Source organism: Megascapheus bottae, chromosome 4 (assembly GCF_031878675.1).
Source record: "Megascapheus bottae isolate mThoBot1 chromosome 4, mThoBot2.hap1, whole genome shotgun sequence".
In the NCBI taxonomy this organism is placed as follows: Eukaryota; Metazoa; Chordata; class Mammalia; order Rodentia; family Geomyidae; genus Megascapheus; species Megascapheus bottae.
In genome coordinates this window covers 70,611,683-70,755,861 of record NC_143512.1, presented here as the reverse complement: position 1 = coordinate 70,755,861, position 144,179 = coordinate 70,611,683, and the positions used below count along the sequence as shown (strand labels likewise).

Below are 144,179 nucleotides of genomic sequence, written 5' to 3'. Positions count from 1 at the left end.
CCTAAGTTCCATTTTTGGCATTTAAAAGAAACAAAACAACAAGGAAATTTTATGAATCAAAGCTTATGTGATAGTCACATATTTTACATAAAGAATAGAATTAACAATACTGATGTCTCCCAATTTATAATTTACATACAACATTATACAAATGATGAGTGTTCTCATTAAAATGCTCATTCTCACCAGATTTTTTTCTGTTATACCTGAGAAATAGTCATTCAACATATGTTAAAAAAGTCCAAAAACTAAGCAGTAAAAAGAGAATAAAGTTCATTACTTTCATAAATTACATCAGAAAAGTCAAACCGGTGTGGTAGCCTGTATACATTAGGCAAGGAGACATATATGGAACGATTTTGTGCTAAATTCCAAATATTCCAGAAATTTGAAAACAAATTTTAAAAAGTCAAAACATTTATAGAAAGAATCCATTCTCTAGCCAATAACTAATTAAGGTCTTTATTATTTTTCTTATGTAAATATCCATGATTAACCAGACAACAATGCCAAAAAATCTTATTCACTAATACATGCTCCAGGATGTGACTTGCATGGTCTTTATATTTAGTTACATATGTCCAGAAATGTAAATGCATGCATATATATGTATACATATATATACATATATATGTTTACTTTTATCTGACTGTGTGGAAAGGCTTATTTTCAGAGAATCATACAGAGAAAAATCTGTTTGTTCTCAATTAGAAAAATATTGATTTTGATTGTCTTTCTCTTCTCTGCAGAGGACATTTTAATGGTCTCTAAGCAAAAATAATGATGTAGAAACCCTGAGTTACTATTGAACATTGAAGGAGCACAGGATTATAATTTCTAAATGAAAACAATTTAGGATTATATTTGAGCACAGGTATGAATTTACACATTTCAGGATTAGTCCTGTTTTCAATCCTTATTTTGACAAGGATTGAACAGCAGATATTGTCTAAGCAAATAATGATAATGCAGACATTTTTTTTTCTGGAAGAATTTGACAGAATAAGTACCATGGAAACAATCTCTCAGCAACACAATCATCCAAATTGGGAAATAATCTGTAGGTCTAGTTATCCTTTTTATTACATTTTTGTAATTTTTCTGAATGCTAGCTTAGATTTTCCACTAGGAAGTGGGGAAAAAGATACAGGGGGGAGGGAAATGGGGACAAAACATGAGAAGGGTTATCAATGTGTGAAAAATAATGCATCTTCTATGTGGCAAATATAACTATAACTCCTCTATACATTAAAATTTAAAAAAAAGAAAATACAAAGATAAAATTAAAGGCACAATACCACTGAATTTTGTCGGAACAAAAATGTCATAGCACAAAATAATGGCTTTGAATGTTTCCTTAGAAATCAACAGAGGGAGTATGTTAATTTTAGGAGGAAAGTAAAATCTAGGTGCTAATGTGCACTACCCAGGATGGGAGCAAGCAGAGCCTCCAGGGAAATAATCTTCTCCTTTATTGTGAGGAGCTATGTCACTTCATATACAGCAAAACACTATACTGAGTATAAACTGAAGAAACTTTCTGCACTTTTAAAATTTGCAGCAATCATTTATTTTTAGCACTTTATTCTAGCAAGTCTGTTATCTTATGATTATACATTGTTAGATATCCAGAATTTAATTTGAAGTCAATAATTTAAAATTTCTCCTGAGCAAATATGACCATCATTAAATGTGGTTCAAGGATTATTAATATATTTTATGTTTCCTTTTCAGTAACAATAATTATATGAAACCTTTTATTCTAATTTTTAAAACTATTAGCTTCAAATAAGTTAATAAGCAAAATGATAAAAGGTTTTTATGTGAGTGTATTCATTTTAATATAATTTTAATTTGCATTGATGTATTATCTTACATAACATGTATTTTATATGAGCAGTTACCATATATTCCAATAAAATTTACGAGACTCTTTCAGCAAATGAAGTTCTGATCCATTAGTTCTAGTTCAAGAACAAAAAGGAAAATTTGCAAGTTAATGGGGAATTATTTTATCAGTTTAAAAGCATTACAAGAATGATATGATACTGATCAAGACTAAGATGTCTTGTACTCACTCACTGACAGGTTGCATTGAAACATCTTGACCAATTAGTAATCATAGACTATGATTCTATCTTTGGGAAAATATAGTATATCCATTCTGTGGAGAAATATTGCAGTAAATATTATTGGTCATTCTTTCAGTAAGTATTAAGTAAAAATATACGTACTAAGTATGAATGGATGATGCCAAAAATTTTTAATGAGAAAAGAAAAAGAAAATATATGACATGCTTAATGAATCCACTTGGTGCTTCAATATAATGAAAAGAACAAGAACCAAATGATTCCCAAAATAAGTTAACATACAAATTTTATCATAACTTTGTTAAAACAATTTGTTCTGACATCCTCAGAATTTACAGAAGTGTTCCATTGAAATATCAGACAAATCTTCCATAAGCATGTGACGTTTACTGTGAAAATAGGAGAAAAGATATGTTTTAACAAATGGAAGATTCAAAGTAAGCAAAGTGCCCTGCATTCCAACAATAAAAAAATACAAAGACTAAACATATTTTAATAGAATAAAGTCACATTGCAGAAAATAGATCGAATATCAATTTTTCTAAAGCAAAATTGCAAAACTACATAGAATCAGAGCTTGTGATAATGTGAAAAAAAATGTGTTTTCTTATCTTTTATTTAGTTACCTTTTGTGCAGGACCTGAGTCTTGAACACATGGCATGGGTAATGTTCCTGAATCATCCACTCCCGGACAAGGATAGCAGTATACAACTTGAGCCACAACACAATCCCAATTCCACCTTCTTGGTAGTCACTTAGAGTTGAGAGACTTTGGAATTTATTGGTTGGCTGGCTTCATGAACTGCAATTGTCAGATCTCATCTTTCTGGTTTACTAAGATTGCAGGACTGAGCCATCTGCACTTAGTGCTAAAGCAGCGGCAATCCATAGATTTTCTTGATTGCTATTCCATTTCAAGAAGAAGCATAAATACAATTTTAATTTCTATGCCACTTTTCTGAAATTGATGCAAATAAAATTGTTTAAAAAAAAGCCAAAATATGTTGGGACTTATTAAAGGCTTACTAATGGATTCTATGTCAGTAATAGAGTGGGTGAATCTTGAAGAAGATAGTTTTGCATGCAAAAAGAAGAAAACTTAAAAATTATTTTTTGCCAGTCCTGGGGCTTAAACTCACGGCCTGAGCACTGTCTTTGTGCTTTCTCAAGACTACAGCTCTACTGCTTGAGCCACAGCACCACTTCCAGCTTTTTCTCCAAAGAATTGAGACCTGGGCTTTGTGCATGCTATGTTAATACTCTACCACTAGGCCACACTCTTGGCCTGCATTTAATTTTTGACTCAACCAATGAATAATTCAAAGTGAATTAAGCAGCTAAAGAACATTTATTTTAGCAGTTCATGAGAAATGTGAAGAAAATATAAATCACTCCACTGACGATGTGGAACTGTAATCAAATGTATGTTCATTAAAAGCAAAGCCAACTTGTGGTAAGCAATTCCTAAAATTCACTCTTAATATTCACTTTCAATGAGTGGTATATTTATTATTCTGAAATTAGTGTTGGTTTTCAAATACTCTATAGACATAGTTTTATTACATAGATTAATATGTATAACATACAAACCCTCAGCTTAATTTTAATTATGTTCTAAAATCTAAGTGCTAGGGATGATATATAGAGAATCTCTTTTTGAATACTTTTTTGTTAAACATGACAGTTGAAATTTGTTATAAAAATCAATGTTCATAAATTCTTTTTTATACAGAAACAAAAGGTTTTCCTTAGCTCATTTTTTTATTTTTTTCATATATTTTTATTGTAATTAATAGAAGGGTTACATGATATTTGCCAGATAGATGGTGCATTCATTCCCATACATTGACACCCTTTCACATGTCTTGGTCCCCCACCCCGACCCCTCATCTTGTTTTCCCCCCTTCCCTAACCAATTTCAAATAAACAAATACAAATATATCTGATATATCAGGTAACAAAGTGAGATACTGTAATAATATGAGATAACCAAGGGACAGCAAAAAAGATGAGAGATAACATAGTACCTTAAGAACAACAATCATTCATTATATGGCTTATGTTTCTATATCCTAGAAATCCTTTCACTTAGCCTCATACTATATGGCCTTTTGTATCAAGGTTCTGCTCTATTGCAAATCTCTGCTAGGAGAGGCCAAGGTTTCTACTGATTATGACAAATGAGGGAAACCACTACTGAGCCTAAGTTCCTTTGAGTCTGGCTTACTTCACTTAATATGATCTTTTCTAAGTCTTTCCATTTCCTAACAAATGGGGCCATGTTGTTCTTTCTGATAGCAGCATAGAATTCCATTGTGTACAAATACCACATCTTGTTGATCCACTCATCAACTGAGGGACATCTAGGTTGGTTCCATATCTTTGCTATGGTAAATAGTGCTTCAATGAACATTGTTGTGCTAGTGGATTTAGTATGTCCTTGTTTCTGGATGGTTGGGTAAATGCCAAGTAGTGGAATTGCTGAGTCATAGGGGAGCTCTATGTTTAGCCTTTTGAGGAACTACCATACTGCTTTCCATAGTGGTTGAACGAGTTTGCACTCCCACCAACAGTGTAGTAGTGATCCCTCCTGGCCACATCCATGTTTTTTTTTTTTTTTTTAATAATTTATTAAATTAATTCTTTCCTAAAAACAATTGACTAAAAAGTTTAATCCAACTGAAACCAAACACTGGTATTGAAAATAATTTCTACTGAATTACAGAGTCAAATATGGAAAAATATTATTTATTACTCAAGACAAACAAATTTTAATGATTTTCTCAATTTGTGAAGAGTCATACTTAGATGCACTCTAAGACATTCTAACTGTTGAATTTTTGTTGACAATGAATGATTTCTAGGCTCATGACATAAATTCATCTGGAATGGTTTTTAATCATTCTACTATGGGAGTTAGCTCTTATTTGAATTTAATGACATAAACAAGAAATACTGTTTGTAAGTAAGATAGTATCATTGTGTAAATTATCATTTGATCCTTTAGTGAAATACGTAGAAACTGAATCTCATGAGATAAGCACAAAACATTCCACAAATTTACAACACATGTTTGAAATTTGAGATATCTCTGCTTCATTATAGTCAAACACCTATACATTTAAAATGCCCAAGAATAGTGGAAAATGAGTACAAGATTCAGACTCAAAGAGTAGTTAAAAATGTATCATCAATTCTTCTTAGATGTATAGGTTAGAAGATTAAAAGGGTTAAAAAAAAGTGAATAAGAATTAATCTTAAATACAGTTGGCAGAAGAGATACAGTCTCTTAGAGACTTATTTTATCATTTTTCCCACTAAATAATTTAAAACTGCTTTTACCTCATTGTTCAAAAGAAACTTTAGCACTTTTTCACTATGAAAATAGAAGGATTGAAAAGAACATTGCCACAGGCATTTGCAAAAAAAAAAAATAAACAAACAAAAAAAAAAACTTGTCAAATCTTTCTGAACCTTCTCCTTTACCTTCCTATCAAAATGAATTTGTTGCTTTCTTTTCTAAGGTAAAAATAACGTGATTTTGATCACTTTTCTTCCTGCACATCACAAAGTATCCCCACTTCCTTTGCCCCTTAAACAAATGTCTTTTCTATTATATTATTTTCATAAACATTGATAAAATCATCATTTATGTCACTCATCACCAGCACTTGAAAAAACTGATGGTTATCTGGCAAAATCTGATGCAATAACCTACCTATTGATGTAGGAGAAAATTTATATCACCTCCACTGAATTTTGTTCCTTAATTACAGTAAAATATCTTCAATTATTCATATATATATCAAGAAAATATGTCTTTTGAAGGCACACAAATCACTCTGAAAGAGCACATTTCTTCTACATACTCTGAAATAATCTGTGAAATATTATTTTGTATTCTCTCATCATATCTGCTATTCAAACATCAACAATATCATTACTTGTTCTCTCTTCTGACATTTGTTTCTGCCATTGCACTCCAATCATCCCTCCAGTCACCACACAGTAAGTGTTTGAAGAACACATCATATTATCATCCAAGAATTCTTAGAAAAATGCAATTGAAAATCAAGATTTCTGATTTTATTTCTAATGTGCATCTAAATTATTCAGGATGCTGTAGCCAAATGTTACAGACAAAGCCATTCAAGCAAAATATTTTTTACAGTGCTAGATGTTGAAGAGTCTAAAATCAGGGCATCTGGAGACACCACTCATCTCAATTACTTGTAGTCACTGCTTGCTGCAGCCACATAAGACCTGGATACAGATAGAGTATGTAAAGAAGAGTGTAAAGAAGAAAGGTCCCACCTCCAAATTCCACCACACAGGACATAAAGTTCAATACATAAAAATATGCAGAATAAAATATTTTATTTTCATAATTTGTATAGGAAAATGTGACAAGATAATTATTACTTCCTCATTGTAAATAATTATTATTCCAACATAGTTTTTAACTTTTTTTCTTGTCTTATTTTCTTGGAGTGGGGGTACAGGGAATTGAACCCAGGACATTGCACTTGCTAGGCAAGCACTTTGCACTGAGCTACATCCCAGCCCTTATTCCAACATATTTTTGAAAACCTGGGCATTTAATTCTATTCAGGTGTAACTAGAGTAACTTTAAGTGATATTAGTTTGCTTAGCATCACTTAAACATCTATGAAAAGTCAATGAGGATCGTACGTTATGTTACACCAAATAGAGCTTCATGCTATGAATGCTAAATTGATCCTGCAGTGTAAACCATTAGCTAATACAAATACTTGTTTAAAGTACCAGCAAGGAAATGGCATCTTCTAAAAAAAAAATAAACAGTCCATTAATACCTTTGTTTCTGGGTGGACCTCCAAGAAGCATTCAACAGGCCTCCATTGCTTCACTTCTCATGTGGTACACATTACAAAAAGTTTTTAACATGTCTCTAAAGTCTGCATCATTTCTCCATCACTGTTCATGCAGTATTACAGCCTTTTGTTTAATACTTATGAGTACACTGGCCTAAAAACTGAGGAGAATATTATTGAAGACAATGAGAACTGTCTGCCAATACAGAGCTGCAATGAACATGTGCCATTTAAATCTATATACGGGAGGTGATAAAAAGTTAAAAGCAGAACTGTTCTCATTCCAGTTTGTACTTACCTCTACCCTAATGGCCTCTTTGATCCTTCCCAGCAGCTATAATTGAGACTTTGGAGTGAGATTAGTGGGGGGTTCATAGATAGGAGAGTGTTTTGGTTTCCTGCGTGTGTGATCATCCTTTTGGTATTTTGTCAAATAACCTTTTTTTAAAGCTTGAATATGGATTTCTGGATATATAGATATATATAGATATATTGCTCCTACTGTGCAAAAAAAAAGGAGCAAAGTAAGAATGCCCTAAAAGTAAAGTTAGAAAGCAATCATACTCTATAATGGAGTGTCTATTTTGCATTGATGTTAGTATTACAAGAAGTGAGGTAGAAGTAGGAGAAGAAAGGAAAGTCAGAAGTGGCAGAAATAGAATCTTCAAAGAGGTAAATGAAAGAATTGAGAGAAAAAACAGCAAAGGATAGGAAGCGCACAGATTGTTTCACGGAGTTCATCAAAGCTTTAATGGCATTAACCATTTCTCATACATTCCATGATTCAGAGAGCGGTTTTGAGGATGGGGGTCTTTCAAAGCACAAAGTAAGTGCCAGAAGTCAATAAAGGAACAGGAGAATAATTTGAATGATGATGGATCAGAAAGAAGAAAGAGATCTCTAAAAGCCACCGCTACAATAGTTTCATAAGCTCTTCTAGTGAATTTCTTGAAACAGAATTGAAGGAATATTTTTAGTATTCTATGATTATGGATTAAAATATGTATTGTAAGTTACAATTATAATAACTTAGTGAATGTAAATATAAGTGCAATCACATTAAGTTTTTTGCAAACACATTCTCTATTGGGGATGAGTCATTGCTTTAAAATGAGGCATAGGTCAGTGGAATACAGACAAACTGGGCAGATTACCTTCACTGTTTTTATTGTCTGGATGCAGAGTTATCATGGGTAAACTCTGAAAAAATCACAATTTTTTTCTGGATTTGCAACTTTTAGCTCTGGTATTGCTGATTGGCTAGACAGTTGGATATTTTTCAAATTGTTTCCTAAAAACACACATATTATTGCATGGCTTATTTAAGATGTAGATACTATAAGAACTATGTAAACTTGATGCACATGTTGGGAATCCAATATATTTTTTCCAAATATGTATTCTAATAATTCAGAAAAATAAAAGAAATTTTAGATTATAATGTCAAGAAAAATGTTAGGTACTCCTACAATCAACTACCTTTTAAATGAATTTCTTAAATATGGTCTGACCAATATTAGTTTGCACCCACCAACACATACATCTAGTCATACAAGCACACATATGCACACACAGGACTGAATTTCAATTAGATTAGAAATGAGGAGCTAGGATGAATGTAGAATTGAATAAAAAGCCATGAAATTCGATACATCTCCAGGGCTCCTACCTTTGGTCCCATTATCTTTTATTCTGAAATGTAATGAGCCAACCATTTCTCCATAAGCTCCAATAAACATATCACATGGGAAAAGAGCCATTTCATTCCAGTCAAACAGAGAAAACAATATTACTCTAGTTTTCAATGATCACAACTAACAATCCTTATCTCCTAAATAAGCCTGTGGCTGCCACCCAGTTATTTTCCCTTTCTTTCAGCATGATAACATGGCTGAACTGAAAATGAGGCAGACCAACATAAGAATTCTTAATTTTGCTCCATGGCCATATATACACAGAAAAAAAATCTAGAACTTGGGAAATGTGTTATCAGAGCTTACTTATCAATATAAATTAACCAAAATATTAACGGAGTTGTGTTGAAAAGAAAATTTCAAAACTTGTGCAGCATAGATTATTTGCTGTAAAAATCTGGGACACTCAAAAATCTCATTAAGGATCCATCTAAGAAAGAAATAAAAACATTGCTATGAAAAGTGAAAGACTTTAGTCTGATCAGAAGAGGAACCAATGAAATGGTCTAAGCCATATCACCAACATATATGAGACAGAAGTCTGTGTTTATTGATTTCATTGAAGAATAGCTATTATTCCAGCTATTAATTTATTTAAATACTTTTTTAATCTTGATGGAACTTTATCCAAATTATAATTCTAGGCTATCTTCATAAATGATTTTCATTTTCATTTTGGCTACTTCAATGCTGAAGAAAATGAATTGCAATATGTCTAAGCCTGTTCTCAAAAGGCATGCACTTTCTAGACTGCCAGAGATTTATACCTACTCTGTACTCCTAGAATTTCAGAAATCTGAGATTTGAGGATCATGGTTCCACACCAGCCCAAGCAGAGACATCTGTAAGAAATTTATCACCTTGGAATAATTATTTGCCAAAACATACCTGAAATGGATCTGTGGCTCAAATGCTACAGAACCAGCTTTGAGTGCAAAAGCCTGAATTCAAGCTGCAGTATTGGTATTCACACAAAAAAGCACATAATTTTATCTTCTGACACACTCTCTCTCTCTCCCTGTCTTCCTCTCTCTTCCCCCCCCCCTCTCCTCATAGCCAGATACAAAGGATGATGTGAATGCATGACAGAAGGGGGTCCGTTGGATTTATCTGAGTTCCTGAACTTCAGGTATGACTACTTTCAATTGTTCAATGGACACAAAATAAATTTAAGTTACACAGAATCACACCACTGAAACCTGAAGGTTGATGTCTTACATATTAACATAGGCTAATTTCCACTGAGGATAGTTGGAGGACAAACAGTCATATAGATGAAATCATTTAAAGATACATGTTGGAAGATCCTGCTTTATCTTGAAAGTACATCCTTAGCCAACAAAGTTCTATCTACATGGGTGTATTTGTCTGAATGTGTCTAATGTGAAGCCAACAAAAGAATGAGCTGAGCTGTTTTGTAGCAATATCAATCTGGTAATAACACTCTTACGGTAACGTTTAGTTAGGATTGTCAGCTTAACTTGATTAAAGCCACCTAGGAAATCATCTAAATACATCTTCTTTGGATGTGTCAGTGTTTCTGTGTTCCAGAAATACCAGATCATGAGGGCTATGTGCAAATGACAGGTCCAACTCAAAAATGGATTTCAAATTAGAAGGTACTACAGGAATAATGGAATTAATTATGGAGTTATGCAAAGCGGTATCTAGTTGGAGAAAGAGTGTCACTGAGGCCTTTCTGTGAAGGGTATCTCTGGATCCAGGAAAGTTCTTTACTACCTGGTGAGTTGGGATCCTTGCCCATGGGCTTATTCCTTGATGTTCTGCCTCAATACAACCTAGGAGAAAAAAAAGTGGAATCAAATAACTGGAATTAATTTTTCCTACTTAAACTGTTTCCCTCAGGTGTTTTTCAGAAAGACAGGGATGACTAACATATCTTTCTTTATGACCCAAATTTGAGTCACAAAGTGAGAAATAACAACTACCAGGTGAAGAAGGACATGATTTTAAAAACATGACAGACTAAAATCCTCAGCACATCAATAATGCACACAAGATTGGCTTGTGTGGCTGGGTAAACTTGACATTAAGTTATACTCAGAATTATATAGCAATGGTAAAGACATGAATGCCCCCCTAAAATATGCATTTGAATAGACATTCTGCTTTTAGTGATAGATAAATTTAGACATTTTTAGTAATTATGAACCTATTATGTATGAGATAGTTACTTAAGTATGGGAAAGACTGAGCTAAAATGAGGATGAGTTTAGTACTTCCTCCATTTACTTTGATACGTATATTTTCTCCATGTCAGCAATAAAGACCTTGACAGGAGAAAGTTCATTTTCAGAGGCTGAACTCTTGATATGCCCTATTAACAGCTGATGTAAAAAATGTGGCCAAACCATTTTTGCTCCTATTTAAATATTTGACCTAAAACTAAGAAAACAAATGCTTCTTAATAATTTCATGGAAACATGATAATATCAGTTACAACAAAAATCTCCTGCAACTATCTAGTTACTTGCAAAAGATAGACACTTATTTCTCTCTTGTGTACTAATTCAGGGTCCATATAATTGGCTATCAGATGTTCTCTGTAGAGACATGGCTATATTCTGAATGACTTCTAGATTTACAATTCAGGTTAGTATTTGTGGTAATTTATCTTTAGAAAATGTGCTATAACCTATCACTGATTAAGCTATTATTTCTGTCCTTAACATTTTTATAATTTAAAGTATTCTTAAGGAAGCAGGAATTGCAGGGGAATTATAAAACAAGCTATTTATTTATTTTATTTTTTCATATATTTTTATTGTAATTAATAGAAGGGTTACATGGTATTTGCCAGATAGATGGTGCATTAATTCCCATACATTGATACCCTTTCACATGTCTTGGTCCCCATTTCCCTCCCCCCTACCCCTACCCCTCAACTTGTTTTCCCCGGTTCCCTATCCAAGTTCAAATAACCAAATACAAATATATCCGATATATCAGGTAACAAAGTGAGATACTGTAACAATATGAGATAACCAAGGGACAGCAAAAGAGATGAGAGATAACATAGTACCTTAAGAACAACAATCATTCATTATATGGCTTATGTTTCTATATCCTAGAGATCCTTTCATTTAGTGTCCTACTATATGGCCTTTTGTATCAAGGTTCTGCTCTATTGCAAATCTCTGCTAGGAGAGGCCAAGGTTTCTACTGATTATGACAAATGAGGGAAACCACTGAGCCTAAGTTCCTTTGAGTCTGGCTTACTTCACTTAATATGATCTTTTCTAAGTCTTTCCATTTCCTAACAAATGGGGAGATGTCATTCTTTCTGACAGCAGTATAGAATTCCATTGTGTACAAATACCACATCTTGTTGATCCACTCATCAACTGAGGGACATCTAGGTTGGTTCCATATCTTTGCTATGGTAAATAGTGCTTCAATGAACATTGTTGTGCTGGTGGATTTAGTATGTCTTTGTTTCTGGATAATTGGGTAAATGCCAAATAGTGGAATTGCTGGGTTCTAGGGGAGCTCTATATTTAGTCTTTTGAGGAACTGCCATACTGCTTTCCACAGTGGTTGAACGAGTGCCATACTGCTTTCCACAGTGGTTGAACGAGTTTGTGCTCCCACCAACAGTGTAGCAGTGATCCTTCCTGGCCACATCCCCTCCAGCATAATGACAATCTTGCCAAGGGCTATCTAAAAATTCAATGCAATACCCATCAATATCCCAATGTCATTCTTTAAAGAAATAGAAGAGGCAATCCAAAATTTCATATGGAATAATAAAAGACCCCGTATAGCAAAAACACTTCTTAGCAGCAAGAACAGCGCTGGAGGAATTTCAATTCCAAACTTTAGACTCTATTACAGAGCTATAATTATCAAAACAGCTTGGTACAGGCACAAGAACAGGCCTGAAGACCAATGGAATAGAACTGAAGACTCAGATATTAAACCACAGACCTATGGCCACCTAATCTTTGACAAGGAAGCCAAAAAAACAGAATGGAAAAAAGATAGCCTCTTCAACAAGTGGTACTGGCAGAACTGGTTAAGCACCTGCAGAAAACTAAAGGTCTTCCCATTTATTAAGCATTGAAACATTTTACTTGGTATTGTTTAACTTTCCATTACTTTAATTATTTGTTATTATAAAGAAACTACCACTTAAAATATAGTTCAATAAAATCGATATAGAAGAATGCTAATGACAACATAGCTGACAATATTAAAACACTAAATACATACTTCCTAAAGGTTTATTTAACCCTTTGACCAAAATAATAGATGGATAAAAGTAACAACTTCAAATGTCATCTATACTATCAAGTAAGACAATATTGCCTAGCATAATGACTAAAATTGAATTCATCTTATAGCTACTATTATTTCCATTTCCATTGCTATTATTATTTTTTTCCATTTGAATTATAACTGAAAATGTAGGTATATTCTACTTTGTAATTACTTGAACAGGCCTATTTTATTCCCTTGTTGTTTTATCTTTTATTAGCTTTTAAAACACTTGTTTCCTTGGGAGATATGTTTCATACCATTTTGATTTGCATCTGTTCTCTCTAGTACATGTATGAAGTGAATACCAAATGTTGATTCATCCTGAAGCTTTAGAGAAATAGTTTTCTTTAGATACAAAAATGAAGGGAAGAGCTTTCTCTGTGATCATTTCTCAGGTCTTCCTTTCATAGCGTGGATATTATAGAATACCATTCAGTAACATCCCAAAGGCATCAGCTCTTTCAGATATCTTTCTCATTTAAATGACATTGTTTTTCATTGAATCTCAGAATAGTACTACTTCTCTTTGGAACTGATCCATTGATCCTATAAACATACTTTCTAGAAACGTGTTCACAGATTCCTTACACTTACTGCCCTTTTGTTAATTCTCAGCCAACAAAGGACAAATATACCATCTTTAACATTAATATAATTTTGCAATAATAGCTTTTTGTGTTGAAAATCAATTTTTACAAAAATTACATCTAATTTTATTTTATTATTTTTTGGACTTTTATAAAATATTTAGCACTCTTTCCAAATAAGGAATATTCATCCCAAGTACCTATCATTCAGAAGGTTGTTAATGGACTGTAGCATAGAGATATGAGATATGAGATAAGGATAAGTGAAGAGCAGAATATTTGTGCCTATTCTCCTGGAGCAAAAATAGTGGAAAAAGAAGCTGAATCAGATTAAGAAAGACATAAGTAAGTAGTATCACATTAGAGAGTTCTAATGCATTCCAATTTGGAAAATGAGGGGGGTGATGCCTGTACCTCACCAATGGTACCAATAGGTCCAGTTTTTGTAAGACAGCTATGCTCACCAGAATACCACCAACGCCCCCAGTAGGGCCAGTTTTTGTAAGGCAGCTAGGTTCACCACAATACCATCAAAGCCCCCAATAGGTCCAGTTTTTGAATGGGTGAATTTCACTTCTTTGTCATTCACTGTATTCAGACAGAAACAATTGTGGTAATAAACAGAAATGGAAAATGTGTATTTGACACCAAGTACTCTTACTTGCACATATTTGCTACTAAAACAAAGCAAGGGTTAATCAAATATTAAACCTCAGTAACTTATCAAAAGATCACAGTTCATGAGAATTTAGTGTAAAAATCCAATAATGTTTATAGATATGCAGTTTAGGAGGCTTTGTCATATACACATATGCATATGTCTATGTATGTGTGTATATATGCATACATACATATGCATATGTATGTGTATTTATATCTTTGTATACACACATATATGTGCATGTTTATATATAAGCTAAAACCAAAGATATACCAAATGATTATTATACTTATTCTTGAATTATTTGATTATGGAATAATTTCATAATCATAGTCTGACATTGATGCTATAAGACATATTTACAGTAGACTTTCAAACACTTTCTCTTCTTGTTTAAAATCTCTTTGGGAGACTAAGTTAAATAATCTTTAAAATAACTAAATAATTTACTATTGAATAGGTACAAGTCATATAACTAAACAGTTTTAGTACAAAACATTAGGTTATAGCTTGTCTCTAGATTTTGTGGACTTTTTTTGCCAAAAGACAAGAGAAATATGAAGCTTGGTCTGTATCGTATGAGCATGTGTTGAAAATGTCTCATGGCTAAATTTTCTCAATTTTAATGGGAAGTGATAGGAAGGTAGGTAGTTCATGTTTCTTCTGGTTCCATTTTAAAATATTTTATCATATATATTTGTGAATTGCCCTATGGATATGTTTATATTTCTGAGTTGTTTAATCAGTAATGATTCTACATTCAAGAAATCAATACACAAGTTTTTTAAGTCACATTCTGAAAGAAAGGTATATTCAATTAATTCCCAGTCTTTTTATTTTTAGCTATATGGGGAAATACTTTAAATCTCAGCTCCTCTTGTTTTTCGTTTTGTCTTGTTTTAGTTTGGTTTTTGGTTTTCTTTTTCCCCAAATTTGGAATAAGGACAATTGAAATCAACTTCAGAGTGTTTGGAAAAGGAATAAAAATTATTAGATAGATTAGAAAAAATACTAAGCGTGATGCGTGATAATACTTAACATGGTACCTGACATGGAAGATCAATCAAAAACAATAAATTTTGAGGATTAGGACAGAACTTTTGCCATGACCTCTTAAAAGACAACTTATCTGTTTTGTTTTGTTTTCTCTCATTCTAATGTGACTCCATTTCATGAATTTCTCTGATCAGCATGATATTATAGGACTCTAAACCTTGTAATCTACATCACTACAATTCCTTACCCCTTAGCTTCTCATGAGATAGCCAGTAGAGGACAAAAAGATAATGAATCAGGCAAATGTTTCTCTTTTCCATATATGAATAATGCCCCGTGCTTCTCTCTACTCTTACTCTCTGTGTCTTTATAGATAGTGAATAGAAAATATTACTGCCTTGAGTGAGCTTTGTGGTTTATGAGTAGAAATTCTTCTCACTGTAATTGCTACTGTTCCTTGTTGATTCTCTTCTATGCATCCATTTTTTTTGTATAAAATCCCCTATTTCAGCTAAACCTACTAAGCATGACATCTTTCTTTTTGATTAATTAAATTAAATACAAGGAAAGACAAAATAAAATAAATTATTATATTAGTATGTAGTGTCATTCAAAAGTCTGTTTTGGGGGCCAGGAGTTTGGCCTAGCAATAGAGTGCTTGCCTAGCATGCATGAAGATTCAGGTTTAATTCCTTGATACCACATACATAGAAAAAAGCCAGAAATGGTGCTGAGGCCCCAGCTCTAGCCTTGATAAAGTCCAAGGACATTGCTCATGCCCTGAGCCCAAGCCAAGTACTGGCAAAAAAAAAAAGTCTGCTTTGTGCAACCATGAAATTCCTACCCTTTACTTAATTTTATATGGTCAAAATTATATAATTTTAGCCTTCCCTGTCTCCTGCCTGAAATTTTAGCTACTCAGCCAGTGGAGACACAAGAATCATGGTTCTGAACAAATCTAGGCAGCCAAATCTTAGAAGCATTTATCTCTAATTAACTAAAACATACAAATATAATAGAGCTAGACATAGATAGGATAGCACCAGCTTCCAGCCTTAAGCAGAAAAAAAAATTGAAACAGAAAGCCCTGGGTTTAATCCTCAGTACTGGCAAACTCATGCCTGCAGCCCCCTGCCCACCCTTCCCTCCAGAGACAACCTTCTACACAAGAGTCTTGAAGTGTACGTGATTTAAACAATCTCTTCCCCCTCCCTGGAAAGTGGAATTAAAATGTAACTCTCTATGTGGAATAGGAGAAATGGTATTTTTATAACCTGTCACTATATTTTTTTAAAAAGCCACCTTAATAGTTAGTGATAGAAAACCAAGCCATTTCATTTGGATCACCATTGCAATGAATGGTAATTGGACTTATTTCCTGGCAATAAACTTTTCTGTTCCCTGTCTTTATCATCAGTGTAAATGGCTCACATCCTCTGTTCAATTGAGTAGGAGTTGTCACTCTGCAGGCTGTTCATGTGATAGAAGGGGCATTTTTAAGGTAATGGGCAAACAGAGGAAGACCTCATGAGATACAGATTTCAAATTTGAACAAGTTACTTCCTCCATATTAAACTAGATTCATACAAGTCAGACTAGATATAAGGCATGGGTGAAAAAAATTTCATTCTTGATAGGACTGATCGCAGGAAATCATTGCCTTCTTGTTGTTTCAATCTACCAAATTCTAATTCCCATGTGCGGAAAAGCATTAATCCCAAACTATGAACTATTACTCTAAAAAATACGAACAAAATGCAATCCACTTTTATTTTTAATTCTATCAGGAGATGTTGAAAGCAACAAAATATGTGCTAGTTTGTTTGCTGTCATCAGAAAGCAGAGAAAAGTACAATGGAATTCCCTTTGGAGGAGCTAAATAGTATGTCTGTTTGGAGTATAATGACAGCAGCTGTTTCAAGTACTTCTGTTCAGTACTTCAATACTTTGAAATAGCCAGCAACACTGTCTCAAGACTAATATAGGGAACAGCTGTGTACCTGGAAAATGCAGGGCATTTTATACTCCATGTCAGGTAAGAAGTGTATCGGATATCTTCTGCTGCTTTCTGTAGTTCCATGAGGAATATTGGTGCAGTGCACTTCAATTTCCCTGAAATATGATTAGTGTTCTAACATAGAATTGTATAAAGATGGTAGTTGAATAATTGGTACCACACAAAGAGTGATGCAGTTCCTTATGAATGATATGTCATCAACATTCATAGAATTTATAAGATTTAATTAAACATGGTCTTTGTACCTTCATCTTGAGCCTTTCACATCCTTCAGAAATCCTGATAATAGGTAAGAGCTAGCTGGGTGCAATGTGGATATGCAAAGGAATCCTAAAATGTAATATTCTTGAAGCCTGTTAGATGTCCAAGTGTAGTGGCAGTGGACATGAGGCCAAAGGATCACAATACTTCTGGGAGCAAACACTGTACTGTAATCCAAAGTTCTAACTCCCGGGGAACCCACCTTTGTAGACTGGACATAGGGGAGAAATTTCTCACAGACTCCAACTCTAGTGGTTTATGCTGTTGTTCTCACATCACAAGCAACCTTTGTTCAGTCTATTGAATATGTATTCATAATGAGTTCTTAGATTTCTATTGCCATTAGTGAACTAAATTTATGTATGGGGGAGTTGTCTTTGCCCGTGTTTTGTATATTTCTTTGCTCTAAGCATCACTTTTTGGTCACGTTGCAATCACCTTGGGTTTTCTTAAAGAACTGATAAATAATCTTTATTGCAAGGAACTATAATTACTCTTGGAAACAGTAGAGCCCTGGCAGGATGTATCACCCCCAAATAAAGACAACTGTCTTTAATGATGAGGCTGCAATCTGGAGAGATAATCTCATGGAAATCAGATTTTCTTCCCTGAAGTGATGACAGTTTTCTACAAACAAAGAGAATCAGAACTGAGATAATTATCAACGAGGCTACACCAGTAACCGGGGCATTCTGTACATATGTTTATCTTCTCTACCTAATTCTTTTGCTTAAAGTTGACACTCAAATCTTCATGTCAAATATGGCTGAAATAAATTGAAGCACCATCATCCTTGACATCACAGTAATTAAGAATTATATCAAGCAAAGTAAGCCAAGCCCAAAGAAACACATTTATAATAATTAGAATATGCTTATAAATGTACAAGTAAAGCCAATGGATAGTAAAAGAAAGTAAATACGTATGGACATGATTAATTAAACGGCAATCTAAAATTTCACACAGTGAGAAAGACAGAGGATAGTTTTGGGGGAGGATAGCAAGGGCTCAATAGCTATGTGCATATGGTCCTATACAATGATGAACTCAAAGAAATGCAAATAAGAGGGTTGCTTTTTTAATGTTTTAAAAAACTGTCACTTTTTTACTTGTTTGTGGTCCTTATTTATTTCTTGTTTTTTTTTCCTCTGATTTATCTCTTTTGTCTTTTTTTTTAAATTTTCTATACTTTTTGACTTGCATGTAATTTTATCTGATTTGGGGAAGGTAGAGGGGAAGTACAGAAAATGTGGAACAAAACATGAACTACTTCATCAATGATACTCACTAGACACTATGCTAAAAATTATTATTTAACTTGGGAGGAGGGTCATCTGGAGAGGAAAAACTGGGAGAAAATAAAGGAGGGGTGTCATACTGTTCCAAAAGAAATATCTGTACAAGACCTTTCAATAATTTTAAAGGAATTTCCTTTCTCTGCTCTATATAACAGTTCTTATTTGGCATATTTGAATGTATGACTCCAAAAGTCATCTTCAAGTTAATATGATATACTTGAAATATATTCTTTTCATTTTACATAACATATATATATATATATGGGATGGAGGATGATACTTTGCTATGTACACAAGCTAAAAATGATTCAGTAAATAACTTTTCTAATTTCCTTTCTGTATTTTTATAATTTGGTTTTAATTATAGAGATAAGATTATTTATTTGTACAAAATACATATTCATGGATATACATACAACTCATTTTCCTTTGGAAATAATAGACCAACTAGATGAGACTATCTGGCAATGTTACTTACAGTTTTTGATACAGGAATTATTTTTTGTCCCATGGAGCACACAGAGTTCAAGGATGTGTATATATTTGTGCCTACTATGATAAGCAGCTTTGAGATCAGATTTTGTTTTTGCTTTTTTGTTGGCCATAGGTCTTGAACTCAGAGCTTACACATTATCCCTGAGCTGTTCTGAGCCTGCCTAACAGTATACTGCTTAGAGCAACCGTTCCACTTCTGGTGTTTTGAGTGGTTAATGGGAGATCAGTCTCACAGGGACTTTTCTACCCAGGCTGATTTAGGACTGTGATCCTCAGAACTCAAGTAGCTAAGATTACAGGCATGAATCATTGAAATGCAATTGAGACTTATTTTAGCTATGATTACTTTTCAGAAAATTAGAGAATATATACCTTAGTCATTTCCATTATAAAAATATTAAAAATATAATTTAAATAAAATGGAGAATATAAACTAGGGAAATATAGCAATTCTTTATTGTCTACTGTTTGATATTTCACTTATTTTCTCAGTGCATATTTAGGATCTGGTTCCCAAAGTGAATTTGTCAGAAGAAAGTAAATGTCAAAAACACACATGAAAACATTCCTATGAGAATATGTGTCTTAAATCATTGACTTCTTTGTTCTTAGAAAATTAGAACTTTTCTCATTTCTATGCTTGATTTCCTTTTCTATTTGGAATTAAATTTTAATGAATGAAAATCAACAAGAACATGATATTGACAGGGAGATTGAACCTAAACAGAATACCAGCAAGAACTAAAAAGACAGTCCCTAGCAGAATAGACAAAATGGCAAGAACCAACAAACACTTTCCAATCCTAACATTCAATATCAATGGAATTAACTTTCCAATTAAATGACTAGTTGGATCAAAAAGCAAGATCCATCTTCATGCTGACTTGCCCTCCAAAACAAACATATTCTGGGAGTGAGAGACTGGAATATAATCGGTCAAGCAAACACCATCCTCCAAAAAACAGGCTTGGGTTGGTATCCATATATCAGATAAAATAGACTTCAAATTAAAATTTATGAGAAAAGACAAGATTATTACATACTGATAAACAAGTATCTTTTTCAAGAGGTTATAAACATTCTAAATATCTATACACCAAATGCTGACATACCCAACTTTATCAAACAACATTATTTACTTGAAAAACACACATAGATCCAAACACAGTGATTCTTGGTGACATTAAATCACCACTGTCACTTCTGGATCGATCAACAAAGCAAAAACTCAACAGAGAAACTTTAGAACTGAATAGACCAACTAGACTTAACAAACATCTACAGATTATTCCACCCAGCAACACCAGAGTGTACATTCTATTCAGCAACACATGAAACATTTTCTAAAATAGATCACATTTTAAAGCACAAAGCATATCTCTGCAAAGTCAGAAACACTGAAATTATCCCCTGCATTGCCTCAGACAACAACAGTACAATTGGAACTCAACACCAAACGCTACCATAGAAAATCCAGTAACTCAAGGAGATTGAACAACTATCACCAGTATATAGTAACTATATTTATAGAGAGAGAAACAAAATTGAATATATTAACAAAATTGACAGAACCTTAGCAAACTTTACCAAAAAAAGCACACTCAAATGAACAAAATTGGGAATAAGAATGGAAATATCATGACAGAAACTACTAAGATCCAGATCATAAGGGAATACTTTTCAAACTTTTATGCTAACAAATTTGAGAATCTGGAAGGATGGATGAATTTCTAGCAAATACTGATATAGCCAAACTAAAACAACAAGATCTAAAGCAAATAAACAGATTCATTTCAAGTAATTAAAAAGAAATGACAGTAAGTGACCTCCCATCCAAGAGATGTATTCACAGGTAAATTCTTTAAGACTTTCAAGGCAGAATTCACACCAATATGCCTCAAACTCCTCAGTGAAATTGAAAGTGAAAATTGTGTACCAGACTCATTGTATGAAGCCAGCACAACCCTCAACCCAAACCCAGACAGGAACTCCTCCAAGAAAGAGAATTATAAACTCATTTCTTTGATGAAGATTGATGCAAAACTTCTCAAAAAAGTATTGGCCAATCTAATTCAACAACTCCTCAAAAAAATTATACACTATGATCAAACAAGTTTCATCAGAAGGATACAAAGCTGGTTTGATACACGCAAGTCAATTAATAATTCGAGCAAGGACAAGAACTACCTGATCTTTTCAGTAACTGTAGAAAAAGGATATCCACTCTCACCCATCCTCTTCATTATAGTATTAGAATTCCTAGCCAGTGGAAGAAGGCAAGAAGCAAACCTAAAAGGGATCCAAACAGGGAAAGATGAAGTGAAACTTTCCCTCTTTGCAGATGAATAATTCTGTATTTAAAGAACTCTGTAGACTCCATTCCCAAGTTACTCTAGCTGTTTTGAAACTTTGGCAAAGTAAGAAGGTATAAAATTAAATTTCAGAAATCAATGGCTTTCCTCTATGCCAACAATGAGAAAAGCAAGGCGGAAATCAGAAAAGCAACCTCTTTGGCAATAGTCTCAAAAAATACTTAGGAATTAACTAAGGAAATAAGGGATCTACGTGATGAAAACTTCAAAAACCTGAAAAGGAAAATTAAAGCAGAACTAAGGAAGTGGAAAAACCTCCCATGCTCCTGGATTGGAAGGATTAACATTGTGAAAACATCAATAATGCCAAAGACTAAAAATTCATTGCAATAGCCATCAATATCCTAATGTCATTCTTTAATGAAATAGAGGAGGCAATTCAAAAATTTCTATGGAATAATAAAGAGCCCATAAAACAAAAATCACCCTTAGCAGAAAGAACAGTGCATAGAAGAATATCATTAGAAAATTACAAGTCTCTATTACAGAGTTATAGTAATAAAAACAGCATGGTACTGACAGAACAAAGCCTGAAAACCCAGAAATTAACCTGCAGGCCTAACCAACTAATCTCTGAAAAGAGAGCAAAAAAAATTAGGATAGAATATAAACAGTTTTCAACAAATGGTGTCAGCAGAATTAATTGGGCATGTGTAGAAAATGAAAATTGGAACCTTATATATTACCCTGCACCAGAATTAATTCCAAACAGATCAAAGATTACTTGAGGTAAAAGCTGATACCCTGAAAACTTTATAGGAAGGAATAGAATCTACAATAGTGCTTCTCCACACAGGTCTAAACTTTCTTAAGAAAGGCTCAGAAACCCAACAAATTTAAGAAAGTTTGGACAAATGGGACTGCATTAAACTGCATAGCTTCTGTATGGTAAAGGACATAGCTAGCAAGTTAAATAGAAATGCTACAGAGTGGGAGATCTTGACTAGACATACAACAGACAAGGGCCTCATATCTAAAATATACTTACAGCTAAAAAAAAAATTGAATCTCCCTGAAACCAATCAAGAAATCTAATAACATCAGATGCTGGAGGGGTTGTGGCCAGAAGGTATCACTACTACGCTGTTGGTGGGAGTGAAAACTAGTTCACCAAGTCTGGAAAGCAGTATGGACATTTCTCAAAGGACTAAACACGGAGCTTCCATATGACCCAGCAATTCAACTCCTGGGCATTTAACCAATCATCCAGAAACCAGGCCATAGGAAACCTAGCAGCACAAGGATTTTCATTGCAAAATGATTCATCATAGCTAAGATAAGGAACCAACCCAGATGCCCCTCAGTATATGAATGGGTCAAGAAGCTGTGGTATTTAGGCATCTTAGAATTCTATGCTGCCTTCAGAAAAAATGACATCACACCATTTGTAAGGAAATGGAAAGACTTAGAAAACTCATATTAAGTATGGCAGAACAAAAGAAATATAGGCTCTATGGTTTCCCTCATTTGTAATAATTCATACACATCTAGGATTCTCCTAGCAGAGGATCACAATAGCTAAAAAGCAATGTACATGTGACCATATAGGATGAGGCTAAGTGAAGTGAACCGCGGGATATGCAATCAAGAGGTTTATCCCTGATTGTTGTTCTTAATAAACTATATGAAGTTATTTCTTTTCTCCTTTTTCCCCTTACACTTTATTTCAGGTTGTTACTATATCTGGCTTTGGTACCTGGTATATTGTATATATGTTTGTTGATTTCAAATATGGAAGGAAAGGGGAAAAACAAGATAGGAGGGGGTAGGGGGAGAGAAAGTGGGAGAAAAATTTGGGAAGGAGTATCACTGTTGAAGAAGTAATGTACCCACTACCAGATAAATGTAACTGTAAACCCTCTATATAACCCTGACAATAGAATATAATTTAAAATAAAAAAATACATAAAATGTTATTGGATGAGAAAAATTAATGGACCATTTTTTTTCTACATCAATAGGAGAGGGATAAAGCTGAACTTTCTTTTTCTTCGGAACAGATTTCTGCTTTTATGTGAAGTGGTTTTCCTATGACATTAGAAACGTTTTTATTTTTATTTCTATTTTTTAATTTGGAACTTTTCTTTAGTATCCCTTATTATTAGTACTTTTATTTTCCTTATTATTAGTATTTTACTGTTCCTCTGGGACATGTATCCTACAAAGATTTTTTTTTATAAAGAGTTTATCTCATATATGAGCAAAGATTTCATGGTATCAGAATCTCACAACATTGCTTCAAATTCATAAATATATTTTTATATAGCTGCTGAAAATGAGGAACACATTTATTTTGCTTATGAGATAGTATCTTATTTGGGGGCTTCTATTTCTGCCAGATGATATGCATATGTATTCTTAACAGAAGATGACTATAATATCTGGAGAAGAAATAGAACATATTACAAGATATTGGGTGCAGAAACAAATCATACTAATTAATTAATTTGCCTCATGTAAACTAACAGCAAGCAGATTAGTTCTATTACTCTCAACTGAATTATCACCAAATTTTTTAAATAATAATCTTAGAAATTGAGATGGTTCTTTCATTTAACCTAGATTTGCATTTAAGTACCTTTTAAAATTGTTTCTAAATTATTTGTACTTGGTGAACAAAACTAATGGATATTACATTGATTTTTTAATGAATAAAGGTTGAGAATATTTCATATAACCCCATGGTAATAAGTATGAAAGTAGATTAATAATGGAAAAAATGCAGAATGTGATCTTCCATTACAGCAGGAAGGTTAAGGAATTAATTTTACAGACCATGAAATGGAAATGACTTTCCCACTATTCTTTTCACCAATACTGAGAGCAGAATAATCAACTTTCCTATTCAGAGCATGTCTGTTATTGAGTGGCACTAGATCAGCATTTGCATCAGTTCATTAGGTTAATATAATTCAATAAATAGCATCCAACTAAAAACTGGGTCATATTATGTGATTATTCTCAATAAGATGCCTTATTTCATTAAACAAAAAACATCAACACTTCTGGAACTAAAACAAGTGTGTGAGTTTGTTAAATAAAATTGTTTCAAGTGAGGCCATTATTAAAGAGATGATAAAGACCGGGAAAGGTGAATATTTAAAACATAGTAATCTACCCAAATATATCTTTTCCACTGAATGAAGGATGAGACTAAAAATGTGATTCTTTTTCTATTAAAATGAAATTGTGGATCCCAAATACACTCATAATGAATAAATGCAATTATATGCTTTTGAAATTCATCTTTTTTATACTACATGTATAAACAGTGGCCAAGAAAGAGTAATGAAATTTTGTTCAGGACAAAAGTATTCTTGTTTTAGCTTTAGCCACGTGCATACCTTCTAGGCACAGAAAATTATTCCATCACTCCAAAACATATTTGCATTTTCATAAATTTTAACCAAAATTCTGAGGAAATCAATGGGTCTTTGGAACAGGAGAGTTTTTTGTTAGGTGCTAACTAAATGTATATCTTGGGCTCACCTTTGTTCTACATTAATTAAATATGATTTGCAAAAACTGAAAATAAACCTGAAATGAAACAAAAAGGTATACTGTTTTACAAAGTCTTCAGAGAAAAATAAAAGCAATAAGGGTTGTGTCACTACTACCCAAATCTCTATTCTATTTTCACATACAAAAACAAAGGCACCTAATTCTGGGATGTTATTTTGTGATAAACATAGTTATAGACATGTCTGATGTTCAATTTTATCTCTCAGGTTTATTATTGTTCATAAGCATCTTACTTTCCTTGGTCCAAAGATTAAATCAAAACCAGTGCTTCAACACTTTAAAGTATCGTATAAAATGGCAGATATGCAAGCTTTGTTGGTACCCCAAATCTGTTCCTTTTGTAATTTGTTTACTGTTATTAGTGCCTTATCTTCCCTCGTCATGAAAGGGATTCGGATCATCTTACATCCTCCTGGTGTGAGTACAAACTAACTGAATCCTCAATTAAATTACATCTTTTGACATATCAACACATGTACAATTTTTGGCAAATCCTGGAGCTTGAGCTCAAGACCTTGGACTTTCTCAAGGCTAAATCTCTGCCACTTGAACCACAGCACCATTTATAGCTTCTTCTATGTATGTGGTACTGAGGAATCGAACCCTGGTCTTCACACAAGCTAGATAAGCACTGTACCACTAGGCCAAACTCTTGGCCCCCACATGTACAATATTATATGACTTACTTTTGTCCTCACAATGATAACTGACAAAATTCTGGAGGAATTTCCATATCACCGATTGATTCCTGCATCACAAAAATGAGAGATATCTTCCATTGTAGCTCATTTCACTCTTCAAATTTGCGACATTATTACCAAAACTTTTCAGGGTTTTTTTTTAAATAAATAATACATTTGTTTGCTAAGGTATGATGCTTTCCATAAAGTAGAGGTATGTTTAGGCCATTTTGTGTTGCTATAGGAAAATGCTTAAATGTTACTATAAAGAAAACACTTTATAAAAATGTGTCATTGGCCTGGCATGGAGGCTCACATCTGTAATCCTAGCTACTCAGGAGGCTAAGATCTGAGGATCAAGTTTCAAAATCAGCTAGGGCACAAAAGAACCAGAGACTCTTATCTCCAATTAACCTCTAGAAAAAGGGAAGTGGGGCTATGGCTCAAGGGGTAGAATGGTAGCTTTGAGCTGAAGAGCTCAGGGACAGCATCCAGGCCAAGTTCAAGCCCCATAACCCACACACAAAAAAATGTGTTATTGTTAAATCTTGAAGTTTTTTAGCCTTTAAAGTCCAAGATTTGGTTGGGTTCTTAATTTCAGGCTTTTATGAGGATAAAGCTGAATAACCACACAATGCCAGAAGCAAATGCAAGAGGCAGAGATCATAAAGCAAGCAAGAAAGCAGAAGATGAGGATTATTTTGCTCTTTCATATGCATCCTTTCACCATACCTAAGCTGAGTCATAGGAGGAAGACTTCTTTTTTTTTTCCTACCAACATGCCTTCATCAATCAGCTCCCACTAAGCCCAAGCTCTTCAAGTTTCCACCATGTCTTGTCATTGCCACATTTGATACTAGCTTCCCACACATGAACTGGGAGGGAGGGGCAACTATATTGTAAGGGCCTTTCAGTTAATAAGTCTTTAATAAGAATTAAGAAGTGAATAATTCCTATGTGATCATTAGAAAAATGTCTATAAGTGTCTATGTTATTGTAGCCTAACTTGGCTTTGCATATGTCCGAAGGTGTTGAAATCATTCTCCTCTTACAAAGTAGGATTTTCATTAACAAACGTACATCACTCTGGAATTAAACTTACAGGCTGAGATATAGCTCAAAGATGAAGCTGTTGTCTAGAATGTAAGAGGGTATAGGATGAATTCTTAGTATGAACAACAAAATATAGAAAAGAGTATCATAAACATCTTCTCTAATAAGAATGTATGGTATTTAAAGATATGTAAAATTAAATTTTGGGCAACTTCAGGAAAAAAAAGTAGAGGATAGTAACTCTAGTATGAATACAAAGGAAGAAAATTGTTTATAGAATAACATAAATTTAAGTCATATCACATTGTTGTTATTGTGAAGTATTCAAACTTGTGTGTAAGACATATTGCTCAGTAGTGTAGCACTTGCCAAGTGTTTACATATGCAAGGACCTGGCCTTGATCTAAACACTACTACATAAATAAATAAATGCATAAATAAATGAATACACTTAAACAAAATGCTTAGCTATAATTTGAATATCCCAGTTACTTGCAGAGGCAGATTTTCACCTCCCTTAAATATGATTTAAATAACCATCGTGAGGATAGTGCAAAAACTATTAGAAATTATACAATTGTTTTATTATTCAACATAAATGATATTTCTGGAAATGACATGTGGCTTGAAGTGATAAAGAGCTAGCCTTGAGCTGAAGAGCTCAGGGACAGGGCCCAGGCCCAGAGTAAAAGCACCATGGAAAACAAAACAAAATAAAAAGCAAACAAATAAAACTATATCTCTGGAATCAGTACAGGCCTCTCAAATGGGCCCAAGATGTGTTGAGAAAACAAAGGAAAGAGTCCTACCTGTTTTTTGTGTTTTATGTTTTGTTTTGTTTGTTGTTGTAGTTGTTCTTTTGGCTTTTTGGTGGTTGGGCTCACTGGGTTTGGGCACTTTCCCTGAGCTCTTTAGCTCAAGGTTGGCGCTCTATCACTTGAGCCACAGCACCACTTCCGGTTTTCTGATGGTTAATTGGAGACAAAACTCTTGTGGACTTTCATGTAAAAGCTCCGGCTGGCTTTGAACCATGATCCTCATATCTCATCCCTCATCCTCCTGAGAGCTAGGATTACAGACATAAGCCACCGGTGCGTGGCTCTAACCTGGATTTTACCTGCCTTTTTTTTGTTTTTTTCTTTTCTTTTCTATATGGTTGAATATATGCTCACTGAGAACACACTGCTTTGGTTAGGACTTGTGTGGTTTGAATTTTTATGTCTTCCAAAGAAGTGGATATCCAGGTTATCTTTTCGGTATGCCCAGAAGTAGAGTTCCAAGTGTCTGGTGTGGCTTAATACTATTAATTATGTATAAAAATATGTTCAGCCATGTATGTAGAGACACTCATGTACAATTATTGTTACTCAGAAGACAGAGACAGGAGGATCAAGAGTGTGAAGTTAATACAAGAACAGATCAAAAAAAAAAATCCACAAAATAATACACAAACCAAAGGGGTAAGCTTGTGAATTGAGTAATAAATCATTACACTTGAAAAGGCCTGAGATTTACCTTCCAGAACAACAGCAAGAACAAAAAAAGAAAGATTGAAGATTCTTGCTACACCTTGCCATTCTATTTTAGTAGTAGAGACATTAACCAGGCCCTGATGTCTGCGCCCATAGTTGTAGATAGTTAGGAGGCTGAGGTCAGAAGACCCTGGTTCAAAGACAGCCAATGAAATAAAGGCAAGGAGACATTTATCTCAAATTAACCATGTAAACAGTGCAAGTGAACCTGTGACCTTGAATGGAAGAGCCTTGAGCAAAAATGCTTAGGGACAACACCCAGGCCCTGAGTTGAAGCTTCAGAAATTCAATTGCTTTGTCCTATATATTTTTCAAACATACCTTTTGGACTTTCTTTAAAACTATTATTTCCTGATCACAATTTTTTTCAATGTTTTAACACAATTGTGAAACATATGGGAAACTGAAATCTTCACCAGTTTTTAATCATTTAATCTTTTCTAAGCCTGACTCACTTCTATTTATAGAAAACATTCATAGACACATATTTTACTTGCCTCTCTTAGTTCTTATCTATTGAAAGGAATTAAACAGCTTTAAAATAGCAATTGATTGTGCATTTTTGAACTTTTTCTCAGCTAACTGCACAAGTCTAATCCTTAATAGATTGCTAAATAATGAATACATTAATTCATTATATATGACTCTATCCATGGATTATCTACCTTATTCGGTTGTTATCTGTGATACTAAAAATTGAAAATTAGCATTATGTGAATAAAGACAAAGGAAAAGAAACTATATTCAGCTCAAGCTATAATTGCTTGAAGTAGGTTAACAGTTTTCATGCCTGTAATTCTAAGAGCTTAAAAGCTTGAGTTCTGGAGGTTTGTCATTCAAAAACAGCCTTGGCAGAAAAGTCTGAAAGACTCTACCTTCAAAATAACCAGCAGAAAGTTGTGCTAGAAATGTACCTTAGAGATAAATGAGCAACCAAGTAAGCTCAAGGCCCAATGCATGAAAGAATATAATTTCTTAAAATGTATTCTTTTAGTTTTATACACATGTGATTATTATTTAGTGGTATGAATAATAACATTGATTTATAATAAAAATAGAGTAAAATGTTTTTGTTAATGACATTCATAGCAGTTAATATAATCTGGTTAATATTATATAAGAGGACTTAGTAACTCAAAAAATGATCAAGAGTTAGAAGGTAATATAAACTAATGAAGTAGTAATATAGTTATTAAATAGTTAAGGAATTCAAACATACATGTAGAAAATCAGAATATTCAGTAGAGTCAGAGAGAAAAGATCAGTTGATTGACAGCAATTATTTTAATATAAAATATATAAAGTATATGATATATATCATATATATATGCACAAACATATACATATTTTGAGCCCCAGACTAGAACTCAGATCTGAACCACACATCCATTCCTTGAAGTTACAATATTACATTTAACCTTGCTGTGTTATTTGTTTGGGGGGGGGTGTATGAGTATGTGTGCATGTGTGCTAGTAAAGAATAATGGGGTCTTGAACTCAGGGCTTTGGTAGTGTCTGAGTTGATTGTTCAAGACTGGCTCTCTACCTCTTGAGCCACAGCTCCACTTGTGTCTTTTCAGTAGTTAATCGAAGAAGAATCTGTCTTTTCCCTCCTTGGGTGGATTAAAATTTCAGTCTTCAAATCTCCATCTCTGGAATAGTTCTGATTCAAGCTTACATTTTGCAGGTGTCTTGTTCTGATCATCAAATCATCATCAGTCTTACTAGATGCATTACTTATTGTTCTGATTCCTCAGACTTACCTACATGCTCCTCCAGGATGTGAGTGTGAGATCTATGGTGAAGTCCAATATTAGAGACCCAGTATTTTCTAAACTAAAAGAGGAAGTTTCTAAAAATAACATTAAACCAAATTTCATATCTATGTATCTCCAATTGTAGAAACTTTCAAATACGGCTTGTGTATCCAGAATGATTTCTAGTCCACATTAGTTTAAATATTTTGTTAACTACTGTAACTAAGTTTTAATTATTATAACACATGAATTCCTATTTACAGTATTGGATTTTTTTTACTGCATAGAAAGCCTTAATAGAAAAATAATAAATAAGTTCTTCCCAAATAAATTTTACTATGTCCATATTTGCTCCATAAAAGATGAATAATAGAAGATGAATAATTATTGGCACAAAGTATGCAAAACATGAAAATTGTCCAAGAAATGTCTGCCTTTTCAGTTTAGGGTAATAAAGGCTTGTAGAGTGAATGTTTCAAAGATTTGTAAATGATCATTGTAGAGAATTCTTCATCATTTTCAGTTCCTATACCGTCAGGGTGACTGTGTAATTCTGCTCTCTAGGAATCTTTAGGAACCTTCTGTTCTTTTAGACATGATTTTCTTAAAAACAACATCATTAAACACAAATGTCCTATTCATCATTAAAAATATGCTATACAGAGTAAAGTATATACCGCATGAATTATAAATTTTCACTTTGAAAGCCATATTGTATAGTTTTTTTTTTTTTTCGTGGGACTTGAACTCTGGGCCTGGGCTAGAGACCTGAGCTCTTCAGCTCAAGGCTACTGCCCTGCCTACCTCTTGATCCACAGGGCGGCTTCTGGTTTTCTCTTGGTTAATTGGAGATAAGAGTCTAATGTACTGTTATTTCTCTTCTCTTTTGTTGCCCTTTGTTTAATCTCATATTGTTACTGTATCTGACTTTGTTACCTGGTATATTGTATATACGGTTTATCTGATTAATTGAAATAGGAAAGGGAAAGAGGGAAAATAAGATGACTGAGAGGAGGTAGGGGAGGGAAGTGAGGACAAAAACATGAGAATGGGTATCAATGTGTGAGAAGTAATGTACGTATTATCTGGTGAATGCAACTGTGACCCCTCTGTACATTACAATAAAAAAACAAAGAAAGTCTCACGTTCTTCCATGCTCCGGCTGGCTTTGAACCTGGATTCTCAAATCTCAGCCTCCTGAGTAGCTTGGATTACAGGCGTGAGCTACCACTCCCGGTGAAAACCATATTCATAATGAAAGAAAAGTGATTTAGATTGTTTTACTTCGTGGCGCCATTGCCACTCTGCATCTCCCCTCCCAAACAATCCATTCACTGATTAAAACTTGCTCTTATACACTATCTATCTATCTATCTATATATATTGCTTTATGTACCAAATATATCTTACGTTCTACGGACAAACAGACATCAGTGTTTTCATAGAAATGTGTCCATATTTAATTAAGTGGAAATAAAAACAGCAGTGTGTCTCAAAGCTCTTTTACTGTTCCATCTCTGTGAAATTTCTTCCCATTCTCTGACTGCTGAGTTGTTTTCCCTGAGTGATTTCCCCGCTTCACACTTAGAAACTTGTAAAACATTTCCACTGCTCGACAGAACTGACTCTCAGAATTCAGTAAAATGACATTTATTTTTTAATAAATATTCGTTTATTTCATAAAAATACAAAAATATAAATATACACTTATAAAAATATGAGCGAATCAACACAAAGACATTCTTCAACTAAATAAATATGGCAGTAGGAGTCATTCTCGTTTCATTAAGATATATCTTCTCCATATTAATTTACAAAGCCGTCGCACAACGTTCAGTTTAATAGTAAAGGTGACTGAAAGTCAGTTAAGAAAACATTTATAAAGGTCTTATACCTAAGGGAAAGGCACCCAAAGCCTTTTCTAAGTACCTTTTTTGTTTTAAAATTGATTATTGGTATGAAAGAACATCCTTCCAAGAGGCTGGGCGAAGAGGGCGAAGTGGTTATTAATTATTACCGCTTAATCTAGGTCATTCCTATTCATTCACAGAAACGGACTGAGGAGGCAGAGCCTTCCTACGACAGCAGCTCCGTCTGTGCGGAGTTCTCCAGGCGGGGCGCAGGCTTGGCGCTCCAGCGGGCCCGGAGGCTGACTGCCTGTCCGGGGACGCGGCCCAGGCCTCCTCCGCTCAGTCTCTGTCACTGTCCTCCCCTCCATACATGTCGGCCAGCTTCTGAAACCGAGGCCCCCAGTCACTCAGGTAGTCGTAGTCCTGGTTGACGTCGGCGGCGGCCAGGGACTCGAGCGAGCTGAGCGACTCGGCCAGGGACGCATCGCCCTCGTAGGCGTAGGTGGCCAGCGAGTCGTAGGGCGGCGCGCTGGGGTCCGCGTCGTTCTCTCGGAGTCTGCGGTGGAGAAACTCCTGCACGTCCAGGTTTTCCCACAAGGGCACAGTCCTCCGGATCTGGAAAATGGTCTCCGGCAGCACATCGCGGCGCGGTTTGCTGTCCTCCCGGGCCTCGGGGTTGCGCAGGGCGCCAATGTCGAAGGCCTGCGTGTCCTCCTCCCCGCCGCCCTCGTCGTTGTAGCTCACCACGTTGTCCCGGACGTCGTCCTTGGAGAGGATGAGCGGCTCCTTCTTCCGCTGCCTCCTCAGCGCCGTGAACAGCACCACCAGAACTAGGACGCAAGAGAAGTGGGTGAGCTCCCGGGACCTACAAGGAGACAGCCTGGCGTGGGCGCGCCCAGGAAGCCTCTGGGGTGCGTGGCACACCAAACGCTGCCCTGCCCGTCCACGGCTGGCCCAGGAAAGAATAAGTAGACAGGACCCTGCTCCAACTGCAGGTGACATGGGTGGGATGAGAGTCAGGCCCATTGACTGCTCTCAAATGCAATTCCCCCCAAAATAAATTAAAATAAAAATACAGATCTCTAAAGGAATCACCTCAAGGAAATGGGATAGCCTTTCACTTTTCTCATAATTAAATGGACAAAAGGCAGATCATTACTCATCTAGGATATATCGGGATAATGTGTATGCACGTATATACTTGTATGTTTGTGCACAGGAATGAAGATGGATGAACTATCTCTTTTCCCATACATCTTAACTATATGTACCTCAATTATGTCATTGGATTATTATTACTACTGTCAATATTATTAATTAACAGTATCAGATTTTGAATCCTGAGCCTTCTGCCCACTTCGATTGCTTGTGGGGCTGGTGCCCTACAATTTGAGCTTTGGCTGTAGTCCTGCTGTTTGCAGGTCCTTTGCAGAGATGAAGTCTGCCCACTTTCCTGTATGAGATGGCTTTGGGCACTGACTAACAAGATCTCAGCTTCTTACATGAAGCTTATAGGCATGAGCCGACAGCAATAGCCATCAGTTAGTCTGATTTTGAAAGCCCGCCTGAAAATTTTAGCTACAATTATACGAGCTAGGATACAATGCTCAAACTTAAAGTCATAGCTACCTTGTTCTCATCTTCTAAAATTGTTCAGGTATTATCTTTTTAATGGAAACTTCCTTGATTCACAAGACTGCATTCTAAGTTAGGGGTTGCTACTTTAATTTTATTCTGTTTTCTGTTTGGAAAACCTTTGCTGTAATGGTAGCAAATATTTCATGTTAAATTTATATAGTTGTTGCAAATACATTTCAAATATTCTATTATTTCTAACTTCAGGCCTGAATTTTAAATTATAATCATTTTACAATGATACTTTTGGGGGAAAATACATGCTGAATTCATAAAATGCGGTTTGAAGGACAAAAACATCCATGGCTTCTAAATATAAACATTCTATTTCACCAGAATGCTTTTTTCTTTCTTTCTTTTTTTTTTTTACCAGAACATCACATAAATTTTTTTCAGATGTAGCAGCAATATCAAAATTGACAAGTTTATCTTAACTGCACCAATTAAACTTAGCCATTTAAGTATTTTTAAAGTTATTCCCTCCAAAAACTGAGGGAGCTTTTCTTTTCCACCACCACACCCCATAGTTTCCCAATAGTTTTATTTGGAGGACTTTCAATTGATGAGTAAAAACTGCTTTAGAGATACTTCAGAACTCCTTTCTCCAAATGAAAACAAATCTGGACAAATTATATGTTGCATAAACTTCAGAATGCTTTTCTCTAAAAAATTTTTTTATGTAAGAAAAATATTATGTCTGGAATTTAGACTAGTGGCAGAGTGCTTGCCTAGCATGCATGAAGCCCTGCGTTCAATTCCTGGGTACTACATACATAGGACAAAGACAGAAATGATGCTGTGACTCAAGTGGCAGAGCTCTAACCTTGAGGGGAAAAAAAGTGACAAGGACAGTGCCTGGGAAAAAAAGAAAAATATTAGTTAAATTGAGCAAATACTCCACAACACACCTAAATATTTCCTGAGATAAATGTAAAATATTTTCTTTACTTTAGGACAGATAAATTTTTTGTGAAATTTATTTCTATTTCTTGGAAAATAGAAATATATTGGTTCAAAAAGTGCTATTTTGTTAGCTTTTATAATGCTATTATTTTTTTAAAAAAATGCACTGAGACTACAATACCACAAGATCTTTGACTCTTTCAAGTATTGCTTTTATATTGGCATGAACATTTTTTTCAAGGGCTTTAAATAGTAGATTTAAAAAATATTAACAGCATGTACACTTAATCTTCACCAAACAGCTTTGGATGCTGAGTTATATTCTGAATTGTTATGGAAACCACAAAATATTTATGCTTTGAACTAGCTGAATATGTAGTCTCTCTTGTTAAAAAAATCAACGTTAAATGTTGGGTGGTATGTAGTATATACAAATATACTAATTGAAATACCATAGATGCAAGAGAAAACACAATAGTATCATTTCTTAGAAAGACAAAGTCAGAGTTCAATAAAATCAAATACCAGAAAGCAGGTAGTCAAAAGAGGACAGGTGTGGAGTCAAGGGAAAAGGTGTAAACAAATAAAAAGGAGAAGAGAAGGGGAATGGAGTCAAGAAACCAATAAGTATCATAAAAAATTAATAAGAGTGAGGAAAGAAGAAGGTAGGGAAAGGATTGTGACAATGTTGAAAGAAGTGGCATTGATCAAGATAGATTATATTCATAAACTGCTTTGTAAATGTCAACTCCTTTACACAACTACTTAAAGTAATTTTTAATGAAAGACCCTGATGTATATGATACTAAACAAATGTGTTAAAATGGAATTATTTTGAAATTTTCATTGAGTTAATTCATTTCTGCTCTCTATATTATTCAATTAGCATACTACTCATACATGAAAGTCATTTTGTTTTCCTTGGCAACAAATGCTTTTTAATTCCTATTAATTGGGTAAAGACTTTATAAATACACTTTTCTTCTCTGTCAGATCAAATTCATTTGTTCATTTTCTAAACTAAACTTTTAGGGGGCATGCAGTTAGAATTCAAATGCTAAAATAAGAAATGAGGTAAAACTGCATCAGGGTATTTTTTTGTTTTTACCATTCTGGCCCTAGAATGGTAACCATTTTTCTCCCTTTTGCATATTATCACATAATGATGACATTAGCATTATATGTGACCCTGAGGAAAATAAAAGTTACAGATTTTCTGTGATATTATAACTTAGCATATATCTCTAATCTTTACTACAGATTTGGCTCCTCCCATTTTCATTCATTTTAGGAGATATGCTTCATTTTTCCTTATATATGATTTTCTCCTAATTTTATTTTGTCTTATCTATTGCCATCATCATTATCATTGTCAACAAAACAACATCTATTCACTCAACAATATTACGAACTATGTCCAAGCCCTTATAGAATGAAGGAGATTCTTTTACTACTGAGCTATACTCTTAGCTTCCTTAGAAATTCTCATATATATATATATATATATATATATATATATATATATATATATATATATATGTTCTAACAACAGAAGTTTCCTTGGAAACAAAAATGTTTCTGCAGATACACTCTGGTTTCAGCCTCTTATCCTGCCTCATATCATAGCTCAGGCCTATAATCCTTGCTACTCAGGAGGCTGAGGGATTAAGATCACAGCGTGAAGCAGGCCTGGGCAGAAAAAGCTCAGTGATACTCTAATATCCAATTAACCAGTCAAAACCCAGAAATGGTCTTGCCTTGAGCACAAAGGTTCATGGGCAGTGTTCAGGCCATGAGTTCTCAAGTCCCATAGCCAAAAAAAACCCTAAATAAATGAAAACAAAATGAAAACTAAAAAGCAAAAACAAAACAAACAAACAAAAAACCCCTGTAATTCTTCTAAAGTATATGTGAGAAGATCCATATTGTTCCTTCTATTTTCACTACGGTCATTCAGAGAGCAGTTTCTTAACTATGGAATTGCAGGAACTATGTCCTTCCATTATTATAAAAACTTGATATGGAAGCAAAGCTGTTTTAATTTCTGGGTAATAAACAACTTTAAGCAAAATAATAGAAAACCACTCCATATTTAAATGGAAAAAACGTAAGATGTGGTCCCTCCATATTGCTCCATCGAGACAGGTTCCAGTTAAGACTGTAATTGTAATCATAAGATCCTCCCTAGGCAAAAATGTAGCCAAAATTACTATGGCAATATTTCCACATTTGAATTTATTTATGGGGTGCTTTTGTTCTCCCATATGCACATGAAAGTTTTTATGTATAGCATGTGGATATGAAATTAAAATTCTGTAATAAGTATATATAGATGCATCATATTTTAAGTTAGAAAAGCAAAGCTTCCTGAGCAAATAGAAAAATATAAGTCAGTAGCATTTAATTTACCCGGGTAAAGTTCATTTAAATTTACATAGGGCTAAAAAAGAAAATGCTGAGAACTGAATACTGAGGGTCAAAGCCAGCAAGGGCACTAAAGATGTTGAGACTCTTAGCATCAATTAACCACTAGAAAACAGGAAATGGTGCTGTGGCTCAAGGGGTAGGACAGTAGCCTTAGGTTGAAAAGCTCAGGAACAAGGGCCATGCCCAAGGGCAGGGCAGTAACCTTGTGCTAAAGAGCTTAGGGAATACACCCAGGCCCAGAGTTTAAGGCCCAAAACCAAAAATGAAACAACAAAAAAAAGTATTTTATGAGGAAACTCAACTTTGAAGAAGCAGATGGAGGTTGAAAATGCTCCTGGTGGGGGTAGAGTGGCTAAACCACTGTGAGAAAATGTTTTTCTAGATAGTTGGATCAACTTCACTGAGACAAATGGTTTCCTCTCATTTTCACCAATCCCCCAGTGAAGTCCTAAAAGGATTTGGCCAAGGGATTTCATCCAGCTAGCTTGAGAGGATTTGTGGTGAGAAGCCAGCACATATGAGTACTAGGGTGTAAATTTGGCTCATTTTCATGCCCGAAGCATAAGAATTTTGGACGAATGTTGGATGGAAATAATTTCGGGAAAGGCTGAATTGAAACAACTGTTTAATTGAATTAAAGTGCTGTCCTGTTAGTATGTGCGCTTGAATAAAACATTTGCTGTTGGAAACATGACTGAATTTAGAAATATACCCAGGATAGTTTTGACCAGTGACACAATGATATATGAAAACTTAACGTTTAACTTTTTTTTGTATGGTGTATTCTACCTATGTATAATAAATTCTGTGGGAAATATGTTTTATCTTATTCTGAAAACTTTAGTGTCTTTGCTTTAGACATGTGATATACATGATTAAAGCATCTTGTTAAGCCGGGCACAAATGGCTCATGCCTTTAATCCTAATTACTCAGGAGGCTGAGCTGAAGATTACAGTTCAAAGTCAGCAAGGTCAGGAAAGTCTGTGACACTGTTATCTCCAATTAATTACAAATAAATGGGAAGTGATGCTTTTGCTGAGAGTAATAGAACACTAACCTAGAGCAGAAGAGTTTAAGGACAGCACTCAGGCCCAGAGTTCGAACTCCAGGACTAATCAAACAAAACAACAACAGAAAAATCAAAATACAGTCCTGGGAGGGTGGCCTAGTGGTAGAGTACTTGCATAAAACATGAAAAACCCTGAGTTTGATTCCTTGCTACCACATTCACAGAAAAAGCCAGAAGTGGTGCTGTGACTCAAGGCTAGAGCTCTAGCTCTGATAAAGCTCAAGGACAGGGCCTAGGACCTGAGTTTGAGCGCTGGACTGGCAAAAAAAAAAAAAAAAATCAAAACATGTTAGTCATACATTTATACAGAAAAGTGAAAATTATGAACGGTTTGGGGGAATAATTCATAGTTGAAAGGTACATTTTATGACTTAATGTTGAAATCACTTTAGAAAAATTAGAATTAGACATTCTTTATGCATTTTGTAGTAGAACAAACATGTTTACCTTACATAGTTAATAGCATTGATTTATAAGTCAAATGTCTTTAAAACTATAATCTAAAATATTTATGTGATAATACATTTATTGTATTACTGTTATATTTATGATATCTAGGATGCTAGACCTATCCCCAAAGGCACAGATATAATTTTTTTCAATCAAAAGTATGATGGCTTAATAAAAAAATGTTTAAATTAAAATATTCCATTTGCTGGAAACTGGATGGGACTGGAGATCATCATTTTGAATGAAGTAAACCAAGGTTAAGAGGCCAACTATCACATTTTTTACTTATATGTGTAGTCTGCTTCCAAAAATATGCACATTCATAGAAATATACATGCATATATAGGCATGCATATATGCATATGGGCATACATTTAAGATGACTTTAAGTATGGTATGGTATTATTTATCCTATATAAAGGAGGAGAAGGAAAGGAGAGAGGGATTGAGGGCAAATAATATCAAAATATATGGTTCATATTTCTGAAGATGCATAATTTCCTGGAAGCTAGTGAATATGAGCTGAATAGGGGTTGGTGAGGAAAGAAGTGGGAATCGAGGTGGGTTATATTATTGAAATGTGGAATATACAATCAATACACACTAAGACAATGAACGCCAGGATAGTAAACCAGGCTTTCTTCGGGGACGGATACCAGGCAAAGTGTGTGTGAGGAGGGGTGGGAGAGGGCAGGCGAATGGAAATCACGAATATGCACGCACATGAATGATTCAGATCGCACCATTCATGAAAACGGAGCAACGCAAAGTGTTGAAGTCTATCCAAGGGAGGGAGTGGGGATGGGTTAGAGCGAGGAGCCAGTGGGCCGTGCGGAGATTGCTGGGCGCACCCTGGATGCTTGCCTGAGGTGACAGAACAACTAACAGCTACTAATGAAAACCATCCTAAAGGAAAGTAGCCCTTGCCCCTCCCAAAGTGGAAGCCGTGGAGCCTTAGGCGTAGGGAAGAGTGTAATGTCCCCTGCACAGAGCCAGGGCAGTGGAGGAGCTGTAAGGCCGGGTCTGGGCTTACTGAGCAGGATGACGACACAGAGCAGAATGGCCACCATCGCACCGGTGCTCAGGCCCGCGGCCAGGACCAGGGCCTCGGCAGTGCACGACTGCAGGTTCCCTCGGCTGTCACAGGCGCACACGCGGATGGTGAGCGTGCAGGTGCTGCTCTGAATCGGGTAGTCATTGTCGAAGATGAGGATGGGCAGAAGGTAGGTGCTCATTTTGGTGCGACTGTACCCATCTTTTCGGGTTAGGATGCCTGCCGTGTTATCTGAGGAGACACACGAGAGAAAAGCACACTTCACACGCGCGTCCCAGGGCTCTCCTTCCCGGCTCTGGGGTACGGGGTGGTTTGCTGGCCTCTACCTTTATTGTCTACGATGGTGAAGTTCGGGTTAAGAGGAATGTCTGGCACGGGTTCAAAGAAGAACTTGTGGCCGCGGGGTGGGTCGTCTCTGTCAGTGACACTGACAGTTTGAATCAACTGCAATGCAAAGGAAATCCTTCATTCAGTCTCTTGGTTATTATGAGATTTAAAAATCTGTTGACTTCTCCTCAGACTCTATCTCTAATTTCTAAAGGTACAAAACATGCCATTTTCAGAAAACTACGCCAAAGGATTTTTAATAGTTTTGTCCAAGATAACACTTAAGTAATTATACATGACATCCATCACGTCTTCGTTTCCATGGCATCCACTGCCTCATTTTCTGCTACAAAGCTAGGGCAACATTCAACCTTAAAAGAAACAAAGTATGATCACTCAGTTCCTATCCTGTGCTATTCTTGTGGTAAAAGACCACTAGCCTCTTTTAGTACTCATTGGATTTGATTCGGTTTCATCTGATTGAAAATTATTTCTCAAAGGAAGAAATATTAAGCATTGCCTTGTAAAAATGCAAACGCTTGCCAGCATCATAGCACATATTAAAATACTATCATTATGCTTTGGGCAAATGAACAATTAAGGAGATTGTATCATCAAGATTTGCAAGCTCTGAGAATCACTCCAAGCATTGTACTGGGTAGTTGCATTCAAGGTTGCATGCCTTAGTTTTAACGCCATTTGCAAAGATAAATCTATGAAGGATTGTTAAAGACAACATGGAAGCTTCAGAAAGACAGAACCATGTGGCTGAGTGTAAGCCAGTCTTCCTAGAGAAAGATAGAGCAGGGGCAGCGAGCAGCAGGTCAATTGTTTGCTAGTGGAGAAAGCATTGACTCCACACAGTCAGGCTAGTTTTCTACTCCTGGGTGTGCATCTGTAAGACAGCAAGTTCTACGTTTAGTCTTGACTTCTAGTAAAGTACACAGCTATAGCATTTCCAGGTTTTCTAAGCTAATATTCTGTAGTGGAGTTACTGAAATTTCATCGTAATTCCTTTATCCATTTGTTTGGTTATAACCCTCTTCAGCCAAGCCATCCTACCTAATTCCTATCAATATATTTTTTTTTCTGATTTATCTGTAGCTTAACTTTAATTTCACTCATTTTATTAACAAAATAGTGTTTTTAAATTTACTTCTGTGATGCTTCTAAATTGCATGATAAATAGCACAAAACATGCTCAACATTGCTCCATAGGGGCAAAAAATAGAACAAATGTATTTTTCTTTTTTTACCTTTTTCCCTCTGCCTCTTTTCTTTTTTTCACATATTTTCTATTGCAATTAATAGAGTTACATTATATTCACCAGATTGAAGGTGCATTACTTCACAAACATTGGTACCCTTTCTCATGTCTTGGTCCCCATTTCTCTTCCCCCACCCCTGCCCCTCACCTTGTTCCCCCTCTACCCTATCCTATTTCAAATAACCAAATAAACATATATATATATATATACAATATATCTTTTTCATTGTTTCTCTATGTATGTATGTATGTATGTATATATATATATGTGTGTGTGCATGTATCTATGTATGTTTGTCTCTATCTATCTATCTATCTATCTTTTTTTTTCTATCTACCTGTTGTTATCCTAGCACTTGAATTTGAGCCTGGCTCTTGTCCCTCAGGTTTTTTTCCCCACTTAAAGCTACCACTCTACCACTTGAGCCACAGCTCACTTTTGGCTTTTGGTTAGAATATTGAAGATAAGAATCTCATAGACATTCTGTCTAAACTAGCCTTGAACTGTGAATCTGTAATCTTAGCCTTTGGATAACTTCTACTACTGATGTGTGGCACTAGCACCTAGTTTTTAAGTATTTGTTCAAATTTTTGATCCTGAATGCTAATGAAAAAGCTAATTTTATTCAAATTTTCAGATATTTAAATTCAATTCAGATTGATTTTAAGAATGTAAATATATCAATAACTTGTTTTGATTTTTAGCTTTCATAAAGTAATACTCTAATTAAATAATTACAGTCAACAGCAATAATACTTCAGCAATGCTTAGCACTAATAGTGTTACAGCGATAGCTCAAATAAAGCCAAACATAGCAACACATAGATAGTACCTATAATCTGTTGGAGCTTAGCTTTTGACCCCTGGATATATATTAAGGTCCTTAGTCTCAGTACCAGTCAATATGGCTTACTGAGTAAGACACTTCACAGATGTAATCAAAGGAAAAAGAGATCATTTTGGACTCCTGAAGACTCTAACACAATGATTCCAGCCTGAGAGAAAGAAATGAATTTGGATCCAGGATGAGAAACAGTAAGACTGTAAAGCAGCATTGGAGGCAGAGAGGGAAATAATTGGCTCCCACACTCCATGAAGATTCCTAGAAACCTCAAGAATCTTGATTATGTCAGAAAGAATTCTCTCCTGGAGACTTTGAAGAGAGGGAACCCTGCTGACACTGCACCATCACAATTCCAAAATGGTCAGAAAGGGAAAAAAATAACATCTAGTTTCTGGTAAATTTTGATGACATTCTCAGAAACTAATTGTGAAAAACATCTGTGAAAACTAAAAATGAATGAATGAATGAATGAATGCATTCATGCATACATTTGTGAAAAAATAAATCTTATACCAATTTATTATGAAATATTTAGAACTAGAAGAAATGTAAAATTATGTGTCATGCAAGTAAACAAGCCAAAAAATTTTGGAAAGGGTATTACAAGTGCATGATTTTAATCTCAGCTATTGGAAAGACAAAGATTGAATTTCAGTCCAAAGCAACATCAGGCTAAAAGTTTTCAACCATAAAATGTAGAATGGTGGGATATTTCTATAGTATAAGCTACTGAGAGGAAGTTTTTCGTCTGAGACTAGATCTAGGATAGCTATCTGAAGACCCTACTGCAAACCATGGCAAAACAAAACTGGTGCTATGGCTGAAATCATAATCATAGAGCATCTGCCTACCAAGCATGAAACCCCAACTTCTAACCCAAATACTGACAAAACTAAGATATTTTAAAATCATATTTGCAGAATTTACTATTTGTAGGAAAAAAGTTAGCTATTCCTACTTTGATTATTTCAGAGGAAAACAATACCACATATGAATACTACCTGAAGTTCCAGTAATATCAGATGATATTGCTTTGATCAAGAAAGTGTAACATATTTGGTTGAGTATGTTAAGGTATGGATACAGAAATAATCCAATATAGCAACTATTTACTGAACTAAGGACCGATCATGATCTGCAGAGAAGTGGTGAACATACAACAATTTTGAAGTGAAAAATGATAAAATGACTCTCTGTGGGTTAAAACATACTACAAATTTTTGGAGAGTATGTTGCCCAGGTTTGCCTAAAAATACAGGCCTCATACCTTGACCTCTTTAGCAGCTACTCCATCCCAGCTTTACCATCACTCCAGCCTTCTCTGGCATTTCTGTAGTGAGAAAGGCTGTGGAAAGTCTCCACAGTCATGTGGGAGATCACATAACAAAATACCACAGACATCATGTTTCCACAATAGACATGTGTCCTCTCATGTGAGCTCTGGAAGCTGGAATTGGGAGGTGAAAGGACTGGAATGGGCTGTTTCGGCGGTGGGCTCTCCTGTGGGTGGTATATAGCTGACTTCAAGATACATCACATGGCTTTCCTTTGTTTTGTCAGCTCAAATATCTTTCTTTTAAGGAAGACTCTTGGAGCATCACATCCCAAGACCGCATTTGATTTCATTATTTCCTCAGAGATTCCAACATATGAATAGGAAGAGTACAACTACTCCATCTAAATGATTTCTATTAGAATAAAAGATTGCATTTCAATTTATCTTCTAATAAAGACGTGAAGAAATTAAACATGCTTCCTGACATCTGCATACTGCATAAAATATACCTAAATAAATGCTTGAATTATTTTCAGCAAAAACATTGCAGTTAATATTGTTGGAAAGTAGGTTTTGTCAAATGAATATATTCTTTATAAATTATTTTAAATTGCTTTGGATATACTTCAAATATTACCTTAGTTAAGAAAATACTTAACATATAAATATTTTTATTTCAACAATATGAAAGTTATAAATCATAAAAATTACTTGTTTTTGTTATTGGACTCCTGGCTGAGCTACATATATTATTAAAAGATAATCAAGAAAATAATTGTTATAATTACCAAAGACATATTTCATTTTCACATTTCATACTAACTTCATAGTATATTTTCTTATTTTAGTTTACCTAACTCAGTCTAAGGTGGGGTTTTATTGGTGGTAATGATTTGTTTTTGCCAGTTCTAGGCACTGAAATCTGGGCCTGGGCACAGACTCTAAACTTCTCTTACTCAAGGCTGAGCATCTTACCACTTGAGCTACAGAACTACTTATGACTTTTTCTAGGTAGGTTATTGAATATAAGAGTCTCATGGACTTTCCTGTTTCAGATGGCTTCAAACCACAATTTTCAGACCTCAGAATCCTGTGTAGCTAGGTGTGTGCCACCAGAATCTTGTTAGTAAAAACTTTTTATATATATTATTCATTACATGTAAAGAATGTAAATTCAAACAACTGTTGTAATTATCTCTACTGTATCAGACAATACCTAATACATATTTTTCAAAATAATTATTTTTAAATTTGGTGCCCATGGCTTATACCTATCATCCTAGCTATTCAGAATTCTGAGATCTGAGGATCCAGATTCAAAGCCAGCCAAGGCAGGAGAGCCTGTTAAACTCATTTCCAATTTACCAGCACAACATCAGACGTGGAGGAAGGCTCACATGATAGAGTGATATCCTTGAGCAAAAAAGCTAATGGAAAAGGCCTAGGTCTTGGGCAAGTCCCATGTTTCCTTCCATCAAGAATCATCATCATCATCATCATCATCATCATCATCATCATCATCATCCTTGGTAAGAAGTACCAAGGAATAAAAGAAGTAAATTAATTAGAAAAAAATTACGCAGATTGAAAAATAAAGTCTTATTCCTTGGGAAAGAAACATTTGTGAACATATACAATGAGTTCACTTACCTGTCCAGATTTTGCATTCTCACAAACAAATGTTTCATAGTACATGGCAAATTCTGGTGCATGGTCATTAATGTCTAAAATTCTGATGAATACAGGGATGTGGCTACTTTGCTTGGGGTTATCTGTAAAAAGAACATGGGCGAGATTTCCATGTCATTTTGAGAGATGCAGTAAAACTACTGTGATTGTTACAGTTCCTATCTGGATTTTGATACTTCAACTATCTTACTGATTTAAGTGAAAAACACCATGTAAACTGGAAAGCATAAGTGAGAATGGAGTAGTACTCACAATAGATTATTTTTATAGGTTAATTAATGCTTTCTCAAAGGTTGCATTATATGCTTATTATAATGTAAACTGTAAAAGCAGAAAATGTGATTTAAAATTCTTAAATATAGGCCAGAAGTTTGGCCTAATGGTAAAGTGCTTGCCTAGCATGCATGAAGACCAGTTCAATTCCACATACATACATAGAAATAAATGACCGGAAGTGGTGCTGAGGCTCAAGTGGCAGAGTGCTAGCCTTGAGAAAGCCCAAGGACTATGCTCAGGCCCTGAGTACAAGCCCAGGACTGGCAAAAAAAATTCTTAACTATATCTTACATATTATTAAAAATTTCATTGCCCTCTGAAACAGTTTTTTCTAAGATCCTCCTAACAGTAAAACCATTGAAGTCAAAACTCAGTGCCCTCGTTTTCTGCAAGTTAAGTGTTTACATGGAAGTGTCTGCCACTTACTTATTTCTGTGGCCATAATGGTGATATTGTGCCAAGGGGAAGATTCTCGGTCAAGAGGCTTCAGAGTGAAAATCGAGCCATTTTCTGAGTGAATACTGAAAATCCGATCCAGGTCAGTCTGCTGATCAACAGAATACCTGATAGGAAAAGGACTCATAAATTCAGGCAAGATGATTCATTCTCCCACTATTTCTCAGGTTATATAGGCTATTCCTATTATAAGTTGACAAAAAACAGGAAATGTAAAGTGATAACTTCTTTAAATTTTTATGCCATAAGATAATATGTAATCGCTTAGAGAAATTTGACTATGTCCAATATTATTATTACTGTATTAGTTGCTATGTTTTAGAGTCGTGATTAACAATCAGAAATCTTTGCAGTTGCTTTTAAGTGGATTAGTAAATTTTAAGTAAGCTCATGTATGTTGTCAAAGGTCTATTGCCATAATTTCGACATATTAAAGTTTCATGTTAAAATAGGTAGTCAATAACATTAAACCATTTAAAGGTGCTTTGAAAGATATAGGGAAAATATTGTATAATACGATGCTCTTGACCATTTAAATGTGCTTTGAAAGATACAGGGAAGATATTGTATAATATGGTGCTCTTGAATGTCTGCATATGTAAGGAACTTCTCTGCTGAAGATGTTCAGCTCAGTAGTCCTCTCATTTATCCCTACAACCCACTTAAATTAAAAATGAAATATCATATTGCCTCAGAGTTCTGTAAGTTTTTCCTTGTTGAATATATACCCACAGCTGTCACTATAAGCTTTGAATCAGTCAGCAGTTAGCAGTAAATTATTTTCTGTCACAAAAAGATCCATTACTGAATTCCCCAAACCCATCGATTTGTTATTTTACATGGCAAAAGTTAATTCTACAGGTGCAACTAAGAATGAAAGCATTAAGATTGAAGATTATTCTTGGTTCGCCAGATGTGTCTAATTTAATCCTAAGAGCCCTTTAAAGTGGAAGAGGAGAGAAAGTAGAATAATGGTCTAAGGTGATGAGAGAGAGGAAAATTAAAGAGAAATTTGAAAGGTGAGAAGGACCTGACTTTAATCTTAAAGATGGAAGAACATAGTAAAAACAGTCCTGAGGGGAGCCAGAAAAAAGAGTGGGACCTCATCCATGTAAGGATTGGAAGGTTGATGGCAATGTAAATGAGCAAGCAGACAATTCTTCTCTAATTTATGCAGGAAGAAATGTGACTTTCTGCACGTCCCCATGTCTATTTGAGCCCAGGGAGACTCATACTCTACTTCTCACTTAAAGAATGGTAAGCTAATACAATTCTGTTTTTAAGCCATTATGTTTATATTATAATTAATTAGGAAATACAATTTACATGCTGAGATTCTTGTCCCTGAGTAGAGACGGAAGCCATATGGAAAGAGTGAGCCTCTTCAACATTGTTATTCTCATGAATCATTTGCATATCTTACATCCTGATTGTCTAGTTGTATAGTTTAGAGGTACAATGCACACAAAGGCCTATGCACAAGGCCTGGGTCTGACAACAAGAAATATCTAATTTGTAAAAGGAGATCCAGTGTGGGAGCTGGGGCTTTATTTCTGAGAAACTCTTAGGTGATTTTTATGTTGTAGGTACATAAAAGAGACAGAAAGGTTTTAGTCCTTAGGCTAAAATAATCAGAATAACAGAAAGAAGACCATCAATGAAGAACAGAAAAGAGCCTCTGCAGCAAATGGGGCACTTCTCAGTTTTCTAGGCATCTTACTGAAAGCAATTTTTAAAAAATGAAAAGAAATGAACTTATTTTTGATATACTGAATTAAAATAATTTTATTGTAAAGCTATACAGTAGCCATTATCTGACACTATGTTGATGAATCATTCAAGTCAAATGTTTAATCTTTAATATTTTCTGCATTGATAAATGTAGTTTATGAATCTAAGGCAATATAAAATGAGTGAATGATAGAAAAATAAATTAACATAATCAAACAATTTTTCTAAAAACAGAAAATCAACCTCCAATATTTGCCAATATTTGTAAAGTAATCTTTCTGTGTAAGGACCAGATGAAGTTATCATTATCTGCTTTTGTCTGCTTTTGACTGTGGACTTGCTTTTGTTTTGTTTGTTTGTTGTTTTGTATGTTTGTTTTCCTCACTGCTACCTATCCAGTAGATTCTCATGGAATTTTCTTGATGAAAGAATAAAAACTAGGTTTAACACTGCAAAAAAAATGAAGCTTAACTTAGTAATAGCTTGTACAAGATCAACAATGGCTATGGGTTTCTGGCTGCTATACTGGTTCACTTATCCTTAAAAGCATTGTCTTTCAAGTTAAGAATTCATGACAATCTAGAAAGAGTTCACTCTCTCTCTCTCACTTTGTCATTAACATTGCAAACTTCCTGATTTATTTTTTAGTTTTTCTGCAGTGTTAATGATGCCTCACTTTCGTCAAAGCTCAGAGATAATTTTCTTTTATTTAGTTGCCAAGTTCTGTATTCAACAGAGTAGAAACATTTTGATTTACTTATTAACAATGAATATAATTTCTTACAGCAGATGACCAGATAAACATTTTACACAAAGCCAACATCACAGGTTCCCAGTAGATGACTTACAATAACAATATTTTATTGATGTCCCTACATTGAATTTTGAACAATCTTGTAGAAAAGTCAATGATTTTTTATATGTGTTATTTCTACAGAGAGGAGATCTAATCATATACACACAGCAAATGGCAAGCAAAAAAGTGCTTTAGATAAGAGCATGCTGACACTGGGCTCTGTTTTTTAATCTGTTTTTCCTTTTTGTGTTCTGCAATTAAAATCAAATATATATTTACATATACATATATATGTGTATAGCACAAATTAAATATAAATTCTGGATTACTGTCCATGACCAAACAAATAAGTAGCATGAAGTAGTTTATCAGTTTTGATATGAACTGGAAAGTAGTAGTATGAGTTTTTATAGAATGTTTTGTTCTGATATCATCCAAGAAATTCAATAAATCAATATAGTTAGCATACAGATATGCCTTTTTTCTAGTTATAATTTTCCAAAATGTAGCTCCAAATTTTGAAAATGTCATTCCTCTTCAAAAGTGATTGAGAATTACATATCAGGTAATTTCATTTCAAATAATAGTTCAAGTACAATTCACAAATAAAAAATATTATTTTAAGAATATTTATGTACCCCAGATAAACCTTGAACTCATGGTCCTACTGCCTTAGCCTCTATGATTACAGGTGTTTGACATCCTGCCCAGGTAGATTAAATATTTTGCCAACTGTAATAAATGGAATTAATGTAAAGAAACATGACTATGTATGTATGTATGTATGTAGGTATGTATGTATGTATGTATGTCTTATGTACAAGCTGCAGTATGTTATGGAATCGTGAATTTTTTTAAGTAAAATTAAACCCTTTGGCATTAAATTTGTTTTCTTACTTATTTTTATTTTAGGTTGACAGCAGTAGAAAAGATTTCTTCTAAAAATCATTGAACTTTAAATATGCTAAGCATAAAATAGCTGTGAAATGAAGCAAGATGTTCTTTTGAAACTTGTAAAGCTATAATCAACCCCCTAATTTGGGAGCTCTATGATAACTAATGAGGTGAGACGGAGGTGACAACAGCTGCTAATTGTAACCACAATCTCATGTTGCCAGTAACAGATGTACTTCAGAAAATACACGTGATGTGAGATGTACTTGGAGGAGTGAGGCTTAGTTCTCAAACTTTCCCTAAGGCACAGGTCTGCATGATGTTGTATCCATACTTTATTTTAGCTCTGGGGACTGGATGCTCTTCTGAAGTAAATAAGAGCATGGCAAATAGTTCCATACTATAGCACTGAATTTTTTGAAGAACTATTATGCAGTTACTTTATACTGTAGCTGGGAGATCTACAGATTTATGACACATTTTAATGGGAATTGGCTGATGTGTTTATGATGGCAGGATAAGAAATACTTTGAAATTTGCTCTGTTAATATTGCTTGAGAATCTAGATCAAACAAGAGGTTATTATTATTATTATTATTATTATTATTATTATTATATTTGCTTTTCTCCAGTGTTTGTGAGCCCATTGTGTAAAGGTCTCTCGGAGAACAATAAGCTAAAGAAAATATAAACTACATTTATTACACTAGAATCTTGGAAAGCAAGAATGAGAATTTTTCTATTCATCTTTGACCAGGAAACTTTATGGATATTTCTTAGGCAGTTATAGCATTTAGGGGAGTTGTATGCAGTCAAACATTGTAAATGCCCACCAGTGATGTATTATTTATGTGGTGTACATAGTTCATAAAAATAAAATCTTAGGCCGGGCATGTGGCCTAGTGGTAGAGTGCTTGCCTAGCATGCATGAAGTCCTAGGTTTGATTTCCTCAGTACCGCATACACAGAAACAGCTGGAAGTGGTGCTGTAACTCAAGTGGCAGAGCACTAGCTTTGAACAAAATTGTAAGTACAGTGCCCAAGCCCTGAGTTCAAGCCCCAGGACTGGCAAAGAAAAAATAAAGTCTTATGGAGAAATTCAGTGAGATAAGTGAAAATTTAGAATTAATATAAAGATGTGGGGGAAAAACATGGGAAGGGGGATCAATAGTTAAGAAGTAATGTAATTATTACATGACAATGTAATTGTAACCCCTCTATACATAAGCCCAACACTAAAATACAATTATATATGTATATGTATACATACAAAGATGTGTGGATAATAATGAACTTGATGATATAAAGTTGAGATTGCACATTGACAAATAATTTTAAATATATGACATTTCCACTGACTGAAACACTATGTTGATATAATGGCAGAGCAGAGGTTTTTTCAATCTTATTTACTGCAGAATCTCTCATGTCATCTAAAATAAAGTACTATGATGACATAAACAGTTATGTTTTAGAATATTTCTTCTACCTTAGTTTCAAAAAGACAGAATAATAGAGGCTGGTTTTATAATATAAGCATAATCCCTAAAAGTCCATAAATTGCAAAAAAGAAAACCAAACCAAACCAAACAAAACAAAACATCAAAAAATCAAAACCAAACCCAGTAGATATTGAGGAAAGGAATCTCTATAATTGAAGATGAGAATTCCAGGAGAAAAAGAGATGTAATGAAGGGGAAGTAAGTTCCAGGACTTCTTCCATAGGAAGGGTGGAGCCTGCTACTCTGCCTCTGTTAAAAAGTGTTGCATGAGTTCCTGTTGAGTAAAGTAGGAAAACATTGCAGGAGCCCACACAACTCTATCACAATGTAATTGCATAGAGGAGACCATTCACACCGATAAAGTGCCAAACACAAAAAAGGAATAATAGCTTATAGGACTTTTAGTAGACTGGTTGGAAAGGTCTCCAAGCTAGATGTATTGGATCATTCATATCATTCTAGCTATTCAGTAGGAAAGATCAAGGCAATTCTTTGAGGCTACTCAAGCACAATTGTCATGAAACCTCACCTTATCTAATTAAACAATGGTATGGTGAAATGCATCTGTCACTTAAACTATACTAGCTGCCCAAATATGAGGATCATATTCCAGAATTGCCAGTAATATAGCAAAGCTCCTTTCAAATACCAATAAAAGCAAAAGAATTTGAGTGAGTGGTTCAAATGGTACAGTGCCTAGAAAGAGCAAAACTGAATTCAAACTTGGATTTACACATGGTGTAATATTTAATTATATGTGTGTATATATGTAAAATTCTGCAGAAGATAATACAGTGCCTAATATTGAAAAATTCTGTGGATATGGATTTAAAAGTGATAGAATATTGTAGAAGTAGCTACTGGATTCAATAGAAAGCAGTTGAACAGGAAACTAAATGTAAGACAAAGAATACTGAAGAGACAATGACTAAAATTTTCAAACAGAACCTAAACATTCCCATATCCAAGAACAAAACTAAACTCTAAACAATAAATAAAATGACTGGATGAAGTTGCTAACAACTGAGAGAATTAAAAGCATAGACATATGTGAAAGAAAAGAAGATGTTATGGCTCAGTGGTAAAGTGCCTGTCTAGAAAGCACCACATCCTGAGTTGAGATACTGGTAGAGTCAAGACAGAAAGTGTGTGTATGAGAGAAAGAGAGAGTGAGAGAGAAAGAGAGGAGAAAGAACAAAAAATTGTCCAATATTTTATTGTACCACTCAGTCTAAAATTCTGCATTAATTCAAAGTAGGCTGAACACAACAGAAAACAAAAGTAAATGAAACAACTAAGAAGTAAATAAGGTGACATTTAAATTCAGTAGCATGTATAGAATTAAAGACGATGCATTAATATTACAATTAATAAGCAGCATAACAAATTGGGCTTAAAATAAAAACATATAAAGTTGTGTTTTAAGTGAGAATGAAAATGAATCACGTTGATATACAAAAGGTACTATATGCTATTTTGAACAGATTTATGTTAATTACTTAGACTTTTCAGCTGAACTCACAAATACTCTAGAAAATAAATGAACCCTACATCAGGAAAGAAAGCAAATTCTAAGTGCCCCTATAAGAAATTTCTGGATCCATGTACCATAATTGTTATATCCTCTCAAATATTAAAGGAACGTGCTATCACTATGAAAACATGTCTAAAATATAAGAGAACTGCTTGCTACCGAATGTTTATCATAAAATTTATTTAATCTATTTCTTTGTTTCTTGACATACATGGCTTATTCAAGACAAAATTTAATTCTGATACTTTTCTACATACATACAATATATCCTGGTCAAAGTAATCTATTATTTTGTACCAAATCTAGACAATGACATTCAAGCAAGTAAAAGCTAAGCGGTAGCAATATTATAAAGATCAAAGCAACTATATGACATTTTAATCTCATAACCTTAGGTAGGTTCAATATTTCATAAAAGAAAAATATTTCACCCTTTTAGCTTGCCTCACAGATATCTCAATGGACCATTTTTTATTACATAATCCTAAATTTATTCCTCAAATAAATCATAAAGTCAGGCTAATCCCAGTGGTTATCCATGCAAGCTCACCTACATGAAGACAAAAATCAAGAGGATCATGTTTCAGTGCAAGTTCAGGTGAAATGTGAATAAGTTCTAATCCCAGCCTTTAAATGGGGTGTGTTGATTTCCTCTAAAATGACAGATATGTGGGAGGCTTACAGATAGGAGGATTACAATATAAGGTCAATGCTGGGCAAAAACACATGACTCAAGAGGTAGAGTGTTCACTTGGTACAATAAAATATTGTGCAATTTTTGTTTCATGGCCTCATGAAACTCACCTCACAAACTAAACAAACTGATAAATCAGCGCAATGAACATATTTTGTTTTACTTTGTTTTTATTTATTTTCTTAGTTAAAGCATGATTAAGTTTTCTCTTCTGATAGCTTCTATACAATATTATTCTGGTGGCTGTCACTTAAGTGAACTAAGGCAAATAAATACCATGAATCCATACGGTAGAATAATATGACATTTGTCCACAATGGGAGAAAGCATGGCTACCCTTGGAAAAAAAACATAAAGAACAAAAAAAGAGTCCTAGAGGTTCGGGGATGTTGGAATGAAAAAAATCATGTACTTTCTGTCATTAAATAAAATTAAATAGTGCCAAGTGCTAGTAGCTTATACCTGGAACCCTAGCTACTCATGAGGCTGAGATCTGAAAACGGTTTGAAGGCTGTCTGGTAAGAAAAGTTTTGGTGAAGCTCAAAAAATATTAAGAATTGGTTAAAAAAGTTTTAAAAGCTTTTAAGTGGTACATAAAATATTAATATTTGGGGGAAGTGCCACTTTACCAGCTACTAGAGCCTTTACAGTTCTGATTAATTTACGTATTATTATCAGTTTGGTTTTTATGAAAATAAAATTGCCATATAGTTTCTTCATAGTTCTGATATGTGGTATGTTTATTAGAGACTTTTCTGAAGGAGGTATTTTGGAATTTAGAGAAAATAGATACATTTTATCAATTAATTTCTAAAATTACTTCTATTCATTCTATGCTTTTAATTAACAAAGAAGAAAAATGGGTAGGCACCAACCATATCAAAAATACAGATTCATGTTGCTTTTTCATTTTTGAGCTATAGACCATTTTAGGAACCCAGTTTTGCCACTATGAAGCTGATTATTCAAATGCCCAGTGCCTCAGTATTATCATTCCAAGAGAAATATAGTAGTCTCAAACTTGGAGCATCAAAAGACTTAAGGAAAATAATGCATCTAGAGTAACCAGACAATTTTCTGGTGAAGAGTTTATCCCTTTCATTTGTTTATCACTGACTAATGAACAGCTTTTCCACATATGACTTCAAAATAGAAGAGTAATACACTCTTGCAAACTTACTTGATTGCATTGTTCATGGCATCTGGGTCATATGCTGTGACCTGTCCAATGATACTTCCCTCCTTGACGTCTTCGTCCACTTCTACTAAGTATGAATGTTTACTGAACACTGGAGGCTCATCCGCATCCTCCACAGACACTTTGACCACTGCAGTGTCTTTAAATGGTCCCAAGTGCACGAACCGTGGGTCGGGATGGGTGTTGCTCACATCCACTCGTAATGTGTACATCATTTTCTTTTCAAAATCTAAATTCTAAAGTTAAATAAAACACGGGGAAAAGGCAGCATAATTTAGAAGACTTAACAGTGGTTGGCATCTTCAGTAACTTGCTCTCTAAATTAACCCAGCAACTATGGTTAATGTCATTAGTCACTTCTTTACAGGTAAGTAAATTAGTATCTTTCTGTTTGTCTTAGAGATAGTTTAGGAAATTAGAATTAACTAAATATAGAGTAATATATATTCAGATTTATTTCTACTGGGTAATGTACTTAAATATTTTTAAACATAGGTAAATGAACTACGACCTAAATGGACCTCAGATTTATAAATAAAGCATCATTTGATGGATTTTCGATTATGTATTACTGATATTACTAAAATAAAAACTAGTGAAGATGAAAATATTGAATACAATATGAATTAAAATAAAAAATGTTCACTTGTGCATTTATAGATAGAAAACTGTGAAGGAAAGACATGAAATAAAATAATTAATATATTCTATTATGCCAAATAAAAATCTCAGAATATGTTCCTTACTACACTAAAAATCAAGAAAATGAATACAAATACATCACCCTGAATGATTTTCTTATGTAAGTAGGCCACCATCACACACAGAACTAGAACCATCTTTAAAAGAGTGTGAAATAAAAGGGAAGCTGCTATTTCTCTTCCCCCCTCCAGACACAAGTACAAAACAAGTGCTTTTTAGTCTGATGGTTGTTTACTACAAATACAATCACTGAGCTTTTAGATCACTTTATATAAGTATCAGTGATGAAAACACTTCACTTATTTGAAGTGAGGTCAAACTTTCACTTCTCCTGTGAAGGATCAAAATCACATAAAAGCTGGAAATAATATACCCAGTGCTTTTCACCCTTTCCTGAACTGTCAGAGAACACTAGAGAGCCCTTAAAGAAAGAAGATCACAAAGAGGAACCTGTTTGACAATTATAATCCCTTCCTGTGTATCCTTGTCAGTGATGACATCAAACACGTCTGCGCCATCTCCTTCAGCAAGGCTGTATTCCATCTCAGCATTTTCCCCCATGTCAGGGTCATTGGCTTTAATCCTTCCAAGGTGGGTTCCCAGAGGAACAGACTCTGGAGAATTAAACTGATACGTACCTGCAAATGAAAGTAGAGATGTTTTGACATTTCATCTGTTGACGACATTTTTTTTTTCATTTCTTTCTCTCTCTTTTTATTACAATGAAACAATTTTAAATCAGGAGACATTTTACGTCATGTTGAATTTTAAGCTGTTGGAAGTATAGATTAAGTCAAAAACATTTAAAACTTTAGAGCATTCACTTTGTTAACGAGAAATGTGTCCAAATTGATAAAAATAAAGGTATCAGAGTTATCTAGATTACAGATGGAAATCTGACACAATACCCTATAATTTGGAGTGAAAGGGGAATAAATACATTTTTAAAATTATCTTTAAGTAGTGGTACAAAGTAGTTGCCATTAAAAAATTAGTTTATGAATAGAATGCATCCTGATCAATGTCACTCCTATTAGCATTCTCACCCATCCCTCCCAAAACAAACCAATTTTTATTTATTCTCTGTGGATTTCAAGATTATTATCATACATATTACAGTTATTAATTAATTTTTAAGGAATCTAAACCAATAAACTTAGATTTACTTAAGTTGGAAATCAATGTGCTCATTGATAAAATAAGAAATGCTGATAGAACCTCACATGTTTACTAGAGAATTTGCTTGAGGTCTAATATTAATTTCATCCAGGATCTAGAGATCATTTTATTACTGCTATAAGTAACTGTTAATATAATAGTTACAAATCTTTTGCTAATATTTTAATAATCTTTGGAATTACAGAGGGAGCATGAAGGAATTCATCATTTATTTTTTGGCAAGTCCTGGGCTTGAACTTAGGGCCTGTGCAATGGCCTTGGGCTTTCTCAAGGATAGAACACTACCACATGAGCCACGGCACCAATTCTGGCTTTTTCTACATATGTGGTACCGAGGAATCAAAGCCGAGTCTTAGTGCATGCTAGCAAGCACTCTATCACTAGGCCAAACTCCCAGTGAATTCATCAAATTTTACTATTAGTTTACATTTAAGGAATTGAAATGTAGTGGTTATTTTTATGTTATTTAGGTCTATTATTCATTCTTAAAGAAACTTTCTTGTTATGGTATTAATGCTACGGATATATCCACCAATAGTAAGTCCCCAAATATTGAAAATTTTGTCAAGCTGAAGAAAAGTTTTTGAAAAAATGCATTAAAATCAAGGCATTGGAATCAGTGATTGGAAGTTAAATTTTATGCTCTTTAAAAGAACATATTAACTTCTTTGTATTGAGAACAAAATTGTATAAAACTGCAATCTTTTTTTTAAAAAACAAAACCTTTGTGGAAAGCAAAGTAATTATAGTTTAAGACATATCCAAGAACTGTGACAAGTGAAAGGGAATTTGATGATTTAATCTCTATGGCTCAATAAATTTGACAGTACTGAATTTTAATATGTCATCCCATACTGAAGAATATCAATAACATATCATCCCAGCCAATGTAAATCATGACTTTTAGTTTAACAGAGAAAATATAGAAATGCTATAAATATAACTGTTGACATTGGTTTTAAATAAAAATTTAGTTTCAGCTCTTATATTCAGAATAAATTAAATTCTTAATAATGTCTATTGACAAATAAGAGCCCTGAGGTAAGGCAAAGGAAAGGCCTAGACTTTGAATTCAAGAAGGCAAACTTGAAATCCCATACTGTTAACCAAGAGGGGCAGAGGGACAGCATAAGAGCTCCATAGCAATTGTTGAGAAATGAGTCTGCAATGCTTTCTAAGGAAGATAGAGGACTAAGGAACAGTAATAAGTGGCAAAATAGTATCTCATCTTTGCCTTCTCCCAGTACTTACTCAATTATGGAAATGATCATAATTTGCAATTCAGAATATAATGCATTTGTTTTTCTTTTTTTTGTGGAGGGAGGGACTGATGATATAATTAGATACATGAATCTAGAAACACAAATGGTAAATTCTCTTCCTAGTAAAATAAAGAAGCTATGTGACAGGGACACATGGAGACAGTCCTTACTCTGCGGGAATCGAGGAGGATTGTTGTTGACATCTGTGAGAGTGATGTTCACTGTGGTAGTTCCAGAAAGACCTCCCATTTGGCCGCCCATGTCTTTAGCTTGAATAACCACCTGGTACTGCTCTCGATTTTCTCTACTCATATCTGGTAATGCAGTTTTTATTATGCCTTTTGGGGAAAAAAGTAGAAAAGTCACTGACTTAAAATTATGACATGTGGGGCTGGGAGTGTTGGCCTAGTGGTAGAGTGCTTGCCTAGCATGCACGAAGCTCTGATTTGACTCCTTGGTACCATATACACAGAAAAAGCCAGAAATGGTTCAGTGGCTTAAGTGGCAGAGTTCTAGCCTCGAGAAAGCCCAAGCACAGTGCTCAGGCCCTGAGTTCAAGCTCCAAGACTGACAAATAAATGAATAAAAAATAAAGTTAAGACATGCTATACACATTTCATTTTATCACAGATGAGCAAAACTGTTGGTGTTCTTAAATGCCTCTGTCAGTCATATCACCAATGGATTTTTACAACATGTAACCAAACAGAAACAATGTTGTCATTTGAAGACCAAAGGGCTATTCTTTATAGAGTTGAATTTGCTAAATCAGGACGATTCTTTCTATGAAACAACAAAGACAAAACAGGTAAAAACAAACAAACAAACAAAAACAGGAATTTGGAGGAGAGTGCTGGAGGCTCATGTCTATAATCCCAGCTACTCAGTAGGCTAAGATTTGACGATTATGATTGAAAGCTAGACTCATATCCAATAAACAACTTTAAAACCAGAAGTGGACCTGTGGCTCACAAGGTAGAGCAGTAGCCTTGAATAGAGCTCAAGAACAGAGCCCGGTTCTGTGTTCAAGCCAGCCCATGTCTGCCCAGAAAAAAAATAAAATGATTTTAGAAAGAAAAAAAAAGAACATTGTTGAATTTTGATAGCTTCAGTTTTTAGGCTTTGACCCTTAACATCATGTCTCTATGAAATTACTAAGCCTGATAATAGTAGTTCAACAGCCAAGTAGGTTGTTACAGTTTGCAGAAGTTTGCTTTAGTTTTCATGGGCTAACCCTAGGAAACACTAACTTGAAAATAAATGGATATTCTTCACAACATTGAAATATGTGTTTTTGTAAATAGTTGTACAGCCAGATGTATTGTATAATGAGAAACACACAAAGATAAATGTTTGTACCTGATTCTGGATCCACAGAGAAATAAGGCTGCCCTTGCAAGATACTGTAGACAATTTTGGCACTGTTTCCGTAGTTAGCATCATCTGCATCAGTCGCAGTCACCTGAATAACAGATGTACCTATGCATTCCCACCCCAAAGGAAGAAGTGTGAGTACTCCCATACATCCAAATTTCAAACATCTTTCTTTGTTTTTGTTTTTCGGGAAAACTTAAAGATACTTATGTGTTTCTTTGACTATCGTGTGTTTAATCAAAGTTGATTAAATACAACAATAACAAACTTTTCTCCCTAATTAAAACAATATGAAACCATCATCTATTTACTTTAGGGCATGTTAAAATAATGAATAATAAATGTGTGCCAGCACAAAAGTGATTCAATAAGACTAAATAATGACATGAAGGGCAAAAGTTTGAAAGGTCAGAATTTATAAATATAACAAAGTTGAAATTGGCATTAGTTCACATATTTAGAACTGGTAAATCTGAATTTCTTACACTCCTGCTGCTCTTCACTATGTTTAATTAGATGTGCCTTGTAAATAGAATAAAATGTTAAAAGATACATATTGTAAAGAAACAAGCAAGGACCGCCTACAATTGACTTGTAGAATGTGGGCTCAGCAGGAGAGAAGTCCTGGGTGAAATCATCATAGAAAAACTAGAGGGATTAAATTGAGCTGTGAAGGAATTAGAAGCATAGTTTGGGTGATATATATTCAGCTGACAATGTGAGGCCTGAGTCCAGGCCCCAAACCACAACAGATAAAAATAATATTGAACTTCAAAATGGATACACATGTGTGTATGTACTTTCAATGGAAATACATGAACTTTTATGGAGTTTTTCTGCCTATTTTCAAATATAGACACATAGCTATGGACCTATCAATGTACTTCAGTATGTGAATTTGATATAATTATGTACATTTAGATACTTTAGTGTTAATGATTGACAAGAATATCTGTTGTTCAATATCAGTAGTTTCCAAAATATAAGGTCATAATTATATACAATAAACAATACAAAAATCAATATTTTAAGTTTAATTACATATTAGAACACTTAAGTGACATTTTAATTTTGTTAAAAGTCATCAGGCCTAGAGAAACAAAGGATACATGTCATTTTTCATATGTGTAAGCGTAAAACTAATTTATATATAAATACATACATATATGTATATATTACAATGGTAACTGATACAAGTAAAACCTAAGAAAATTACACTTGCAGTAATTATGAAGATCCAATCTTTTATTTTCTCTAAATAATGTGAATTAGCACCAAAGATCAATATAATGTTAGGATAAAACATATATCGAACTTTTACATAGATATCTTGTCTGTATATATATGTATATATATATATATACATGTGTATACATGTAATTTACCTAAAACCACATTGAGAAATACAAGGATTTTCCTTTCATTTGAATTTATTTTCAATAAATGTTTAATATTATAAAGAAATTCTAGACAGGGAGTTTGGCCTAGTGGTAGAGTGCTTGCCTAGCATGCATGAAGACCCAGGTTCGATTCCTCGGTGCCACATACGTAGCAAAAAGCCAGAAGTGGTGCTGTGGCTCAAGTGGTAGAGCCCTAGCCTTGAGAAAACCCAGAGACAGTGCTCAAGCCCTGATCCCAAGCCCAGGACTGGTAAAAAAGAAACAAAAAAAAAGAAATTCTACTTTGAGGGGTTTATTTAGGAGCTAATAAAGTAGGATATTTTCCAGATACATTTTGTGTAATTCTTATAACTATGTTTAGTGGAATGTGGGCATTAAGAATGTACCTGCATATGTTACTGAGTTCTGTCTGTCTGTCTACCTATCTATTGATTGGTCAGTCAATATGTCTTACTGTCCATCCATTTGTCTGAGTATTTTTATGTTACATTGTAAGATAATATACAATTCATTCCAGTTTGGGGCAAGTGTGTTTAACTGCTTTATATTTATTTTTATTAAACTAAGTACTTTATTTTCTGTAGATGCTTATTGTAGACAACTATATAGTCATTTAAAATTTAAAATGTAAGCATATGGCATGTGTGCACATGAATTTTCTAAAAGAAGCTAATGCAGAAATGTGACAAATAATAACTCTCCTCTAAATGAAGGATCAAATTATCCATTTTTTGTTGTTGTTATTGTTGTTGTCCATATTCTTAAGATTTTACTTGCTGTTACCAAATCAGTAACCAATGGTCAGCTATGTGATTTTTATCAGTTTTATAGGAATCCTTGAAATGGAGAGAGTTTGACTGATAATGGCTCCAATTTCTATGTTCAAAGATTACACTCATCAGAAGGTGCGATGCTCACAGATAAAGCATCTGTAAGTGCAATATAGTTACCTTTCCCGAAAGTGTCATTGGACAAGATAATACACAAATCTCATTTCATGCATAAACTTGCACAATTTAAATATAGTTTGAAAAGATGAATCTGTGAAAGCTTTTACAAATAGCTCATTTCACAATTAATATGGTTATGTAGTCATATAGAATTGACTTAACTATTATTTAATATGAATCAAGCAATCACATAATCAGAACGTATAGTGTGAAACACTAAAGTTCATTAAAAATATAAAATGATACATGAGAAAATTCTGCTGACAAGCCAGGTGAGAATGGCTCACACCTGTAATCCTACCTACTTAGGAGGCTGAGATCTGAGGATTCAGTCAGCCCAAGAACAAAAGTCCCTGAGACTTGTATCTCCAACTAAACACTAGAAAACCAGAAGTGACACTGTGGCTCAAGTGGTAGAGCGCTAACTTTGAGCTGAAGAGCTCAGGGAGAGCACCCAGGCCCAGAGTTCAATCCCCAGGACTCCCATAAATAAATACTGATAATAAGTGTAAACATTGATGATCTGTTAATGACATATTTTTAATATCTCAAATGAAATAATGCTTAGAATAAGTTTAATTAGTTAGAGAAAGAGTGCTGTCATCTTAAATGTGATTTTTACATTTCCAAATACATAAAATATTTCTAAGTATTACAAACTTTCTGTTCAGACAGGAAAATACCTGATAAAATTACACGCAAGCAAAATTTGTTTTAAAATCGGGAATTCACTTTATCAGAAAACTTCTTCAAACTAGAGTTCAATAGAAAATGAAGAAGCAGAATGAAATTTGATATGTATGATTGTTTATGTATATAAATTCAAACTGACATAAAGAATATACAACTGAATAATGTTAAAATTAGGAAATGTTTACTTTATACATATTGTAATTATTTCATTACAATTTTTAGATATATTTTAGGATTTAAGTATCACAAATATGAACTCTTCACATAAGTAGAATAGAATATGAAGACATATGCAGTTAAAAAATTGTATATTAACCAGTAGTGATTAAAATCAAAGGCAGCCTAAACAAACAATCTGTGAGTTTGGCCTACTGGTAAAGTGCTTCCTTAGCAGGGACGAAGATCCTGGTTCCATTCTTAGATACTACATACCTAGAAAAAACTGGGAAGTAGTGCTGTGGCTCAAGTGATATAGTGCTAACCTTGATAAAACCCAAGGACAGTGTTCAGGCCCTGAGTTTAAGCCCTGGGGCTGGCAAAAAATAAAGAAAGAAAGAAAAAAAAAAGAACAAAATAAAAACCCATTATTTTCCATTTATATGATTCAGCAATTTTTCAATGGAACACGACAGAAACATATTAAAGGATCATAGAATCTTGCCACAATGCTATCAGCTTATTTGATCCAAAATGTTTTGTTGTGTATCTCTAAAACATGAATTGTTACACTACAGAATGGGGAGATTGAAAGTTGAATTTTCTAAGCCCATTATTGATCAAATGAGATAATAATTCAGAAGAATTCCTATCAAAGACAAAGATTAGTTCTTATTAGTTAATGTGACACAAGAACAGCTGTCTTAGGCAGACTTTCACTTCAGTGGACAAGTCTAGAGGAATAATGCCTTCCACTTCTATTCCCGAAGTCTAGAGTTTAAAGTGTTAATTCCATTGTTACCAAAAAATAATATATTCGATAATTTGCAACCTGAAAGTAGGCAGCATCCTAAATAAAGTTAAGATGGGCTCTGGAGCTCACACCTGTAATCCTAAACTACTCAGGAGCCTGATATCTGAGGATCCGGGTTGAAAGTTAGCTAGGGCAGGAAAGTGGAGGAGACTCATTCCAATTCTCCACCAGAAAATCAGAAGTGGGGGGGGGGGAAACGATAAAACACCAGCCTTGAGCAAAAAAGAGCTCACAAAGAGCACCCAGACTCTGAGTTCAAGCCCACCACCTACAAAACAACAATAAAAAATAAGGTGGAGCCAGGGTTTTAGTTTACTCTAAGTGGCAGTTTCTAGATACAATCTTTATCTTGAACAAAATCACATATCATAGTCACTTATCCATAGAAATTACAGTGTTAAACGAACAATACTAGTGCTTGTGAATATTTATATACCTACCAACGCTGGACATCTCAGGGACACTGGCAGTGTACAAGTCTTTTGTGAATTTCGGTTCGTTGTCATTGATATCATGGATTTTGATGATAAATTCCGATTCTGGCTCCACCTGTCGCCCTGTCTTTCGGTCAATGGCCTTGGCACGGAGAATATACAAGGATTTTTCTTCTCTGTCTAGCTTCTTTGCAGCATGAATGTCTCCTGTGTTTTCATCTATAACGAACAGACTTCCAGCCCCATCTCCTGTTAATATGTATTTCAAATTTCCATCTCCTTTATCTTGGTCAGTGTGAAGCTTCATAGAGGTATAAAAAACAGTAAATATGTACATTATTTTTATACTAAATAATTGGGTTCCTGTGAATTGATCTCCAGATATTACTTCAAGGAAGATCTTAATAGGCTTACATTTTAAATGAAGGAAACTAAAATATATTTGTTTTTGCTTAAATAAATGTATTTAGTTGTTACAAGTCCCCCTCTCATTACTTCAGTATAAACCAGGGTTATTCTCAAATGAATTTCAGGGGTAACTTGATTGCTCTGCTCATCTATTGACTTAAAAAAAAAAAGAATGCTACTTATTTTGGAAAGAATCTGTAGTTTCATTGCTATTCCATTTGCTTGAAGTCTACTGACTATCATGCATGCTTATTCACCAGTCTTGCCTTAATTCTGAATGTGTCTCTGTAACTTTCACCCTTATTATCATATATATATATATCATACATATATATATATATTTAAATTTTTGCTAGTTCTAGGGACTGAGCCCAGGACAGGAGCACTGACCTTGGGCTTTTTCTGATATTTTTTTCTTATGTATATGGTACCCAGGAATTGAACCAAAATCACTCTCCCCCTAGGCCAAACTTCCAGCCTCGTATATTGCTATAAATGTTATATATAGCAATCTGTTTTGTATTTTTTTATTTGTCTAAAGACTGCTCTTGTTGCTATGCCTGATGTCTGTATCTGTTTTTCTTACCTTTAACACTTCTCCATCTTTATCTGAATTTTCCTTCAAGGGTATACTTGTACTAGCTCGGTTTTGCATTTCTCATCCTATTTTCCCAATTTGGGACCACATTCCTCACAAGAAAACTTTTTTTGAAAAAAAATAATTTGTTTCAAAAAAACTAAAGGCATCTGGCTTGCTTGGCAATGCTAATTGAGAAAAAGAGAGAGGCACCATTTTCTACCTTTTGAAATATAATATTGAACATAAACAGAGTTTATAGAGCAGGTAAGATAAATATGGTTTCAGAAAGCTGAATTTGTGTTTACCACTGTTTGTGCTTAATAATTTATCACTGAATAGAAACCAATGAATGAATGGCATGTACTAAACAACCAACACATATCAACATAGATTCTTCCAGAACTCAATTTTTGCTTCTCAAGTAGGATGAAACTTTATATTATCGCATTTTCAAGAGGTGTTTTTACTAGAGACATACATGATGAATAATGAGTCTACCTAGATCTGAAAAGGTTCTGCTGTTCCATGAGATATAGATTGCTTGTGATGTTTTCCTTATCAGGAAACATTTCTTATGTTATTGAGAGCCCCCTGCAGAGCTGGAGGCAGCCATTTGTAGGTGGAAATGTCCACATACTTTCAAACTATGAGGAACTTTCTGCTCCATTCAGGCTCTATAGAATGAGAAATTCATGGCAACAACTCAAAAACTCTGTCTCTAGGATACCATGTAAAGGTGTGATAACCCGTGTAATAGTTCTCACCAGGTTGTTTCCTATACCATCTCGGAGTTGTTAATGATCACTGGGAACATTTGATTTTAGGCATTTGCATTGTGGTCTATGGATTTAGTGAAAAGAAGGAAGTTCTGAGGGACTACATATTCCAGGAATGATTTCACTATTTTTCATTAGTGAGCAACTATCATCTGACATTAGACTGGGATAGTTCTTTGTCAGTTTTCAGGCTGTATTAAAGTCTTCTAGACTTTCTTCAGGATAAGGTGAGATGGACAAGCTGGGGCTTTGTAATGTCTTCTGGAACTTTGGAACTACCTTGATGAAAACCAGGGTCATTTTCTGTAGAATATTTAACAGTTCTTTGGACATATAGCTTTCAATCAGTAACATCCTCTACCTACTTACACAGCCAGGACAATCCTGGAAACTTTTTCCAAAGATGCTCAGATTTCAACATTTTGAATACATTTAGGTATCTCATAGTCTGACAAAATGTTGACATTTTATCCTGCTTAATTTTCAGTAATCCCATAGCAAATGATACGTTACATCTCATAGACATTAAGGGAGGGAAAGTAGGGAAATGACTTTTGGATCCTAATGAAAATTACATTTCCAGAGATCACGTTTACCCTTATGTTAAATGACAATACCAGAAGAAAAACAAAGTTCTATTCATGGGATGGAGATACTTTTCTTCCTGCACTAGCAACAAATTTCATTCAGAGAGTGTTCAAATTCAAGAGAAATAAAGTAAAACCAAAAATGTGAACAGCAAAAAAATGAATTTTCATCAGCCTCATGGCTGAATTATTTGACCCTGAGGGTTTGTGATACATACCAAGCAACCATTACTAACATACACAAGTAGCAGCTGGCCTGAGAGGGCAAAGTAGCCTAGTATAGACAGATTGAGTTAGAAACATATGGTACAGTATGAAAATCTCAAGGGATTATGATGGACATCATGTGGAGATGTGTGTGTGTGTGTGTGTGTGTGTGTGTGTGTGTGTGTGTGTGTGTGTGACAGACTATGTGGATAAGACATAATGTCCAAATGTGGATAGGATACAAGCAAGGCTATAGTGAAATGACCAGCACAACTATGTTTTTTGCATTTGTGTTCACCACAGTCAAAACAGAGAATCTGCCCAGATGTCCATCAGTAAACAAATGGATTAAGAAAGTGTCGTATAGAAACACAATGAGTAGCTAAGATTACAGGCATAAGCCATCAGTGCCCAACTCATAAATAAAAAAAATTAAAACATTATCTTTAAATAATTGCACATTTAACAAACTGTTAATGAATACAATGCACCTTAGCTACATCACCCTCATCAAAATCCATTAGAAAGAATGGCATTATGCTGTTCATATGGAAATGAAGAAACTTGGTGAGAATTATATTAAGTGAAATAAGCCAGCACCAGAGAACAAAATATTCCATAATTCCTCTCATTAGTGGCATGTAGAATATGCATACAAATCTATAAGTGAGCATTCTAGGTGGCATGCAACGAGCTCCAAATTAATTGGACTAAAAGGGATGATATGGAGAGCTTAAGTAGAACAGTTTTTAGAAAGTTAAAGTTCAACAAAATAACAAAAAGGGGTACTTGCAAAAGGAGTGAGATTAAGGGGAGAGTCTTAGACAATGAAGGGATGATGGGGGGGATGTGGTAATTTTCTCTATAACATAACTTTGAGAAATGTAAGGGAAGGGGTGAGTTACAGGAGAATAAGATTGTTGATAGGGATGATGTAGCTCAGATGCATTGTATTCATGTACCAGTTTGTTAAATGTGTAATTATTTAAATATATTGTTTTAATTTTTTTAAACTTATGAGTTGGGTACTGGTGGCTAATGCCTGTAATGTTAGCTACTCAGGAGGCTGAAATCTAAGGACTGTAGTTTAAAGCCAGCCCAGCTGATTCTCTTAACCCCAGAAAACCAGAAGTGGTGCTATTGCTCAAGTGGTAGAGTGTCAGCCTTGAGCTGAAAAGGTCAGGGACAACACCCTGACTCTGAGCTCATGCCCCTTTACCAACCAAAATAATAATAATAATAAGAATAAGAATAAGAATAAGAAGAAGAAGAAGAAGAAGAAGAATATTACACTTATGGATAACAATCTTTTTTGTTCTTTTTTAAAAATTAGAATAATCTTATTTATTTTTATTAGCAGAGCACTATGGTTATAATTTTATAACATGGGGATAGGACAGTTAAAGAAAAATGTGGAAATGGAAAGGCAAATGATACAGTCTTTCAACACCTATTGCATCCATTTTGATGACTATTCTTGCTGTGTTTCAATTAATAAATATTAGATTATGGCTTTTTGGATGGTTGTTTATGGAAGTTGTTTACATTTATTTTTTCACCTACTCTTTTGGCTTATGCTATCTTTACATAATGTTCATAGCTTCACCATATTGACTTATAATTGTACCATAACCATTTAATTGAGTGTAGTTGAATTGTACTTTCCAATTCCTTTAATATTGTTTAGTGCTTTGAAAATAAATATAGTTGTAATTAAAAAAAATAAGGAAAACAGTTACTAGGGACTGAGTTGCGCTTGATATTGGAAATTTTCTGAAACCTAGAGAGATTATATTTACTGAATGATAAACAAAATAACCCATTTGTTACTAAGACTTACTTGAGTACCATTCAAATGACAATTGGGCAATACTAATTATGTCAAAGTTTTACTTACAGTTCAATGAGATATTGTTTACAAAATTTCTAAGATAACGTGCATTTGGTCAATTAGAATGTAATAATAGTTATTTTTGTATCAACATCCATTTATTAAACTAGATATTATTTTACTTCTGGTTGGTGTAAGTCATAACAATTCTATTCTTTGATCTTCACATCCTCCCTATACTTTTCAAAAGTTGCTTTTATATTTTTTGTTCTTATCATTTTCTTTCTCAATTAAACCAACTTTCTCCTCATCAGTCTATGCCATTATTTTACTCTTGTGAACACATTTCTCTTTGTTCTCCAATTTACTTTGAATTTCTACTTTATCTCAGTGATTTTTGTACTTCTGGTATTCATATTTTTCTCTAATTATTTATTTGTACATTCATATTTGTTTTTTCCTTGCCCTGATTTTTAAAAGTCCTTTTCCTTGAAGAAAAATAAAATCACATTTTTAAAAACATATTTTCCTTAAAAGAATAACATTCTCAATTCTCATTGTGGACTTGCTCGTTCATATATTTCACTCTTTTTAATCCAAATCACCTTTCATTATAACTTCTCTTTTAAAGAATATGATCTCAGCCCCATTTCCAAAACTAACGAGCAACTTCTCTCAAATAAGTCAGCCTCTTTTCAATGATAATGTAAAACAATTTAAAAGAGTAACAAAGGGGGCCGGGAGTTTGGCCTAGTGGTTAAAGTGCTTGCCTAGCATGCATGAAGACCCGGGTTCGATTCCTCGGTACCACATACATAGAAAAAAGCTAGAAGTGGTGCTGAGGCTCAAGTGGCAGAGCTCTAGCCTTGAGAAAGTCCAAGGACAGTGCTCAGGCCCTGAGCTCAAGCCCAGGACTGGCAAAAAAAAAAAAAAAAAAAGTAACAAAGCTGTAAAATATGGAATGAGCCATCAATATGACTCAATTGGAGAACAGCCAATTACTCAACAGAGCAATTACAACACTTCTCCAATGTTTAGTGAGTTTTACAGTTTCCACCTGATGATTTGAAAGATGACTTTGTGTATCTTGTTTTAGACAAGAGATAGTTGGCTGAATAAATAAAATGAGGTGCTGAACATACTAAATGTGTGATACAATCACAGATCCTAAATCACATTCCCTTGACCGATGCCAGAAAATTCTCAGCACAAAGAAAGAAAGCCTGGTGACCTACACTGATTTCCTAGCCCTGCCTCCATCTCCCTGTGTTTGTGATTACTGGAATTCTTGAAATTAATTATAGTATGTGTCTGTCATTTTAGTCTAAACTACACTTTAAATCAGCGGAGATTGTGCTGGGGCAGGAGGAGGGTGAATGGAGGAAGGTAGAGGATATTTACTTAGAGGTCAAGAAAGTAAGAAAGAGCATTATGTATAGAAAATCAAAACAAAACTCAACACATTGTTGGCATCTGATGGCAGGAAAATTAGTCTTATTAATTCATGTGAAGACCATAGATTGCTTGTAACACAATCTACTGGTAACTGTAACTCAAGAATAAGGAAGAAGATGTGTGCCATGGCTCATGCCTGTAATCCTAGCTACTGAGGAGGCTGAGATCTGAGAATCAAGGTTCAAAGTCAACCCAGGCACAGAGACTCTTATCTCCAATCAATCAACAGAAAACTGGAAGTGTCTCTGTAGCTCCAAGGGTAGGGTGATAACCTTCAGCTGAAGAGCTCAGGAAGAGTGCGCAGGCCCAAAGTTCAAGCTCCAGGACAGGAAAAAAAAAAAAAAACTACCTTATAATTCCTGTATCCTGCAATTTTCTGCTAATAAGCAAAACTCCTTCAGAGGAGTACCATCAGAGGTATATTCTTGAAATTAATGATGTTGAAGACATATTAGGTTAGGTTCTGAATTGTAAAATGTGATTAATGAGGATTTCCCCCCTCCAACTATTGTGTGGCTTTTACCTGATGCATAATTTTAAAGACGATTATACATAAAAGGGGCATGTTATCTTTATGCTTTCCTCGGGGGAATTTTACTACAAGATTTAGCATTTAATCAGATTTAATGCAAAATTTTGGATTTTCTTAGTCTTTTTCAGTGGACAGAAATGAGCAAAAGAGAATTTGTGGAGTTAAGTCATATATCACTGCCAAGCTCAAAGAAATTATTTCAGTGACAAATTTGTTTTCACTAACTCTCTTTCAGATGATGTTTCTGGGTTAGTAAACATAATCCCTGTTCATAGGATGAAATATGAGTTTGAGTGGAGCCTGGAGCAGAAATAACCATTAAAATATTTACTAAAGGTAGTGGCACAAGTAGTCCCAGGAAACTCTTACAATCTACTGAACAATGGTATCCAGGGAAGCTTTTACCATCTACTGACTAATGATATCTCAGAAAGCTCTTACAAACTACTGACCATTGATATCCAGGAAGCTCTTACAAAGTACTGACCAAAGATATCACAGGAAGCTGTGAACAAGACAAGCACCCACTGCGGCTTCAGTAGTCATCAGTCATGACTCCTTAGCAGAGAACTCCTGAGTTCTCTGCCTCAGCGTCTTCCTAAAGTTGTCTACTCTTATAAGATATTTGAAAAATAATTGCTTACACTAGTAAAATTTCTTCCTTGATGAGAGGAGATCATATACACTTAACACAGGACTAGCAATAGATCTTTGTCTAAGGACAAACATTGGAATAGGATACGCATCCCAGCAAGCTGATTGTGGAGCATAATCTTTATAATATAAATATAGATATCAGGAAGCCGATATCTGATTGTCAGGTTCAAAGCCATCCCAAGCAAAATAGGCCAATGGGTTATCTCCAACTATGATGTATGGCTGTGGCTCACATGGTGGGGTGTTAGAATTGAGCACATTCATTCACATATGCATGCACACATGCACACACACACACACACACACACACACACACAAACACACACAGAGTAAAGCTCAGGATGAGTTTTCCACTAACACATTGATTTTCTAGTCAAAAGCTGAGGGTCAAGTTTCTTAATTATGAACTGCCCCAATACTGTCTGGCATAAATTATTTTATTTTGTCCTGACTGGAAAAAGATAAAAACAAACACACAAAAAACCTAAAACTTTGTATTTATTGATGGGAGCTCCTTAACTTGTTGTGTCAGTGATATTTTAAGAATTATCTGTAGATTAAAAAGGGTGATTGAAGAAAGGAGGGCAACTTGGAATACCATGGGTGAAAAGCTCTCCAAATGGCAGCAAAAGAGAAGTTAAGGCCTGACCATTAGAGAACGTTTAAGTATTTGTAGATGCTTGTACTAAAAAGTGACTCTTTAGCCAGGCAAATTCCAAAATGAATTTATTCTATTTCATGGATATTTCAAACAAACAGGAACAACACACATGGCAGCTCATAAGGGCAATAGAATACTAAGGCAGGTCCACAGTCAGACAGTTGCTTTATGCATCAGTCTTAAGTGTAAAAGAGTGATGGGATAAGAGAAAGCTCCCAACAAATTATCTGTTGTGTCCAGAAACTCACTCAATACCAACAGAAAACAAACTGAAAAGGTGACTGAAAGTGTCTAGGCACCAGAGTCACCAACATCTCTAGTAATTCTATGAGCTATAAATATGTATTTTATATAGTACTGCCTTTAACCCCTTTGTTAGGTTTGGTAATCATGTAATAGATATAACACTGGAAAATACATTAAATAATGTGAAAAAATAACAAAAGCAGTGAGGATTACATGACTACATTTTTTTTTCTTTCCTAATGTGCATGTGTTCCTTTTTCATTAGTCTCTGGAAAAAGTAAAGGATATACACACTATATAAACATATCATAGCACATACAATACCCAAAACTATGGGTACTGCTTGGAATAAAAAAAGCTGCTACTTCAAATTTAATTTTGATGTCAATAAATGTACACATTTCTAAAGATATTTTGAGATGAATTAAGCCTGAGTGGTTTATTAACACTCCAAGTAAATGTGACTCCAATCTCCTAGTGACAGAATTTTTCACATAGTCCTGTTTTTAAATCTCTCATTGACTGAGAGAAAGAGTGGGGAAAGTTGCAACTGACAGATACTAGGAAAATCATTAGTAATAAATAAAGCAAGGACATATGGTTAGCAGAAAAGGAGGGGAGACCACAGGAGGAGGGAAAAGAATATCCTACAGAGTGTAATTCTTGCTACTCAGGAGGCTAAGATCTGAGCAACAAGATTCCCAGCTAGCATGGGCAGACAAATCCTATAAACTCTTTATGTGCAATTAACCAGTAAAAAAACAGAACTTAAGGATTAGATTTAGGGGCAGAGATGTAGCTCTTAGCAAAAAGTGCAGTGAGTACAAAGGCCCTGAATTTAAGCAGTTATGATACACACATACATGGATATACACATGTGCATACACATGTACATACAGATGTATACACAAAAATTCCATAGAGAAGAGCAACTATATGATTTCCAAGTGAGCATGTCAGAAACAGAGAATGCTATGCGTTATTCTCAGATGTCATGATGCCCTGAAGCCAGGGGTGGGTAGAAGCTCAGGACTTCTTGATATTAATCCACAATGGATATTCTTCTTCAACACAGGAATCGTTGTTTTGAATGACTTTTCCTAGTTAACATCTGAACTCACTTTAAGGTTCTCTGTAGGATGGAAATCAGAGCATTTTCAGTTTGTTAACATGATGAAAGTCTTCCTATCCAAGATGAGAAGTGATTTTTTTTGCAAAATATTTCTTAATGGCTGGGAATTAGTCTTGAAAGAAAACCTCATTTATATTATGCACTTCAGCAGTGATAGACACAAAAGGCAATATTAGGTCACCCTTTTTTTTTTTTTTTTTTTTTTTTGCCAGTCCTTGGCTTGAGCTCAGGGCCTGAGCACTGTCCTTGGACTTTCTCAAGGCTAGAGCTCTACCACTTGACACTCAGCACCATTTCTGGCTTTTTTTCTATGTATGTTGTACTGAGGAATTGAACCTGGGTTTTCATGCATGCTAGGCAAGCACTCTACCACTGGGCCAAACTCCTTGCCCTAGGTCACTCTTTACAAAAGATTAGTAACAGGTTAGTTTACAGAGACAAAGGAAGCTGTAATGTTTAATTATACACTCAACTTATGTGTGCGAAATTAGTGAGGCATTGCTATATAAACATTTTCTAATATTCTCATGTCACAAAAAAAATCTTGCTTGTATTATAACTCATTGGGTTTAAAGGGATATATGGAAGACCAGTACTGAGGCATATCTAGACTACAGATGAACTATGTAATATTACTCACACTGGAATTCAGTGCTCTACAATTTGCTTCCTGTGACATACTGTTTGTTACAAATGCAAACAAGATATCTGCCAGAACAAGCAGAATCAGGTCCTTTGGTTTCTATCTGTAACTAAAATCTGGGATACCAAGTTAAACATAAAAATGAGAAAAGTCTTTTGCAGAATTACAGTAATATCAGGCATATGAATTGTCAGATGAGAAAATCTCTTGGGATCTCAAGTTAAAGTCATTAATTAATAAATTTTGTCTGCAAAATGTCCAGAAAAGGAGTAATACAATTTTTTTTTAAGTTTCCAATCAAATTTGACCACAGTGGCTCACATTTATCACATTTGGGAGGCAAAGATTAGCATGATTCTAGATCATTGCCAAACTGAAGGCTAAGTTTATAAAACTCAACCAATAAAAGGCTGGGGTTAGTTGTATGCATATGTTACTTTAGCTGTGCAGGAAATAAAATTAGGCTGCCATGGCCCAGGGCAGCCAAGGATTAAATGCAAACCTTAATTAGGAAATAATGTGAGAGATGTGGTTAACGATGTGGCTTAGTGGTTGATTACCTGCCTGGAATGTACGAAGTCCCACATTTAAGTGGTATTACTATCAGTGAAACATTACCTATTCACTAAATACATCAATTATCAATACATTAAAAATCAAAACACAAATACATCAAAACATTTTATATGTATTAAAGAGGCTTTAGAAATTTTATGAAAAACTAAGAATTAGTATACTGATGAAATGTTATAATAATTATGGAAGAATAACCACTTGTCTGACAAACTTTTCCACAGAAATCTTGTTAATAATTACACAAACATTAGAGGTTGCATATGAAGTGGCCCTCCAAAAGGGTTCCTGTGTTGAATGCTCTGATTCCAGCTGGTTTATTCAGTCACTGATGGATAATTGTATCTCCAATCATAAAAACTAGTGGATCTTCAATCATTGAGAGATAATTTTATCTTGAGGGTTTTGTCCTATATAGTGGAGAAATCCACAGATATATGCAGAATTTGATTACTATCTGAGGTGGTAGAAATTCTTTATGGTGAACTATTTACAGAAATTAAGTTACTCAGGATATTGTCTGCCATGTCTGGCCTTCCCTTCTTTCTCTCATCTAAGATGTACCAAAACATGTCTTTCTTCTTTTAAACTACTTCTTTTGGATGTTTAACAATATTTGATATTTTTTTGAATACTTATCACATCTGACTCATGGCTATGGAATTCATAAAGCTAATCCTGGTAGAAGCACAGCAGAGAATATAATGAAAAAATTACAAAAATAAATTTGAAACTCATAGCACACAGATATTAAAAAGAAAGTATGGGTTAAAACTTGACAAGGAACCTATTCCACTTTTATTTCTGGGGAAATACTTCTAAAAATGTGAACAAGGTATGTGAGCATCATGTTACCCTCTCAAATAGATTGAAATATGAATGAATGATTCCTGTTATCCAATTTCTGCATTTTATAATTTTCATTAACTTACTGAGTTTAATATCTTATGGCTTACATCACATGCCACCATATGTGTCCAGCCATTTCAAGCTTTATTCATGCATTTTCAACTTGTATAACAATATAGTTATGGCTATATTGTACACTAATGAAGTAAATGTTTAATTCAGTGCTTTGGTGGCTGCAATGTGACAGCACAATGTTCAGGAACTTGAAGAAGTCCTTTCATGGTATTTGACTAACATCAGGTGGCACCACAAGATCAAAGAATATACTATGAAAGGAGATAGGTGTTCAGAGAACAGAGGGCTTAGGCTTGTTGTCCTAACTACTGTCTTGCTCTTTTATTACAGCACAGGCAGGCTTTTGGAAAAATAATTAATGTCCCTGAACTATGTCAATCTCTTCTGATGGAATTACTTCCACCTACCCAATTACTATACATTAAAGGATACCTCTTAAAAATTCCAGAGCAAACTATCAACCCGGAAACTCTTGAGGGGCGTATTCAAAGGACCCAAAACCCAGGGCATTCATGTCCACACCTCATCTTTCACGGTAGAGTTAATAGTCATAATTCACTCTCTGAAGAATGAATACGTTGATTTTTTTTCCCTTTTCTCTTTCATTTCACCAGTTTTATCATCTAACTTAAAGCCATTTTCTCTAGACTAATATTCTGACTTCTTTTCTTGGAATTTATATGGTAATTAGCCACCAAACTGTGAATAGGTTCTTAGAAAGAATTTCTTAAAATTCACCTAAGGCTGATCCTTGCATTACACACACACACACACACACACACACACACACACACACACACATACACACACACACACACACATGCACACATTCGAATCACACATCACATACAAATACAAAACATATGTCAAAAGTTTGCATGACATTCCAAAATTTACATGAACATGATTTCAATACTTACACAAATGTATGTAATAGTCATTTCCCTTCTCTCTCATGAAACTATCCATATAAAGAATATATACTGCCCTTTTTGCAGGTAAGTCATAGGCAAAGGATGTGTAAAAAATATCAACATCTTTGATGCGATGCTGACATCATCGTAACATAAGAGTTGAATGGTAGTTTTATGTAAGCAGATAGCAGGAATGTTAATCCCAGATTTGAATATCAGTAACGTTATTGTTTGAGCATGTGACAAAACTGCACTAGGGCTATTGCCTTTCATGGATATGTAAGAATAGTAGCAATTTCTTTTGCATTAGAGATTAAACATGTTGAACTATATAAGACATTAGAAAACTACCCAGGCTACCATTATCATTCATTATTTTTTATGAATATCATGAACAGATAATGGTTCACTGGTCTTTCTACTTGCTTGTATTCCTGTATTATGTGGTCATTTAGTTATGATCTCATCTTTAGGACTTACCTTTTAGTTTACTATTTAGTATTTTTTTTTTCTTTTTGCCACTCCTGGGCTTGAGCTCAGGGTCCTTGGACTTTCTCAAGGTAGAACTCTACCACTTGAGACTCTGCACCACGTAGGGCTTTTTCTATGTATATGGTACTAAGGAATTGAACCCGGGTCTTCGTGCATGCTAGGCAAGCACTCGACGACTAGGCCAAACTCCTGGCCCTAGTTTAGTATTTTATGTTATATTTAATTGTACTTCTTTTTTCCCATATATTTTTATTGTAATTAATAGAAGGGTTAAATGATATTTGCCAGATAAATGGTGCATTCATTCCCATACATTGATACCCTTTCACATGTCTTGGTCCCCATTTCCCTCCCCCCCACTCCCACCCATCATCTTGTTTTCCCCAGTTCCCTACCAATTTCAAATAACGAAATACAAATATATCTGATATATCAGGTAACAAAGTGAGATACTGTAACAATATGAGATAATCAAGGGATAGCAAAAGAGATGAGAGATAACATAGTACATTAAGACAACAATCACTCATTATTTGGCTTATGTTTCTATATCCTAGAGGTCCTTTCAATTAGCTTAATACTATATGGCCTTATGTATCAAGGTTTTGCTCTATTGCAAATCTCTGCTAGGAGAGCCCAAGGCTTCTACTGATTATGACAAATGAGAGAAACCATTGAGCCTAAGTTCCTTTGAGTCTGGCTTACTTCACTTAATATGATTTTTTCTAAGTCTTTCAATTTCCTAACGAATGGGGCAATGTTGTTTTTTCTGACAGCAGCATAGAATTCCATTGTGTACAAATACCACATCGTGTTGATCCACTCATCAACTGAGGGACATCTAGGTTGGTTCCATATCTTTGCTATGGTAAATAGTGCTGCAATGAACATTATTGTGCTGGTGGATGTAGTATGTCCTTGTTTTGGGATGATTGGGTAAACGCCAAGTAGTGGAATTGCTAGGTCATAGGGGAGCTCTATGTTTAGTCTTTTGAGGAGCTGCCATACTGCTTTCCATAGTGGTTGAACGAGTTTGCGCTCCCACTAACAGTGTAGTAGTGATCCCTCCTGGCCACATCCCCTCCAACATCTGTTGTTATTAGATTTCTTGATCCTGGCCATTCTAACTGGAGAGAAGTGGAATCTCAGAGTTGTTTTGATTTGCATTTCTTTTATGACCAGAGATGTTGAGCATTTCTTCATGTGTCTATAGGCCATTTATGTTTCTTCTTCAGAGAAGACTCTCTTTAAGTCTTTGGCCCATCTTTTAATGGGATGGTTGTTACTTTGGAGATCAGTTTTGGAGTGATTCAATTTTTTGAGCTTTTGATATATTTTAGATATGAGGCCTTTGTCTGTTGTATGTTTGGTGAAGATCTTCTCCCACTCTGTAGGCTTCCTAATTAGTTTACTAGTTATGTCCTTTGCCATACAAAAGCTCTGCAGTTTAATGCAATCCCACTTACCCAGCCTTTCTCTGATTTATTGTGATTCTTGGTCCTTATTAAGAAAGTTTCGACCTGTGCCTAGGAGGTCTAGTGTATCTCCTATTCCTTCTTGTAAATTTTTCAGTGTCGGCTTTTACCTCTAGGTCTTTGATCCATTTGGAGTTAATTCTAGCACAGGGTGACAAAGAAGGATCCAACTTTAGTTTTCTGCATGTGCTTAACCAGTTCTGCCAGCACCACAATTTTTATTGCATTTTCTGACCTATTCAAAAATGTCCTTTCAGTTAATTTTAATATTACATCCTTTCTTTTTAATTTAAAGGAGATCAGTGCTGTGCAATTTGCAGTCATGTTTGTTACTTTTAAAGAGGAGCTATGGAGAAATTCTATGTCTATAGTCCATATATGTCTATAGTCTACAAATATTTTTAAAAGCTAGTGGAGGAAATTACCAAATGACCAAGAACCTAGCAGCAAAGACAAATGTAGAAGTAAATAAAATAAAAGCATCAAAAGAAGTTCTCCTTTCTAATGTATTGAAAGACTTTATGATACTAAAGTATACAAACAACTTAAGTGCCATCATCTGATAAAGGCATAAAATATTGTACATACACAATATAAAAATGAAATGCTCTCATCTGCTGCAATATGAATGGAACCTAAGTGAAAGAACTCAATCATCAAGAGAGAAGTAGTTGTACATCATCCATACAAGAAATCTAGTGAATTTAATTCTATAGAACCTGAGAATGGCATGTCAGCTGCCATAGGCCTGGTAGTTTGAAGGACAGCATGATCAACAGGTACTAAATTATAGTTAAATATTAGCAAAGAGCTCAGGAATATTATTTCAAAATGCATAAATATAGATAATCATGCATTAAATGAATGTACATTGGGTATTTTCACCATCAATGAATACAAAATGAGAAGATAGGTTTAAACTCTTACAAATATTGTATAATATTTAAACATTTTATAATATATAATATGTATATTTCTAAAAGGTTTTATGTATTTTTTTCTAAGTACAAAAAAGAAAATTGTATTTAAATAAATGACAAACCAAATTTAGGGAAAATATAGTATAATTTTTAGGCATATTATTGATCAGATAATCTTAAGTATTTGGAATTATATATGGATATATATGTAGATGTGTAGCTCCTTTCGTAGATTTTAATTCTCAGCTGAAAACAGTATGTAAATTGCATTGTATAAAATTTCCTTCTCTATTTCAAATAAATTAGTCATTCTGACATTTAAAAAATTGCCATTATTTTGTATATGGAGGCTATTTAAAGATTACCTCACAGTAATTGTGAGAATTTCTAATTTAAGATCATGAAGCAAACAAACTTAATTTATTTTATTTTTTTTACCAACTTAATGAGACATGAAATTTAAAATACAATAAGAAATTAATTCATTGCCCTATTAAGAACAACTTCTTCTAGCATAGTTCTCAGGAAGATCACACATTCCCAGAAGATATTGGTTCCGAGTAGTAAAAACAAAATTGCTTTTAAAAAATTCGTAATTTTATGATTAGTCTATTCATGAATATCTTATATTTACCTTAATGACATTATTAACTTTAACATAAAGGGAAATAGTCAGAAAAACCAAAACCCAAAGAGAATACATAAAAATAATATAAATCATTGGTGAAAGATAAAGAAAAAAAATGAGTAAAACATGTCCTTGCCCCCCAAAAAACAAACCAAACAAGATTAACTGATGCCTGAACTTAAGTGTTAGAAATACAAATCTTTTTTAGATATGAGGCCTTTGTCCGTTGTTTGGTTGGTGAAGATCTCAAAAAATTGAATCACTCCAAAACTAACCTCCAAAGTAACAACCATCCCATTAAAAAATGGGCCAAAGACTTAAAGAGAGTCTTCTCTGAAGAAGAAACAAAAATGGCCTATAGACACATGAAGAAATGCTCAACATCTCTGGTCATAAAAGAAATGCAAATCAAAACAACTCTAAGATTCCACCTCACTCCAGCTAGAATGGCCAGGATCAGGAAAAAGAATGACAACAGATGCTGGAGGGAATGTGGCCAGGAGGGATCACTACTACACTGTTGGTGGGAGTGCAGACTCGTTCAACCACTATGGAAAGCAGTGTGGCAGTGCCTCAAAAGGCTAAACATACAACTCCCCTATGACCCAGCAATTCCACTACTTGGCATTTACCCAACCATCCAGAAACAAGGACATACTAAACCCACTAGCACAACAATGTTCATTGCAGCACTATTCACCATAGCAAAGATATGGAACCAACCTAGATGTCCCTCAGTTGATGAGTGGATCAACAAGTTGTGGTATTTGTACACAATGGAATTCTATGTTGCTGTCAGAAAGAATGACATCGCCCCATTTGTTAGGAAATGGAAAGACTTAGAAAAAATCATATTAAGTGAAGTAAGCCAGACTCAAAGGAACTTAGGCTCAATGGTTTCCCTCATTCGTCATAATCAGTAGAAACCTTGGGCTCTACTAGCAGAGATTTGCAATAGAGCAAACTCTTGATACATAAAAACATATAATGTGAAGCTAATTGAAAGGACCTCCAGGATAGTGAAACAAAAGCCATATAATGAATGATTGCTGTCCTTAATGTACTATGTTGTCTCTCATCTCCTTTGCTGTCCCTTGGTTATCTCATATTGGTATAGTATCTCACTTTGTTATCTGATATACTGAATTTATTTGTATTTGGATATTTGAAATTTGATAGGAAAGGGGGGAAAACCAAGACGGGTGGGGGGTGTGGGGGGGGAGGGAAACGGGTACCAAGACATGTGAAAGGGTATCAATGTATGTGAATTAATGCACCTTCTATCTGGCAAATATCATGTAACCCTTTTACTAATTACAATAAAAAAATAAATAAAATAAAAATAAAAAAAATAAAAAAAAATGAATCCACTTTCTGTTCTTCGTCTCATTACCTGGTTGATCCAGTGTAACAGCCATATTCACAAGACAATATTTTGGAAACAAATTTTGCAACGTAGGAAGGGGTGTGTAATGGTCACTCTAAAATAAAAGAAGTCTCTATATCATCACCCTAAAAGAAGCCCCTAGACTGAGTTGAGGAAACTGAACCAGGAATATGACATCTTACTAACAACTATAGAATGTAATAGCAGGAAACTAGTTTTTGTTTTACCCTACCCAAATCCTGTTTTGCAAAGAATGCATCTTGACATCCTTTGACTAATGTATAACTGACATTGTGAAAATTTTCCTATTTCAAAAGAAGTTGTTTTTATCATATATGATGTTATCATGTATCTGCAACTTTTCCTTGACAACGGTATTTCTGGAAGTTTCCAATTCACATTTGTTCATGGTTTTTGCCTTTATAAACCCAATTTACATCCCTGCTCAGTGGTCACAGTGTTGGCTAGCTTCTGAGTCTCACTGCGTCCCTGGCTGTCCACCAACATCTTGTTGGTGGGCTCATTCTTGGACCCCATCACATGATGGAGGGGGGGCGTGGGAGGTAAACAAGGGAAACAGTAACAATGTTCAAGAAGTAATGTTCTCACTACCTGATGAATGTAACTGTAACTCCTCTATATATCACCCTGACCAAAAAAAAAAAAAGGTTAATGCACGCTTTAAGGGTGGATAAAGGTCTCAAATGGAAACTATCTTATTAAGTTATACACCAATCAAGAAACACAGGAAAAGATGTTTGACATGACACACTAATATGCTAATTAGATGCACATTTTATACTACTTCTCAAGAACTGACTGGGAAAAGTTGCACTTGCTGTGGTTCTGGAGGTTCTGGGCCCCTAAGTATTGCTAGTGTAATGTAAGACACTCCATCACAGCTGCTATTAACACAAACAAGTATCCAACTATTGATTTTTTTCATATTGATTTTGTGTCCTGTTCCATTGTACCCTGCTCATAGTATTGTGGAACTGGAGCTGTAGTTCAAATTGGAAGAGCACTGACCTTAAGAAGAAAAGCTCAGGGAAGGCACATAAGGCCCTGAGTTCAAGACCCACTACAACCCTATCCCCAAAAAAGAGAGAAAAGAAAAAGGAAAGAGGAAAAATAAACTAGTGACAGCTAAATCTAACAGATGCTTAAATATTTGCAGTTTTCAAGCAATGTAATATCTACCAAAGTTGTTTCCTCAAAGAAAGATAGACAGTATCTAAATCATTTCAATAATCCCCAAAGAAGCTGGATAAAATAATTGATTACCTTATTTAAACATTAGAAATAATAAATTTCTTTCCTCTCCTTTTACTTAATTTTGTTTTAAACATATATAGAGAGTAAACCTTACTTATTTGGGAGAACTGACCTTTACTGTCCACTTGTATAAATATAAATAAGATGAATTTCCCCATAAGCTTCATAGGTCCTATGGTGACTGAATTGTCTAGAATAACTACAATAAAAATGTTCCTGGCATGTTCACACACAATTCAAATTGAATACCAACAGAAACCTTCATTTCCTGTACAATTTCTGATCCATACAGGGGAAAAAAATGTTACTAGCAAAAATGTTAAAATGCTCCTGACATACAAGAGACCATTCTTATCACAGTTCACACATTTCAGCTACCTTTTATCCTACAAAGTTCCTTTTGATATAAATGCAAACTCTGCTTCTTTTCAGCTTTATGCAAAGCTAAAATGGGAGACTATTTCTATCCTTGACCAGAAAGTCAGAAAAGAGAATGTGTACTGTATTTTTCCAGCATTATTCACCACGAAAATGCACAGGATGAAGCACATATTACCCGGAGTGAAATGACATGAGAGAAAATGAAGATTCACTCATTTGTCCTATTACATCTCACAGAATATAAATGAAGGTTATGGCCTTGAACACATCATTTTCAAGAGGCAATTTTTACACGCTAGAGAGTGCTAACTGTGGCAATGCATTTTCATTCTCTTTCATTCATTCCAGATTTAGAGAACTTGCTGCTCAGTAAGCCTAGTTTAAATAATAATATCCATTTTGTTTTCATTGCACAAAATTAATTAAATGCAACAACTAAAATGAAAAAGAAGAGAGTTTAGAGTGAATCACTATCATGCAGCAAACGATTATTTACAGTTATTAAAAATCTAGTTATATGAATGAAATGTATTTCAGCAATGCAATTTCTTTGAGCATATTCTGTTATGAAGTTAATTCTCTTTAGTGTAAAAATCTGTTCTTATTCTTCTAACAATTGTGTCTGTGTTTGTTTATATGTGTGTGTACCACTATACATATGGTGCATTGAATTTAGATAATATAAGGAGATCACAGGTTTTTTTTTTTTTCTCACAGATTACAGGCAAGAACATTTAACACACACACAACTGTGATGAAACAAAATGAAAATGCAAAAATAAACTGCAAAAATTAAGCAATGAGGAATTAATAAGCACTGACTGGATGATAGGAAATGGTTAATAAGAAGTGAGGTCATTTGTCAAACATTTAAAGATAAATAGGATGTAATGTTCAAGGAATAAAATAGAAGGTATGAGGGCCGGGAGTTTGGCCTAGTGATTAAAGTGCTTGCCTAGCATGCATGAAAACCCAGGATCGATTCCTTGCTACCACATACATAGAAAAAAAAGCCGGAAGTGGTGCTGAGGCTCAAGTGGTAGAGCTCTAGCCTTGAGAAAGTCCCAGGACAGTGCTCAGGCCCTGAGCTCAAGCCCAGGACTGGCAAAAAAAAAAAAAAAAAAAAAAAAAGAAGGTATGAATTAATGGTGCGTTTGCAAATACTGAATTATAATAAATATGGTACGACTGTCCTCTCTCAGTGGGATCTCTATTGATGAAGGATTTTTCAATGGTAGTTTAAACATTGTTTATATGATTGTATTATATGTGTGTATATGTAATAATGAAAGAATAAAATGTTCAAAACATAAATGCTGATGTGCAATTCTTGACAAATATTTTATATTTGTCATCGATACCATGAGGGAATAAATGGAGTGTCCATTCCTCTGAAAATGATAAAAATGCTTCACTTCACTTCAGAAGCTCTTCGTATAACATCATGGCAGGAGGATTTTGTCTGCAACAAGAACTGCCAGTTCAAGAGCATAGATGTAGTTTTGGATACTTGGATAATCTAATATTAAACTGAATGTACAAGTCATGGTGTAAACATACCTTCCATATTTTTTCTTCATTTGTACACAACTGGTTATTAAAATTATTAAAATTATATTTTAAAATTTGGCACATGTGTGACCCACAGTTTCTTGTCCTTTTTACTTGCATAGAGATTCATGTTTAACAGAAAACAAATTGTAGATGAAGAAGACATAAATACTGTAAGATTATTACTCCATTCATGAACAAAAATGATACTATTTCTGCAAGCAGTATAGTACAGATCAACAAGCCCGCCAGTGTAAGTAAGCCATATAATCCTATCAGCCCAGACACTTACCATTCAAATGTAATTTTTTACAATGTCATATATAAATATATAATAAACCACGGATATGCATACACATATTTTGATGCACACACATACTTGTTTCTGCCATTACTTAATAGAAGACAACTCTTCTAGTGTAAAGAAGAAAATCAGGTAGTTATTTTAATTTATTTCCTCTGTAAATTTTAACTTGGAGGTTCTAAATTGTTTAAATGAGTCAGTCTAACATGCTGGAAAAATGCCTTAGTAAATGTTATAAAGGTAAATGAAGGTTATTAAAAATATTAGCTCAAAGTTAAAGATCAAGACAAAAATGCTGGATGAATCTTAGAAATATTGACAGGCTTCAAGGCAAATAAATCTTTGCTGGAAGCATTACTCAGTAATACAGTACATGCCTAGCCAGCTTGAGGCTTCATTATCTTCTCTTTCTCTCTCATATATGCCTCTCTATGTATCCTTCTACTACACAATTTCATTACTGTTATGTAGTATTAGAAGTAGTATAAGGAAATTATATGCTAGTGATTGAATATTCTCTTCAAGCAATTGCTTATGTCCAACATTATTCTTCATATTGGAAATATTTCCTTCTTTAAAATTTTTATAGTTATTTAATACAGGGTTTTCAAACTTACTATGTGGTAAAGTTTTTATAGCCATGATCCAAATAAAGGAAACAAACAATATGTGAAATCTATTTTAATGTGGAAGATAATTGGATGAATGTCTTTAATAAAAATCTATAGCTGCATGAATTAACTAGTTGCAATTTTGTCAAGTTTTATTTGCTTTTTACTGTGTTTTAAAGACGAAATCATTCCAGAAAAAATGGAATAAAAATTTTAAACTATTCTCTAAGACATATTTATACTGGCAACTCTATTTTGGAGGAAACATTTTATGTAAAAACTAAGTCTTAAAAGGTATTTATTCATAGTAAAGAAAATGCAAACAATGGAAAAAGTGCATGTTTGTTTTGGTTCAACATGGTTCCAGGAGTTTGTGGGACTGCTGATGTATGTAACTCTATTACACACACACACACACACACACACACACACACACACACACACACACACACACACATAAGCAAGGACATTCAAAATAAGGAAGAGCACAATCAAATGAAGCAAGGGAGGAAGTCCTTCTTAATTTCTTTGAATCATATCACATCCCATCATCTCATATAGGAAAGAATTCAAACAATATGACCTTTGAATTATGGAATCACAGATAAATAATTAGAGCTAGCACAATAGGTAATAATGGAGTATTAGATAAGAGAAAAGAAGAAGTCTCAGCAGACACTAACCTTAAACTTGCATACACAATGTGAGATGCTATGTAGTTTCAAATTAAGTGTGAATAGAGAGAGAAGTGAGAGTTATGTTGTGAAGTGAGAGGAAGAACCCAGAAAAAGGAACAGTCTCTGGACTAAATATTGTATAAATACTTTCATTATTCCAAGTTCTAGAGAGTGTTAAGAGTTTAAACTTCTCTTACATGTGGCTGTTTCATAAGTATACTGAAGTTTCCTGTGAAACAATGATATAGTGATCATTTAAAAGTAAGGAAGAGAGACTTATAGTCTCTCTTATAGTACAACACTGATAGCATAATATGAAAAGTAGTCCACTTTGATACTCTTTAAAAAAATCTTACAGAGATTCAAAAGAGTGAATTTTGTTCAGTACAAGAAAGACCATTCAATACTCTTTCTAGGATAACTCTTTCTATAATAATGCTCCAAATAATTTAATAACTGACATATTCCACAAAATTATACAACAAACTAAAACAATGTGTAAATGTATAGAAACTCATAAAATATGTGAAAACCCAAACAAATAAAACATAAAATCACAGAATCAAAAATATATGAGATAAAAGTATATAACAATATGTTGGATAGGAAGTATAGGAAATATCCATTTCACGATAGTAAAAAGAAAATATCCTAAATTTAGCCCAGAGAGGAAAGAAACATTTTTAAAAATCAATCAAAATCTTAACCTATGGGACACTGTGTTCCAATTTCTTATACATGGAAATCTCCAAAAAGAAGAGATAATAAGCTACAACGTCAATTGCTTTTAGTAATGCCTGCATAACATGATGTACGGAGCAAGCTCTAGGCCTAAGAAGATCAAGGAGTTCCAAACAAGATAAAGAGAGATCATTTCCACTAAAACAAGACTGCTGAAAACCCAAGATCCAGAAAGAATTCTGGAAGCAACCAGAGAGACACAGCCTTTCCACATAAGGCAACAGCAATAATAACTGCCTTGATATTAAAAGTAACAAACTGTAAAATTAAAATATTAACTGAAAACTAACACAAGTGAAATAAAGATATTCTCAGAGAAATAAAAAATGAGAAAGTTATGATTATGGAAATAAAATTTACATAGAGTAAATCGGGGGGGGGGCTGTTCGACTTCATTAAAATCTAGAAACGAAGTGAGAGCTCTCTACATGAAAATACTACTGCTGTTATATTTAAAATGAAAGTATGTAGGAAGATTCAGTCATAAGAAAGTTATAGGAAAACTCCTAAAAGGAAAAATATACTCTAGTACTACCTCAACAGATAAGAAGTGGCATTTGATAATGATAAAGTTAAATTAATCACACACATATAACACATAACTTGTATTATATGTCCATATGTAAAGGATGAAGAGACATATTCCTAATAGTATAAAGTAAATACAAGGTGAAATTAGAAAATAAAACTTTTACATGTTCATTTTCATAAGAATAAAGCTTATGATAGCTTACTGAATAATTATCAATTTTCATAAGCATATTAAGTATTGTTTAGTGCCTCATTAAAAAAAAAGTTTTCTACTAGAGAAGAAACTAACATTTGCATTTAGAATGGTAAATTTCTTCCAAAATTCTGAACATATGATATGTTAGTTCCTTATTCTCATAGAATAAGGACAATAGACTAAAATCTGTGTGAGTACATGGTTATAATTTTTGAGGAAAAAAATGTCATAGGGAAAAAGAAGTTTTACTATTTGGGCAAATACAAATACTTTACAACCTTTCCATCACAGAACAAAGACATTCCTCACTTCAAATTCATGAGGAACAAAGGTGTTCCTCACTTCTTATTTATATTGAACAAATTTTCCCCCCTCTGGTTTTTCATGTCTATTTCTGAATATGTGGATTTCTTTCTGAATACATTCATAGTAAATTCTAACCATATAATACAGTGTTTACCAAGTACATTCCACTAATCATGCAATGGAAGATCTAAAGTGATGTCATGTGGCTCATGTAATTACTGTAAAAACAACTGTCATTTTCAGAACATTTTTCTAACACGAGTCTCATGTACACCACTTTTCCTTTCTTCATTTTAATATTCTAATAATCTTATAAAAGTATATATGGGGCCGGGATTTTGGCCTAGTGGTAGAGTGCTTGCCTAGCATTCAGGAAGACCGGGGTTCGATTCCTTGGTAATATACACATAGAAAAAAGCCGGAAGTGGTGCTGTAGCTCAGGTGGTAGAGCTCTAGCCATGAGAAAGCCCAAGTACAGTGCTCAGGCTCTGAGCTCAAGCCCAGGATTGGAAAAAAATAGTAGGTATGATCATATACGAGTTTTAAGGTAAATGCAATCATAAACTGTTGAAAAATGCTGAGACCAAAGGATAAATTCCAAGAATAATTTGGTAACCTCATCATAACATTTTCTTCCGTACTTAATCATTTCAAATGGGTTCCCAGTTACATTTTTCCATCAATAAGACACTTAAAAAAGTTCATTTAAACTTACATTGCAAACATGTGTGTGAGTACTTCTAAATCTTAATTCACTCTGAATTGGTTTGTCACTATCATTTGCTTTCAAGTACTAGTTTCAAGACGATCTCTACTGAAGACACAGATTCTTTTGGAGTGAAAGTATGGTGTTCCTGGCATTAGCAAAAATGAGAGGGATTTCGTTTCAGTAAATAAAAGTACAGGAAAAAAATTGTAAAAAGAGCAAAGGCAAGTCACATCTGCTGTTTGAGCGGTACAATACTTCATGATAGAAATGTTTCAGAATCCAGACTAGAAAATATTCCATAAAAATTTTTGAAATACTAGCAAATACTAGTTTTTTAGTAAGTATGTATTGACAAACATTTTCAGGTGAAAAAAATACTCAAATAGGATAGTGATTCCAGGAAACAGAAGATCTATCAGAGAAATTGAAATTTTGCCATTAGCATGTTTTTCATGTTTCACTAGAAAATTCTACACAGAAAGAATGAGGATAGGATTTATGAAAAAGGTGTATTTATAATGGAAATCAAGTCAAGGAAATGAATTGAGATTCAGGAAAATGAGTTCAGACACTACTGGGGAAAATATGTGAGGATGTGATTTAAAGACTTTTATAGAATTCAATGGGAAAGAAGATTTTGTAAGCTGTTCTGAGACTGGTTACAATGCATAACATTTTTCTTGTGTGATTATTCCAGATTGTCTTTGAGTCATAATTAATTAGAACTTGAACAGATTATTTACAACCTATATTGTACATAGTAATATCAGAGGCTGATATCCTGAATTTTCACACTGGAAGTTGAAAACCACCTGTTTGATTGAATATGTGTGTATGCAAATTTGATACTATTCCATGTACTTGAACTTATACATATGAACATTTTAATTACATTTTCCTAGTTTCCCTGCCAACATTGACAAATTCCCCTATAGTTCCAGAAAATAATCGAAATTTAGAGCCAAAGAAAGTTTAATGATAATTTAACATCAAAATAAGATTTGGGCAATTTAAATAAGTTCACAATAATTCCTAAATGGCACAATGAGGATTAAGTCTTGAAAATTACATGTTTATGGTGTGACATCATACTGTACTAAACATTGATGCTGTTCGTTTGGATTACTCAAGTTCTACTTCTTAAATATTCAATTTTGAACCCTAGTTTTTCTGTCAGGATTATATGGGTTTTTAACACATTTTTACAGTCATTTCTTTCCTATATGTTAATACTATTCTCATTTTCTGCAATTATTAACTTCTACAAAATATTAAGGACAAACTTGAAATAGTATTTGCATAAGGAGCTATTGGTTTTGTCTATTCTGATGAATAGATGATTGTAGCAGGCATTCAATTCCCACTGGTTAATGTCAGTTATGCCATTGATTGGCTAAGAGGTAGGTACTGGGTTAATAGTTTTGGTATTGTCCAAGCTTTACAAGCACTGTCATCATAAGGACTGTGTAGAATTCAAGACAATTACATATGTATTTTCATTGTTTTTTTTTTTCTCTTGTTATGTTCACTTTGGGATTTATTGGAGATTACTGCACAAAAGAGTAGCTTCATTGTGACATTTATTTATACACATATAATATGTCCACTTAGCTTATCCCCTTCAACTTTCTTCTTTTTCTTTTCCTTTTTGTTCTGTGTTCATGAATACATATAAGGAATTTCTGTCATGTTGACTCTTACACATCTGGCTTCTCAGTTGGCTTTCTTGTCAGCTACTGTTCCTGAATTTAAAAAGTAGCCATTTTTCCCTGAACATCATAACCCAAGATATGATAAGGACACCTGCTCAGCTGTGTTTATCTCTGCACTATTCACAATAGCCATGTGATGGAAAAAATCCAGTTGCCCTACTGCAGATGAATGAATACAGAAAATGTGGTATACACACACACACACACACACACACACACACACACACACACACACAGTGGAATTCTACATAGCCAACAGACAAGATAAAATAATGGCATTTGCAGAGAAGTGGATGAATCTAGAGTGAATCATGTTGAGTGAGACAAGTCAAGACCAAAGGAACAAAAGGTGCATGGTATCCTTAATATGTGGCTATTAGATCCAAATAGTACAAGAGCGAGGACTCAATATTTGCATACCCAAAGCTATGGACATGGTACTGGAAATATAAACACAACTGCATAGACATAAAAACATATGGCTCTAGGGGCCAGGAACTTGGCCTAGTGGTTAAAGTGCTTGCCTAGCATGCACGAAGACCCAGGTTCGATTCCTTGGTACCACATATATAGAAAAAGCTGGGAGTGGTGCTGAGGCTCAAGTGGTAGAGTTCTAGCCTTGAGAAAGTCCAAGGACAGTGTTCAGGCCCTGAGCTCAAGCCCAGGACTGGCAAAAAAAAAAAAAAAAAAAAAAAAAAACCTTATGGCTCTATAGACATAATGTTCTATTACATAGATAAATATATACCTATGACATATAAACCCTCAGCCTAATTTTGATTATGTTCTAAAATCTGAGTGCCAGTGGTTGTATATAGAGATTCCCTTCTTCAATACTTGTTTGTTAAACACATCATTTGAAATATGATGTAAGAATCACTATTAAGAAATTCTTTATTTAAAAAGATAGCCATTTTTCTTTCTTGAGATTAACCTTTCCCATTATTTTACGGTATCATAGGTGTATAAAGAATTTTACAAAGCTGGGTGTGGTGGCAATGCCTGTAATCCTAGCTACTCAGGAGGCTGATATCTGAGCATCATGGTTCAAAGCCAGCCTGGGCACTAAAGTCAATGAGTCTATTATCTCCAATTAACCACCAGAAAACTGGATGTGGCACTGTGGCCCAAGGGGTAGGACCTTCATCCTTGAGCTGAAGAACTCAAGGACAGAGCCCAGGCCCAGAGTTCAAGCCCCATGACTGATAATAAACAAACAAACAAACAAACAAACAAATAAATTTTACCATGGTAATTCATTGTGCATATATTATATCTTTATCAGATTAACATGTACTATTGAATTTCTTGTCCAACAACATTTTAGTGTGTGTGTGTGTGTGTGTGTGTGTGTGTGTGTGTGTATTTTAAGTATATCTTTGTGTATTTATCCATATTTAGGATAAAAGTTCAAGCTAGCCTCTGTGTATGCAAGAGTAATGATGCAAAAACAGAATATATAGTAGAAAAACATGGAAAATATACTAAATTTAAAAGCTTGTTAAAAACACACTTTAAGAATGAGTAAATATGTGATACTGATGACTCAACAACCCAAGTTGTGTTTTATTTCTTCAAAGTTTCATAAGTGCTTTAGTTTTTTAGACCTTTATGTAGATATTAAAATAGTTTATACATAGTTTGGAGTGATCATCCTCACTATACCAATATAATTCTTCCTATGTTGGGTTTTCCATTTGGTATCAAAATGTGGTTATTTTTTCCAAGATAAATGATAAAATATTTTATGAAATGTTACTAAGTATGTGTATACTTTGTTTGTATAAACTATATATCATTAAACATAGAATAGTATATTGTTGAGAGGTGAAAATATTATATATATGCATATATGTCACCATGGTAGTTAACTTAAAAGTAAATCTGTGATTACCCTATGTATAAAGGAAGCATTTTTGTCATTTAAAAATAAATTCACCTAGTGAAGCCTAAACAGTTTTAAGATTAGCAGTATTTATTCTTACCTGACTACTTTTCTGTGTCTATGAAATTTCAGGCCTGAAATAATTTCTGTACAGCCCTATGCCCTGAATTTGTCCTTTCTAAACGTCCTCAAAAGAAAAAAAAAAGAGAATTACAAGACAATTTCAAGTCCTTAGACACAAAAGACACAGATGCTAACTCATTGAACTTGAAATGTCTGGATACGACTTATTAACTATAGTGTGAAAAATGATGTTAAAGGAGGGAGGCTAAGGATGCTATAAGACGAACCCGAAGAGAAACAACAGGGAAAAGAGAATTGCCAAGTGAACCAGATGGGGCACAATAAACATGATCTAATGAACTGGCAGAGAGACATATCAAAGAGAGAGGAAAGAATATGTCCTTCTATAAGGAAGGCAGTGCTTGAAAAGGTCTGTCAATCAGGCCAACCACAAAACTGAAGAAGCAGACCTGGATTTTGGCAGTTTCACAGAACAAATGTGCTTCTGTTTGGAAGACTGTGATATCAAGTTGTTTCTATGATTTAATTTTGTTTTGGGCTTAGTCTCATTTATTTGCCTGCTGTGGTCAATACTGACACCATTAGAATCACATGCAGTTCTTGTGTGCCACGGATCAAGTAAATAAGTTTTCTGTGGAGAATATCTGAATGTAATACCTTGTGCGCTTACATTCTCAGATTTTGATTGCACCTTCATATTGGGCAAAAAACACAAATGAGTTGAGCATTTAATAGTGGGAGGCAGGGGAGAGTTGATAGACAATAGAAAATGAAAGGTCTCGAAAAGATCATGCTATTAAAAACAGAAAGAAACAGGCAGTAAGTTTTGGAACGTATTCTCTATTATCAGTCACTCCTGGTTGTTGCTACAAGTGACATGGAATCATGCCTTTGCTAAAGGTAATGCATTCTTTACTTTTCTGATTTTTTTTCCTTTAAACCTTTAGCTCGGACTAAATTCATCTTAATAAGACCAAAGAAATGCAAGTAAGAAGTATTTTTTAAACAAAGCATACTATCCCTAATAATGACAAACTACTTGCCAGTAAATGCCCAAATGTTTAAACAATTTATAGCATATTGCACTTTATAGTTTTCTTTTCATCCTATAAGATATGAAATTACTTATTGCCTTAAATTCAATTACCAGTAAAGTATTGCTTTAGATGCATATCCATAGAATTAAATCATTATAGTTCATTTATTAATGATGAATCAAAACTATATGTTCTATTAGTACTTTGATTGTGAGTTAATGTCTTTCTGTATAGCCCAATCCTTCAGGTTCAGAGTCTAGAGTTGGAGGATTACCATCCTTATCTATTGTATCTCCCTTATTTATATTTTGGAGATAGTTAAAAATACATACTTATATTAAGTATTTGAATGGGTTAAATTCTACACATTATCGCTGTATCACAAAGCATTGTCACTAATATAACTTTTCAATAAAATAAAAATCATCAAAATACTATTAGTCATTAATAATATGGAAAGTTGTTGGAAAAAAATTAAGCAAATGGCTATTACTTTCACCTTTGGGATTTCTTATGTAAACACTCTTACCTTGCCCACATATTGTGTGTCTGAACCTGTATACTCTTCCAAAAGGAAGAACTGATTCCACATCCAGCCACGCTTAGAACGATGGAGCATTTTCCCATCATCCTTTGTCAGACTCACTATTTGTTTGCTCTGTGAATGACTTTGAGACTTTTCTTGTGACAGAGTGTTGTCCACCGTGTGAAACACATATATCCAGAAGAATAATGGTAGACAATGGTAAGTCCTCATTATCTGTGATTTCAATATATTTTCTGCTTCTCCTGAAGAGTAAGAAAAAGCAAACAAACAATGACTTTATTAGACTGCATTTCACTTTTGTCATTAACCAGAACACTGAAAAATGAGCTAGAAAACAAATGCCAAAGTCTCAATAACAGCTCATATTGTAGTTTGATACAATACAGCAAGCTACATAGCCAATCACAATGTTTAGCTGATTTCTTCCCTCTGAATTTGTTTTGCTACTGACCTTGTTTATCACCTTGAAGGATAAATGAGAAATATTTCACTATTTGTGCTGTGTTCCTATTTTGTGTAGAATGCAGATACTTAAGCAGAAAATATATTTTATTAGAATTGGAGAAAGGCAAGAGGCAAAATCCTATAGACCTTTCTAAGCAGGAAGAAGAAATTCATATTCGTTTTCATGATGAGGTAAACCACAAGAGCATTTTTGACATATTTTAGAAAAGATCAATCTGGCTACTAACTAGAAAATCAGGTAGAAAGCAAGAAATAGATTTGGTTAGGATTGAGACACATGGAAGTGTGATGATCTAGCTTAGTGACACAACCTTTTTTTAATTGTATACACTGTGAAATCAAGTTGCTAATAAGGTTGAAAATATCATCCATGGTTTCCTGGAATCAGTATTAACCATCTGCAGAAATATGAGATTCCACATGACCGAACACCCAGGACTGTCCCAACAGAATCATGCAAAAAGTGGAATTTGATGCCTTTCTTTTGCTTCCTATCCATTCTTTAGTCCCTGTTTGTTCTCTTTGACTGAGAACATTTATGCTACTATCCTATCGTGTGTGTGTGTGTGTGTGTGTGTGTGTGTGTGTGGTGTGTGTGTGTACCTGGACTTGAAATAAAGGCCTCATTCTCAAATTGTTTTCTTGTTCACATCTTCACCTCTAGGTATTTTAGGTTTTTGTTTTGTTTTGTTTTGTTGGGGGGGGCTAACTAGAGACAATCTCACATACTTTTTTTTTGACCATGCTTAGCTCCAACTAACAGTTTCCTGAATGTTTAGGGTGATATGCTTGATAGATAATATTTTAGAGGACCATATCTTGAAGTATGACAAATATAGATAACCTCCATTTGGAACCTGGGCCAGCGTAGAAGACTGATCTAATATCCTGTTGTAAAAATAAGAAAATAGATGAGTATGGAAGTTGATCTGGGAAGAATAACACCTGAGAAATAATTTAGAGGTATATTGGTCTTTGTATAAAGTGAAGGGAGTAAATAGTAATATAAGTAAAACTAATAAAATGGAATAAATCTTGATTAAATGTGAACTTCACAATATGATTAGAATAATTTTTAGAATATTTATATAAGCATCACAAACCTTTTATTAAATATATTTATTTTACCATTTATGTATTTGTTTCCCTTTTAGAGAAACATTAGTGCAACCCTCTTGTGCCCAATTTAACATCTGTGAATTCTTCTGCTTTGAGATAAAAGTACACATTTTAAAAGGTTTTCCTCTGCTTTCGATTTTAAAGCAAGTAAGTTCTTTTCCCATAGGGTTTATTAAAAATTCTTCACATCCTTTATTCATTCAATAGCAACAAGCTGAGTACTAAATATTCTGTGCTTAATTATCTCCACCAGCCTTAAATATTTGCATTTTAATCATATTTTTGTTGACAAATAAGTACCATCAACTGCATTACAAAGTACAATATTTTAAATTTGGTATAACTTTGGTATAACTTACAATTTTAGATTTGGCAATCAGGGAATTCAATTGACCTTTGCTAATTTTGAAAACTGAAAAATATTTTAATATTATTCCATGTTCCCTTAATTATACTTCAAATGCATTTAATAAAAATACCTTTTGGCTGTGTATGAATCAAAAAGTGTACATTATTTTAATGAAGTAGAATGTTTTGCATAATATGTATATATATACAGGAAATTAAAGTAGATTTGTCCCTCCTATAAATATATATTTTTATACTTTTTACTTCATGTAAGCAATTTTAATACTGCATCTCATGAAAAGTTTCTTAGATAAAGTACAAATATAACCCAAATAAAAATGCTTAATTTTTCTGCTTTAACACAATACTATGTAAGATTAGCAATGTACTTCCATACACATTCATCAATGGATATTAAAATAATAGAGCTATAGTCATGTATTTTATACCAAGTTCAAGATCAAATATCAGAATCTTGGAGAAATAATACAATGTCATATCATATATTAAATTTGATTTATGGAAATAAATCATATATATTTTTATTTTACTTTTATATGAAAATATATAATTTTGATTTTGTTTGAGTTCTTTTTTATTTTATTTTTTATTTTATTTTATTTTTTTTGCCAGTCCTGGCCTTGGGCTCAGGGCTTGAACATTGTCCTTGGACTTTCTCAAGGCTAGCATTCTACCACTTGAGCCTCAGCACCACTTCCGGCTTTTTGCCGTTTATGTGGTACTGAGGAATCAAACCCGGGTCTTCATGCATGTTAGGCAAGCACTCTACCACTGGGCCAAACTCCCGGCCCCATGATTTTGTTTGATTTCTATATCTTCCTTCCTCCCTGTCTCCCTTCCTTGCTTTCTTCCTTTCCTCCTTTCTTCTTTTCTCTCCCTCTATTTTTTTCTTTGTATCTCTTCTACTGTCCCTCTTTCTCCCTGTTCTGTCTCTGTCTCTGTCTACCTGTCTATCTGTCTGTCTGTCTCTCTCTCTTTCTGTCTCTCTGTCTCTGTCTCTGTCTCTGTCTCTGTCTCTCTCTCTCTCTCTCTCTCTTTCTCTCTCTCTCTCTCTCTCTCTCTCTATATATATATATATATCTCACACACACACACACACACACACACACTCATCTGACAACAGTGAGGTTTGAAATATATTCTTTGTATATACAAGGCTACAAGGCAGGAAGCAGGTAGGTACATGTTGGATCACTTTTTTTGTGTGCCAGCCCTGGAACTTAACTCAGGACCTGAGCATTGTACTTGGGCATTCTCAATGCTAGAGCTCTACCACTTGAGTCATAGCATTAATTAAGGTTTTTTTCTATGTAGTACCAAGGAATTGAACCTGGTTCTTCATGTATGCTAGGCAAACATTCTACCACTAGGACAAATTCCCAGCCGCGATTGTACTTTAGAAGCACACTACTAGCTCTTCGGGCTTTGGTTATTTTTAGATAAGGCCTTGCTCTTATTTCCCTAGCCATGCTGGGCTGGGATCCCATATGTATATTTTTGCATAACTGTGATGACAGATGCACATTATTAGTTAAGACAGAGTCTTGGAGACTTTTGCCTTTCAGCTTGTATTATTGGAACTCTGTCCTCCTCATCTATATCTTTCAAGTAGATAGGATGAGGCATGTGAGTCATGGTTATGGTGTTGGTTGTAACAGTGGAGACAGATATGGCCACTTTGGAAAATTATTCATATATGAAGAAGACTTTTAAAGTGAAAAAGCTTCTCAGAATGTATTCCTTCAAAGAAAACAGTGATCTCAAAGTGATTGAAAATTGTTATATTTATTTTTTTATTTTATTGTTGGGGTGATGACCAGAGGTGTTACAATTACATTCATCAGGTAGTGGGTACATTACTTCTTGAACATTGTTACCCCTCCCCATGTTTTTCTCCCATTTTCCCTCCCTCCACCCCTCCCACTCATCTTGTTTTTCCTTACCTTCCCATTTTCAAATAAACAAAGAAATGTATATGAAATATACCAGGTATCAAAGGCAGATAGAGTAACAACATGAGACAAACTTTAAAAGGAGAAATGAAGAGAAAAGAAATAGCTTCACATAGTACATCAAGAATAATCACAAAGATAAACCTCTTGTTTCTGTATCCTGGAGTTCATTTTGCTTAGCCTCGTCCTGTATGAACATATGCACATAGCTTTTGAGCTATTATGAATATCTGTTAGAATTCTAAACATATACTAATTGTTGTAAATGAGAGAAACCATAGAGTCTATGTTTCTTTGGCCTGGCTTACTTCACTTAATATGATTTTTTTCCAAGTCTTTTTTATTTCCTTACAAATGGAGCAATGCCATTCTTTCTGATGTCAGAATTCCATTGTGTAAATATACCACATGTTCATAATCCATTCATCTACCGAGGGGCATCCAGGTTGATTCCATATCTTTGCTATGGTGAATAATGCTGTGATGAACATAGTTGTGATGCTAGGTTTTGTATGCCCTTGTTTCTGGATATTTCAGTAGATGTCCAGAAGTGTGAGTAAATCCATACTGCTTTCCAGAGTGGAAACATTTACACTCCCACCAACCATGCAGTAGCATTTCTTTCTGTCCACATCCCCACCAGCATCTGTTGTTATGTCTTGATAACAGTGCGTCTAGCTGGGGTGAAGTGAAACCTCAAAGTTATTTTAATTTACATTTCCTTTATAGCCAGAGATGTTGAGCATTTCTTCATATGTCTATTGTCCATTTTTATTTCCTCTTCAGAGAAGTCTCTCTTTAAATCTTTAGCCCACCTTTGAATGGGATGATGGTTTCTTTGAAGAAGATTTAATTTTTTGAGCTGTAGATATATTTTAGACTGGCTGGAAGAAAGACAAGCCTCTTCAAAAAATGATAATGGCAGAATTGGTGAAACACATGTGGAATACTAAAGTTAGATCCTTATCTGTATCCCTGCACCAGAATCAACTTCAAATGGATCAAAGACCTTGAAGTAAAAGCAGATACCCTAAAAATTTTACAGGAAGAAAGAAGATACACACTTGGGCTCCTTGGCAGAAGTTGAAACTTTCTTTTTTTTTTTTTTTTTTTTTTTTTTGCCAGTCCTGGGCTTCGGCTCAGGGCCTGAGCACTGTCCTTGGACTTTCTCAAGGCTAGAGCTCTACCACTTGAGCCTCAGAACCACTTCTGGCTTTTTTTCTATGTATGTGGTACCGAGGAATCGAACCCGGGTCTTCATGCATGCTAGGCAAGCACTTTAACCACTAGGCCAAACTCCCGGTCCCAGAAGTTGAAACTTTCTTAATAAAGGCCCAGAAATACAAGAATCAAAGAAATTTTGGACAAATGAGACTTGCATTAAGCTGGAAAGCTTCTGTGATAGCTAGCAAGATATATGGAAAGCCCACACAGTGGGAAAAGATCTTCACTTGTTATATTTATTTAATGAGTGTATGTGTTGATGTATATGTAATTTTATTAGCCATCATGTATTATCTTCAAATACTCCTCCAGAGGACTTGACATTTGACATTTGACAAAGCAATTTCTGAATACAATACATGTTACAAAATGTCTCCTTTTGCATCATTCTCCACTATCCCTCCCAATGCCATTTCTTTCTTCAATCATTTGTAGGATATGCATTGAATTCTCTGCCTGAACGTTTGTCCTGTTTCTTATCAGTATTGATCAGCTCCCTTCACCTTGATCACATCTCATGTCTTTTGAGTATTCATTTCCTGGTGCAGATTTTGTTGAACTATGAGTTATAGTGTCTAAGAAATTGTATCATTTTACAACTTCCCTGAATCTAGTATACTTTAGTTAATACATGTTTGTGTGCAGATACCAACCTGGCATATTTTCTTGTATATTTATGAATTAATTCAACAATTAATTTATAATTAATTCACCTGAGCCAAGGAATGGAAACAGCTCAAATACTCCTTAATAGAAAAATGGAAGCCTCTGATGTGGCATGCATACACAAAGAAATTTTATTCATATATTTGAAAGAATGTCACTGTATCATTGAAATGAAAAGAAAGTGTTTGAGTAAAAATCACTTAAGTGAAGTAAGACAGGCCAGAACAGCAAATGACATTTTTTCTCTCGTATGTGAAACTTAGAATTAATTAATTTTCTTATTTGTTAGTCCTGGGGCTTGTATTCCGTGTATGGGTAATGTCCCTGAGTTCTTTTGCTCAAGGCCAGTCTCTACCACTTATTTACAATAAATCACTTCTGGCCTTATCATGACCACATTGAGAGAAACCAGAAAAAAGCACTATGAGAGTTCAACTAGGATAAACAATAAGTACATCAATGGTAATCAATACATTTCTACACTGTATTAAAATACATTTGCTTTTAATGAAAATTCAGTTTTCATAAAAAGGTAACTTTATCCTAGCACTGTCTCCATAAATGAGGATTTAAGTAAATCAAAAATTATATATGATAATTTAATAATAAAATGTTTCTTTTGAAGGTCACATTTATGTAATCTAGGGCTAAATCATGTAGGAGAAAATTGTTGAATTTATCATTATGTGCTATTCATTTCAATTTAAAGATATACCTTATAAGTTAACCAACTTAGATGATGATAGGGATAAAATACACATTTGGGGGAAAAAACTTGGCTGTAGTTTGTGAGATCTTTAAAAAATGTTGACTATAACTAATAGCATTCATTGCAGAAAGCACAGAGTGGGCAAAATTGGATATCCACATTTAGAATAATGAAACTAGATTCCTATCTCTCAAAAATCAATTCAAGATGGATCAAACCCTTAATGTAATACCTGAAACTTCAGAAATACTAGAGACATAAATGTGCACAATGCTTCAATATCTAAGTATAAACCAAGATTTTCCAAATAGAGTTCAAATAACTTGGAAACAAGAAAGAATTGATCACTGGTGTTGTATATAATGAAACAGATTCAATAGTGTAAACACTTCTCAGAGTGAAGTCAGAGCCTGTAAAATAGAAAAAAAAAACAAACCCTTTTTGCCATCCAATTATCAGATCAGGAATTAATATCCATAATGTACAAAAAAGCTTAAAATAGCACCAAAACAAAAAATCCAATTAAAACAGGAGAATATTTTTCAAAGACACACAACATGCATTTTATGCATGTAATTAAATGTTATAGCAGTAAGGCAAACAAAGATGTTGAATTTGATCATGATGTAATGCTTGCATGCCTCTCTGCATCCCTTCAATTATCAGATCTCTTTCTGTGTAGTGATCCTTGGCTTCTCTCACACGGTGCTTACAAGGGTAATATAGCATGCTGTCTTTGGAATAGTAACTTATTGTTTTCACAGGAGAGGGACCAAGTCAAGAGATTCTTCAACAGTACAATTGCTAGGAACCATCCCTAGAATTATATCTCTCATTCTAAGTCACCCTGCTCTATTAAAAACTTCCAAAAGAGTTCATTTGCATATGGGATTTGCTTTTGAAAGCACCTCGACAGAAGCACTGAAGAAAAGTAGGAAATAAATGAAAAGCTTAAGTGCAAATGAAAAACCAAATAAACCATGCGAACTATAGGGAATGTTAGCACATTTTTGAATATCAGAGAAACATTAATAGTTATTCTTCCAACAATGTAAATTAAATACTTGCATTCTTTTCTAGGTCCACACAATAATAGATCTCAAGAAGAATTTACAGTCTAAAAAAAAGTAACCTCCATATGTAATGAGATATTTTAATGGCATACTTCTGAACAACTATTGCCATTAAAGTTACTTAATGAATGTTATTTTATCTCCTGAGAGAACAAAAGAAAGACTAGAATTTCTTTGCCAAACTTTTAATCAGTATGGAAAAGCTATAAATGAGTTTTTAGCCTGTGGTGTCATGTCAGTGTTTAGTGTTAGAAAAAAATATCAATGTGAGAGATGTAAATTAATGAGTGTCTGACATGAGTCAGCCATACTAAGTACTTCACACTTACAAAAAAAAAAAATACTGCTAAAATTGTCCACATATAAGACTCTACTGAATTTAATAAGGTTCTTTCACGAGACGGCAGTAGACAGTTGCAATACAGTGAGAGGAAACTGGAATGGGTAGGTGTATATATTCTGTACCAATTTTAAAAGAATGAAAAAATAAGTATAAAAGGAAAAATTGATAAAATGAATATATATGTATTTGTAATAGCCTAAAACAAACTGCAAGCAAAATATTCCAGAAAATGATTTTTAAATAAACCTATGTCATTAAACAATATTTTCCACTGTGGTTACAATGATTTTAAAGCACAGATATATCATATACACTAAGATATAAGGCATATCCAATTAGCAAACAATGAGTATATTTAAAAATTATATATATGTTATTTTTTAATTCAATAAATGACATTCAGTAATTTGTCTAATGTATATAAAATATATTTATAATGATATTGATCATAAAGTCTTAGATACCTCTAGTAGTGCTGTAAAATGACAGTTCTAATTATAAAGAAGAGAATGTGGTAAAATAAAATAAAAAAATAGTAAAGTTAAAAAAATAGTAAAACCATTAATATAAGGTTTTCCTTTTAAATGCAAGGACACCAAAAATCCTGAAGATCACTTTCAGAATATAAATGAACTTAAATCTTAGAACTGTGGACTACTAAGTAGACATAATAGAATAAGGGAAGAAATCAGTATTTAACCAGCATTGTGAGTTTATATGCATTTCTAACTAGACTTGTTTTAATTTTATCTAAGATTAAGACCATACCCTTAGCTTCTAAGATAAAATGTGTAAATAAAACCTTGTGCAGAAAAAAGCCAGAAGTATAATAGATCTATAATATGTGATTATAGCTGTCCTTTACTTCAAACTGACTCTATTGATTAGGACATAACATGGTAAAATTCTATTAAAAGGCAATAAAGCAATGTGTTATATCCAAGGAAGTCTAAACAAAATTTGAGTGTGTCATTACAAACCATTATATTAACCATTTTAAAGGTAGAAGCACATTTCTAGCTTGTAACAAATGTGAAAAGAACACAAAGTAGACATTGTGGTGTTTTTTGCAGACCAGATTTGTTAAGTTCACCAAGTTAGGGCACAGAGTACTAAAGCCCACTGTATATAATACCACTGTCATAAATCATTTGTTCCCACTTTGCTAGAGAAGATGTTCTTATAATTAAGACAAATCAACCCAGATTGACAGACATTGACTCCATAATGGCTTATTACCCAAATCAGATTATTTGTCTGATTCTTATAATTTGTCCCTTATGCACAGAAATCAATGGTGACAGGGACATTGCAAGCACAATTGGTATATGGCTTTGGAATGGAGACAAAAGAACTCAGGAATGCCAAGAGGATTCTTTTTTGTTGTTGTTGTTTGTTTTGTTTTTTGAGTTCAGTTTATTTCAAATGCTGCATAAAAATATGAAATGCAATGTTTCAATATGTGGTACATATTGTGCAAAGCTTGTGTTAGTTTAAAACATTCCCTTTTATTCAAATATGCATTGCTTATAGGGAATATATTCAAAAATTTCATTCTCTCAGACATTGTGGCAATTATGGTGCAGATGAGCATTGGCAATTCACGCCTGCAATCCAAGCTACCAAGTAGGCTGAGAAGTGAGCTTCACAGTTAGAAGCTAGCCCCGGCAGGAAAGTCTGTGAGATTCTTTCCTCCAATAACCACACACACTAAACTGGCAAAGCACCAGTTCTGCTCGGAGCAGAACTCACTTTCCACTGGGCTTCCTCAGAGGGCTTCCTCTGACTCTTGTTCTACATGAACCTTTACCTTTTGGAATTCTTACATTTCCCGGAACCTACTTGGCCATCCCTGAAGAAGACAGAAGATAGAAACCATCCAATGGACCAATTGAGCCGAGCACAGTGGCTCACGCCTGTAATCCTAGCTACCCAGGAGGCTGAGATCTGAGGATCAAGGTTCAAAGCCAGCCAGGGCAATAAAGACCTTGAGACCCTTATCTCCAATTAACCTTCAGAAAATGGGAATCGGGTCTTGGCTCAAGGTTAGGGCGGTAGTCTTGAGCTGAAGAGCTCAGGGAGAGCACCCAGGCCCAGAGTTCAAGCCTCATGACCGACAAAAAACAAAACAAAAAAACAATTGTTCACACTGAAGCTGTTGCTCCTGAATTCTCCTCCTCTTCCTCCTCTTCCTCTCTCTTTTTCTTTTTTTCCTAGTTCTAGGCTTAAATTTAGCGCTGGACATTGTCCTTGAGCTTTCTCAAAGCTAGTACTCTTCCACTTGAGCGCAGCACCACTCCTGGCATTTTTGAATGTATGTGGTACCAAGGAATTGGACCCAGGGCTTTGTGCATACTAGGCAAGTACTCCACCACTAGGCCAAACTTCTGGCCCCTGAATCCTTTTTAATGTCAATGTAATCCATCCATTAATTGCCAACCCTGGTGATTTCTTTGGCAAAAAAAAAAAAAGAGGTCTTACTTGCATCTAATATTTTCCATACTTTTTACTCCATTCAATTTAATTTGTAAGGTTTGAAAATATGATTGTGTTTCCATCTAGTTAGAATCAGTTAAAGAAAAAAATCTAGTAATGAGATAACACACATTATAAATTGGGATTGGAAATTATAATTGCTGCAACCCCTTTGTAAATCAGTATGGAATTTCTTCAAAGTAAAATATATTAAAATATATCTACCATCTGATTCAATCTTTCCACTTGCGTGACCTTGAAGGATTATGAATCAGCATATATACAAATATGTTTACTGAAGAAATACTCCAAATATCCAAGTCAGTATCTCAAAGTAAGTATTCAGCATAAATAAATGCAAATTATGGTCTATTTATAGACTACAGAGTGCTATTGAGTAGTAAGAAAGACACTATTATTTTCAGGAAACCAGATATTAACACAGATCATTATTTGAAGCAAAATAAGCCAAACACAAATCAATAGCACTTTTCTCCTTTTACATAAAGAACATAGTTCTGTAATATACATAAACATAAATGAGGACTATTTTAGAGTGACCCCACTGAGAGACAGGAAGGGAAAAATAGAGGAAAATGGAAAGAGAATGTGACCGAAGTACATTGTATGCATGCATGTTTGAAAAATAATGAAATTCATTTGTTTTTAATGAAGTACAAAAAAATTTGTTGGGGGTTAAAATGATAAACATGAAGATTAAAAGGATGAATATCTATCTATCTATCTATCTATCTATCTCATACATATATTCTACAAATCAATCCATCTGTATATACACACACATTCAGATATATGTACATGTATAGAACATATGGATGTAATGAGGATTTTGCAGTGGGGAACTTCATATGTTCTGCAATTAACATGAGCTAATAAAATATTGAAAAGAATAGACATTTCACTAAGACTTGCCTTTTAAGTGGATATTTTTTCTTTACATTCTTAGTTCTGGCTTTTGCCACTTACTTGCACTTCCTTGAATTTTTTGAGCTTTATTGTGAGATCTTTATTGTGGAAAACTTTTGCTAATGCACCCTCAGCAATGTCTTTAATTATTAGTTATACAATACAATTTAAAATTTTAAAATTAAGCACTCTTTGCCACAAGACACAAATCTATTTTTACACAAAGGTATTCCTTATATTTACTTTTTATTAAAAAAACCTACATGTTATGAAATTTATTTCATTAAATTTAGAACATATTATTGCTAACTCTAGGTACAAAGTTGTGCATTAGATCTCTCTATAAAAGTTCACATTATGTAATTCAGTATTTATAAATTATATGCACCACATTCCTATCCATTCTTCATGTACTATTTTCCTTTGGAGCTATTATTAAATCATATGTTTTATGAATCTAACACTTTAGATGTCTCATGTAAGTAGAATCTTGCAGTTTTGTCTTTGTTATGTATATAAGTCAGTCATATAGAGTTATTATTATTTCTAACTTTTACCAAGGATATTAGCAAAAGGTTCCTCATTCTTTTGCCTTGTGTACTTTCTTGGATGTCACACAAAGCTCTCTGAGATGCAACACTATTCAAGTACTCTGCAAATATCACTATAGTGAGAAAATCTGCCCAGTGATATTTAACTTTTCCACATTTTTCCTCCTATTGCAAGTTCATCAAGGCCAGATTCCTAGAATTTAAAAGGCACTGTTAAGAAAACAATACAAATGAAGAAGCTGGTTCTCTATCTTTAAAGATTGGCGGTGGGATTTTTTTTTACCTTTTATTTTTTGAAGTCAGAATATTGTGCCTAGAAGCCAAGTGTCCCATCACTTGATCATTCCTCCAGTTGTCTGTTGCTTTTTATATTTTTTTAGATGGGGTCATAGGCCTTTGCATGAGCCAATTCTCTCTTAGCATCTTTCTACCTATTGTTTTTGTTTTGTTTTGCTTTTTCCAATATTGGATATTCAGGGCTTAAGCTGATGGTAAAGCCTTTTATGTTTTTTTCTTAAGGAATCATCTCACATCTCATCCATCAGATGTGATGGTACTAGACAACCCAGGCCCCCAATATTTTTAAACCAAATTGTATATTCAATTTAGGTGAACTCTGTGGTTATTCAGAGGCTAGGAAATGAATCTTTAACAAGTCCTTAATCTAAGTTATATAAAATATGCAGAAGTATAACAGTAGGTGCTCTTTCTGTGGTGAGGAGGTATTTGTGTTCTAGAGCTGACTGTGAAATCAGCATCATCAGATCAATGCTAAAGATTTCTTGGCACTGATGCCAATTTAAATGTTACTATAGCAATCACCATGGTAATGTTTTCAATTAGCACCACACAGTCCCCAGCATAACATGAATCTAGTTTACCATTTGGCAACTTCATAATCAATCTGCAGATTATTTAACTGTACTAGCCAAACAGAATTTTAATGGACCAAAATAAAACACATGAAATGACTGTGATACAATCCCTGAGACTCAAGCTTGAAAAAGGAAGTCCTGATTTGTTTTGAAGGTATTATAATGTAAAATCTTTCTCACAAATTCTCTTTGTAAACTCACTATTAAAACATAGAACATTTATAAAGACTATTTCTGTAATGTTATGATGGCACCCATTGATATTAAAAGTACCCTATTTATAAGAGTTGGAGAGTTATTCTTCAATGAACATACTCACAGATGATATATGAATCACTATTACTAAAAGCTATAGTAGGCCAAGAGATAAGGGAAATAATAATAATAGATGCCATTTATTATTGTTGCAACTTGCATTTACTACACACTAGGCCATACACTGTACTAAGTATTTCACTGTTTATGGTAGTCAATTATTTCTTGAAATAAATAACTGATGCCATTAGACCCAGTCAGTCTAGATACTCTGGATCCCTATGTGAGCAACCAGAAACTCAGCTCAATGAGAATGGTCAGATCATGGAAACTCAAACCAGATCAATCAGCCAGAAACTTCCAACTACTTTTGAATTGGGAACTTTATGGGTGACATCCTTTCTCTAGCCTTCATGAAGAATACAAAAATCATTCTCCTAAAACCCCTTTGGTGGAGACCAGGTGCTGATGAACTTGTATCTACATAACAAATCACTTTCAGAAAACAAACTTTAGTGAGTCTTTTTTATCAAATGTTTAAAATTATATTAACTGAAGCACAGAAACAATATTGTAACTGTTAGTGTTCATACATCACAATGTTGTAATGTGTGTATTCATTTCACAGTGTTTAAGCTGAGCTAAATATGTATCAGTCACTTCAAGCATTTATCATATTCTATTCAGAGCCTTCTCAGCCTGAAGAATTATTATTCTTACCATATATATTATTGTAATTGTAATTAATAGAATGGTTACATTATTACATTATATACACCAGATAAAAGGTGCATTACTTTACAAACATTGATACCCTTTCTCATATCTTGGTCCCCATTTCCCTCCCTCCAACCCCCGCCCCTCATCTTGTTTTCCCCTTTCCCTATCTGATTTCAAATAACCAAAAACACATATATACAATATATCAGATAACAAGGTAAAATACTGTAACAGTATGAGATAACCAAGGGACAACAAAAGAGATGAGAACTAACATAGTACATTAAGGACAACAATCACAAATTATAACCATATTTTTATATATGGCCATCTTTGTGCTTCTTCGGTGGCTACCACAGAATATGCAAGTTGAGAACATTATAGTGGAAAAAAGACCAACTACTCAAATTCAAGAACAGGTGGCTTCACCAGTTTGGCTTGGATGAGGTGAAATCAAAAGCAATCAAAGTGGGAGCAAACTGGGAGCAAACACAGAAGAAACAACATGCCAAGACAAATCCAGTGCAATTGCTTACTTTATTAAAGGTTTACTTTCTTGGGAACGAAACAGGGCTCTCTATGTTTACTGCAATCATCAGCAGTAGCATCTCCCAACAATGGGTCCCAAACATCCAACACATAATTCCATTGAGGAGACTGTCTAATCACATCACTGCCAATTCATCCACTGATGTTTGAGTGTAGGTGTTTCATTAATTCTAGAAAGATATTTCTGAATTGGTCCAAAATCTACTCCCCTCTGTCAGATACCCTGCCTTAGCTCCTAAAATGGAGAATACGAGGAGCTATTATTCTGCTCTCCCAGGAAGCTTCCAGTCAACACATGCTGTGAGAGATAAATGCACTTTTATTTCTCTTTAGATCATTGAGATTTCAAAGCTATGTTTTGCCATTGTGACTCTACTCCCTTATGACGCTACTCCTGACTCATGTCTTTATATGATAGTGGATTTCAAATCTACTTGATGAAAGGCTAGTTGCATGTTATATACAAAAATGAAAACTTTGTCCAACAAAACACATTGCCATGATAACACCCAAGTAGGTGTTGAAGAGAACAAAAATCAGCATGCAATCTGATATGGTATCTGATCTCACAAATGTGACATAAGGACATAAGGGATGATTTCTCTTGTGGAAGACAAGAAAAAATAAAGAATATCTTCATCAGATAATCTTTTTGGTAGCTATGATTGAATAAGACAAAATCCAAGCAACTGGGGAATATATATATACATATATATATACATATATATATATATATCCCTGTCCTAGATATTGTTTCTGTATGCAGTGTTTTTCCAAGCTTTTCAGTATAATAGAGGAATTAATAGATAAAAATGTTTATGTACGTAAGTACTCAATGAGTTTACAGGTAGATTTTTCTCAGGAAAATTACTAGGAAATAAAAGTTACAGAGTTGAATTAGTTGTCTTAATTCATGGGTGGTAATTACTATTGCTTTGTACGAAGACCTTTCCTTGTTTTGTTGTTTTACTTATGTTCCTGTGTGCCATTCTCAACCACCAAGCTCCCCTAAGGGTTTTTCAATAAATGAGAACCAATGAATCTAAAGTAGTTTACATAAAAATTAATTACCCTCATCACATCCCTGGAGATTAATACAGAATTATGATCTACTTTCATAGGAGGAATAGTGGACCAACATCTATTGTAACTCAAAGTTCTCATTCTATATTTATAAATCTGTAACACAATAAAATACATAGCCACAGTGTACTTTTTCAACAGCTACGTAAACATGCTTTCACTTTGTACATATTGCACCAAAATAATTTCATTTCTAAAACACTCTACATTTCAAAATATATTTAACTCAAGTTACTACAAATTGAAGACCTACATATCCACTGACTTCTAAAGTGAAGATATTTGATTATTTTTCCCTTTACATAATCAGATTCTCACTACTAACCTTTGCCAAAGCACATATTTCATTTCTTTAAGGAGTAATCAAAGTGGTAAAAATGACTTAGTGTTAATCTCTTAAAATCAGACCTTATTGAAATTCCTTATATTCCTTACTATATATGGATCGTTCTCTGTGGGAAACTAATTTAACTGCCAAGTAATAAGAACAGTTCACTTTTTAATGTTTTTCTTTTAGAATTTACCAAAGCAACCACTTCTCTCCTGTTTAAGCCACATCATTACGCATTAGAGATACAAAATGTTAAAAATTAAATATATTCATCAAAGCCACAATGAAGAGAGCTTCAAGTATTTGCTTCTTAGGGAGTTGCCTATTACTGAATATAAATTCTAAAATAGAAGCTTTTAGCTTTTGAGTATTAACAGAACTTTCCAGAAGCCCCGAAAGCATACTTCTACTGTATAATATTATAGCCATGCACCCAACCAGCCACTTGATACTAAAGTCTTTGTAAATGAAAGCCAATGGCTGCTCACAGTTGTTTTTTCAAATAGAGTACTGCTTATTAAGCATACAGGTCAACTCGGTCAACACAGCTTCTCCAAAGACTCATTGTGCCATTATTTTCTGATAATAATGCAGCACCAAACAACTTCTTCAAATAAATGATCTTGTCATTCTAATTTGAGACATCATTTCATTATCATCATCATCATCACCACCAGAAGTAATGTAACAAAAAGAAAGCTTTGTAGGCCAAGACATATTCAGATTTGTGTTGACATATTAAATAATTGTTGAGATGATCCTAGCATTCCTATTTATTGCACTATGAATAATAACTACTTTTGAATCACTTGCTTTCTACTTGATTAGAATTATCCTCAGAAATGTATACTACAATATCTCAGTAAATACCAAATTCTCATTCCCTGATTCGCAGAAAGGAAATATGTACTCGTATTCACATTTCACTAAATACCTGGTGGTACTTTATTTTCCTAACGCACACACACACACACACACACACACACACACACACACACACACACACACCTCATACACAAAGCACTCATTGTACTGTAATTATTTAAGTTAATGGTCAGCAACTGCAGAAACATGACAAGCACCTTTGAGAAACTGGTCTAGAAAGAGGGCCTATTCTGATACTATTTTGGATGGAGGAACCAGAAAGGTTTATGGATGTCCAATTTTCAGAGCATTCTCAAATATTCCATAAATGCAGAACATTTAGCTGAATTTTCTTTATTTCATTTACTATCTTAGCATGCACTTATATCTACTTTGCAATCAAATTTATTATAGGTTCACCAAATTTTCGAACTGCCTTATCAACCAAAGAAGGACTGATGTTTAATTGTTTAGAAATTTACCAATATCAAGCAGTTAGAAAGGCATATGCAGTCAAAACCAGACAGGAGGCATGCATTTGAGATTAATCCTGCACTCAGGGCTTTATCTGCAGTTCTATGTGCTCAGCTTACCAAAAGACACTTTAATGTGTGTTTTATCACTATGCTGTATTTAATGTAAATTAGTTTCCTTCTTTTCTCATTTTATAATACACATGGGAAATTGCATTGATATTTTGTCTGACTTTTCAGAATAGTAAAGGCAGTCATTTTTTAAATTAGGTTGAGGGCCCCATTTCATAATTTTAAGCATTTTAAAATACAGTTTAGATGTACTGTTTTTCTTTGAAAATAATTTGCATTACTATGTTATAAATAACTTGTTTCAAACATTGGAAATACAAAAACTGGAAAGCTATTTAAATGGTTGAAGACTATGTAGAAAGACTATGTAGGAAGACTATTTTTTCACATGTGGAATGCTTCTCAGATAAGTATTAATACCTCAATATTATGCTCCATATAGTTGTGCATGCACACATTCACACTCACTCATAAATAATCACACAAACATAATATCATACACACACATATGCAGACTCACATTCACAGACATAAGTAAAAAAATTTGTTTCTACTTTAAAATTAATAAAAAAGATTTCTGGCCAATATGCAATTATAAAGTGAGAAAGAGAACTAAAAGCATTGGTTTTGAGGACCCTATTATTAGGGAGCTCAGTTTGTCTTTTATGGAAAGCCGTTTCCTTGATATAGGAGCATTTCAAGTGGGGTACATAGACTTAAGTCAAAGCTTCCACTTGGCAGCACAGAAATTCAAGGTCTCAAGCATTATGGTGAGATGGAAATGCTTCTGTATATTTAATATTTGCCTTTCTGGAGTGCTGTTATGACAGAACACTATGTTTCAAGTTTCTTTGCTGCTTATTTTTATTTTTTATTTTTTGGTTGGTCATGGGGCTTGAACTCTGGGCCTGGGTGTTGTCCCTGAGCTCTTCAGGTCAAGGCTACCTCTCTACTCTTTGAGCCACAGTGCCACTTCCGGTTTTCTAGTGGTTAATTGGAGGTAAGAGTCCCAAGGACTTTAGTGCCCGGGCTGGCTTTGACCCGCCATACTCAGATCTCAGCCTCCTGAGCAGCTAGGATTACAGATGTGAGCCATTGTGCCCAGCAAAATTCTTTTTTCTTTTTTCTATGCCAGTCCTGTAGCTTGAACTCTGGGCCTGAGTACTGTCCTTGGGCTTTACTCAAGGCCTAGTGCTCGACCATTTGAGCCATAGCACCACTTGTGGCTATTTTGTTTTGTTTTGTTTATTTTCTATGTATGTGGTATCAAGAAATCGAACCAGGGTATTCCTACATGCCAGGCGAACTCTCTACCACTAGGCCAAACTCCCGGCCTCCTTTGGCTGCATTCTTAATAGGACTGAAAATGGTATCATTTCCATTAAAATACATGTAAAGTATTATCTGTTAAAGATATCCCCGCGTTTCCAGCAAACTGAGAGCAGAGCAAGAGCGGAGACACCGGTCAGGGCCTGGATACGGCTCAGGGACTGAGATCCAGGAGAAGGGCAGGTGAAAGATCCTGGAACTCAGGGCAGGTCTTGGACACTAGTCAGGTCCTGATGTGGGGCTACTGTACACATGGGGCAAGTTCTGGAACTCAAGGCAGGTCTGGGACCCTGGGCAAATCTTGGGAAACGTAGCAGGTGTGCACAAGGCAGATTCTGGGTCCGGGATAGTTCCAGGACACTGAGCATGTTTGTGAAACAGGACAGTTCCTGGACACCAGCCCAGCCCTGGACAAGGGGCAAATCCTAGACCCAAGCCACGTTCGGAGACACAAGGAAGGTCCCGGGACTCGGCCAGGACATCAGAATTGAGAGGCAGAACTGAGGAGTGAGCATCCCACCCGCCACCCCCTCCCAAACTCACCCATGTAATTTGTGTTCCCCTTTTACATTTATGATTTCTGCTACTATGGGTAGTACTTGGGACATGGTATCAGTAATGCTATGCTTTAAAAAATAATTGTATCACTGGTTTTTCTAAAATGCTTAATTCACGTTGTTGGTTTTTAAAACATTAAAAAATTAGTCAGGTGCTGGTGGATTATGCCTGTAACACTATCTATGAAGGAGGCAGAGACCTGGAGGATGGTAGTTTATATTCAGTGTAAGCAGAAAAGTCTGCAAGCTTCCATCTGTAATCATCAAAATGCTGGATTCCAGTGTAGAAGTAATTGTAAAAAATAAAATCCAAGAAGAATCTTGAAGCCTAACAAATATATATATATATAGTGTGTGTGTAGTGTATATATATATATGACACACGTATTTATATATCCTCTACATATATTTGTGCGTATTTATGTAAATATGCATATACAGTCAAAAGATCTGACTATATAGTCTTACATGATTGATTTGACTGAATGGCCATGATATGATTATGTATAGTCAAATCATTTATTACATTATAAATGTCATATAATTTCTTTCATAAAATATAGATTATATGAAATTTTTTGAAATTCACAATCCCAGCCTTGTTGTATATCTACTTTTTATTCTCTCCAGGGTTGAATTTGGGAATGCACTACCACTGGAGTGGTTATTTATTAGAATTATCATGTTATCATCCGGTAATAGCATTGATAGTTCAATATATGTCTAAAATATTTTAACCTGTTAATTAAGCGGTTTCAGTGACCTGTTACATTATTTTGATCACATGTAAGAACAATATGGAGTAAAAAATGAATTATTTAAATTACTTCATCCAGAATAAAGTTGAGGAAAATAAATATCTCATTCATAGAAAATAATTCGAAAATATGTCCATTCATTAATTATTAATATCCATAGATATTTAATATCACCTTTGAATTAATTCATTCACTTATTATTTTTGTTTTCGCAGAGCCAGGGCCTTAACTCAGGACCTTGTACTTTCCAGACAAGTGCTCTTCCACAGAGTTAAATCTTCAAACCCAAATATAACCTTTTTTAATGGAAATAATCCTAACAATTATAGTGTTTTTATGAAAACCACATTTACTGCTATTAGCTATTCAGCTTTTAAACTATGTAGTTATTATTACAAAACTATTTGCTCAAACTTCTTTTTACATATATCTCGATGTATTGTTTTCCTTGTCATGATTGAAATATCTAAGAGAAACAGTTAAGAACCTTTACAGAAAAAATATATTTGGAAATCAAGAAAATTAAATATCTGGGCTTGGAAAGTGCTTGCCTAGCATGCACCAAGACCTGGGTTCCATTCTTCGGTACCACATACACAGAAAAAGTCAAAAATAGTGCTGTGGCTCAAGTGGTAGAGCACTAGTCTTGAGAATGCTAAAGGAAATTGCTCAGGCCCCAAGTTCAAGCCCCACAGTGGCAAAAAAAAAGAAAAAGAAAATTAAACATCTACCTTCATTTTCAAGTGTTCTAAAATCAATTAGCATGGCACATAGGAAATAGTAAAACTCAATTATTTTATTGGAGAATCAGTATTTAATAAAAGAGTACATACCAATTCATTTTAAACAATAAGTATTAATTTATTTCTGTCAAATTGTGTACTTTAATGTAAAATAAGATGTCCCTTGACGTGCTTGCAAACAAACCTCTGTATGTTACTTAGACTTCACTAATTTAGTTGATGAAATGGCTACTTTGGAAATGTTACACTGAAATACATATGTGATATCAATCCTAAATAAGGTTTGTAGAAACAAAGGCGTATTTGGACATTTTCTATGTTCATATTATAATCCGTGCCATCCAAAAGAGGGAGCTAAAGCATTGTGCTAAGTAGCTGGCTTTTATGAATGTAAGATTTTTTTTTAAAGGTTTTGCACTTATGAACATAGCAGTGTGCTTTGCTGTGTGTTTAACTGGGTTAGCTTCTCTGTCTTAGTGGTAGAAAATTAAAGATCAATATTTATCTTAGAGTAACAATATTCTTAATTTGGAAAGAAGCAAATTGGGGAATAAAATAAAATTTCTTCAAAAAATTCAGTCATATATTGGGATAGCATCTTAAATATCAAGTTATCAGAACCACATACATTTTCTATATAAGCCACATAAATTTTCTCTATGTTCATATAAAAAGATTAATAATCTTAGAGGTTTCTCACAAACACAGATACTTTTTAACAGGAATTTAAAAATATTTGACATGTACAAACAGAAATCTGAAATGCATAGCCTTTTAAAATAATGTCTATAAAATCTTTGGCAATAAGTTTCTATCAAATTAATTATGTGGACAACTTAATAAACACAGGTGACAAAAATTTTATCCATAGATTCTGAAAAGATAACATTTGTAAATAAGTTTTTCATGGCAAAGAAAACTCTATTTGTCGTGCCTTATTGAAAAAACATATAATATTTAGCGATTTAATTAATTAATTAATATCTTTAGATTATCAGAAAGAAGTTTTTAGCTCCCCAGAAAATCACTAGGAGAGGAGATAATTTACCTGTAAATAGTCTGGGAAAACAAAATATCTAACATTGAAGTACCACCTTTTTTTTTTTCCACCTTTGCTCTCTTGTTAGGTCAGGGTCTTTAGCTGCTCATATCTCCTCTCCTCTCCCCTCCCCTCCCCTTCCCTCCCCTCCCCTCTTCCTCCTCTTTCCTCTCTCTCTCTCTCTCTCTCTCTCTCTGTCTTTCTCTTTCTTCTCCGCTTTCTCTTTCTCTTTCTTCCTTTCTCCCCTATCTCCCTTTCTCCATCTCTCTCTACTTTCACTTAATGATTGTTTTTTTTTTTTTTTTTTTTTTTTTTCCTGGTTCTGGAATTTGAATTCATTGCCTGGACACTGTCCCTGAAATGTCTTGCTCAAGACCAGCACACAATCACATGAGCTCCACTTTTCGGTTTAGGGTAGTTAACTGCTGATAAGATTCTCCTTCTTGGTCTGGCTTTTAAGCACACAGGCTCCTCATATCTCAGACTTTCTGAGTATCTAGAATTATTGGCATGAGCCACAGGAATCTAATTTGCTCATGACTGTCCTATTATTCCCATAACACTCCAGATAAAATGTGAACAATGTATGTGAATTAATGCACCTTCTATCTGGCAAATATCATGTAACCCTTTTACTAATTACAATAAAAAAAGAATGTAAACCATGTAAAAAATAAAAATAAAAAAATAAAGTGAAAAAAAAAAAGACTACTCATTTCTTCTGGGTGCAGGGTCTCAAAACTGTAATCCTAGCTACTCAGGAGGCTGAGGTCTGAGGATCAGGAACTGAAAGAAAGTCCAGAAGGAAGCTGAACATGGTAGAGTGCTAGCCTTGCGATAAAGACCTCAGGGACAGTGGTCCAGGCCCAGTGTTCAAGCCCCATGACCTACACACACAAAAAAATATAGTGCAGGAGACTCTATATCCAATTAAGTACCCAAAAGCTGGAAGTGGACCTGTGATTTAAAGTGTAGAGTACAAGACTCAACTGCTGGCCCCAGTTCTAGAAAAAAAAAAAATAGGAAACAAGAAAAAGAGATTCTTCCAGGTTTTCCCTGATGTGTCTATTGTCAGAAATGTCCAAGAGACTGATTTTATTTAAGATATATAGAAGGGGTATCAATGTTCAAGAAGTAATGTTGTGAAAAAAAAAACTTGCAAGAATAAAAGATATAAAGAGATGAAATAATAACCAAAGACAGGATTATATATAGATGCCAATATATAAACTTAAACAAATAATCAATCTTATATTCTCTTCTAATATATTCTATTAGAATGAAAGACTTATAAAGGACATTAAAGTTATTTATTCGTTGAGCCTAATATTTATCTTTGAAAATATCTAACATTTTATTTTTAGAAAGGGTTGATGAGTGGAATTAGCAACATTCTCCTGCATTCTACATTTAAATTTTTATTTTATTTTACTGTAAAAGTGGTATACAGAGGGGTTACAGTTACATAACAAGGTAATAAGAACTTTTTTTGGGGGGGGATGGTTCATGGAGCTTGAACTCGGCATAGGCACTGTCCCTGAGTATTTCAGCTCAAGGCTACTGCCCTACCCTTGGACCAAGCCCCACTTCCATTTTCTAGAGGTTAATTTGACTTAAGTGTCTCAGGACCTTTTGTGCCTGGGCTGGTTTTGACTTTTGATCCTCAGATCTCAACCTCCTGAGTAGCTAGCATTACAGGAGTGAGCCACCACACACACTTAATAAGTACATCTTGTGGAACAGTTCAAACCCCTTCCTTGTTTTCTCACCTCCTTTGGTCTCCACCCACCCACCTCCGAAGTTGTAAAGTTCCTTTCCAACATAGTGCCAATCCCTTTTGATGGAGTAAAATATTAATTGTATATAAAGCGTAAAAGTCACTCAAATTTTATAGCACTGCAAATGTATGTGCTGAGTTCAACCAAATATTTATTTTATAAGTTTAAGTTACTGCAGCACAAAAATATTTATGATAGATGACAAAATGTTTTCTTTTGTATGTGATCAATATCAAATTATTCTCTATAAAATCTTAGAAATAACTTACTGAATACTTGAGACAGGGAGTGCTGCAGAATATATAAACTATGGAAGTTCAGAATGTGTGTGAAAATAGCAAAATCAATCTCATGTTCCACTTATGTCAAGAAATTCTGATACTGATTCTCAAATTTAGGCAATCAAAGTCCAGTAAACAGACATAATAGATCTGACTGAAAGTTATCAGCAGGGAAGAGGAGTTCATAGAGGCTCCAAGTGTTTCTTTTCTATATAATAGAAGCTTGCTTGGAAACTGCTTACAAATTTTAGATAATATTTCCAAACAAAGATCAAAATAAGTTTCAAACTATAAAAGCTGTTAAATATCTTCCAGGTTTTATCCATCATTTCTAAAAGGAAGAAATTGAACCCTAGCTTAGAAAGGGAAGTTGAGTCTCTCTCTTCTTCATATACCCCTGAGTTGCTATGTTACTGTAGCACAAGATCGTGTAGTTTCAACATGTTCAAAATATTTTGTTTTGAAGCAGTTAGTTAACACCACTTTAATTCTTAAAGATGACATTGATGTTTGGGGTGAATTAATTAGCTCTTTTACAAAAGAGATCTAGATCAAATCTGTTTCCTGTGTTTTAATGATTTTAGAGAAATCTTGTCCAACCACAGTGATGAATTAAACAGAAATTGTATATTAGGTTGTTTTATTCAAACATGAAAGAAAGTTATAGTCTGCATGGAAACAAGTTTGAACAAGGATTCACATCAGTAAGTCATATTTAATTGATCTGTTACCCAGAGATATGGATGTTACTGTTTTTGATGTTTGTAAAACCCCACTGAATGCAAAAGGGAAAATACAGTTGATGATTTTTTATTCAGATACTTACTGCTTAACCATTAATGTTAACCATATGATCTATTCCAAAGAGGCAAGGATTTTCAGTTTCAGTTTCAAATTAAGTAATGTCTCAGGATCTAAGTAATGTCAGACTATTAAACAAGATGTCGGTTATCTTCCATAGTGTGGTAATGATCCCTGACTTTACCGACTCATTTTTTTCTTAATGAAAATCTTTCTTCAAGCAGAGATGTTAAGTTTTATAGAATAACATTTTATTTTAAAATAATGAATCTCATTAGAATTATTAAGGAAATATGGTGAGGAATGGAGTAAGAAAGTCTTAGAATTGGAAGTAATAGGATTAAAATATATATATATAAGTATGAAAATATCACAATAAAATATGTATACAATGAATACATTATAACAATACACACTAGAATAATGTTTTAGTGATAACAAGGCATATTAAGTAATTTTTGCATTGCCTCATTGTCAAATAATTTGAATGCTATCATATAAATTATAGACGATTTATGATGTTGGTTTGATACAAACTTTATAGCTACAGATCAGTAAACAACTCAAGCTTGGTTATATATTAGCTATACAGGTTAAGAATGAAACTTGGGGTTAGAGACATTAACTTCCACTATGTATTCAACATGTTATTTTCCAAACTCCCAATTTCCTAATGCAAATATGTGTGGATACTTACAGTCCCAGAGTAGTTAATGATTATTCAAAGATACACATCAGAGTACTTAAAAGACATTTAATAAATAAATAATATTGCTTATTACTCTATTGGTAATGGACTCAAAAGTTTCTGTTTCAGAAGGTCATTGCATTTGAGAATAGTGGCAACATTTTGAATATATTTGTGTTTTCCTTGATTAGACTTCCAGAAATATATACAAAATGAAAAAAATTGTCTCTGAATACCTGACCTAGCTCAAGACCCAGAACCAACACAAAAACATGCATTCGTGCATGCACACACACCAACACACACACACTATGCACACACACACACACACACACACACACAAGCATTTCCAAGTAGTTTCTTTAAGGGCTAAAAAGTGTATTTTTACAAAATCAACTATAAATGAGATTTAAGGTAATATTTTACAATTACTGTAAAATATTGTAATTGTAAAATTCATATAAAGATTATCAATCATAGATTACTCTAATATCCTAGTACCAAGAAATATGAGTTATATCAGGTAAATTATTTCAAAAATATTCAAATGTATTTTATGAAATCCTAAGGCCAGAAAAGGGTAGGGAAGACATAAGCCAAAAAATTAAAATAAAGATTTAAACTGTAATGTAAAATAATTAGAACAATTTTATAAAGTGAGCAATTTTTGATAGCATTGCAGACTCGTTTTGCCTACTCCCATGTAAAATGGGATGCCTAAATTTTCCTATATCTATTCAGGCTGATTACTAATGTTACATTCTCAAAGAAATCTCTGTCTCTGACTCTACCACCATCTCAGTCACTCTTACTCATCCACTAAACTCCATGGTATATGATATGAGTTAGTTATGATTTATATCACTCATTTATATATCTTCAAATATCTAAAACACTACATGAATTGTTATAATTCTAGCATCCAAAAATGCTTCTTATAGTAAGCTTTAAATAAATACACAATACAAAAGGCTAAATAAAGAGCAGATTCTCTCAGACATTTTAAACATTTTATAAATTTTATGAATAACATCCAGTCCATTTCACAAAGTTTAGGGATAACTTATCCAATCATTATAGTCAATCATAAATAAAATATTTAAGCTTATATTATGAAGATTATTGACAAGCATGCAATCATTATTATCATTTTAGTTCAACCATCTGTAAATTTCTTATACAGATAAACCATCCTTATTATCCTAATGCATTTTAAGGTCAAGAATGTTATTTTCTTTACAGTCTTTAATATAACCCAAGAATAAAAGAGGAAGATCATTAAAATGATAGAAAGGGAAAGTTAAATAGTTGGCACAATAGTGTGCAATGATATAAGACAGTATGAAACTTAATTACTGCTGATTTAATGTATTTCATAATTCACTCACATCTCTAAATGTATGAATAATATACCTCTTTGAACTTTTAATAATAAACTTTATAATATACTGTCATAATAAGCTTTTATATTAATTTCAAGATGGTGTAAATTTACAAGAAACACATAATGTATGAGTATGAAAGTAGCATAAATTCCTCCATATTCCTTAAAGAGGATCCTACCTGGTGTTGCCACCATAAAATATTGTCTGTCTAAACTTGCCTTTTCCAATTTCTATGAGAAAATTTGTACACAGAAATAAATGTAATCTTCCAGTAAGACAGAAAAAGAAAATGTGGGTACTAATAGAAATTTTGTGTTACTGAAAACATAAGTTTTGTACAACCTTGCTGTGATTATAAGAAAGTTGTGTGTTTAGGCAAAAGAGCTAATTATTTGGGGAGATATGGAAAGCAAAAATATTATGAAAGAAGAATTTTTCCCAGTCCTATACAGTATATTAAGAATATATATTTCAGAACAGTTTGCACTATTCAAAACTTAGACTTAATAATCACTGACTTTCATATGTTGACTACCAAGAATGTAATATTCTGTGTGATAAACATAGAATGCTGCATTTCCTCAACTGAAAATATTGTGAATAAAAACTAATGAGCTATTAGGTAACAGGGAGCTACTGTTAAAGTGGGATAGTGAAAGAACACAGGAAAAAGCAAGTTTTCTTAATTTTACTGGAATTATTTAGATAGTAATGATTTTAAACATGAATTTAATATTGCTCTCCAAATATTTCTTGATACATTTTATATTTCAGATGTATTACTTAGTCCTAGTTTACAAAATAAAACAACATAGATCATACATTTTAACTAGAATAAAATAAATTACCAAAATCTTGGACTCAAGGCAGAGGAGCACTGATTTATTTGTGAAATGGATAGTGTTTTGCCAAGGGGCACTAGATAAAGGATTTCTCCCAAATCTCTAATTTACAAGGTTTTACTCTATTGAATATACAGCTGTGAAGTAAATTCTTAGCCAGGTGTACAATACAAAAGTTATTAGAAGAGCAGAACGCTGCATGCTTGTAATCCTTACTATTCAGGAGGTTGATGTTTAAGGGTCACATTTAAACATCAGCCCAAATAGGAAGCTGGAGGGCAGAATCTCAAGCTGCAGAGCTGTAGCTTTGCACAGAAAAGCTCAGGAACATCACCCAAGCCCCGAGTTCATGCCCCTGGATTGCGCGCGTGCGCACACACACACACACACACACAAACACACACACACTCACACACCCCACACACACTCTTTCATACACAGGTTATCAATAGATACATAGACTCAGAAAAAAGAAACTGTTCCAAAGACTAGACAGTGAGGCCAAAGTTAGTGCTGACAAATGTTATATATCTCAGAGTTTAGCAAGACGTATTCTGTAAATTATGATTGCTAATCTCACGGATGCCATATATCACAGTGAGGTTTAATTATACCTCATTGTTTACAACATATTGGAAAGATATTTTGTTATATTTCATTGCAGTATATGGGATAACAATGCAGTGAACTAATTTATAAAAGCAGATGTAAAAAGGAGATGCAAGTATTCTTATCATACACTTTGTAGTTCATCTTGAACAACTGATTTTAATTTTAGACCATTGTCAAATCTAGAATTCACACAGAATAATCCACAAAATACAACTAATTATAAAATTAAAGTAAAATAATTAACAGTGAAGAAAAATGGACAATGGAAAATTATCCACAACTGTATTATCTCCCCCAAGCCCCAGGTCTTCAGCTCAAGGCTACCTCTACCCTTAAGCCACAGAACCACTTCTGCTTTTCTAGTGGTTAATTGGAGATAAGAGTATCATGGCTAGCTTTGAATACAATCCTCAGATCACAGCCTCCTGAGTAGTTAGGATTACAGGTGTGAGCCACCACACCTGGCTTGGAAAATCTTATTTTCAATGAATTTAATGACATTAGATATCAGATTGATGATAGCAGATGGGTTCCAAACCATGTAAACGAATGATAGGAGAAAAGGCAGAAGATGAGCAGTGAAGGAGAAGTGAAGGAGAGGAAGAGAGAGAGACAGAGAAAGGCAGAGCAAAAAGAAAAAGAAAAAGAGAAACCGAAAGAGGGAGAGCGAGAGAGAGAGAGAGAGAGAGAGAGAGAGAGAGAGAGAGAGAGAGAGAGAGAGAGAGAGAGAGAGAGAGAGAGACAGACAGACAGACAGACAGACAGAGACGGGGGGGGGGGGGGGGGGGGAGAGAGAGAACAAAGGGGAGAGGCAAAGAGACAAGAGAACGAAAGAGAGCAACTGAGGATGCGGAGGAAAAGGACTTAGAAAGTTGTATTTTGTCCCTGTGGCAATCAGGAATGCCTAAAACCTGAAGATGTTTGAAAACAGCAGTGGTCTCCATCCATCTGATTATGGTCCCCACAACAGAGAAGGTGAAACCTCACCACAGCCTAATGATTGGGACTCAACAGGAGGTCAATAAAGAATAACTTCAAATACAAGAGAATGAAGCAATCATCCTTGGATGAATACATGAATTTTAAACAAGAGAAAGTCTTTCCCCTAATTTTAAGTTTAAAAGTCAGTTAATATGAACATGCCATGCAGGAATCTAAAAAGAAGTCTGCACAAGTCGGCACATATTTAGGATATCACACTATGGTGGTGGTGTGAGGAAAAGCATTGCTTCCAACTGAACTTGCGAACTCTGAGATAGACTGGCATTTTGTCTATGGAGAACTGGATCAAGAGCCGTTTTTCTCAACAAGAAATGTAGATCAACCTGTATGAGTCTATTAAGGTCAGCCAGTCCTTTTAAAAGCCTTGTTGCAAATTTATCTTTCCTTCCCAGTAACTGCACAACTATTCAGTATTTACTTAGGTCCCTGTTTCTCTGACTTCCCCTAAATCCTCCATGTAGCTGTGTACACGTAAGGCGGCATTCCTGGATTTGCAGACAGTCCAGCTGGGTAGTGGAAGTGCTTCCTTACAGTCTGGCACACTCTGGGTGCCAATTTGACTCTTGTAAAAATCTGCCTCCTACAAAGCCCATTTCATGTTAGTCAGACAGAGAAAGTGGGAGAGGTAGAAGAGAGATGACTTTTTTATTTTTTCCTGAAATTCAGCATGGATGATATTGATGAGTATTCTTAGTCTGTTATCTAAGGAATTTTACATGTTGGAAAAGCCATTTTCTCTTACTCATTTCTCAGAATGAAAGCCAAATGAAAAAAGGATAGGCACTTGCAGTTAAATATATATGACTTGAGGTGGAGGAGTGGAGTGGGAAAATGACTAGGGAAGGAAGCACAGAAGTAGATACAGAAGGAAAAATGTCAGCAAAGTTAGAGCTGTGATTAAGGCCAGAAAGCTTGAGGGGTCCAAAACAGTATGAGGTCATGGAAGAGGAATGTTCTGTGGGCTTCCTATGAATTACCATGGATTTACACTGTTTGTTAGAAAGCAGTAGACAGTAAAATGCAATCTGTTTTAATCACAGAGTGATTTAAAATTCAAGCAGAAGGATAAATGAAGGCAGAGAAAATTCAGAGAGAAAAAAATATACAGTAGTTTTAGCTCTTAAGGTGCTACCTGTAGCTAGACAAGTGGCTTAATTGTTCATAGAATGATGAACAGTATGAACAGTTTCTTAGATTAAATCAGTGAGTGTATACACACACACACATACACACATGCAACACACACACACCCATGCAGACATTAGGAGCTATCTTGCCCGTAAGAAAATATTGACTCCTTAATGATGTACTGACTTGCATAATGCTTGATATTTATTACTACACATATCTTGAGAATATTCTGAATCATATGCTAAATATAAAAATCTATGATCTGAGACTACATAATTTCATTCCTTTAGGCTAAAATTATTGCAGAGTTTTTTGTTGTTGTTGTTTATTTGGATTTTTCTCACAATTCAGACAATTAAAGTGAACTCTAATAGGTAAACGACACATTTTGATGGGGCCGGAGCGAGCGGGGCCGGAGCGAGCGGGGCCGGAGCGAGCGGGGCCGGAGCTAGAAAGGGGGCCGAGCCGGGCCGGAGCGAGCAGGGCCGGAGCGAGCGGGGCCAGAGCGAGCGGGGCCGGAGCGAGCGGGGCCTGAGCTAGAAAGGGGGCCTAGCCGGGCCGGAGCGAGCGGGGCCGGAGCGAGCGGGGCCAGAAAGAGAAAGGGGCCAAAAAAAAAAAAAAAAAAAAAAAAGACACATTTTGAAAAAACAAAATTGAAGAAATTATTTAAGAAATATTATGGACCAATACACAAAATTACATAAAACTGTATATTCACTTTTTTGAGAAAATATTTTCCAAAATTTGCTTCACATTCATAAACACAAAATAATATTATGAATTATGAATAAAGGAATACTTTTCTCCTAATCTGAAAATACTTTTCAGTCTAGGTTGGATATTCTCAGACACTTTCCAGTGTAACTGAGGAAAGTGGAGTGGAGTAGAGACTTCAGTGTACTAGAAGACATGTGATCTCCCTAAGTGTAATTTTCACTATACAATAACATTTCTGAGCATTGTGTTGCTGCCTAATCATACTTAAAAATTGTTATCGATGAGCCAGGGGCATACCCTAGAGGTAGACTGCTCACCTAGCATGCACAAAGCCCTGGGTTTAATTCCTCAGATACTCAGAGAAACTGGGAAGTGTCCAAGGACAGTGCTCAGGTCCTGAGTTCAAGTCACAGGACTGACCAAAAAAAAGTGTTATCAGTGCAAAATTACATTTAAAACTTAGTTTAACTGTGAGATAAAAATGAAGAAAAGAGTTTCTGGGATGGATTGAGTAAAGTTTGTGATGATCCAAAACATGATTACTTTACAATATAGAACATTTAGTGTAGCCAGCTTAGTTCTGGGAGAAAATAAAAAATGCACATGATTACGTTATTTTAAAGAGTTTCACAGTTCTATCATGAAATCTATGATGGGGTTTCCTCATGACCCAGTCTTCCTTGTTTTTATCATTTGTTCTGTACAGATGTAGACATTCTTTACTGAGTGCAATATTTTAAACTCAGCCATAGATAAATACTTGAGAAATATATAAGAACAAAACAAACTCTCCTCTGACATTTTAAGTCAGAAATCATTTCCAATTTCTAAATAAAAGTAATTTATTTAGTTATGAAAAACAAAACAACATAGGTGGTAGATGCAGTGTAGTGACCTTGAAATACAACATGCATACTTACATATGTACTCTTAAATTATACTCTACCTATACACAGTATTAAGATAAAAATCTCTATCTGATATACTGAAATAATCCAGTAATATTTTGAAGTATTTTTTGCTATTTATTGCTTGTAATTTTTATAAACCACCTTAATTTAAACTAGCTAAAGTTAATTTTCTTTACTCACAAATTATATTTATGTGCAGGTATAAATATGTGAGAAATCATGATGTGGAAATGAATTCTAAACAAAATACAAAAGGAAAAGTACGATTATTTGTCTATATTTGTCTATATAGGATGTTATTTAGTCCTTGAAAAGGTATTCATGGTTTGAAATGCAAATCTGAACCTTATAAGATACACATTTTTTAAAGAATGAATTAAAAACACATTTGATGGCTCACCATTTTGAATCAGACAGAAAACTATTAACTCACTTTAAATACTTGATCATGTTACAATCAGTGAACAGTATCTTAGATAGTTTTTAATGTGATAATACGTTATAATATAAAGGACAAGTAATAACGAAAGTATCTTTGGTTAAGTTATAGTTTGTTGTTTATTCACGGGGAGATTTAATTTTGAATCAGCCAGTGCTGAGTCTTGAACTCATGGCCTGAGCATTGTCCTTGGGCTTTTTATCCTGAAGGATAGCGCTCTGCCTTTTGAACTACAGCACCAATTCTGGCTTTTTTTTCTATGTATAAGGTACCGAGGAATCAAACCCGGGTCTTTGTGCATGCTAGGTAAGCACTCTACCACCAGGCCAAACTCCCAAACTTAAAAAATTGCAACTAAGGAAATTGCTAGTTTGCTCAGTAATTGAATAAATATCAAGTGCATGTTGAGATGCCCCTCAGTTAGTGAAACAGACCAAATAAATAATTTTAAATTTCCAACACAATGATCTGGCTTTGTATTAACAAATACAAAATTATAAAGAATTTATCTATGTTCTGGTGGCTCACAACTGTAATCCTGGTCAGTTAACAGGCTAAGATCTGATGATCAAGGTTCAAAGCTACTAGGGCAGGAAAAGTCCATGAAACTCATATCTCAACCACCAAAAAAAAATCCCACAAAAGTTGTTACTTAAGGGGACGAAGTGCTAACCTTTAGTAGAAAAGCTCAGGGATAGTACCCAGGTCCTGAGTTCAAGTCCAATGACTGATTTTTAAAAATACAAAGAATTTTTTTTTCTGAAAAATACCTAATTTTATTGAAATATAATTTTGCTAGTGTTGTATTTCATGCATTAAACAACATAATCCCTCTTATACATATGAAGAAAGAAGTTACACCTTCATGAGGTTCTAAAGACACAATCTTACTCATACATATGAAGAAAGAGCTTATACCTTCATGGGGTTCTAAAGAATTTTAAACATTAATTAGAACTCATTATTTACTTGTACAGCTTTGGAAAGGATTCTAATTTATGCTATTTTATTTCTAGTCCTGGGGCTTGAACACAGGGCCCGGGCACTGTCATTGAGCTTTTTTTTTTCTTTTCTGCCAGTCCTGGGCCTTGAACTCAGGGCATGGGCATTGTCCTTGGACTTTCTCAAAGCTAGAGCTCTACCACTTGAGCCACAGCACCACTTCTGGCATTTTTCTATGTATGTGGTACCAAGGAATTGAACCCAGGTCTTGGTGCAAGCTAGGCAAGCACTCTATCACTAGGCTAAACTTCTGGCCCTGTCTTTGTGCTTTCTAAAGGCTAAGGTTCTACCACTTGAGCCATATGACATTCTCAGCTTTTTCTGTGCATGTGGTATTGTTGAATCTTACACAGGGCTTTGTGCATACTCGGCAAGCACTCTACCACTAGCCCAGACTCCTAGTCTTATTCATCATATTTATAAAAATAGATAAATCAGCCATAGCATATGGACTATATTTTTGTTTTATATTCCTCTGGATAAAAGTCTAGTGCTGTTTGAAATATTTATAACGAAGCCTGGAACCAATAACTCACACCTATTATCCTTGCTACTCAGGAAGCTGAGATCTGAATATAGCAATTTCGAAGACAGCCCGGGCAGAAAGTCCCCACGAGATTTTTTTTTTTCCAGTCCTTGGACTTTCTCAAGGCCAGAACTCTACCTCTTGAGCCTTAGCACCACTTCTGGCTTTTTTCTATGTATGTGGTACCTAGGAATCGAACACTGGTCTTGGTGCACGCTAGGCAAGCACTCTACCACTAGGCCAAACTCAAGGCCCCTCCATGAGATTTTTTATCCCCCATTAACCACACAGAAACAAGAAGTGCCACTGTGGCTTAAATAGAACACTAGCCTTGAGTAAAAAGAGGCTTCAATGACAGTGGACAGGCCCTGAGTTCACCCAACTGACTAAAGGAAAAAAAAACAACAAAAACATGTTTACAATGTATTATCTTTAGTTTCCTAACAGGAGAATTTTTAGTGCACTGTATAGTGCCTATTGTTGACATATCCACTGAAATGATTAAAAATTTTATGCCTTACTCATTTTTTGCCCAGTTGTGGGGCTTGAACTCAGGCCTAGGCATTGTTCCTGAGCTCATTTTGCTCAAGACTAGTGTCTGATCACTATAACTAGAGCTCCACTTCTGGCATTTTGATAATTTTTTGAAGCTAAGAGTCTCATGGACTTCCTGCTTAGGCTGGTTTCAAACCAAGATCCTCAGATCTCAGCTTCCTGAGTAGCTAAGATTATAGGTATAAGCTACCAACACCTATCTTTCTCTTCCTATAGTCTTTAACTACACATATTCATATATTAACTGTAAATAGATAAATAGAAATTTATTTATAGGCACATGTTGATGTAGGTATTTAGATAAATATATGAAAATGTCCATATGTTGATGATTTGTCATTTAAACTGAATATTTTCCCAAATGATCCATCTATGACTTTAAGTTTATGTGAACATGAAAGATAAAAAAAAACTATACTGACAAAAAAAACTTAAAGATATTTAACCTTCTTACAACATGTTGAAATATTTAAAATACGAATCTATGAATATTGAGGGAAAACGTTTCTAACACTTATAGGTAATTATATAGAAAAAGCAAACTCTGGAAAGAAGTCTATAAGGAAAGTCCCTATGAGAAATTTTAGGATTGCTATTCCACTTTCTGAAATGAAATATATACTTCTTTTTCATTTTTATTAAAGGATTTATTAACATGGATATTTATATCATATACTTTTGTCATGTTTTTTGTCCCAAGAATGAAATACTTATGTCAGAATTGCCTTAGCTACACTAGTTATGTACACTGATTTTAGTCTTATTTTTCTGACTGACTTACCATAAGTACTGTTTTTGTTTGTTTGTTTAGGGTTACTGTCACAAGATCCAAGTAGAATTTTGCAGGCAGGATACAAACATGATCTTACTTGGATCATGGAAGTGTACATGAAACAAATTTGGGCATTCTGTACATTTAACATGATAGTTGGTAGGCAAAGAATATTCTGTTTCCACTGCACCTTTAAATTAACATCAAATAACAGCTATTCATTCCATCATAAGTTGAATTATACAAAGTGAATCATGTTCTTTAGAGCCGTAGAATCAATCAAAAATTATGTGAAGGTCAAACATTTTAATTCATACTCATGAAGCAATCATGTGCTCAAATGATTTGTGCATCAACAGAATTAGAATATATGGCAGTATTCTTTCCTGCTATCATACATTTATAATTTGCCAAATTAATGAAATACAAATTTTTGTTATCGTGTTAAGAAACTACTCTTTCCTTTTCCTCAATACTTTGGCTTAAATGTTACAGCATAGATAGCTAGAATGATTGACTTCAACACCTAAAGGCATTTCTATTTTTCCATTTTAAGATAACTGAAATCCATTAACATGACTTTTATGTTTAGTGAGGTTTCTTGTTGTGCTAAAATAGCTAATACATAATAAAGCACTTTGGTTAGGCTGAAGAGATTGCTTTCAATATCTGCTCTCTGCGTTAGGAATATAGTTCAAGATCCTCTCTTAATGCTAAATTTAGGAATTCATACATTAGTATGTTAGAAAGGCAATAGACTATATAGCAGTACAATATGAATATGCCCCTCACTATGAACTCCTTATCATATATTAATAATGAAGATAAGTACTCTTAAAAGCAAAACTTATTGGTCATTCTAAACAATGCAAGAGTTATATTCTATTGATGTCTACTTATTTATCAACTATCTATCATCTGTTTAACTTTCTTTTTTTCTTATTAAATTCTCCAGACAGTATGAGTTGTAAATAATATTGCCAGTTTTTATACATAACTGGGTATGTTAGAACTCTTTCTTGATTTTTCTGCATTTCAGTATTCACATAGTTAAAATAAGAGATGGAATTGATTGAAATCCAGTTTCTAAATCACTAGAACCTTACATAAGAACACTTAAATAAGGTAATATAACAAAACTTAAGAAGGTTCCTTGGTATACGGGTTGTTTTTATTTTTAAAACATGGGATAAAATTATTTTGTCTTAGGAAATATACCCAAAACATGATGAAAATATTTACAAATTTCACAAATAAACTTAAACTTGAACTATATTCTTTGTTTTCACATGTTTGCTTCATTTTCAAGAAAACTTTAAGTAGATTACTTAAGAAGTAAAATCCCCGAGAACTTTCTTCACAAAGATGTCAATGTCAGCTAAAGGCAGTTTGTCCTTAATATTACAGTTGCTTTTCTGCACATATATATACAGAAATGAAAAAAATCTTTAAATTAAAAGCTATAGTATTTGAAATATTATATATTCTAATGCATCTTACTTCCTTTATTTTTAAGATAAGATTAATTCCCCATAATGAAGTATGGTTTGTTATCTTGAAACATCTTTGTTAGTACTAATGATCCATTTAAATTGTTTTTCTTTAGAGACCAATTTCTTTATATCCAATGTTTACCTCCATACACATCAAAGTGCTGTCACTTTTTTTGTTTTTGCCAGCCTGGGACTTGACCTTAGGGGGGACATTGTTTTCAAGCTTCTTTAGCTCAAGGGTAACTAATACTCTACCACTTGATTTGCAGCTCCACTTCTGGCCTTCTTGGCATTTATTGAAGCTATGAGTCTGACTTTCCTGCCCTGCCTGGCTTTGAACCATTATCTTCAGTTCTCAACCTTTTGAGTAACAAGTTTTAAAGGGATGAAACACTTGTGCCCAGCTACTGTCATCTTCTCTATCACTTCTCCTATAAAATATAATGATGTATATTGTATGATGAAATATTAAGCACTCTGGCTAGCTCCCCACATATATGTTAGACATTTGTGGGGGAGAAATGTCTTCCAACATTTCTGATGTCAAAAGGAGAGAGATAAATAGAATAAAGACTTTCTCTACAGAAAGAAAGAAAGAAAGAAAGAAAGAAAGAAAGAAAGAAAGAAAGAAAGAAAGAAAGAAAGAAAGAAAGAAAGAAAAAAGAAAGGAAGGAAGGAAGGAAGGAAGGAAGGAAGGAAGGAAGAAAGAAAGAAAGAAAAAAAGAAAGAAAGAAAGAAAGAAAGAAAGAAAGAAAGAAAGAAAGAAAGAAAGGCAAAAGTCAGAGCTTACTTGGTGAATGTAGGATAGATCATTATATTGTAGGATAGATCATTATATTGACTGAACTTGGAGTACACAGGACTGAAAGGAAAACTACAAAAATGAAAACTCTCTAAGAAGGTGAAAGTTCATAAATCTCATACACACAGTTTATTAACTCAGGCAATATAGTGTATTAAAATATGACTTCAGAATCACCTTTGGATTTTACTCTGGGTACATGTATTTGTAGTGTATAACAAATTTTTATTTCAATTATGCAGTAGCCTTCTTATGCAAGCCATTTTAAATATTGTTCAGAATTACTAAGTAGTTTACAAAGACAAATAGAATTTTCTACCCAGGATAATTACAATAATGTATATGAAAATTGCTTAATTAGTACAACCAAGATTATTTAACTTGAAATGTGTCCATTATTTTCATATCTTTTTTAAATTTTGTATATGTTTTATCTTGAAATAGCTTTACAAAGTGGTTGCCATTTAACAAGCACATGATGTGTCTTGGTTAGTGTCAAGATACATCTTCATCCTTCTCATCCTCTTTGACCCACCCCTTCCATTACTTTTCTTAATTTTGTGATATATACAATATATTATTGACTGCATTCTTCCCTTTTCCCCTTTCAAATATGACTGTTTTTTAATTCCTATTTGATATTCTCAGAATCGGGTTTGCCAATAACAGGAACTTTGCCTTGCAGTTTTTCATTTTTTTTTTACAACATGAATAGAAATATGCCAGTCTGTCAGCATATGCCTATTAAGTCCAGAGAGTTATTTATGCACCCTTCAATTGAGAAAAATTTCCTATGTTGATAAGACTAGGCAGCACAGACTTCATGTCTGTCCAAGTTCTTTGGCACTGTAATATGTGCAAGAGTAGCATATTATCTCATTTTCTTTACCTTTCAAAACATCTACAGTTCAAACCTCCATTTGTTAGTTTCAGAGTTGGACCAATCTGTCACACACTTGACATAGCATTGCCTATACAATGAATCCGTGTCTGAATCTGAAAATAGGTTTCTTTTTTTTTTTTATTGAACCCAGGAGTCTTTTTTAACCAAATTAAGAATACTGAAAATAGCTAGCTCCTCTAATTTCATAGATAAAACCAACGGCAGTCAAAGATACCTAGCAAAACTTAACATTTTTTCATTATCACAAAGTGACAAATTCTTCATGCTAGATAACTATTGAGAGAATCTTGTGAAAAAAAAATGAGGATTCCATATACCTACAAAATAATATAATAAAAATAGAGCACTTGTTTATCCTCAAATACATAGCCCATCTCATTCTTGATTTATACAATCAACCAAAAAGTTGATTCTATAAATGAATGAAAACCTATGAGCTGGACTTGTTAACTTTCCTTCTACTGTACCTTTATATATATATATATCAGATTCTCAGCCCTCCATCCTGTGTACAGTAACTAGCTATTCTACAGGACTCTGAGGTCCCATGGTACACATTGTAAAAATCATGAAGGCATTTCTGAAAATCACTGCACATGCAAAAACTGACTTAATGTAAATAGTTATGCTGGTATACAATGAAAAAGCAAAACAGTGCCTCTATCAAATCAAGACATTGTTTTCTTCGAATTTCAAATTTTAAAATGTCAGTTTGGGCTTTAATGGATTACTTATGGTGTGGTTGTGGGTTTCATTGCTTCAGTGCATGTACATTACCAATTATAGCCTAGAAACACATACATTTAGAATGCTTTTAGGATGAATGAGGACCAAGATATTTCAAGAAACTCCCTTTAGTAGACTATTACCTGAATCCTGACATTAAATATCTGCCAGTTTATGTACCACATTTACTACTTCTGTGTTATATCCTAAGATTGAAAATAAAGGTGTCATTTTTTATTAAACAATGACCTTGTTTTCCACATTTCTGATTTGCATTCCTTAAAAAAAAGTTATGAGAAAATTAAAAGTTCATTTGAAATTAACAGTAGCATGTAAACAAGCACGTTAATAAGTGAGCAATTCAAAGCCACTCTAGGAAAGTCCTACAATATGAGGTTCTGGTTTTAAATTCATGAAAACATTTTGTATGTAAATTTTGAGGACTGTAAAGAAAGCTTGCATATATATCAGGATTTTAAAAATAGAAGAAGAGTTCAATTCAATTCACAATTTCTCATTGAGCATTTAAATACTTGATTCAAATAGTACAAAACACACACTTACCTGCTTCAAATGTTAGAGAAAGAGAAAAAGAGAGGTAAAATGCAGCAAGTAGGAGAAAAGCATTAATTCAACTAATTTATCGTAAGAAAGGCAAGAAAGAATAGCTGAGGTCATAGGTAAAAGAAAAAAAAAATCACTCACCTGGGTCGTTAATGGGACCGAGTTTAGCCTTACTCAGTAGAGATGATTTCCTCCTCGCTTCTGCCTCATGCCTTTTCTTCTCTTTTTATAGTATCTTAGCAGCTGAATCTTCATGCATCTCCGCGTGCCTCTCTCCCCAGCATCACTTTTAACTCAGACAGGCAGGGAGCTCAAGCGAAAGCAACTCTCTATCTGATTGGTTTCCATTCCGCGTTTCTGATTAATAAGACACGTCCCTCAAATAGGAAGATATTGCAGCTGATGGCGCTGCAGGGCTCCAGGTTGGAGGTTGGGGGAGTAAAGACCTCTCTGGGCACCGTGATTTGCAAGCGAATAAAGTGGGAGGGCTCAGAGGGGAGGCTTTGTCAAAGAACTCCCAGAAGAGATAATAACCCAGTGTTTTTAGCCTTGGTTAATCAGCTCTGTTTAATCTGTTTGCAATTTCCAGTGAAAGGTCACAGCATGTCTCCAACCTGTAAATCTTCTCTCAAAAATGTAAATCACATGGAGAGTGCTGTTGCTCAAAAGAAATTTTGTATCTGTTTCTTACAAAATTCACTGCACCCTATCTGAATTCAATACCCCAAATCCAACTTTAATCAAATGAAAGAATCCTGAGTGCATTCATCCCTGATAAAGCTGAGTTTTTATCTGGGTCTGTAGGAATTCATAATGTAAAATAATCTTTCAAAAACAGTGCTTTTTTAAACAACTAATAACTAATGTCTCTCTCAGCAAAGGGAACCCTTTCAAGTCTAGTTTCAAATTTCTGGAACACTTTGCTTTCCAGTTAATATGCAATGGAAAGGATTTCAAGTTTGCTGATGACCTCTTGTGAGTGTCTCTTGCACAACTTTTAGGGAACTTAAACCTAAATAGTAAAACACAGCTTCATAAGGGAAGTCCCTTTAGTTCTTCTGGAAGTAGCATAATAAGTAAGATATTGATTAGTAAATAAATCCTTCTGAGAAGTTTTTCTAATACTTTTATGAAATACACAGTGGGAATATGGCTCACTTTACAACAGTCTGTTAAATCACAGTAAGTAAATAGCTTAACTGGCAAAAAATATCAATATCTTCTTTGATGTTTCAAAGAAAAGTGGACAAAAGGAAAAAAAATCATCCTTTCGTTCTCCAGTCAGGAAGCTTATCTATAAAGTGTCTATGGGAGTCTTGTGTAATAGGGAAATTTATTTCTCAAAAAGAAAGACAGATGCTTAAAATAAAACCTTATTTTCCCCTCCAATATATCGACTGAAGGTGGAGCTAATGATTATAAAATAATTATGGATTAGAAATGTAAAAGGTAGGCGAGAGACTGATTTCCAGTGTGTTCATTGACAGGTGAAGATAAATGAAGGAGAAGAAAAAAATAAAACTTTATACTTATTCCACTGCTGAATAGATTCAAGTGGTTCAGACACCTTAGTGAATTCTTCATGGAGACTGAGTGTTTTCTTGAGGCAAAGAAACTTAATTTGAAATTCACAGACACCTCCAGATTTATTTCTTCCAGGTCTATATGTTACTTTATATAAAACTGCATATTACAGGGCCGGGAGTTTGACTTAGTGGTAGAGTACTTGCCTAGCATGCATGAACACCCAGGTTCCATTCTTCGGTACCATATACATAGAAAAAAGCCAGAAAAGGTGCTGAGGCTCAGAAAAAGTCCAAGGACAGTGCTCAGGCCCTGAGTCTAAGCCCAGGACAGGCAAAAAAAAAAAAAAAAAAGTATTACAGAAACTTTTGTTAATACTAATATAAATCAACCAACATAAACTGGAGATAAAAAGAAGCTAAACAAAAATATCTTAGCAATATTTGAGATAACTATTCATAAATGAAACTTTCAATCACTAATAATTTTAACTTCTGACAGAAACTCAACCATAAGAGAAAACTATTCTATGTGAAATCCAAATTTCAATACATCATCCTATAACATGAATTAGTTTCACAATTCCCAGAAAACTGAAGGCAGAAAGTGGAACCAAATTAAAGGGTAGCTGTCTCAAGAATCAGCAGAATATCTCTGTGACATTTCTGAAGACAGAGATTTAAGCTTTAGAATTATGAAAGTATTCAACATTTTATATGAATAGTCACCAGAAACCTATATCAATCAACCTATTTTTTATTTATTTTTCATTGATTGATACTGAAGATATAATCCTAACCAGATAAAGGTCAACTATCTTCAATTGAGTGAAACCTGCCATCTAAAACTAAATCTAATACTTGAAGTAATGAATATCAATACATAGGAAACAGTTATCCATGCAGCTTTTTATTGATTATTATTTTACAGCAATCAAAATATATTCTCTCACGTGTTTAGAAATTAAAATCATTACAGAATTAACTTTCTTGAAGTTTTGTGTTAAGTGTATTATTTTATGACATAAAGGTGTTTTGTATAACCTTTCCCTCATTTTTGAATATTGGGCAACTCGAAGTTTTAAGGCCATCAAAACTAACTGAAAGAGCCAAGAGCACAGCCTCGTGGTAGGGTGTTCACCTAGCATGCATGGTACAGTGCTTGCCCCACATGCACAAAGCCCTGGGTTTGATTCCTCTGCACCACAGACAGAAAAAGCCAGAAATGGTGCTGTGATTCAATTGGCAGAGCACTAGCCTTGAGCAAAAAATATCCCAGGACAGTGCCCAGGCACTCAGTTCAAGCCCCAAGACTAGAGAGAAAAAAAAAAAAAAAAAAGGAAACTAACTGGAATAGCTGGTCACTGTTGGTTCACACCTATAATTCTAGCTACTAAGGAGGTAGAAATCTAAGGTCTGCAGTTTGAAGGTAGCAGTGGCTGGAAAGTCTGTGAGATTATCTCCAATTAACCAACAGAAATCGGGAAATGCAGCCATGACTCAAAATGATAGAGTGCTAGTCTTTAGGAGAAAAGCTCAGGGACAGCTGGGCACCAGTGGCTCACGCCTGTTATCCTAGCTACTCAGGAGGCTGAGATCTGAGGATCATGGTTCTAAGTCAGCCTGGGCACTAAATTCCATGAGACTTTTTTCTTCAATTAACCACCAGAAAAACAGAAGTGCTGCTGTAGCTCAATTGGTAGAGCTGAAGAGCTCAGGGACAGGGCCCAGGCCCCGAGTTCCAGCGCAACGACCAATAGAAAGAAAAAAAGAGAAAAGAAAAAAAGAAGAGCTAAGGGATGGCACTCAGTCCCTGAGTGGAAGCCTGTTCAGTACAATAAACTCAATTTCAGATGCAGATTATGATCAGGGGAAGGTGAGCATACTATGTAAGGTTCAATAATTCCCATCTCAGGTTTCTTTGTCTTCCATTTGTATTATCAAACCATATTGTACACTCAGGATTTTCATATCCAATAGTTTTGTAGTAATCATGCCCATGTTCTATTTCTTTATGAAATAGTATTTCTTCATTTTTGTCTTTCTTATTTGATATACTGTTATCCTAGTTTTATGTGCTTCTACTGTCCATTTTATTGATTTTTTGAGATATTCATTTTCAACATTTCAGGTTTTTCTATCTCTCCCTGCCCCAGAATCTCTGTATCCTTGTTGAACTTCTCATCCATGTTGATTACTTTCACATCCTTGCTTCAAATTCACTTAACACTCTGAAGTCATTAAGCATTTTCACAAATTGACTTTTTCAATTCTTTGTCTGGCATGTCAGGCAATTCAGGAGTTTTGGAGTCAGCCAGGATCAGATTTTGAATGAGACTTTGAAAATTTTTATTCTTTCTGCTCTTAGGCACATGAATAGGAATAACTAATATTATTAGGTATAAAGCAAATGAGCATGTGAAACCAAATGAATAAGACCTCTTACTTATTGATCAGTTTGGTAAAAGGTTTTATTATCATAGACTAAGTATTTTCTTCCAATGAAAAATGAGAACTGAAATTTGAGACTGGAACCAATCTACTCAGATTATAAGACATTTAAGCTTGCATAAAATATATGATTTCTCTGACAATAGAATCCATATTTTTCCAGTAGTTACCATTGTCAATGTATCTTTTTTAATTGAAATTTTAGCAAAAATATTATTTTTATAGTGTGGATATGTGAAAATGAGAGGTCCCTGCTCTCTCCTTGGCGTTTGTCTTCAAGTTTGGTATACTACATATCTACGCTTCTGATTTTTTATTGGTTGACTGGTGAAAAGAGTCTCTTGAGTGGTTCAAATTACAAGTATGAGCCGCCAGCACCCAGCTAACAATAACACTCTGAGAGGAAACTAATATGATAGCTATTCTGCAATAGTCAATAACTATTCACAGCCTGTATAACTTTTCATATAATGCAGGATGTTAGTCTATATATCACCCCTAAAAAGTTATAAGATTGCAAACTACATATCCAGACAATCTTATAAGTCTTTCTAAGCATGTGCATGGATCCCATGTAAATCTACATCAAAAGTCAAATGTAAATGATATATACATGCAGACACAAAGAAATTATTTCATTTGCATAGCAATGTAGCCCCATAGATAAGTTTTTTCTTTCATTAGAAAAAGCAGAAAAGGCACTTATGGCAATACATATCATTGTGAACTGCTCAGTGGGGCATATTGAGGCAGAATTGCTTGCTTTCTATTATGCTGCCACAGAAGTAGAGGAAGACCCTATCTTGTGTTCATTTATGGAAGGAAGACTGAGTTTTCTATTTCAAATAGATTTTTGTCAGACCTATAGTTATTAAGTCAAAACTCTTTCTTATGACTAAACTCTGAGTCTATACTCCTGTCATTATGTAATATCACTGATTACAAAGAGCATAAATGGTTATATAAACTTAAAATTATCAACTAAAATGAATCTATGCTTACAGTTTAGTTGAAAACAGTAACAGATGCATTTTAAAAAAATTTATATATGCAGTTCTGTCTTTTTAATTTTCCCTCTATGTCTTCCTGTTTCATTAATATCTTTCCTTTTTCTTTATTCCTTCTGTTTTTTTCTCATCTTTTAAAAAACAGTGATAGTGGGATACAAGAACTGGTAATTATTAACTGATCATTAAATCATTGTATCTATTTTGGCAACTTAATTCAATGTACAAATTTAACATAGTTTCAAATTTTCTAAGATGTATTGATTTTAACTAGGTATAGAGTGTCATAGGATTAGATTACACAATCAACATTTTATGAGTGACAAAAATTCCTCTTCTATACTTTGTTAGAAAATCTTGATCTAAGTAGAATAACATTCCAACAGCTTCCAAAAAGATACAGAGTTGGAAAAAGTGAAACTCCAATGAAACATGAAAAGGTAATGTTGTATTGGATCTATTTAATCTCTGATATGTCAAAAGTACCTGAAGGATTTATCTGTACATCTATCTGTTTTATTGCAGAATCTGTTGCCCAGAAGAAAATGAGAGAAAGTTTTCTTCAAGATTGTATTCAATTATTACTTTGTGGAATAGTGTCTAACTATTACATCACACCAATGGGTGTGTGGGGCTATTTATAGGAAGGGAACAGTGATCAATTTATTTGGCATCTATAAGATGCATGCATGTATGACTGTTACAAGTCATCAAATCCATATTTCACTACACATAAGCCAAGCTTTTTATCCTTGAACTTTTTACCAGATTGTTTTCTTTACATTTTTTTTTGAGACAAGGTCCTAAGTTGAGTTGTTGAACTTCTGGTCATGAACTTATAATCCAAATATCTCAGTCTTCCTAGTACAGGGTAACAGATCTGAGCTATATTTCTGATTCTGTCTTTCAAATAAAATTCAAAAAGAACTGTTTGGTTATAACTAGTTAATCTCAAAGGTCACTTTAATTCAGAGATGGCAGTATACATTTATTGAAGGTTACCCTCTACTATATTAATACTAGATAAACTATTGTTATTAGTTCGTACTTGAAACCTAATGACATTGGGAAATTTCAAGGACTAAAACAAAACATGCATTTATTTGCAAATGTTCCTACTCATCATCCAGGGTGGTACAATGTAAACAAACATGAGTAGCTTATCTTTCTTCAGTTTTTTTAGACATTATGTTCCTGAATGACGGTTGTCACATCCAGTAGGTTTAGTGTACTGATTGTATAGCAATTTATATCCAGAGAAAACACCCAGATTAACAACAGAAAGTTGGTATTGTCCATAGAACCTATATCACTGTTGATTATATCTAGTAACATAGCAGCTCAGTGTACGTTATATTTCTTGTTTAAAAGTACAAAAAAGTAGAAAATACAAGCATAAGCTTTATAACTCAGTGGTGGTTCTAGGTTTACAGTAGACTAAATCTGTTGAAGTATCCCTGCTGGCATTAATATACTAATGTACAGTCTAATAAGCATTTATCAAACCGATAAATAGTGTATGTATTGGACATGCTTGCTAGTTTAGAAACAGCTCAACTGTTATTGAACAGGTTTTCGGAATCCCCTATCAAAATAAATTATAAAGCTATAAATATTAATGGGGTCAACAAAAATGTATTATAAAGCATAACAATGCCAAATTTTAAAATAAAAAGATAGCTCTTTCAGTGGTTACTGGTTAGTTCAACCCTGTCAATACCAGAGTAAAATAAGTTGGGTTTACAATTCCAGTACTTGTCAGAGATCATCTAGCCATGTTGGAACACATTCTTTGTATTAGATAATCTTATACTGTTTGATAACCTGTATTAGCTAAGATTGTATCTGGACTCTGGGTATGGATTTACTTTTCTGGTTCACAACACTTGTGAAAAAGTCACCATCAATGGATTTGCCTACATTTTCATTCTTATTTTGTTCTACAATGTTACTTTGGACCAGCAAATGCACTTCATACCAAGGAAGTTAAAAAATATGACTATGCTGAGGGAAATTTCATGTATGTTACTTGTCTCTTATATAATGTAGGTTGTGACCCTTTAAGAAATTTTTCTATGGATTTATATGGGGAAGGTGAATCAAGGGTGACCGTGTAATAATGATTGAAAAGGCTGGCTATGGATATTGATATCAGAAGCTTATTTGTATCTATTCCTCCTTCAAGGTGACATCAATAGGGCTCTCTGTAATCTATAATCTCCGCAACACATAAGGAAAGATAGGAACAACTTGTTCCAAATCAGCTTCCTGTGTGATTTCAGCACATAATTTCATGATGAAAGCCACTTTAATGAGACTTGAAATGAAGAAGGAAAAAAAATCATACCATTTTTTCAGAGATGTTTTCAAAAAGAAACATGTGGATACATTATTACCAGCCACTGTTCATTGACCTTTTCAGAACTATTCATTTTAGAGCTTCAAGTTAAGATAGTATGTGATGTAATTCCTCCCTCTTCAGGAGCATCATGAACTTAATGATTGTGTCTTTGACCTCAGTTTCACCAGTGTTTCTGACACTGCTGTGAACTCTACATGTTTTAATACGTTCATCTGTTTTCTTGACTAAATGTGCTTTTATACATGAACTTCAGAAACATATTATTTTATTCTTTCCATTTTCAGAAACAATTATTTTAATAGTATTTAAGATCTATTTGTTGTCTGTGCCTTCATATAAATGTAGAAGTATTTGATAACTATTCCTTGGTCTTCAAGTGTAAACTGTATTCTACACCTTATTTATTCCCTATACTTTATTTAAGTCCTAACATTCCACCATCAAATAGTAAAAAAAACAAATTATCATGTCAATCTCTGATTCTTAATTCCATGGATGGAATTATACTTTTCAAATACTTACAGCTGTCTTTTAATTAAACAATGTATATCAGTAGAAAATATGCATGAGAAGTCTTCGTAGAATTTTATCCCACTAAATTAACATTTCAATCTTTAAAATGTAAACTTTAGTAATCACCTTTTGGGGCTTGAACTCAGGGCCTGGGGACTGTCCTTAGATAGTCTTTCCTAAAGGCTAAGTACTCTACCACTGGAGCCACAGCTCCACTTCCAGCTCTTTCTGTGTAAGTGCTACCAACGAATTGAAACCAGGGCTTTGTGCATGGAAGGCAAGCATTGTACCACTATGTTATGCTCCCAGCACTAGTGAACACCTTTTTATGGTAGAACATATGTTAAAGCTTTTTTGTAATTTAATTTTATTGTCCGGGTGATATACAGATTGGCTACTCTTACATGTATTAGGTAATGAGTATTCTTGTTGAATATTATTACCCCTCCCTTATTTTACTCTCAATTTATCTTCCAGTCACTCCTACATAAGTTGTAAAGTTTATTTCCAACATATTGTTTTGAGAGTATTGCTGTTACATTGGTTGACCCTTTGTCTTTGTCTCACTATTTTGCTTTCCCCCTTTCATTCCCTAATTCAGATAAATGTATATATATTACATAAGGTAATCAAATCAAATACAGTGACAAGGGATAAACCATAAGGAAAAACAAAATAGAATAAAGAAAAAATTAAATAAATTCACATGGTCTATTAAAAAAAACAACCACAAAAATAAACCTCTTGTTTGCTAATCTTGCTTAGCATCGTCTTATATGGTCATATGTTCATAGCTATTGAGCTATTTGATCCTCTGTTGGGACTATTCTAGACATATCCTAATTGTTACAAATGAGGGAATCCTGGAGCCTATATTTCTTTGGATTTAGCTTCACTTATTATGATTTTTATTCAAGTCTTTTTATTTTTTTTTAGTGAATGTGGAGGTCATTCTTTCAAATGGAAGCATAGAATTCTATTGTGTATATATACCAAAATTTCTTCATCTGTTCATATGCTGAGGGGCATCTACATTAGTTCATTTTCTTAACTATGGTAAATAATGATGCAATGAATATGGCTGTGGTGGTAGGTTTAGTATGGCCTTGTTTCTGGATATTTGGTAAATGCCCAAAAGTGGAACTGCTGGGTCATAAAAGAGCTCTATAATTAGCCTTTTGAGGAACCTCCATACTGCTTTTCAGAGTGGTTGGACAAGTTTACACTCCCACCAACTATGTAGTAGCAATCCCTTTTAGTCACACCCAACCAGCATCTACTGTTACCAGATTTCTTGATATTGGCCATTCTAACTGGGGTGAGGTGGTTGTTTTGATTTGTATTTCTTTTATTGCTAGCATTTGAGCATTTCTTCAAGTGTCTGTTGGCTATTCTTACTTCCTCTTTAGAGAAGTCTGTAGCTCACTTTTTAATTGGGTGGTTGTTTCTCTGAGGATTTGTTAAAGTTTTAGAATGAAATATTAACATAAATAACATGTTGTTTCAGATAGGATCACATTGAACTACTAGAAAAAAAAACATTAACAACATGTGAAAGTTTGCAGTATGGAGGCACTTTTGTTGTAAATTCCATCATTGGCACAGCTTTGTAAATTTTTAGTCAACTATCCCTGCTTTCCAGATTCTTGTAATCACGGGTGGAATATTCAGGAAAGATGTGAAACATAGTCATGGGAAACCTTATAGAAAACAATACATTTTCCTTGAAATGTGAACAGGCCAACTTTGGGATTAGAATGGAAATCCCATCAGATTTTGAGTACCTACTGAAACTCCTTTTAAGAAATTCCAAGCCTCAGTTCCAGCCTACAGGGTTGACATCACAGGTAAGACATCATGTCATAGTGTCAAGAGAGACATACAGAACTACAAAGAATATATTATTATTCGGTGCATCTGGGATAAGGTCAGTAGGGCTGTGTCTTTTTTGTGTGTGTTCATATTAAACATCCAACTATGATTCATCGTAAGATCTATTAAAAGGTTTCCTTCATCTTTAGGTGGGTTGGGAACTTAAAATATCTGTAATACCCCATTATTTTGGTTTTTTGCTTTGATTTCCACACAGGTTGGTCACTTTTTAATTTTTTTTTTCTTTTTTTTGCCAGTCCTGGGCTTGAGCTCAGGGCCTGAGCACTGTCCTTGGACTTTCCAAGGCTAGAGCTCTACCACTTGAGCCTCAGCACCACTTCTGGTTTATTTCTATGTATGTAGTACCGAGAAATTGAACCCTGGTCTCCGTGCATGCTAGGCAAGCATTCAACCACTAGGCCAAACTCCCGGCCCCCAGGTTGGTCACTTTTGAGTTGAGAATTTTAATCACAATGATTTCTCTTAGAAACCATTTAATTTTATGCTCCATTTAATAGGATACCTTTGTGTAACCTCATTATTCATTCCTAATTGTTTCTGATCAGCCATTTGATTTTTGGCAAGAGTAATATTAAATGTAGATAAAATAAGTTTTATACAATAAATAGCTATATCAGTTTGGTGTTTATGTCATTATAGGCCAGTAAACATAAGCTATATTAATAGAGTAATCTGGATAGTCACTGAGCCATCATTTTCTGAATACCAATTTTTATTAACAGGAACAATAAAATGCTATTAATGATCTTTTGGGACTGTTTTTCATGCTTCATAATTTTCTATATATAAATTATCTGAGGTTCAAAACCACATATATATGTATGTATATATATATATATCACCAATAGATTCTACTGGCTAATTCAAATACCTTATTACCAAATTTAAATTCCATATATAAGCAATTATTTATTTACACAACCAAATAGCATCAAAGCTTTTTTTGTTTTTATTTATCTATTTATTTATTTATTTGTTTTATTGTCAGGGTATTGTATAGAGAGGTTACAGTTACATTCATCAGGTTGTGGGTGCATTACTTCTTGAAAATTGATAATCCTTCTCTTATTTTTGTCCTCCTTTCCTTTCCCTAATCCTCTCCCAATCATCTTGTTTCTCCCCTTCCCTTCTGTATTTCAAACAAACATATATATACAATACACCAGGTAATAAAGTCAGATACAGTAACCACATGAGATTAACCATAAGAGGAAAAAAGAGAAAAGAAATAACTGTACTCAGTTCATTGAGAGCAACAATTGCAAAGACAAACCTCTTCTTTCCAAATCCTAGATGTTATCTTGTTTAGTCTCCTCCTATATGACTATATGTACATAGCTTTTAAGCTATTGTGATTCTCTTCTGTGATGGTCCTAGATGTGTACTAATTATTATAAATGTGGGAAACAATGGAGCCTATGTTCCTTTGGGTCTGGCTTACTTCACTTAATATATTTTCCAAGTTTTTCCATTTCCTTATATTCCTGTCATTCTTCTGATGGCAGCATAGAATTCCATTGTGTTCTCGATCCATTCATCCATTGAGGGGTATCTGGGTTGGTTCCATACTTTAGTTATGGTAAATAATATTGCAATGTGCTAGTAGCTTTAGTATGCTCTTTTTCTGGACATTTGGATAAATGCCAAGGAGTGAGATTGACGGGTCATAGAGGAGCTCTATGTTTAGACTTTCGAGGAATCACCATAATTCTTCCTAAAGTGCTTGAAGGAGTTTACACTACCAACAGTGTAGTAGCATACCCTTCTGGCCACACCTCCTCCAGCATCTGTTATTAGAGTTCTTGATCACAGCCATTCTAATTGGAGATCAGAGTCTCTTAGACTTTCTTGCCAGGGCTGGCTTTGATCCCATATCCTTAGTTTTCAGATTTTTGAGTAGCTAGGATTACAGGCATAAGCCACTAATGCCTGGCTTTTATTTTTTTGTAAACTATAAGTGTTTCATCACAGAAGATGCATTTTTGGTCACAATACCTGCTCAAAAATAGTTACTTAGAATGCAGTCAATATATAATGTATTAAAAAAGGGAATCAATGATTAACATAAGTTTCAAAGTATATGGCAATAAAGTCTATATTCCTGTAAGTGTCTAAGGAAATCTATGATGAAATATTATGTCAAATTAAAATCAACAACTGCATTTTAAATGGGATTAACTGCAGCACTTAATTCAAAGGCATGGTTTCTCCCAACAATTCTAGAAAGTGACTAGAAAGGTATCTGGCTTTTGGTAATTTCTGCTCAATATCCTTATCTTCACATAGACAATATTTGCACTGAAACTACACTTGGGGATGCATGAGAACTTCTCTAAGCCATACTAGGTAATAAGGCTCTTTCTAAATAAACATCCATTCTTGCTTTCCACAGGGAACACACTTGCATGAAAATC

At 34.2% G+C, this 144,179-nt stretch overlaps 1 protein-coding gene across 1 annotated transcript; it reads right to left on the bottom strand.

Annotated features, from left to right (window-relative positions):
• Positions 1 to 32,322: 32,322 nt before the first annotated feature.
• On the bottom strand, positions 32,323 to 132,343 carry Cdh9 (cadherin 9). The gene is made up of 12 exons (XM_090331180.1): positions 132,158 to 132,343; positions 92,547 to 92,806; positions 62,996 to 63,290; positions 58,528 to 58,647; positions 57,339 to 57,506; positions 55,178 to 55,365; positions 54,008 to 54,261; positions 45,647 to 45,783; positions 44,906 to 45,027; positions 39,867 to 39,984; positions 39,520 to 39,771; positions 32,323 to 32,831 (listed from the first exon to the last, which is right to left on the bottom strand). The coding sequence occupies exons 2-12, from the start codon at positions 92,772 to 92,774 to the stop codon at positions 32,341 to 32,343; spliced, it is 2,373 nt and encodes a 790-aa protein (XP_090187306.1). The 5' UTR covers positions 92,775 to 92,806; positions 132,158 to 132,343; the 3' UTR covers positions 32,323 to 32,340.
• Between the last annotated feature and the right edge of the window lie 11,836 nt (positions 132,344 to 144,179).

Coding starts and splice junctions, on each gene's coding strand:
- Cdh9 (XM_090331180.1), bottom strand. CDS start 92,774: ATGAGGACTTACCATTGTCTACCATTATTCTTCTGGATATATGTGTTT. Junction 54,262..55,177: donor GGATTATAATTGTCAAACAG/GTTCCTCTTTGT, acceptor ATTTAACTTTAG/AATTTAGATTTTGAAAAGAA. Junction 39,772..39,866: donor CACCATCGTAGACAATAAAG/GTAGAGGCCAGC, acceptor GTGTCTCCTCAG/ATAACACGGCAGGCATCCTA.